The 144,179-nt window shown below is 46.5% G+C and overlaps 1 long non-coding RNA gene across 4 annotated transcripts; it reads left to right on the top strand.

Moving 5' to 3' along the window:
- Positions 1-23,224: 23,224 nt before the first annotated feature.
- LOC135057824 (uncharacterized) lies at positions 23,225-110,932 on the top strand. Of its 4 annotated transcripts, none has more exons than XR_010244387.1 (6): positions 23,225-23,288; positions 69,716-69,802; positions 82,292-82,374; positions 86,008-86,061; positions 90,838-91,010; positions 110,269-110,932. It is a non-coding gene; the product is annotated as an uncharacterized LOC135057824 (long non-coding RNA). The 4 variants fall into 4 exon arrangements; XR_010244390.1 differs by having other exon boundaries at positions 86,008-86,151; XR_010244388.1 differs by lacking the exon at positions 23,225-23,288 and adding an exon at positions 66,401-67,137.
- The last annotated feature ends 33,247 nt before the right edge of the window (positions 110,933-144,179 follow it).

Here is a 144,179-nt window from a genome sequence, read left to right as displayed (position 1 = left end):
GGACATTGGGTACAACTGCATTTTTTAGGACACTGGTGAGTCTTTTTCTGAGGTCTGTGTACATTTTTGGTATCGCCTGCCTAGAGAAATGGAACCTAGATGGTATTTGGTACCGGGGACACAGTACCTCAATCAAGTCTCTAGTTGGCTCTGAATTAACGATGGATACCGGAACCACGTTTCTCACAGCCCAGGCTGCCAAGGCTTCAGTTATCCGCTTTGCAGCAGGATGACTGCTGTGATATTTCATCTTCCTCGCAAAGGACTGTTGGACAGTCAATTGCTTACTGGAAGTAGTACAAGTGGTCTTCCGACTTCCCCTCTGGGATGATGATCGACTCCCAGCAGCAACAACAGCAGCGCCAGCAGCAGTAGGCGTTACACTCAAGGATGCATCGGAGGAATCCCAGGCAGGAGAGGACTCGTCAGACTTGACAGTGACATGGCCTGCAGGACTATTGGCTTTCCTGGGTAAGGAGGAAATTGACACTGAGGGAGTTGGTGGTGTGGTTTGCAGGAGCTTAGTTACAAGAGGAAGGGATTTAGTGGTCAGTGGACTGCTTCCGCTGTCACCCAAAGTTTTTGAACTTGTCACTGACTTATGATGAATGCGCTGCAGGTGACGTATAAGGGAGGATGTTCCGAGGTGGTTAACGTCCTTACCCCTACTTATTACAGCTTGACAAAGGCAACACACGGCTTGACACCTGTTGTCCGCATTTGTGTTGAAATAATTCCACACCGAAGAGCTGATTTTTTTTGTATTTTGACCAGGCATGTCAAGGGCCATATTCCTCCCATGGACAACAGGTGTCTCCCCGGGTGCCTGACTTAAACAAACCACCTCACCATCAGAATCCTCCTTGTCAATTTCCTCCCCAGCAACACCCATATCCTCATCCTGGTGTACTTCAACAGTGACATCTTCAATTTGACTATTAGGAACTGGACTGCGGGTGCTCCTTCCAGCACTTGCAGGGGGCGTGCAAATGGCGGAAGGCGCAAGCTCTTCCCGTCCAGTGTTGGGAAGGTCAGGCATCGCAACCGACACAATTGGACTCTCCTTGGGGATTTGTGATTTTGAAGAACGCACAGTTCTTTGCTGTGCTTTTGCCAGCTTAAGTCTTTTCTTTTTTCTAGCGAGAGGATGAGTGCTTCCATCCTCATTTGAAGCTGAACCACTAGCCATGAACATAGGCCAGGGCCTCAGCCGTTCCTTGCCACTCCGTGTCCTAAATGGCATATTGGCAAGTTTACGCTTCTCCTCAGACGCTTTTAATTTTGATTTTTGGGTCATTTTACTGAACTTTTGTGTTTTGGATTTTACATGCTCTCTACTATGACATTGGGCATCTGCCTTGGCAGACGACGTTGATGGCATTTCATCGTCTCGGCCATGACTAGTGGCAGCAGCTTCAGCACGAGGTGGAAGTGGATCTTGATCTTTCCCTTTAACCTCCACATTTTTGTTCTCCATTTTTTAATGTGTGGAATTATATGCCAGTATCAATAGTAATGGCCTACTACTATATTTACTGCGCAAAACTAAAATGCACCACAGGTATAGAATGTAGATGGATAGTATACTTAATGGATGACGAGTGACGACACAGAGGTAGGTACACAGCAGTGGCCTACCGTACTGCTATATATAGTATACTGGTGGACACTCTCAGCAAACTGCAAAACTGTCTAAAATGCACCACAGGTATACAATGTAGATGGATAGTATACTTAATGGATGACGAGTGATGACACAGAGGTAGGTACACAGCAGTGGCCTACCGTAGTGCTATATATAGTATACTGGTGGACACTGTCAGCAAACTGCAAAACTGTCTAAAATGCACCACAGGTATAGAATGTAGATGGATAGTATACTTAATGGATGACGAGTGACGACACAGAGGTAGGTACACAGCAGTGGCCTACCGTACTGCTATATATAGTATACTGGTGGACACTGTCAGCAAACTGCAAAACTGTCTAAAATGCACCACAGGTATAGAATGTAGATGGATAGTATACTTAATGGATGACGAGTGACGACACAGAGGTAGGTACACAGCAGTGGCCTACCGTACTGCTATATATAGTATACTGGTGGACACTGTCAGCAAACTGCAAAACTGTCTAAAATGCACCACAGGTATACAATGTAGATGGATAGTATACTTAATGGATGACGAGTGACGACATAGAGGTAGGTACACAGCAGTGGCCTACCGTACTGCTATATATAGTATACTGGTGGAAAGGGCCGGCCCGACGCATACGCGGGCTACGCAGCCGCGTTGAGCGCCGGGCCGTAGAGGGCGCTGCTGCAGAGAGTGAGTCACAGTGACTCACTCTCTACAGCAGCGGTGGCTAGCAAGCGGCTCGACCCGCTCCCGACCACCGCTGCCCGGTGCGCACTGACGTCTCCAGCAGCGGTGTGTATCTGAAATTCGGCGCTGGGCCGTGAGCCAATCAGAGCTCGCGGACCGGCAGCTGAGACTCCTGATTGGCTGCCGGACCGCGAGCTCTGATTGGCTCACGGGCCGGCGCAGAGTTTCAGATACATACCGCCGCTGGAGACGGAGGGGTAGGAGAGGCGCGCGCTGCCCTCTCCTCCCCTCACAGCAGCAGCAGCAGTAGTAGCAGGTGAGCAGCACTTTTTCTTTTTTTTTTCAGGGGAGGAGGCACTGTGGGGACATGTATCAACACTGGGGGCATATTTGGCGCTGTGGAGGCATATCTGGCACTGTGGGAGGCACGGTGGGGGCATGTGTATCAACAGTGGGGGCATATCTGGCGCTGTTGGGAGGCACTGTGGGGGCACGTATCAGCACTGGGGCATATCTGGTGCTGTGGCGGCATATCTGGCACTGTGGGGGCATGTATCAGCACTGGGGGCATATCTGGCGCTGTGGGGGCATATCTGGCACTGGGAGGCACTGTGAGGGCATGTGTATCTGCACTGGGGGCATATCTGGCGCTGTGGGAGGCACTGTGGGGATGTGTATCAGCACTGTGGGCATATCTGGCACTGTGGGGGCATGTGTAGCAGCACTGTGGGCATATCTGGCACTGTGGGGGCATATCTAGCACTGTGGGGGCATGTGTAGCAGCACTGGGGGCATATCTGGCGTTGTGGGAGCACTATGGGGACATGTATCAGCACTGGGGGCATATCTGGTGCTGTGGGAGGCACTGTTGGGACATGTATAAGCACTGGGGGCATATCTGGCGCTGTGGGAGGCACTGTGGGGACGTGTATCAGCACTGTGGGCATATCTGGCATTGTGGGGGCATGTGTAGCAGCACTGGGGGCATATCTGGCACTGTGGGGGCATATCTGGCACTGTGGGAGGCACTGTGGGGGCATGTGTATCTGCACTGGGGGCATATCTGGCACTGTGGGGGCATGTGTAGCAGCACTGGGGGCATATCTGGTGCTGTGGGAGGCACTGTGGGGACGTGTATCAGCACTGTGGGCATATCTGGCACTGTGGGGGCATGTGTAGCAGCACTGGGGGCATATCTGGCACTGTGGGGGCATGTGTAGCAGCACTGGGGGCATATCTGGCACTGTGGGAGGCACTGTGGGGACATGTATCAGCACTGGGGGCATATCTGGTGCTGTGGGAGGCACTGTGGGGACGTGTATCAGCATTGTGGGCATATCTGGCACTGTGGGGGCATGTGTAGCAGCACTGGGGGCATATCTGGCACTGTGGGGGCATGTGTAGCAGCACTGGGGGCATATCTGGCACTGTGGGAGGCACTGTGGGGGCATATGTATCTGCACTGGGGGCATATCTGGCACTGTGGGAGGCACTGTGGTGGCATATCTGGCACTGTGGGGGCATGTGTATCTGCACTGCACTGGGGGGGGCATATCTGGCACAGTGGGGGCATGTGTATCTGCACTGGGGGCATATCTGGCACTGTGGGGATATATGTATCTGCACTGGGGGCATAGCTGGCACTGTTGGGATATGTGAATCTGCACTGGGGGCATAGCTGGCACTGTGGGGATATGTGTATCTGCACTGGGAGCATAGCTAGCACTGTGGGGATATGTGTATCTGCACTGGGGGCATATCTGGCACTGTGGGGATATGTGTATCTGCACTGGGGGCATAGCTGGCACTGTGGGGATATGTGTATCTGCACTGGGGGTATATCTGGCACTGTGGGGGCATGTGTATCTGGCACTGGGACATCAGTCATCCACTATCTCAATGTTACCCTGCCTCAGTCACCCATTATCTCCCTGTCACCCCTGCCTCACCAGTAATCTATTATCTCCCTGTCACCCACTATCACCCTGTACCACGGGGAGTACAATTGTGTAGCCACACCCCTTTCTTGTAAGACCACACCCCTTTTACCCCATGAAGGGGCGCCAAAATAGATTTTTGCTTACAAAAAAAAATAAGCTTGGGCCGGCCCTGCTGGTGGACACTGTCAGCAAACTGCAAAACTGTCTAAAATGCACCACAGGTATAGAATGTAGATGGATAGTATACTTAATGGATGACGAGTGACGACACAGAGGTAGGTACACAGCAGTGGCCTACCGTACTGCTATATATAGTATACTGGTGGACACTGTCAGCAAACTGCAAAACTGTCTAAAATGCACCACAGGTATAGAATGTAGATGGATAGTATACTTAATGGATGACGAGTGACGACACAGAGGTAGGTACACAGCAGTGGCCTACCGTACTGCTATATATAGTATACTGGTGGACACTGTCAGCAAACTGCAAAACTGTCTAAAATGCACCACAGGTATACAATGTAGATGGATAGTATACTTAATGGATGACGAGTGACGACACAGAGGTAGGTACACAGCAGTGGCCTACCGTACTGCTATATATAGTATACTGGTGGACAGGGCCGGCCCGACGCATACGCGGGCTACGCAGCCGCGTTGAGCGCCGGGCCGTAGAGGGCGCTGCTGCAGAGAGTGAGTCACAGTGACTCAGTCTCTACAGCAGCGGTGGCTAGCAAGCGGCTCGACCCGCTCCCGGCCACCGCTGCCCGGCGCGCACTGACGTCTCCAGCAGCGGTGTGTATCTGAAATTCGGCGCTGGGCCGTGAGCCAATCAGAGCTCGCGGACCCGCAGCTGAGACTCCTGATTGGCTGCCGGACCGCGAGCTCTGATTGGCTCACGGGCCGGCGCAGAGTTTCAGATACATACCGCCGCTGGAGACGGAGGGGTAGGAGAGGCGCGCGCTGCCCTCTCCTCCCCTCACAGCAGCAGCAGCAGTAGTAGCAGGTGAGCAGCACTTTTTCTTTTTTTTTTCAGGGGAGGAGGCACTGTGGGGACATGTATCAACACTGGGGGCATATTTGGCGCTGTGGAGGCATATCTGGCACTGTGGGAGGCACGGTGGGGGCATGTGTATCAACAGTGGGGGCATATCTGGCGCTGTTGGGAGGCACTGTGGGGGCACGTATCAGCACTGGGGCATATCTGGCGCTGTGGCGGCATATCTGGCACTGTGGGGGCATGTATCAGCACTGGGGGCATATCTGGCGCTGTGGGGGCATATCTGGCACTGGGAGGCACTGTGAGGGCATGTGTATCTGCACTGGGGGCATATCTGGCGCTGTGGGAGGCACTGTGGGGATGTGTATCAGCACTGTGGGCATATCTGGCACTGTGGGGGCATGTGTAGCAGCACTGTGGGCATATCTGGCACTGTGGGAGGCACTGTGGGGGCATGTGTAGCAGCACTGGGGGCATATCTGGCGCTGTGGGAGGCACTATGGGGACATGTATCAGCACTGGGGGCATATCTGGCGCTGTGGGAGGCACTGTTGGGACATGTATCAGCACTGGGGGCATATCTGGCGCTGTGGGAGGCACTGTGGGGACGTGTATCAGCACTGTGGGCATATCTGGCATTGTGGGGGCATGTGTAGCAGCACTGGGGGCATATCTGGCACTGTGGGGGCATATCTGGCACTGTGGGAGGCACTGTGGGGGCATGTGTATCTGCACTGGGGGCATATCTGGCACTGTGGGGGCATGTGTAGCAGCACTGGGGGCATATCTGGTGCTGTGGGAGGCACTGTGGGGACGTGTATCAGCACTGTGGGCATATCTGGCACTGTGGGGGCATGTGTAGCAGCACTGGGGGCATATCTGGCACTGTGGGGGCATGTGTAGCAGCACTGGGGGCATATCTGGCACTGTGGGAGGCACTGTGGGGACATGTATCAGCACTGGGGGCATATCTGGTGCTGTGGGAGGCACTGTGGGGACGTGTATCAGCACTGTGGGCATATCTGGCACTGTGGGGGCATGTGTAGCAGCACTGGGGGCATATCTGGCACTGTGGGGGCATGTGTAGCAGCACTGGGGGCATATCTGGCACTGTGGGAGGCACTGTGGGGGCATATGTATCTGCACTGGGGGCATATCTGGCACTGTGGGAGGCACTGTGGTGGCATATGTGGCACTGTGGGGGCATGTGTATCTGCACTGCACTGGGGGGCATATCTGGCACAGTGGGGGCATGTGTATCTGCACTGGGGGCATATCTGGCACTGTGGTGATATATGTATCTGCACTGGGGGCATAGCTGGCACTGTTGGGATATGTGAATCTGCACTGGGGGCATAGCTGGCACTGTGGGGAAATGTGTATCTGCACTGGGGGCATAGCTGGCACTGTGGGGATATGTGTATCTGCACTGGGAGCATAGCTAGCACTGTGGGGATATGTGTATCTGCACTGGGGGCATAGCTGGCACTGTGGGGATATGTGTATCTGCACTGGGGGCATAGCTGGCACTGTGGGGATATGTGTATCTGCACTGGGGGCATAGCTGGCACTGTGGGGATATGTGTATCTGCACTGGGGGCATATCTGGCACTGTGGGGATATGTGTATCTGCACTGGGGGCATAGCTGGCACTGTGGGGATATGTGTATCTGCACTGGGGGTATATCTGGCACTGTGGGGGCATGTGTATCTGGCACTGGGACATCAGTCATCCACTATCTCAATGTTACCCTGCCTCAGTCACCCATTATCTCCCTGTCACCCCTGCCTCACCAGTAATCTATTATCTCCCTGTCACCCACTATCACCCTGTACCACGGGGAGTACAATTGTGTAGCCACACCCCTTTCTTGTAAGACCACACCCCTTTTACCCCATGAAGGGGCGCCAAAATAGATTTTTGCTTACTAAAAAAAATAAGCTTGGGCCGGCCCTGCTGGTGGACACTGTCAGCAAACTGCAAAACTGTCTAAAATGCACCACAGGTATACAATGTAGATGGATAGTATACTTAATGGATGACGAGTGACGACACAGAGGTAGGTACACAGCAGTGGCCTACCGTACTGCTATATATAGTATACTGGTGGACACTGTCAGCAAACTGCAAAACTGTCTAAAATGCACCACAGGTATAGAATGTAGATGGATAGTATACTTAATGGATGATGAGTGACGACACAAAGGTAGGTACAGCAGTGGCCTACCGTACTGCTATATATAGTATACTGGTGGACACTGTCAGCAAACTGCTAAACTAGTCTAAAATGCACCACAGGTATACAATGCAGATGGATAGTATACTTAATGGATGACGAGTGACGACAGAGAGGTAGGTACAGCAGTGCACTCTGCACTGTACTACTCCTATATAATATTAATTATACTGGTGGTCCCCAGTCCCCACAATAAAGCAGCACACTGTGAGCACAGATATGGAGTGTTTTTCAGGCAGACAACGTATACTGGTGGTCACTGTCAGCAAAACTCTGCACTGTACTCCTGCTATAGCTGCTCCCCAGTCCCCACAATTAAGCAGTGTGAGCACTCAGCACAGATATATCATGCAGCACACTGAGCACAGATATGGTATGGAGCGTTTTTTTCAGGCAGAGAACGGATAAAAACTGGTGGTCACTTATCAGCAAAACTCTGACTGTACACCTCCTAACAGCTGCTCCCCAATCCTCCCCACAAATAAGAAATAAAGTAAACCAATCAACTTCTACAATAAACGGAGAGGACGCCAGCCACGTCCTCTCCCTATCATCTCCAATGCACGAGTGAAAATGGCGGCGACGCGCGGCTGCTTATATAGAATCCGAATCTCGCGAGAATCCGACAGCGGGATGATGACGTTCGGGCGCGCTCGGGTCAGCCGAGCAAGGCGGGAAGGTTCGAACCTGCCTCGGACCCGTGTGAAAAAGGTGAAGTTCGGGGGGGTTCGGTTTCGGAGAAACCGAACCCGCTCATCACTACCCAATACTAAGCAGCAATAGAATTGGGTGCCTGTACAGTCGATTTACAACAAACTCAGATGGTACGGCACTCCTAGTGGCTAATAACACACATGAAGCTAAAGGCAACGTTTTAATGCCTTTATTGTGGAGCTGAAGAAAATGCCACAATAAAGGCATTGAAACGTTGCCTATAGGAGTGCCGTACCATCTGGGTTTGCTAGATAGATAGATAGATAGATATAATTTGAATTCCCAACGCGGCAAATAAAGTCCCTTCGTGGGCTCGCTGCGCTCGCCACGTTTCAGGCCCGGTGGCTCGCTTCGCTCGCCACACTATTATTTTCCCCCTCGGTTGGTGGCATGGGCACACCAATCAAGTGGGAATAGTGAGCGTTTGTTGGGATACATACATTCATATATGTGTGTGTACGGAACCCCCTCCCCCCCCCATGAAAATCCTGCATTTGCCCCCGGCAGGGGACTCAGGAGCGCAGCCTCCAGCTCCCGGGTCTCTCCCTTCAAACTCTGCCCTGGATGCCGGATCGCCATCCCCGCAACTCAGGAGCCTGTCCCGGCTTACTCAGTCTCCCTGTGCACCACCAAGCACTGCGAGGAGCTTTGAGAGGAGGAGAATGCACTCGGGCAGGCTGCAGTTTTCCATCCCCAGACTTGTGAGTAGCAGCAATGTATATTTAGCCACATATTATGTATATTTTATCACCAATTGTGAAAGGGGACTGTCTGCCGTAATGTGTAATAATGGGGACGCTGTCTGCCGTAATGTGTAAAAAAGAGGGACGCTGTCTGCCGTAATGTTGAAAAAGGGAGACGCTGTCTGCCGTAATGTTGAAAAAGGGGGACGCTGTCTGCCGTAATGTTGAAAAAGGGGGACGCTGTCTGCGGTAATGTTGAAAAAGGGGGACGCTGTCTGCGGTAATGTGTAAAAACGGGGACTCTGTCTGTCGTAATGTGTACAAAGGGGATGCTGTCTGTCGTAATGTGTAAAAAGGGGAATCTGTCTGCCGTAATGTGTAATAAGGGGGACGCTGTCTGCTGTAATGTGTAAAAGTGGCTCTACCTGGTACCTGGTGTAGTGGCGCTACTGTGCAGCGTAATTTGAATAATGGAGACTACTGTGCACCGTAGTATGAATTGGTATTATTTTGTTGCCACGCCCCTTCCCCATGAAGCCACACCCCTATATATTTTGCACGCGCCTACGGCGCGCACTGCCCCTATCTTGCATGGGGGGCGCCAATGCCGTTTCTTGCACACAGCGCTAAAATGCCTAGTTACGGCACTGATGGCAACCATATAGAGCATATTGTGTGAATAAAGTAACATTTTGTTAAAGTGTTAAGTTTTCCCTCTGCATGGAATTGTTGCCTATACTGTATCTTGTGCCTGGACCTTTTCAGAATGTTCTCTAAAGATGCTGAGGAGCGGTTAATGATTTCAGCGGAGATCTCCTGTTTCTTGTGCCATGTAGTTATGCCAAAAGTGATTTCACTCATATAAACTCTGCATAATGTCAGGAACTCCCATCTCTGGAATTATTAACTGTCATTATTTATGTGTGACAAACTGAGGAAAAAGTCAATGAATAATGGTTTCTAATATAGTCTAGCATTGAAAATGCACAAGCAAGGCAGGAAACATTGCTGTAGTTCCTGTATGACACTTCCTGTTAGTGTTGCTTCTGTCAGGAAAAACTTTTACCTGTTTCCCGTGATGTAGTAGGTCATTTAGAGTTGGACATGTGTAAACTGTGTGCTGCAGAGGGCTAATACATCTATGGTGTATGTCTACTTTATTTTTCACTGACCAAGCGCCCATTGCATGTATCTTCATACTAGTACTATGGCTCCCAAACTCGGTCCTAACAGTCCAGGTTTGAAAGATATTCATGCTTGTGCATATATGGTATATTCAAACTGACTGAGATACTAATCAAGTCACCTGTGCTTAAGCATGTACATCCTTAAAACATGTACTGTTAGGATGCCTTGAGGACTTATGGGTCTATTTACTAAGACTTGGATGGAGATAAAGTACCAGCCAATCTGCTCCTAACTGACATTTTTCAAACACAGCCAGTGACATGGCAGTTAGGAGCTGATTGGCTGGCACTTTGGGGGTGATTCAGACCTGATCGCACGCAGGTTCCACCTACAGGGGGAGGGGGTAAACAATGTGCAGGTGTGCGATGGCTTGTGCAGAGAGCTGCACAAACAAAAGTTTGTGCAATCTCTGCTCAGCTCAGGACTTACTCAGCCGCTGCGATGATCCGGCCAGGATCTGACATCAGGCCCCCCTCCTCCAAACGGCTGGGCACTCCCAAGAAACGGTCAGTTGACACCCACAAACGGCCTCTTCCTGTCAATCTTCTTGTGATCGCCGGTGCGATCGATTTCTTCATAGATTCCTTCGCTGTTCGGCGATCCCCGTCACCAGCGGCCGACGCGCCTGCGCATTGTGGTGCATGTGCAGTTCAGACCCAATCTCACTGCTGCAAAAAAAAGCTAGCGTGCAATCGGGTCTGAATGACCCCCTTTATCTCCATCCACTTTATCTCCATCCAAGATTAGTAAATAGACCCTCTAGTTCGAGAAGCCCTGTACTAGTTATCTGCTATGCTGCAATCTCTATTTCACCAACACTGTAGAAATTTACAGTAAATGACACTCTATACATTGGACTGCTTAGTATGCATTTTCTAGTTTATTTTTCTTTTTTTAAAGAAAAACCCCAGCAGAAACACATTAAATAGCAATCATCTCTAGCATGCCGCCTCAGGATGATAAGGTTAAGTGTATCTTAATATGTTTTAAACATATTTTGACACAAACGCATTCCAATACTGTTTTCAGTTGCATGTGTAACTCAAACTAACAATGGAAATTCATTTTTACAGCACACATTTTAAAAATGCTCCATGTTTATTGATCACATAAAAGCAAAAGGCTTTAGACTGAATGTTTTTATATAGGTCACAGAAATGCTCTATGTATCTTTCTAGCTATGAGGTCTATTAATGTAGCAGTGAATATCCCTTTATCAGTAATAACAGGGCTTTTCACTTTTTTCGCCAATTCAGAGAAGTGGTTAACATGGAAAAACCTAAGATTTCTCCAGCAGCGCATATGATTAGTGTAAATATCGCTTCCCATACAGTAGTGTGAGGAGAGTAATTCAGAGAAGTATGGAAAGGTCAGCTTCTAAAAAAATAATTTGCCATCTCAGGATGGTGTAGAGACTTTAGGGGGAGATGTACAAAGCAGTGATAAAAGTGGAGAAGTGAGCCTGTGGAGAAGTTGCCCATCAGCTGCATTGTATCCTTTTATAGAATGCAAATTATAATGTTATGTCTATGCTGATTGGTTGCCATGGGCAACTTCTCCACTGGCTCACTTCGCTGCTTAGTATATCTCCCCTTAATAAGAGCCTATTGAGGGGAGGTGAGCAGCGAAACTGCTGTCCTCCTGCCTCCTCCCCTACCTCTCCAACCCCTTCTCTGTCACCAGCCAATCAGAGGTGTCCAGGTAAAAAGTGGCAGAGAACAAAAAACTGCCACTGCTCCCCATGTGACCAGGACAGTGATGGAGGGAGGTTTCCTGAGTGTATATAGAAGTGATCTGGCATATGCCGGGTCACTTTAGATTTCAGACTGCACGCTGCCCCTCACCCTTGCATGGCCGTATCACTCTTTCCCCACCCCACTCTGTCGTGCAGCAGCACATATGTTAGTGAAGTGACCTGGCATGTACCGGGTCGCTGCTGACTGCCTTTTGCCCCCGCTGCCCCTACCCTTCCACGGCTGGTTCACTCTTCCCCCAATCCACTCTGTCCTGCAGCAGCACATTTATTAGTGAAGTGACCTGGCATATACTGGGTCACTGCTGACTGCCAGCTGCCCCCATTGCCTCTATTCTTCCACAGCCGCGTCGTCTGTTCCCATGTGCAAAAAACAGTTTGGAAAATGCATGTGGTAATGCATTCGCCGCAAGGCTCGCCAGGACCACAGAGGAGCAGTTTATAGGAAGATGGATATGTTTTCCTGAATGGATACCAAACATTACTATATATTAGGGATGGCGATGAATGGGTTAATTATCGATGGTCGCCATTGATGATACTATCAGTGGTTAACCTTGATGGTATAAAACCATTCACAGGTATTCCATCGATGATTTCAACCACTGTTGGTCATCCCTGTGCTATGCATTAGTAAGCCAGACGGCCAATCAGAGCATGGGGGTGGGGTTTTGCCGGTCTGTCGGGTGGTGGAGCTAGGTCCCTTACCCGGCATTAAGAGAGGGTAGTGGGGGAGGAGAACATTGTGGTATCTAGATCATCGACGGCGGTAAACCATTGGTTCCCTGCCATCAATGTCAAAACTATTTGACATCGGCCTTAGCCAACAATGATTTGTAATATCATTATATATAGTATCATTATATAGTATATATGATATAGTTTGCCCCTACTGTAATTTATACGCATATTATAGTTTTGTGTGATTTTATTCAGATCACAGATCTCCATATCTATTTTTATAGCAGCTATGTCTATTTATCAGTTTATTTGTATTCATGTTGAATATAGTTGTGCTTCTAACTTTGGCACTGAGGGTTAAAGATACAAGATCTTTTCTGACGAGTTACCTTGGTTACTAGGGATGCTGTGACGTACATTGTGGTACCCAGTCTGGTTGCCGAGAGTGACTGAAGAGCCAATATGTATTCAGCGGTCATTCATTAAATTACTGCAAGGAGCGTGACACTACAGTTTTATTCAGAGACAAAGACTGGAAGAAGCCAGGCATCCAACAATGGAGTTAATATTTTAATAAGTCAGAGCTAGGTGATGACAGACGTACATGTTTGCTATGTGTGAGCTGCTTTAATGAGAAAATGTATTATAGGTTTTGTTTTTCATTAAATTAGTCTAAAAACACATGTGGCACATAATCAGTATTGCAGAATACCACACATTATGTAGGGCTATATCCATTACTATTACATTTACTATATTTCGTGTAAATAACTACAGTATATTACATTTTGTTGTCGTTATCCCTCTTTGAAAAGTATTATAGTTTTTACCATCTGAACACGCTTTCCAGTATTTATTTTGTCACTAAGTATATTTTGGTACTGTTAAGCAAACAAGACTATAACATGTTTTTGTTATATTTTAAATATCCACCTTTTCTGAAGAATAAGATACTGAGAATTTCACTTAGCATAGAGGGCCACAGTGATAGCGCTGTATAGCAATGCTGCAGAAGGCGTCAATCAGGGGTGTATCTACCCATTGGCCAGGATGGCACTTGCCAGGGGCGCCAAGTGAGGAGGGGTGCCGCCCGGCGGTGCCACCCGCGTCCAGGAGGTAGTCTCACATTTTAGAGGCAGGACCAGTCCTCCTTTCCCCGTGCAGTTCCTCACCCGCAGTGACGCCCGGCAACAACTTTAGCAGCAGTAGCGGCAGCCAGTGTTATTTGCCCATGGACTGCACTGTACCGTTTATGACATTTACTGTTATGCCACCATCAAGGATTGATGTATGTCTTTTATTAATGATTTTTATTATGATTAAATCACTTTTTTGCAATAATGTGCTGGTACCCATGTTTACAGAGAAGGACATCAGGTGGCGGCCCGAACCCTCCCTGGTGGTGCATAAACCGAACCACTCTCTCCATAACCTAAATTCCCCGCAGGCTAACCATCCATGGTGGTGTCTAACCCTAACCTCCCCACAACCAGGGCCGAAACTAGGATTTTCATCACCCGGGGCAAGGCAGTAATTTGGCGCCCCCCCCACAAAACATAAAAACAGACAAACAAACCCTATCACACTAAAATAATCAGATTATCAAAAGTTATGAAAAAAGAGGATACTATTGGACAATATTCCCCTATGTGCCTCAAATGCCCTATGCGTCACATGCCCCGCCAGCGTGATCAACTACATGCTCCCCTGTGTGTCCCCATACATTGCACTATATCATAACACTTCATCACTGCACTACATTCCCCTATCCACTGCACTACATCACTATACTACATCCCCTACACGCTGAAATACATCACTGCACTACATTCCCCTATCCACTGCACTACATCACTGCACTATATTCCCCTATCCACTGCACTACATCACTGCACTACATTCCCCTATCAACTGCACTACATCGCTACACTACATCCCCTACACGCTGAAATACATCACTACACTACATGACCCTATGCACTGCACTACATACCCTATATGCTATAGTACGTCGCTACGCTACATCCCCTTATATGCTACACCACAGTGCACTACATGCCCCTTTATACTGCAATACATTACTACACTATATACCCTATATGATACACTACATCACTGCACTACATCACCCTATAAGCTTCACCAAAACCCCGATCTGGAAGGCAAAGCGGGGGTTGATATTGATAACTGGGAGCACAGTGTGCTTCTATAGCTTGTATGGTGCACCGCACGCTAGTCGCAGCACTGCATAGCAAAGAAGAGAGTTTAAGACAGAAGCCGATTTAGGAAAGATCCCAGGTACTGGAGCTCACCCACACAGCGTCGCAGCCAGCTGCGGGCAGACAGGTGGGTCAGATACATTGCCCTGGGAGCTGTCTGCTGTCTCACTGGAGCAGCACAGCGCTACCAGTAAAAACCAAACAAAAAAAACCTGTCTCTCTGTAACTCCTTGGCGCCCCCTCAAATCCTGCACCTGGGGCGCATGCCCCCTTAGCCCCCCCCTAGTTACGGCCCTGCCCACAACCTAACCCTAACAAACCCCCTCCACCCGGCAGCCTACTCTAGCCTCCCCAGTGGTGCCTAAACCTACCCCCTCCCAATAATCCCCCATGGTCTAACCCTAGGAGTCCTCAGCATACTTATGGCCGGCATGTCTGCAGTAGGGATTCCGGCCTCAGCATTACTGTGTGGTATATTGTGAGTAAGGGATACTACTGTGTGGTGTAATTTGAATTGGGGGTACTATTGTGTGGCCATGCCCTTTATTTGGCATACGCGCCTTCCCCATTTTAAATATAGTGGGGCGCCAGTCCCTTACTTTGCCAGGGGTGCTCGGACCCCTAGATACACACCTGGCGTCAATTACAAGCAGACGCCTCCTGCTGCATTAGTGATCCAACCTGCGTCCTCAGACCACTCACCATCACCCATGATGATGCGTAAGCCACCCGTCAAAGAAGCCATGAAATCTCCATGCAGCTACGGAGATCCCTGGCCTCTTCCCTCCCCCTAAACGGCGGCATCACCCCATCGCCGCCCCCTCCCCCAAATGGCATCAGAATGTCAATCACTGCCAGTCTGATACCGGACTGTATGCTACGTCGCAGGACCCATTCGCGCACACACAGAACGGGTCCCGTGCACGCACAAAGTACTGATGATCAGTACTTTGCACATCCTGATGCTTATGCATCTGGATCTGAATAACCCATAGAGAGAAGTGTAACTAAGCAGTGGTACACACATATAGGATGAGGCCATTTGGTATCAGTGAGAAAAGTCCACACCTCAGAGCCTACAGAGAAAATAAACATTTGCAATGTCATGCAGCCATTTTGTAACAAGATTTTGAATGACATCAACTTTATGTGTCAAAATGGCCGAGTCTGCTGGATTGCCAAAGTTTCCATATTCTACAGCTGTGCAGATTGAGGTATTGATAAATAAATGTGTGTCAGATGCCCTGCAGCATTTAATTTTACAATATACTTGAAAACAAAAAAGTATTTCTTCCCATCAAATCATTTTAGAAAAGTAATGCCCAGATTACAGTCAGCTGTTACTAAAATAGACCTTCCACTGCTCACTTAAGAGCGTGCATTTTACTTTGATACTCCCTGTAAGATAATAGTATTTCTTGGACTGCACAGCCCAGAGAAATTTCATGTAATTCCCTGTTGAGATCCACACTAGGTGCTGATTATTTATTTATTAACAGTTTCTTATATAGCGCAGTAAATTCCGTTGCGCTTTACAATTGGACACAATGATAAAACTAAACTGGGTAATAAACAATCATAGAGGTAGGAGGCCCTGCTCGCAAGCTTACAATCTATAGGGAAATAGGCATTGATACGCAAGGAAAGGCACTATCTATTGTATATTTGTCCACCGGATTGCAAAGGTTCTAGGTGGGTTGCATAATATCCCATCGGACTGTACAGTGGAGATATAATCGGATAGGAAAGGTTATGAAGGTTGAGTGAGCGGTTCTGGAATGTGATAAGCTAGCCTGAAGAGGTGAGCTTTCAGGGAACGCTTGAAGTTTGGAGACTAGGGGAGAGTCTTATTGTGCATGGTTGGACATTCCACAGAGTGGGTGCAGCCCAAAGAAAGTCCTGCAAACATGCGTGGGAGCAAGTAATGAGTGTGGATAAGAGACACAGGTCTTGTGAAGAGCGGAGAGGTCGGGTTGTGAGATATTTTGAGATGAGTGAAGAGATATACATAGGTGTAGTATGGTTAATGGCCTTATGTGTGAGTAAAAGTATTTTATATAGAATACGGTACAATACAGGTAACCAATGGAGGGACTGACAGAGTGGATCTGCAGACGATGAACATCTAGCAAGGAAGATTAGCCTCACAGCTGCATTCAGAATGGATTGTAGTGCTGAGAGTCTCTTTTTGGTAAGACCAGTAAGAAGACTATTGCAATAATCAATGCGGGAGATAATGAGAGCATGGATTAGAGTTTTTGCAGTGTCTTGTGTAAGGTATGGTCATATTTTGGATATGTTTCTTAGATGCATGTAACATGATTTTGAGACAGATCGAATGTGGGGAGCAAAGAACAGTTCTGAGTCAAGTATGACACCAAGGCAGTGGAGTATGTATTGATTGTTGAGTTCTCAACAGTGAAAGAGATATCAGGTTGGTAACTACTATTGGCCAGTGGAAATATAAGTAGCTCTGTTTTGGAAATATTAAGTTTGAGGTGGTGAGATGACATCCAAGATGAAACAGCAGAAAGGCATTCAGTGACCCTGACCAATACAGATGGTGACAAATCTGCTTACAGATGATGGTCAACAGTGTCAAAAGCAGCAGAGAGATCAAGAAGAATAAGAAGTGAGTAATGGCCTTTAAACTTTGCAGAGACTAGATCATTCACTATGGGATCAAATGAGGAGAGAGTGCCAGAGGGTTCAGGAAGAGAATTGAGCAGGTCACTGGCTGAGGAAAAAGCATACCATGTCATCTCGCATCTCATCAATCTTCTTCCTTGAAGTAGGAAGCAAGATCTTGCGCCTTGATAGTGCCTGGTGGGTTGGGTGAGGGAGGTTTCAGAAGTGATTTAAATGTATTAAAAAGTTGTTTGAGGTTAGAGGCTTGAGCAGAGATAAGAGTTTGGAAATATGTTTGTTTGTTTGGCAGAGTCCAGGGCATTACGATAAGAGTGGTAGACAGTCTTATATGTGAGAAAGTCGCTAGGAATACGATATTTACACCACTGACGTTCAGTTTTGAGTGAGAATTTTTGTAGATGTCTTATTAATTTAGAGTGCCATGGTTGACATCTTGACCTACGTGGAGTGTGATGGGTAGCTAGAGCCACTTGGTCAAGGGCTATTTCTACAGTCTGGTTCAGGTGTGATACAGCAGTCTCAGGAGAAGTAAATAGGTGAGAGCACTTGTTGCAGAAAGGTGGACAGTTCTTGAAAATTAATTGTGTTAATATTTCTGTGGGTTTGAGGAGGATTAGAGGACTTCAATGTCTCTGAGTTTGAAGTAATGGTGGAGAGCATGCAGGTGATAAGGTTGTGATCTGAGAGAAGGAAAGTGGTGTTAGTGAATTCAGAAACTGAGTATAGTCTGGTGAATACTAGATCAAGGCAGTGGCCCTCCTGATGAGTAGAGGAGTCAGTCCATTGGGAGAGGTCAAGAGAGGAGGTTAGAGAGAGTAGTTTGGAGGCATGAGCAGCAGATTTTGGACTATCAATAGCAATATTGAAATCACCCATAATGATGGTGGAGATGTCAGAGGATAGGAAGTGAGGGAGCCAGGCAGAAAAATCTTCCAGAAATTGTTTGGGTTGACCAGGTGGACGATAGATAGCTGAAACACACTGATTAGGAGGTAGACGTTAAGTAGTCACAGCTGTTACTGCTAATGTATCTTAATGCTGCAGCAGATCAGCAGCATTGTGCACAAAGTCGCACAATCAAGCAGACATTTGCAGCACCATCAGACTTCTGGGCAAACATATGATTGGTCAGAATGTACATTAGTATATTTATGCAGGTGTCCGTAAAATTGTGTCTTTTAGATAGTTCCTGACACCGGTACACCACCGACATGCCCGTAGACACACCTACCACAGACAGTCAACTCCCAACCACCCAGGAGCACATATCAGAATTGCATGGACTCCAGTTCCTATCTGAGTCTCCCATTGGTAACCATTGAGATACATGTGGAGTGTGTCTCGGACGTATGTGCAGAAATAAAACATGCACTTCTGAATCAGTCCCCTCGGATACTTGAACACAGAAACTCAGAATACAGTTATTGCAACTGAAGAACCACTGTAAGCTATCTCTCAGTTACAAACTACCAAAGCTTCTTTTCTAGATAAGTATTAGGGATATAAAAGAAGTGATTTAACTTATTATTTTTAGCTTATCAATTTTTTTTTAGGTTTTATATAGGTTGTATCTATTATTCAACAGAAACACTTCAAGCACGTTTTCCTGTGATGCACACATCAGGTAAGGAACATCAATGTTGTAGTAGCTACTTTCCATGTACAGCAGGGGTGGCCAGACTTTTGGAGTCAGCGATCTACTTTGAAAGCTGAAAAGCTTTTGTGATCTACCTAGGTGGGATAATAGCGTGGCATAACAAAAAGTGGGCGTGGTATAATAAAAAAAGGGACGTAACCTTGCTGCACAGAGTGTAATGACTGTCTCGCACAAAATAACACATTGGCCCCCACAGGTAAAAACCTCAAACACATATGCCCCCACAGTGCCAGATACACATATGCCCCCACAGTGCCATGTGCCCACAGTGCCAGATATGACCCCACAGTGCCAGATATGACCCCACAGTGCCAGATACAGATATGACCCCACTGTGCCAGATACAGATATGCCCCCACAGTGCCATGTGCCCACAGTGCCAGATATGACCCCAAAGTGCCATGTGCCCACAGTGCCAGATATGCCCCTACAGTGCCAGATACAAATATGACCCCACAGTGCCATGTGCCCACAGTGCCAGATATGCCCCCACAGTGCCAGATATGCCCCACAGTGCCAGATACAGATATGCCCCCACAGTGCCATGCCCCCACAGTGCCAGATATGCCCCCACCGTGCCACATATGCCCCCCACAGTGTCACATATGACCCCACAGTGCCACATATGACCCCACAGTGCCAGATATGCCCCCACAGTGCCAGATATAGATGTGACCCGCAGTGCCATGTACCCACGGTGCCAGATATGCCCCCACAGTGCCAGATACAGATATGCCCCCACAGTGCCAGATATGCCCCCACAGTGCCACAGTGCCACATATGCCCCCACAGTGCCACATATGACCCCACAGTGCCATGTGCCCACAGTGCCAGATATGCCCCTACAGTGCCAGATACAGATGTGACCCCACAGTGTCATGTGCCCACAGTGCCAGATATGTCCCCACAGTGCCAGATACAGATATGCTCCAACAGTGCCATGCCCCCACAGTGCTAGATTTGCCCCCAGAGTGCCAGATACAGATATGCCCCCACAGTGCCATGCCCCCAGTGCCACATATGCCCCCACAGTGCCACATATGCCCCCACAGTCCAGATACAGATATGACCCCAAAGTGCCATGTGCCCACAGTGCTAGATTTGCCCCCACAGTGCCAGATACAGATATGCTCCCACAGTGCACCCACAGTGCCAGATACAGATATGCCCCCACAGTGCCACATATGACCCCACAGTGCCACATATGACCCCACAGTGCCACATATGACCCCACAGTGCCACATATGCCCCCACAGTCCAGATACAGATATGACCCCACAGTGCCATGTGCCCACAGTGCCAGATATAGATATGCCCCCACAGTGCCATGCCCCCACAGTGCCAGATATGCCCCCACAGTGCCACACATGCCCCGACAGTGCTGCTCACCGCTGTGTAGAGAGCGCAGCGCGCGCTCCTCCTGCCTGCCGCCTTGCCTCTCAGTCTGGTCTCCGGCGGTGACGGCAGTGTGTATATCTCAAATCAGGCGCCGGTCCGCAAGCTCTCATTGGCTAACGAACCGGCGCCTGATTTGAGCTATACACTCCGCCGTCACTGCCGGAGACCACACTGAGGGGCAAGGCGGCAGGCAGGAGAAGCGCGCGCTGCGCTCTCCTCGCCTCGGGTGGATGGGCGGCGGATCGCGATCGACTGGTTGTATGTCCGCGATCGACCAGTCGATCGCAATCGACTGTTTGGCCACCCCTGATGTACAGTATCTAATGCAGTTTTATTGGGAAGTGTTCATCACACCTACCAGGGGCGTAACTCCCAGAGGCAATGGAGACATCTGCCTCTGGGTTCCAAGCCCTGAAGGCGCACCTGCATGTACAGCAGCACTTGTGTTTGGTTCACAGCGTGCACCAACTGCAACCTCTGCTCTTAAATTGAAGCTCTGTAGTACACCCACTACTGCAGATTTAATCAGCTCTGTCCCAGGGACCATGCTAACACCTGCAATAGGGGACAAAATGGCTCCCATCTAGTACCGTTCGGCCTGTCCTGCAGCAATCAATGGTGCACTTGCTGCTGCTGCTGGACTGTGAGATGGGACCCGCCAGTGAACGCTGATTCTGCATGCTGCAGATGGCTGAATCACAACATAGACTGGCTGAGAGCGCTATCTATATAATTATGTAAGTCATGTGTGTTTATATGCATACACAATAAAACACACACACACATACCATATTTGTTTAACCTTTTTTTTTTAAGGAGGGGGGACACCAAACTCCAACTTGCCTCTGGGCTACAGGGATTAATTTATGCCCCTGACACCTACACCATAGGATATAGGGCTTTCCCTAGCTGACCCCTGGTGAATCACCCTCTCTACTCGAGGAAGAACATAGGTTTGCGTCATCAAGCTACAAGAAAGCCACAAAGAAGCAAGCTGTGTCAGTTCTATGAACCTCCATTACATGTGAGCTGGTGTTAAACTGTTTAATCATTTAACTGGCACAATCGCATAGGATGCCACCAGTGACGGCTGCTGTCTATGGGCTGCAGTGCAGACCACACATAGCATTGAGGTATGAGTGTCGGCTAACACATATAAACATACCTTTAATGCATACTTGCCTACATGACCATTGACCCTCTCCATGAGGGAGAAAATGCTCTGTTCCTGGACTTTCCTGGTAATGAATGATTGCCATCACCTGTGGTGTGCTAGTTAATTGATAAAGAAAAAGGTGTTTCACCACAGGTGATGGCAATCATACATTACCAGGAAAGTCCAGGAACAGAGCATTTTCTCCCTCATGGAGAGGGTCAGGTAGGCAAGTTTTCTTTAATGTTTGTAATATCTGTGCCTGCTGCCTGACCCCGGGGATCCGCAGCGCTGTGTGTTTCATAGCCACTGCTGCAATTGGTTTGCAGCATTAAGCTTCAGTTCTCCATCCTGTATAAGGCCGCCCACAGACTGCTGTGAAACTAGCCAATAGGAGTCTGGGGACCAGCTTGTACAGGAAGGAGAAGCTGAATGGTGCGTCCTGAGTACAGCTGCAGCTGGGAAAGACACATCGCTGCTGATCTTCGGGGAGGTACAGGGGGTTTATATTTACATGGTACATGGGCGGTCGAGGGGATTTGTTGCCATTGAGTTGAGGGGAGGGTGGGAGTATTGATACAAGAGTTTTTGGCAATGGAAGTAAGGTGGAGTGGGAGCTTCAGTAATGATCTATAGACACTAGGTGGTTGGGGGAGGAGTATCGTGGCCAATATTTCAATGGGGACATATGGACGCTGGGGGTCTGCTAGATCCCCTTGTCATACCTGCCTACTCTCCCGGATTCTGCGGGAGACTCCTGGTTTCGCTCGCAGATTAGTGGATACTCCTCCTGCATTCTTCCCACTTCATAATGAAGTGGGAAGAATGGGGCGATAAATACAGAGAAACCATGGTTCCGGAAGTGGGGTCGGGCCTACAACACGATTATATACTAACTGCTTAATTTTAGCTCCACCCATGCAAATATGGACCAGTCAAATCATTTTCTTTGCAAGAGGGTGGGGCCTAATTACACAATTAGCCTGTTCCCGTTGCCACCCACCTGCTTCTCCTCTCCGGGCATCTCCCAAAGAGAGAGAGATTCGTAATGTAGGTAAGTATGCCTTAGGTGTATTTTGACATGAAATATTTACATATACTTTTAAAAAATGTTATTGACTTAATTCAATTAAAAAAAAACTATTTTATGTCATTTTCAAAAACATAATAATCAGTTAACTGGTTAAGGAAAACAGAAAGAAATCTACTGTATATCAGATTTTTTGCTTTAAGCCATACATGTTTGATGTGTCTTAATTTGTTGTTATTGTAAATTTACTAAAGCTTCTAAAAATGAAAAGTGGTGATGTTGCCCATAGCAACAAAGTGGTGATGTTGGCTATAGCAACCAATCAGATCTTGTCTATCATTTCTCGATTGCATCCTAGAAAGTTATAGAATCTGATTGGTTACTATGGGCAACATCACCACTTTTCAGTTTTAGAAGCTTTAGTAAATATACCCCTAAGACTCCACTTTTTGTGGAGTTAATGCCGCTCCTGCTTTGCCTGTTATCTATGTGAAGCAGAAGGCAGCTAGAGCACTGAAGTTTTTTTTTTTTTTTTGTAAAAGCCTTATTGACAACTGGCTAAACTAACAAGACCTCTCTTCCTGCTTCATCAGTGTGGAGAGGCAGATACTGGCCCCTAGATGTGAGGAAGCTTCCGCTGGAGAAGACAGCTGGCGGTAAGTGACATCACCTATAGCGCTATGGCAGTGCTAGATGACACAGGTGTAGCGCATTGACACATCTGCATTTTTGCCACCGCTCCCTGTTACCTTCTCCAAACTTGTTAATCACTCTGCATTTAAATTCTCTCTCAATGGGTGAGATTCAAATGATATATCACGCCCAATTTCCTTTCTAAAATGATCTCCGTTATTGCGCATATTGCGCCCATAGTAATCAGGTTTACTGTGTAAAGGGTTGGGTGCCTCGCTACTCCAGGGGTAGCGAGCTGAAATAATGAAACAATGTCCCTGAGGGCAGAAACAGAACAGGTGTGTAAAGGGGTGAAAAGAATTGAATCCCGCCCAATGGGTCTATTCATGAAGCAGTGAAAAGTGTGGACAAGTGAGCCAGTCGAGAAGTTGCCCATGGCAACCAATCAACATTGAAGTAACATTTATAATTTGCATACTATACAATTGTACGGAGCAGCTGATTGGTTGCCATGGGCAACTTCTCCACAAGCTCACTTCTCCACTCTTTTCACTGCTTCATGAATAGACCCCTAAGAGCTGTATCACAAAGGTATCTTGGCGCGTGCACAGTGCCATTGCGGCACATACACAGTCTTCCGATCATCACTCAGTTGCATGAACATCGGCATTGCAAACAAACACGAATTAGGCCCTATGTTTAATTTCCATTACAGTGAGCAATACATGCCCCTTAGCACAAATGAAAAGAGGTGAAAAACAAATGAGTTTATCTGTTTTTTTGTTTTGCAAGATTAGTAAAACAGGGAATCTGGATGTTTTTGTGAGGTGAAGTTCCCTGATCTAGGGATTTTCAACCGACTGCTTCTAAATTGCAAATATTTTTCTGCCCATTGGGAGGCTGTAGTCATAATGTCATCCAGAATTCTGGGAGGGGTCTCTAGTGCGTTGTTGTCGGACACCTGCAGTCGCTATATGAATACCGCAGTCCACTAAATTTTAGTCATTCCAAGCCTATTGTTTAGCCAAGTAAGGTCAACCACAGTTTACTGAGATCTGACTGCAGAGATCTGGAGCTTATACTGATGATGGTGACTGAAAAGGATGTAAAAAAAAACATTTTTACTTTCCTCACTTAAAAAAACCAAAGCTTATATCCTGAGGGTCTCTCATTGTGTTATTTCAGTGAACGTGAGATAAAGACTAACACATGTCCTGCACGGTACTGCAAGACCATTATTACCCTTCTTATTTCTGGATGCAGTCATGTATCCGCCTCTCGGGATCCCAACGGTCACCATGCCGACGCCAGAATCCTGAGCGCTCAAAATGCCGGCACTCAGAATGCCTACCCACAGACTCTATTCCCACTCATGGGAATAGAACCTGTGGTGAGTGCAGCGAGCCGCAGAGCCCGCTGCAAGGCAAGCACAGCGAGCCCGCAAGGGGTTCATTGCACTCGTCCCCCCACTGGCATTCTGCTGCTGGGATCCCGGGGTCTGTATACTGACCTCCAGGATCCCAAACACCAGTTTCCCAGCCCCAACCCCTTATTTCACCCACCTATCTGTTATAGCTCTCTATGCCTGACCACTCACAATGTAGCTTTGAGAAACTACATGTGATTCATTCATATACACATCAGCCGTGCATATATTTGCGGCTGATTGAATGTAATTGGGTGGCCTTTGGCAATTCACACGTAGGTTAGGTATTTTATGTGCATGTCATTCTTTATTTCGCATATTTGTACAGAAGTTTTCTGTGTCTATGTGTTTTTAAATATTTCAGCTGGTGAGCTGTATGACACCCCACTCCATTTACCAGTGTGTTTAACAGTGAGTATGGCTGTACCTGCTTTATCTTCAATAAAACCACTCCACTGGTTAAGTAACTGAGCTGTTTGTAAGGCATCCGCTGGTGTGTACAAAAACTCTATTACATCCTCAAGCCTTAACACACATTGGGGCAGATGTATTAACCTGGAGAAGGCATAAGGAAGTGATAAACCAGTGATATGTGCAAGGTGATACACGCACCAGCCAATCAGCTCCAATATGTAAATTAACAATTAGGAGCTGATTGGCTGGTGCATGTATCACCTTGCATTTATCACAGTGCCGTAACTAGACATTTTAGCGCTGTGTGCAAGAAACAGCATCGGCGCCCCCCCCCCCCCCCCCTCCTACATAAAATAAAAATATAGGGGTATAGCTTCATGGGAAAGGGGTGTGCCACAAAACAATACCAATTCATATTACGCTGCACTGTAGTCCCCATTATTCAAATGACACCACACAGTAGCGCCACTACACCAGGTAGAGCCCCCTTTTTACACATTACGGCAGCAGAGTTCCTTTTTACACATTACGGCAGGCAGAGTACCTTTTTTTTTACACATTATGGCAGGCACAGTCCCCTTTTACATGTTACAGCAGGCAGAGTCCCCTTTTTTACACATTATGGCAGGCAGAGTACTCTTTTTACACATTACGACAGACAGAGTCCTCCTTTTTACACATTACGTCAGGCAGAGTCTCCTTTTTAAACATTACGGCAGGCCAGGGGCGTTAGTACATATCAGATGCCCAGAGGCAAAAGAGACAAAGGTGCTGCCCTCCCCCACACACATAGCCACATATATGCACACTGCCACATATATACATATACACAGCCACATATATACACACACAACCACATATATGCACAGTGCACACAGTCACATATATATACACACACATACATATGTATATCTACACTCACACATACATATGTATATATATATATACACACACACACACACACACACACACACACACACACACACACACACACACACACACACACACACCCAGCCACATATAAACACAGCCACATGCACTCATATATACACAAAGATATATGTGTACATACTAATCAGCCACATACATGCTCTATTTCTGCCCCGGCACTCTCCCGTCAGTTACCTCTGTCCTCACCAGTGGCTCTTCATGCTGCTAGACCTGCGGGAGCCGGCGAGTCAGGAGGTGGGAGAGGGGCTGCAGGATCCGTTCAGCCAAAGCATCACAGAGCAAGAGCCGGGCAGCCTGCCTCTGCGTGCGGGAGCCGGCGCGTCAGGAGGTGGGAGAGGGGCTGCGGGATCCGTGCAGCCGAAGCATCACAAAGCGGGAGCCGGCGCGTCAGGAGGCGGAAGAAGGGCAGACAGAGAGGGGCTGCGGGATCCGGGGTTATAAAGCAAGAGCCAGGCAGCCGGCGTGTAAGGGCAGGAGCCAGGCAGTGCAGGGCCAGGAGGCGGAAGCAGACAGCCGGGGTCAGGAGGCAGGCACACTGCCAGAAAACAACATCTCCCCTGAATGCTCGCGCCATCCGGCGGCTTGTAATGAGTCAATCTGACTCATTACAATGCCGTAGACTCTGGGCCCCATGAATGGGGATGTGGCCAGTTGCGCCCTCAGGGTGACTGCGCTGTGTGCCAGGCACACCTGGCATGCACGTAGTTACGGCCCTGATTTATCACTGGTTTATCACTTCCTTATGCCTTTTCCAGGTTAATACATCTGCCCCATACTTTCAAAAGGGTATGGGCCCAGGCACACAAAGTTTAAGTGCACAAGCCCCAAGCTACTAGAACGCCCAAGGCAGCACACAGATGCCGTCTTAAGCACATGGGCAACACAGACTGAAATAGAACACAGAATGAAGTCATCACAGAGTGTTTCTAGAGCAGTGTAGCAGCAGATTAGAGAACAGAAGCGGCACAAATATGTCTATATGAAGCTTGCACAGCATACCTCCCAACTGTCCCGATTTTCGCGGGACAGTCCCGTTTTTTTGGGACTGTCCCGCTGTCCCACCCGCGGGCTGCAGTGTCCCGCGGTGGGGGGGGGGGGGCAGTTGGGAGACTCATGCACTCGCTGCCCTGCTTAGCAGAGCAGCCGTGAATAGACGCCGTGCACATGCGCACAGCGTCTGTTCACTGGAGTCAGAGGGAGAGGGGGCATGCCAGCGGCTAACAGAGTGCTCGATCGCGGGTCCTCCAATGAAGCCACGCCCTTTTCTTAGGCCACGCCCCTTTTCGGGAGCACGTGTGTCCCTCTTTAACAAAATCAAAAGTTGGGAGGTATGGCATAGGAACTACACCCAGAATTGTTTTTAAGGAGCAGACATTTATACAACTTGGATGTATGCTATGGAAATGCAACTGAAGCATGAAAGATTGTGAAATGTGACAGTGGGTCCCGGTGACAATCTAAACCCAGACTATGTAGAGAGAGCCATGGGTACTATTTCATAACAAATGTTAGCCCTCTTGGAGAAGTAGTTTGAGCTACAGAAAGACGCTAAGTGAAAGATACTGAAAGCCTGCCGAATCTATGAAGCAGTGGGCCAAGAAACTAAAAAGAGTCAGCAACTAGCCGCAAGCAGAGTTTTATATATATATATATATATATATATATATATATATACCATAGTTCCCAATGCTTACCCTGAAAGGGTTTAGACAAAAGGAGACCAGCACACCACCATATGAAAAAATATGAAAAGCATTTAATGAATCAGTAGCATTATCAGGCCTTTTGAAAAAAATTTTTAGTACTCATCATGAGGCTTTCAGCAGTATTCAAGCAGAACAGCCATCCCAACGGCCCGTTTCGGTTGTCACACCTTCATCATGGGGTCAGCTACAACATAGTGTTCAAACAGAGAACCTTATAAAGCTGTGCAATTTGCATAAATCAGATACACCTGTTTTGCCCAATCACCAGTGATTCAAAAACCTCCCAGGGGTATGTGAACAGACCAGTGTGGAACTACAAAAGCAAGACAAAGTTGCCCAGACCACTATCAACAGTTCCGTTGTACCGGAAGTGACAACACGCGACCGCGTTTGTCAACATCCGCCATGTAACGGAACTCAAGTGCCGGGGTACGTTTCCACGGCACTAGCATAAGTACCGCTGTGCCGGAAGTGATGTCGCGTCATCGCGACAATCAACTTCCGCCAATACAAAAACCGGCCTCAGATCACTGGCAATGTCACCGCCTATGTGTTCAAGGTACACAACTTGTCACATACATTAATCTGTACATAAAGATAAAAATAAAAAATACAGCATAAGAATATCAAATGAAAAAAGAAAATAACACATAATAAAAAGTATATTATAGGACATAATGAAAAATAACCTGTATGTCGATACTTATTCTACGGGCCAATAGGTCCTATATAAATATCATCTTAAACAGGCATACAAAGCCGCATTAGTAGGAGAATATCGACATAGAGGCTAATTGATCATAAAAAACAAATTATATAAAAAACACAAAAATAGAAATGGTAGTAAGTTGCATTAGTGGCATTGTCAACAGCGATCCCAGATAGAGACAATTTGTCATGAAGTATACTATCTTGGTCAGTTGACTGTAAAACAGTAGTACCAATGAAAATTCAAATGAAAGGAGTCAGAATAAGTTCTTCATTCAAACCACTGGGCGCAGTTGAATTTAACTTGTAGATCCATTCACATTCACGTTGCAGAAGTAACCGATGTCTATCGCCTCCCCTACGTAGTGGGGGGATGTGATCTATTGGCATACATCTAAAGTCAGCCATAGTGTGACCACTAGTAACAAAATGCCTGGCTACTGGTGGTGTGCTGGAATCTAAAGCTGTAAAGGCCTTCTTGATTGAACTCCTGTGCATGGATATGCGTTCCTTTAGCATACGGATAGTTTTACCCACGTAGAGTTTATTACATGGACAGAGAATGATGTATACCACATAGCGAGAATCGCACGTCAGTCGATGTCTTATAGTATAGCTACTTTTGGTAATTGGATGTGTAAAGGTTTTTCCCAACAAGAGAAATCTGCAATTTGCACAGCCCGCACACTTATAGGCTCCTTTTTGCAGTGAAAGCCAATGCAAATTAGTGTGTATACCTGGACTAATGTCAGAGAATGTGATGCGTTCTCTTAAGTTGCGACTTCTCTTATAGCTGAAGAGAGGTGGATTCGTGCAACTAGGTCCAAGGATCGGGTCAGCTTGTAGTATGTGCCAATGCTTAGTAATGATCTTCCTAATTAAACCAGAGGAAGTGCAGTAAGTCGTAGGAAAAACCAATCTGTCAGAAGTAGCATCGACACGTTGTGTAGATAGAAGATCATCCTGTTTCAGCAGCAAACATCGATCTATTGCTTCATCGACTTCATCTTTACTGTACCCCCGCTGGATGAAGTTATCACCCATTTTGTGTAGGGCTATAGGGAGCTTAGAAGGATCTGATGTTGTTCTAACAACTCTAACGAGTTGTGAGTAGGGGAGTCCTTTCTTCAAGGGCCGTGGATGAAAGCTGTCTGCCAAAAGTAGTGTATTTTTGTCCGTGGGTTTTTTGAATAATTCCGTATGGAAGGAGTTATTTTTAATAGATACCAAAACGTCCAGGAACTCAATACTGTCGGCACTACTCCTGCACGTGAAAGTGATATTCTCAACCTTATGGTTTAATTGCTCCACAAACAATTCTAGATCTACAATTGTCCCTGACCAAACAAAAAATAAATCATCAATATACCGAAAATAACAACTTATAAATTTGGAGAAAAGTGGATCTGATGTGATATATGTGGTCTCAAAATCATACATAAAAATATTGGCATAAGACGGTGCCATGTTTGAACCCATGGCGGTTCCTTGAAGCTGTAAAAAAATGCATTATTAAACAAAAAATAATTTTTATGCAAAATAATCTCCATAAGCAAAATCAAATAATCAACAGGTGGACCTTTATAATGGGGATTAAGCATCAATACACGGCGCACTGCCTCAATGCCTGCATTGTGTGTAATATTCGTATATAGACTGGTTACGTCCAAGGAAACCAAAAGACAGTTAACAGGTGGTATCCCAAACTGTTTTAATTTCAACAAAAAGTCAGTAGTATCTTTCAAATGATAGGGGTTTTGTAGTACCACGGGCTGCAAAAAATAGTCACAATATTGTGAGAGGGTTTGACATAAAGAGCCACGTGCCGAGATTATAGGTCTGCCAGGCGGCAGACTGAGAGACTTATGTATCTTCGGCAGAATATACAGAAGAGGGATTTTGGGAAAATCCTGTATCAAAAAGTTCTTGGTGTGTACATCAATCCATCCATTAGTGAAACCAAGTTCAATGATGGAATCAATTTCTCTTTTATATAAACCAGTAGGGTCAAAAGATAATTTTTTATAGCAACTCTGAATGGACAGTTGCCTGTCCACCTCCCTGATGTAGTCATCCCTGTTGAGGACAACAATACCACCGCCTTTATCGGCGGGGCGAATTATAATTTGTTGGTTATTTTTCAAGGACTGTATTGCTTTAATTTCATTAGAAGTTAAATTTTGAAAGTGTTTTTTCTTGTGTCTGATCTTAGGTATTGTGTCCCTCTTAACTAGGCGTATGAAGGTTTCTATAGCAGAGTTATTACTAGGTGGATCAAATGTACTTTTTGCTGAAAAAGGTAAATGTCTAGCAGTACTGGTTGTGTTGCCTTGTCTAGAAAAGAAGTCTTTTAGTCTGAGTTGTCTGTGAAATCTATATAATTCAGTCTCCCATTGGAAGTCAGTTTGTTTAAAGGTCTGTACAAAGGTTAATCCTTTAGTTAACACTGCATGTTCCGGCTCACTGAGAATATAATCGGAGAGATTAAAAACAACTATTTCTTCAGTGTTTTTGGTAATCTGTCTGGGCCCCTTATGTTTGACCCCCCCTCGTCTGCAGGGTCTCTTTCTGTGTGATTTTTGTTGCGTGTAAGTGTCTGCTCCCTTAAAAAAGATTTCTTGGAGGAGGAGGACTGATCTGAGTCACTTTGTGATGTGTGTGACTCTGTGTCTGTAAATGTCCGATTCTGTCTATATCTATTTGTTTGTGCACCTCTCCAAACCCTTCGGGTACTTTGATTCAAAAGCCAATAATAGACTCGTGAGTCTTTGTAGTCATCCTTGACTTTTCTATATTTGATTTTTTTAAAGGCTATTAGTTCATTTTTGAACTTTAGTATATTTTCATTCAGTTTGGTGAACCACTCAGTATTACTGTCTTTTTTTAAAACATCAGTTCCACTTTCCTCACAAGCTCTAATGTCCAACTTGAGACTCTCCATTTCCGTATTCACTTGCTGTATAACTAATATCATCAAATCAAAGCTGCACTGGTTTAAGATCAGGCACCACTGACGGCAAAATTCCTTGTTATTGCGACCGATCGTAGGCTGGTTTTTGATGCGGAAGCCACGTGGAATCAATTTGTCTTTGTGATATTGTGAAAGTGTCAAACCGTGGAGTTCTAATTCCACGAGACGCTTATTTAGTTTAAGCAGATCAGAATAAACATCATTGGGGCTATCCGCATCAAAAGCCAGCTGCTCTGTATCTTTAAACAGAATTTTGGATATGTCTTTTTCTAAAAAACGCTTGGTGCCAGTGAGGTCGCCAAAATCTGAATCCATAGCAGCTTATCAATGGACAAAAGTGGTATATCAACCACTGCAAAAAACAAAAAAAATTTAACAATAAAAAAGTAAATACATTTCTAACTAAACAATAAATGTTTGTGGTGCAATTCACAAAACCAAAACATATGGTACTAGATAAAGTCCAGAGGTGAAGCGCACACACTTAAAGGATGTTAGAAGGGTGCCGTGTCAATTGTTATTGATACCATAGTTCCCAATGCTTACCCTGAAAGGGTTTAGACAAAAGGAGACCAGCACACCACCATATGAAAAAATATGAAAAGCATTTAATGAATCAGTAGCATTATCAGGCCTTTTGAAAAAAAATTTTAGTACTCATCATGAGGCTTTCAGCAGTATTCAAGCAGAACAGCCATCCCAACGGCCCGTTTCGGTTGTCACACCTTCATCATGGGGTCAGCTACAACATAGTGTTCAAACAGAGAATCTTATAAAGCTGTGCAATTTGCATAAATCAGATACACCTGTTTTGCCCAATCACCAGTGATTCAAAAACCTCCCAGGGGTATGTGAACAGACCAGTGTGGAACTACAAAAGCAAGACAAAGTTGCCCAGACCACTATCAACAGTTCCGTTGTACCGGAAGTGACAACACGCGACCGCGTTTGTCAACATCCGCCATGTAACGGAACTCAAGTGCCGGGGTACGTTTCCACGGCACTAGCATAAGTACCGCTGTGCCGGAAGTGATGTCGCGTCATCGCGACAATCAACTTCCGCCAATACAAAAACCGGCCTCAGATCACTGGCAATGTCACCGCCTATGTGTTCAAGGTACACAACTTGTCACATACATTAATCTGTACATAAAGATAAAAATAAAAAATACAGCATAAGAATATCAAATGAAAAAAGAAAATAACACATAATAAAAAGTATATTATAGGACATAATGAAAAATAACCTGTATGTCGATACTTATTCTTGCTTTTGTAGTTCCACACTGGTCTGTTCACATACCCCTGGGAGGTTTTTGAATCACTGGTGATTGGGCAAAACAGGTGTATCTGATTTATGCAAATTGCACAGCTTTATAAGGTTCTCTGTTTGAACACTATGTTGTAGCTGACCCCATGATGAAGGTGTGACAACCGAAACGGGCCGTTGGGATGGCTGTTCTGCTTGAATACTGCTGAAAGCCTCATGATGAGTACTAAATTTTTTTTTCAAAAGGCCTGATAATGCTACTGATTCATTAAATGCTTTTCATATTTTTTCATATGGTGGTGTGCTGGTCTCCTTTTGTCTAAACCCTTTCAGGGTAAGCATTGGGAACTATGGTATCAATAACAATTGACACGGCACCCTTCTAACATCCTTTAAGTGTGTGCGCTTCACCTCTGGACTTTATCTAGTACCATATGTTTTGGTTTTGTGAATTGCACCACAAACATTTATTGTTTAGTTAGAAATTTATTTACTTTTCTCTGACGTCCTAGTGGATGCTGGGACTCCGTAAGGACCATGGGGATATAGCGGCTCCGCAGGAGACAGGGCACAATAATAAAAGCTTTAGGATCAGGTGGTGTGCACTGGCTCCTCCCCCTATGACCCTCCTCCAAGCCTCAGTTAGATTTTTGTGCCCGACGAGATCTGAAATATTTGAACACTTACATACAAGCGTTCAAATCAAGATGGAGTCACTCAGAGCAGTGATAGCGAACCAGGAAGAAGGGGACGATATGGTGTCACTGGATATCAGGGACGCTTACCTACATGTCCAAATTTGCCCTTCTCACCAAGGGTACCTCAGGTTCGTGGTACAGAACTGTCACTATCAGTTCAGACGCTGCCGTTTGGATTGTCCACGGCACCCCGGGTCTTTACCAAGGTAATGGCCGAAATGATGATTCTTCTTAAAAGAAATATGGACGCTTTCCTGATAAGGGCAAGGTCCAGAGAACAGTTGGAGGTCGGAGTAGCACTATCTTAAGTAGTTCTACAACAGCACGAGTGGATTCTAAATATTCCAAAATCGCAGTTTTTTCCGACGACACGTCTACTGTTCCTAGGGATGATTCTGGACACAGTCCAGAAAAGGATGTTTTCTCCCGGAGAAGAAAGTCAGGGAGTTATCCGAGCTAGTCAGGAACCTCCTAAAACCAGGAAAAGTATCAGTGCATCATTGCACAAGGATCCTGTGAAAAGTGGTGGTTTCTTACAAAGCGATCCCATTCGGTAGATTTCACGCAAGAACCTTTCAGTGGAATCTGCTGGGAAAATGGTCCGGATCGCATCTTCAGATGCATCAGCGGATAACCCTGTCTCCAAGGACAAGGGTGTTTTCTTCTGCGGTGGCTGCAGAGTGCTCATCTATGAAAGGGCCGCAGATTCGACATTCAGGACTGGGTCCTGGTGACCACGGATGCCAGCCTGAGTGGCTGGGGAGCAGTCACACAAAGAAAAAAAATTTCCAGAGAGTGTGATCAAGTCTGGAGACTTCTCTCCACATAAATATACTGGAGCTAAGGGCAATTTACAATGCTCTAAGCTTAGCAAGACCTCTGCTTCAAGGTCAGCCGGTATTGATCCAGTGGGACAACATCACGGCAGTCGCCCACGTAAACAGATAGGGCGGCACAAGAAGCAGGAGGGAAATGGCAGAAATTGCAAGGATTCTTCGCTGGGCGAAAAATCATGTGATAACACTCTCAGCAGTGTTCATTCCGGGAGTGGAAAACTGGGAAGCAGACTTCCTCAGCAGGCATGACCTCCACCCGGGAGAGTGGGGACTTCATCGGGAAGTCTTCCACATGATTGTAAACCGTTGGGAAAAACCAAAGGTGGACATGATGGCGTCCCGCCTGAACAAAAAACTAGACAGATATTGCGCCAGGTCAAGGGACCCTCAGGCAATAGCGGTGGACGCTCTGGTAACACTGTGGGTGTACCAGTCAGAGTATGTGTTCCCTCCTATGCCTCTCATACCAAAAGTACTGAGAATCATAAGAGGGAGATGAGTAAGAACGATACTCGTGGTTCCGGATTGGCCAAGAAGGACTTGGTACCCGAAACTTCAAGAGATGTTCACGGAAGACCCGTGGCCTCTACCTTTAAGAAAGGACCTGCTCCAGCAGGGGCCTTGTCTGTTCCAAGACTTACCGCGGCCGCGTTTGACGGCATGGCGGTTGAACGCCGGATCCTGAAAGGGCATTCCAGATGAAGTCATCCCTACCCTGGTCGAAGACAGGAAGGATGTAACCGCAAAACATTTTCACCGCATTTGGCGAAGATATGTTGCGTGGTGTGAGGCCAAGAAGGCCCCTACAGAGGAATTCCAACTGGGTCGTTTCCTACATTTCCTGAAAACAGGACTGTCTATGGGCCTAAAATTAGGGTCCATTAAGGTTAAAATTTCGGCCCTGTCGAATTTCTTCCAGAAAGAACTGGCTTTAGTGCCTGACGTTCAGATGTTTGTAAAAGGGGTACTGCATATACAGCCTCCTTTTGTGCCCCAGTGGCACCTTGGGATCTCAATGTTGTTTTGAGTTTCCTAAAGTCACATTGGTTTGAACCACTCACCACTGTGGACTTAAAATATCTCACATGGAAGGTGACGATGCTATTAGCCCTGGCTTCAGCCAGGCGTGTGTCAGAATTGGCGGCTTTATCATATATAAAGCCCTTACTTAATTTTTCATTCTGACAGGGCAGAATTGAGGACTCGTCCTCAATTTCTCCTTAAGGTGTTTTCTGTTTTCACATGAACCAACCTATTGTGGTACCTGCGGGTACTAGGGACTTGGAGGACTCCAAGTTACTTGACGTTGTAAGGGCCCTGAAAAATATGTTTCCAGGACGGCTGGAGTCAGAAAATCTGACTCGCTGTTTAGCCTGTATGCACCCAACAAGATGGGTGCTCCTGCTTCTAAGCAGACGATTGCTCGCTGGATTTGTAATACAATTCAGTTTACACATTCTGTGGCAGGCCTGCCACAGCCAAAATCTGTAAAAGCCCATTCCAAAAGGAAGGGGGCTCATCTTGGGCGACTGCCCGAGGGGTCTCGGCTTTACAACTTTGCCGAGCAGTTACTTGGTCAGGGGCAAACACGTTTGCTAAATTCTACAAATTTGATACCCTGGCTGAGGAGGACATGGAGTTCTCTCATTCGGTGCTGCAGGGTCATCCGCACTCTCCCGCCCGTTTGGGAGCTTTGGTATAATCCCCATGGTCCTTACGGAGTCCCAGCATCCACTAGGACGTCAGAGAAAATAAGATTTTACTTACCGATAAATCTATTTCTCGTAGTCCGTAGTGGATGCTGGGCGCCCATCCCAAGTGCGGATTGTCTGCAATACTTGTACATAGTTATTGTTACAAAAATCGGGTTATTCTTGTTGTGAGCCGTCTTTTCAGAGGCTCCTTCGTTGTTATCATACTGTTAACTGGGTTCAGATCACAGGTTGTACGGTGTGATTGGTGTGGCTGGTATGAGTCTTACCCGGGTTTCAATATCCTTCCTTATTATGCACGCTCGTCCGGGCACAGTATCCTAACTGAGGCTTGGAGGAGGGTCATAGGGGGAGGAGCCAGTGCACACCACCTGATCCTAAAGCTTTTATTATTGTGCCCTGTCTCCTGCGGAGCCGCTATATCCCCATGGTCCTTACGGAGTCCCAGCATCCACTACGGACTACGAGAAATAGATTTATCGGTAAGTAAAATCTTATTTTTTATTGTTAAATTTTTTTTGTTTTTTGCAGTGGTTGATATACCACTTTTGTCCATTGATAAGCTGCTATGGATTCAGATTTTGGCGACCTCACTGGCACCAAGCGTTTTTTAGAAAAAGACATATCCAAAATTCTGTTTAAAGATACAGAGCAGCTGGCTTTTGATGCGGATAGCCCCAATGATGTTTATTCTGATCTGCTTAAACTAAATAAGCGTCTCGTGGAATTAGAACTCCACGGTTTGACACTTTCACAATATCACAAAGACAAATTGATTCCACGTGGCTTCCGCATCAAAAACCAGCCTACGATCGGTCGCAATAACAAGGAATTTTGCCGTCAGTGGTGCCTGATCTTAAACCAGTGCAGCTTTGATTTGATGATATTAGTTATACAGCAAGTGAATACGGAAATGGAGAGTCTCAAGTTGGACATTAGTGCTTGTGAGGAAAGTGGAACTGATGTTTTAAAAAAAGACAGTAATACTGAGTGGTTCACCAAACTGAATAAAAATATACTAAAGTTCAAAAATGAACTAATAGCCTTTAAAAAAATCAAATATAGAAAAGTCAAGGATGACTACAAAGACTCACGAGTCTATTATTGGCTTCTGAATCAAAGTACCCGAAGGGTTTGGAGAGGTGCACAAACGAATAGATATAGACAGAATCGGACATTTACAGACATAGAGTCACACACATCACAAAGTGACTCAGATCAGTCCTCCTCCTCCAAGAAATCTTTTTTAAGGGAGCAGACACTTACACGCAACAAAAATCACACAGAAAGAGACCCCGCAGACGAGGGGGGGTCAAACATAAGAAGGGGCCCAGACAGATTACCAAAAACACTGAAGAAATAGTTGTTTTTAATCTCTCCGATTATATTCTCAGTGAGCCGGAACATGCAGTGTTAACTAAAGGATTAACCTTTGTACAGACCTTTCAACAAACTGACTTCCAATGGGAGACTGAATTATATAGATTTCACAGACAACTCAGACTAAAAGACTTCTTTTCTAGACAAGGCAACACAACCAGTACTGCTAGACATTTACCTTTTTCAGCAAAAAGTACATTTGATCCACCTAGTAATAACTCTGCTATAGAAACCTTCATACGCCTAGTTAAGAGGGACACAATACCTAAGATCAGACACAAGAAAAAACACTTTCAAAATTTAACTTCTAATGAAATTAAAGCAATACAGTCCTTGAAAAATAACCAACAAATTATAATTCGCCCCGCCGATAAAGGCGGTGGTATTGTTGTCCTCAACAGGGATGACTACATCAGGGAGGTGGACAGGCAACTGTCCATTCAGAGTTGCCATAAAAAATTATCTTTTGACCCTACTGGTTTATATAAAAGAGATATTGATTCCATCATTGAACTTGGTTTCACTAATGGATGGATTGATGTACACACCAAGAACTTTTTGATACAGGATTTTCCCAAAATCCCTCTTCTGTATATTCTGCCGAAGATACATAAGTCTCTCAGTCTGCCGCCTGGCAGACCTATAATCTCGGCACGTGGCTCTTTATGTCAAACCCTCTCACAATATTGTGACTATTTTTTGCAGCCCGTGGTACTACAAAACCCCTATCATTTGAAAGATACTACTGACTTTTTGTTGAAATTAAAACAGTTTGGGATACCACCTGTTAACTGTCTTTTGGTTTCCTTGGACGTAACCAGTCTATATACGAATATTACACACAATGCAGGCATTGAGGCAGTGCGCCGTGTATTGATGCTTAATCCCCATTATAAAGGTTCACCTGTTGATTATTTGATTTTGCTTATGGAGATTATTTTGCATAAAAATTATTTTTTGTTTAATAATGCATTTTTTTTACAGCTTCAAGGAACCGCCATGGGTTCAAACATGGCACCGTCTTATGCCAATATTTTTATGTATGATTTTGAGACCACATATATCACATCAGATCCACTTTTCTCCAAATTTATAAGTTGTTATTTTCGGTATATTGATGATTTATTTTTTGTTTGGTCAGGGACAATTGTAGATCTAGAATTGTTTGTGGAGCAACTAAACCATAAGGTTGAGAATATCACTTTCACGTGCAGGAGTAGTGCCGACAGTATTGAGTTCCTGGACGTTTTGGTATCTATTAAAAATAACTCCTTCCATACGGAATTATTCAAAAAACCCACGGACAAAAATACACTACTTTTGGCAGACAGCTTTCATCCACGGCCCTTGAAGAAAGGACTCCCCTACTCACAACTCGTTAGAGTTGTTAGAACAACATCAGATCCTTCTAAGCTCCCTATAGCCCTACACAAAATGGGTGATAACTTCATCCAGCGGGGGTACAGTAAAGATGAAGTCGATGAAGCAATAGATCGATGTTTGCTGCTGAAACAGGATGATCTTCTATCTACACAACGTGTCGATGCTACTTCTGACAGATTGGTTTTTCCTACGACTTACTGCACTTCCTCTGGTTTAATTAGGAAGATCATTACTAAGCATTGGCACATACTACAAGCTGACCCGATCCTTGGACCTAGTTGCACGAATCCACCTCTCTTCAGCTATAAGAGAAGTCGCAACTTAAGAGAACGCATCACATTCTCTGACATTAGTCCAGGTATACACACTAATTTGCATTGGCTTTCACTGCAAAAAGGAGCCTATAAGTGTGCGGGCTGTGCAAATTGCAGATTTCTCTTGTTGGGAAAAACCTTTACACATCCAATTACCAAAAGTAGCTATACTATAAGACATCGACTGACGTGCGATTCTCGCTATGTGGTATACATCATTCTCTGTCCATGTAATAAACTCTACGTGGGTAAAACTATCCGTATGCTAAAGGAACGCATATCCATGCACAGGAGTTCAATCAAGAAGGCCTTTACAGCTTTAGATTCCAGCACACCACCAGTAGCCAGGCATTTTGTTACTAGTGGTCACACTATGGCTGACTTTAGATGTATGCCAATAGATCACATCCCCCCACTACGTAGGGGAGGCGATAGACATCGGTTACTTCTGCAACGTGAATGTGAATGGATCTACAAGTTAAATTCAACTGCGCCCAGTGGTTTGAATGAAGAACTTATTCTGACTCCTTTCATTTGAATTTTCATTGGTACTACTGTTTTACAGTCAACTGACCAAGATAGTATACTTCATGACAAATTGTCTCTATCTGGGATCGCTGTTGACAATGCCACTAATGCAACTTACTACCATTTCTATTTTTGTGTTTTTTATATAATTTGTTTTTTATGATCAATTAGCCTCTATGTCGATATTCTCCTACTAATGCGGCTTTGTATGCCTGTTTAAGATGATATTTATATAGGACCTATTGGCCCGTAGAATAAGTATCGACATACAGGTTATTTTTCATTATGTCCTATAATATACTTTTTATTATGTGTTATTTTCTTTTTTCATTTGATATTCTTATGCTGTATTTTTTATTTTTATCTTTATGTACAGATTAATGTATGTGACAAGTTGTGTACCTTGAACACATAGGCGGTGACATTGCCAGTGATCTGAGGCCGGTTTTTGTATTGGCGGAAGTTGATTGTCGCGATGACGCGACATCACTTCCGGCACAGCGGTACTTATGCTAGTGCCGTGGAAACGTACCCCGGCACTTGAGTTCCGTTACATGGCGGATGTTGACAAACGCGGTCGCGTGTTGTCACTTCCGGTACAACGGAACTGTTGATAGTGGTCTGGGCAACTTTGTCTTGCTTTTGTAGTTCCACACTGGTCTGTTCACATACCCCTGGGAGGTTTTTGAATCACTGGTGATTGGGCAAAACAGGTGTATCTGATTTATGCAAATTGCACAGCTTTATAAGGTTCTCTGTTTGAACACTATGTTGTAGCTGACCCCATGATGAAGGTGTGACAACCGAAACGGGCCGTTGGGATGGCTGTTCTGCTTGAATACTGCTGAAAGCCTCATGATGAGTACTAAAATTTTTTTTCAAAAGGCCTGATAATGCTACTGATTCATTAAATGCTTTTCATATTTTTTCATATGGTGGTGTGCTGGTCTCCTTTTGTCTAAACCCTTTCAGGGTAAGCATTGGGAACTATGGTATCAATAACAACTGACACGGCACCCTTCTAACATCCTTTAAGTGTGTGCGCTTCACCTCTGGACTTTATATATATATATATATATATATATATATATATATTAGAGATGTGCACCAGAAATTTTTTGTTTTTTGTGTTTTGGTTTTGGATTCGGTTCCATGGCCGTGTTTTGGATTCGGGCGCGTTTTGGCAAAACCTCCCTGAAAATTTTCTGTCGGATTCGGGTGTGTTTTGGATTTGAGTGTTTTTTTTTTCAAAAACCCCTCAAAAACAGCTTAAATCATAGAATTTGGGGGTAATTTTGATCCTATAGTATTATTTACCTCAATAACCATAATTTCCACTCATCTCCAGTCTATTCTGAACACCTCACACCTCACAATATTATTTTTAGTCCTAAAATTTGCACCGAGGTTGCTGGATGACTAAGCTAAGCGACCCAAGAGGGCGGCACAAACTCCTGGCCCATCTAGGAGTGGCACTGCAGTGTCAGACAGGATGGCACTTATAAAAATTGGCCCCAAACATCACATGATGCAAAGATAAATAAAAAAAAAGAGGTGCAAGATAGAATTGTCCTTGGGCCCTCCCACCTACCCTTATGTTGTATAAACAGGGCATGCACACTTTAACAAACCCATCATTTCAGCCACAGGGTCTGCCACACGATTGTGGCTGAAATGACTGGTTGGTTTAGGCCCCCACCAAAAAAAGAAGCAATCAATCTCTCCTTGCTCAAACTGGCTCTATAGAGGCAAGATGTCGACCTCATCATCATCCTCCGATTCCTCACCCCTTTCACTGTGTACATCCCCCTCCTCACAGAGTATTAATTCGTCCCCACTGGAATCCACCATCACAGGTCCCTGTGTACTTTCTGTAGGCAATTGCTGGTGAATGTCTCCACGGAGGAATTGATTATAATTCATTTTGATGAACATCATCTTCTCCACATTTTGTGGAAGTAACCTTGTACGCCGATCGCTGACAAGGTGACCGGCTGCACTAAACACTCTTTCGGAGTACACACTGAAGGGGGGGCAACTTAGGTAAAATAAAGCCAGTTTGTGCAACGGCCTCCAAATTGCCTTTTTCTCTGACGTCCTAGTGGATGCTGGGACTCCGTCAGGACCATGGGGATTAGCGGCTCCGCAGGAGAGAGGGCACAAAAATAAAGCTTTAGGATCAGGTGGTGTGCACTGGCTCCTCCCCTATGACCCTCCTCCAAGCCTCAGTTAGGTTTTTGTGCCCGTCCGAGCAGGGTGCAATCTAGGTGGCTCTCCTAAAGAGCTGCTTAGAAAAAGTTTTTAGGTTTTTTATTTTCAGTGAGTCCTGCTGGCAACAGGCTCACTGCATCGAGGGACTTAGGGGAGAGAAGTCAACTCACCTGCGTGCAGGATGGATTGGCTTCTTAGGCTACTGGACACCATTAGCTCCAGAGGGATCGAACACAGGCCCAGCCATGGAGTCCGGTCCCGGAGCCGCGCCGCCGACCCCCCTTGCAGATGCCGAAGATTGAAGAGGTCCAGAAACAGGCGGCAGAAGACTTTTCAGTCTTCATGAGGTAGCGCACAGCACTGCAGCTGTGCGCCATTGTTGTCAGCACACTTCACACAGCGGTCACTGAGGGTGCAGGGCGCTGAGGGGGGCGCCCTGGGCAGCAATGTATAATACCTTTCTTATGGCTAAAAATACATCACATATAGCCCTTGAGGCTATATGGATGTATTTAACCCCTGCCAGATCTCACAAACTCCGGGAGAAGAGCCCGCCGAAATAGGGGGCGGGGCTTATTCTCCTCAGCACACAGCGCCATTTTCCTGCTCAGCTCCGCTGTGAGGAAGGCTCCCAGGACTCTCCCCTGCACTGCACTACAGAAACAGGGTAAAACAGAGAGGGGGGGCACTTTTTTTGGCGATATTATTATATTTAAGCTGCTATAAGGATACAACACTTATATAGGGTTGTTCCCATATATATTATAGCGCTTGGGTGTGTGCTGGCAAACTCTCCCTCTGTCTCCCCAAAGGGCTAGTGGGGTCCTGTCTTCAATAGAGCATTCCCTGTGTGTCTGCTGTGTGTCGGTACGTGTGTGTCGACATGTATGAGGACGATGTTGGTGTGGAGGCAGAGCAATTGCCGGTAATGGTGATGTCGCCCCCCAGGGAGTCGACACCGGAATGGATGGCTTTGTTTATGGAATTACGTGATAATGTCAGCACATTACAAAAATCAGTTGACGACATGAGACGGCCGGCAAACCAGTTAGTACCTGCCCAGGCGTCTCAGACACCGTCAGGGGCTGTAAAACGCTCTTTACCTCAGTCGGTCGACACAGACCCAGACACGGACATTGAATCTAGTGTCGACGGTGAAGAAACAAACGTATTTTCCAGTAGGGCCACACGTTATATGATCACGGCAATGAAGGAGGCTTTACATATCTCTGATACTGCAAGTACCACAAAAAGGGGTATTATGTGGGGTGTGAAAAAACTACCTGTAGTTTTTCCTGAATCAGAGGAATTGAATGATGTATGTGATGAAGCGTGGGTTAACCCAGATAGAAAAGTGCTAATTTCAAAAAAGTTATTGGCATTATACCCTTTCCCGCCAGAGGTTAGGGCGCGCTGGGAAACACCCCCTAGGGTGGATAAGGCGCTCACACGCTTATCAAAACAAGTGGCGTTACCGTCTCCTGATACGGCCGCCCTCAAGGATCCAGCTGATAGGAGGCTGGAAACTACCCTAAAAAGTATATACACACATACTGGTGTTATACTGCGACCAGCCATCGCCTCAGCCTGGATGTGCAGTGCTGGGGTGGTCTGGTCGGATTCCCTGACTGAAAATATTGATACCCTGGATAGGGACAGTATTTTATTGACTTTAGAGCAATTAAAGGATGCTTTTCTTTATATGCGAGATGCTCAGAGGGATATTTGCACTCTGGCATCGAGAGTAAGTGCGATGTCCATATCTGCCAGAAGAAGTTTATGGACGCGACAGTGGTCAGGTGATGCGGATTCCAAACGGCATATGGAAGTATTGCCGTATAAAGGGGAGGAATTATTTGGCGTGGGTTTATCGGATCTGGTGGCCACGGCAACTGCCGGGAAATCCACCTTTTTACCTCAGACCCCCTCCCAACAGAAAAAGACACCGTCTTTTCAGCCGCAGTCCTTTCGGTCCTATAAGAACAAGCGGGCAAAAGGACAGTCATATCTGCCCCGAGGCAGAGGAAAGGGTAAGAGAGGGCAGCAAGCAGCTCCTTCCCAAGAACAGAAGCCCTCCCCGGGTTCTGCAAAGCCCTCAGCATGACGCTGGGGCTTTACAAGCGGACTCAGGAGCGGTGGGGGGTCGACTCAAGAATTTCAGCGCGCAGTGGGCTTGCTCACAGGTGGACCCCTGGATCCTGCAAGTAGTATCTCAGGGTTACAGGTTGGAATTCGAGAAGTCTCCCCCTCGCCGGTTCCTAAAGTCTGCTTTGCCAACGTCTCCCTCAGACAGGGCGACGGTATTGGAAGCCATTCACAAGCTGTTTTCTCAGCAGGTGATAGTCAAGGTACCCCTCCTACAACAGGGAAAGGGGTATTACTCCACGCTATTTGTGGTACCGAAGCCGGACGGCTCGGTAAGACCTATTCTAAATCTGAAATCTTTGAACCTGTACATACAAAAATTCAAGTTCAAGATGGAGTCACTCAGAGCAGTGATAGCGAATCTGGAAGAAGGGGACTTTATGGTGTCCCTGGACATCAAGGATGCTTACCTACATGTCCCAATTTGCCCTTCACACCAAGGGTACCTCAGGTTCGTGGTGCAAAACTGTCATTATCAGTTTCAGACGCTGCCGTTTGGATTGTCCACGGCACCTCGGGTCTTTACCAAGGTAATGGCCGAGATGATGTTTCTTCTGCGAAGAAAAGGCGTATTAATTATCCCTTACTTGGACGATCTCCTGATAAGGGCAAGGTCCAGAGAACAGCTGGAAGACGTAGTAGCACTAACCCAAGTAGTGCTGCAACAGCACGGGTGGATTCTGAATTTTCCAAAATCTCAATTGAACCCGACGACACGTCTGCTGTTCCTGGGAATGATTCTGGACACGGTTCAGAAAAAGGTGTTTCTTCCGGAGGAGAAAGCCAGGGAGTTATCCGAACTTGTCAGGAACCTCCTAAAACCAGGAAAAGTGTCTGTGCATCAATGCACAAGAGTCCTGGGAAAGATGGTGGCTTCTTACGAAGCGATTCCATTCGGCAGATTCCACGCACGAACTTTTCAGTGGGATCTGCTGGACAAATGGTCCGGATCGCATCTGCAGATGCATCAGCGGATAACCTTATCGCCACGGACAAGGGTGTCTCTTCTGTGGTGGTTGCAGAGTGCTCATCTGTTAGAGGGCCGCAGATTCGGCATACAGGACTGGGTCCTGGTGACCACGGATGCCAGTCTGAGAGGCTGGGGAGCGGTCACACAAGGAAGAAACTTCCAGGGAGTATGGTCAAGCCTGGAGATGTCTCTCCACATAAATATACTGGAGCTAAGAGCGATTTACAATGCTCTAAGCCTGGCAAAACCCCTGCTTCAGGGTCAGCCGGTGTTGATCCAGTCGGACAACATCACGGCAGTCGCCCACGTAAACAGACAGGGCGGCACAAGAAGCAGGAGAGCAATGGCAGAAGCTGCAAGGATTCTTCGCTGGGCGGAAGATCATGTGATAGCACTGTCAGCAGTGTTCATTCCGGGAGTGGACAACTGGGAAGCAGACTTCCTCAGCAGACACGATCTACACCCGGGAGAGTGGGGACTTCATCCAGAAGTCTTCCACATGATTGTGAACCGTTGGGAAAAACCAAAGGTGGATATGATGGCGTCTCGCCTCAACAAAAAAACTGGACAGGTATTGCGCCAGGTCAAGAGACCCTCAGGCAATAGCTGTGGACGCTCTGGTAACACCGTGGGTGTTCCAGTCAGTGTATGTGTTTCCTCCTCTGCCTCTCATACCAAAAGTACTGAGAATTATACGGCAAAGGGGAATAAGAACGATACTCGTGGCTCCGGATTGGCCAAGAAGAACTTGGTACCCGGAACTTCAGGAGATGCTCACGGAAGATCCGTGGCCTCTACCTCTAAGACGGGACCTGCTTCAGCAGGGACCGTGTCTATTCCAAGACTTACCGCGGCTGCGTTTGACGGCATGGCGGTTGAACGCCGAATTCTAAGGGAAAAAGGCATTCCGGAAGAGGTCATTCCTACACTGGTAAAAGCCAGGAAGGAGGTGACTGCACAACATTATCACCGCATTTGGAGAAAATATGTTGCGTGGTGTGAGGCCAGAAAGGCCCCCACGGAGGAATTTCAACTGGGTCGATTCCTACATTTCCTGCAAACAGGATTGTCTATGGGCCTCAAATTGGGGTCCATTAAGGTTCAAATTTCGGCCCTGTCGATTTTCTTCCAGAAAGAATTGGCTTCAGTTCCTGAAGTCCAGACTTTTGTAAAAGGAGTACTACATATACAGCCCCCGGTTGTGCCCCCAGTGGCTCCGTGGGACCTTAATGTAGTTTTGGATTTTCTCAAATCCCATTGGTTTGAGCCACTCAAATCGGTGGATTTGAAATATCTTACGTGGAAAGTAACCATGCTACTGGCCCTGGCTTCAGCCAGGAGAGTATCAGAATTGGCGGATTTATCGTATAAAAGCCCATATCTGATTTTCCATTCGGACAGGGCAGAACTGCGGACGCGTCCTCAGTTTCTGCCTAAGGTGGTGTCAGCGTTTCACCTGAACCAGCCTATTGTGGTGCCTGCGGCTACTAGCGATTTGGAGGATTCCAAGTTGCTGGACGTTGTCCGGGCATTGAAAATATATATTTCAAGGACGGCTGGAGTCAGAAAATCTGACTCGCTGTTTATACTGTATGCACCCAACAAGCTGGGTGCTCCTGCTTCTAAGCAGACGATTGCTCGTTGGATTTGTAGCACAATTCAACTTGCACATTCTGTGGCAGGCCTGCCACAGCCTAAATCTGTCAAGGCCCATTCCACAAGGAAGGTGGGCTCATCCTGGGCGGCTGCCCGAGGGGTCTCGGCATTACAACTCTGCCGAGCAGCTACGTGGTCGGGGGAGAACACGTTTGTAAAATTCTACAAATTTGATACCCTGGCTAAAGAGGACCTGGAGTTCTCTCATTCGGTGCTGCAGAGTCATCCGCACTCTCCCGCCCGTTTGGGAGCTTTGGTATAATCCCCATGGTCCTGACGGAGTCCCAGCATCCACTAGGACGTCAGAGAAAATAAGATTTTACTTACCGATAAATCTATTTCTCGTAGTCCGTAGTGGATGCTGGGCGCCCATCCCAAGTGCGGATTGTCTGCAATACTTGTACATAGTTATTGTTACAAAAAAATCGGGTTGTTATTGTTGTGAGCCGTCTGTTCAGAGGCTCCTACGTTTGTCATACTGTTAACTGGGTTCAGATCACAAGTTGTACGGTGTGATTGGTGTGGCTGGTATGAGTCTTACCCGGGATTCAAAATCCTTCCTTATTGTGTACGCTCGTCCGGGCACAGTATCCTAACTGAGGCTTGGAGGAGGGTCATAGGGGGAGGAGCCAGTGCACACCACCTGATCCTAAAGCTTTATTTTTGTGCCCTGTCTCCTGCGGAGCCGCTAATCCCCATGGTCCTGACGGAGTCCCAGCATCCACTACGGACTACGAGAAATAGATTTATCGGTAAGTAAAATCTTATTTTTTCCTGCCAGTATACGTACGGACTGTCTGACGTGCCTACTTGGATGCGGTCACTCATATAATCCTCCACCATTCTTTCAATGGTGACAAAATCATATGCAGTGACAGTAGACGACATGTCAGTAATCGTTGGCAGGTCCTTCAGGCCGGACCAGATGTCAGCATTCACTCCTGACTGCCCTGCATTACTGCCAGCGGGTGGGCTCGGAATTCTTATCCTTTTCCTCGCAGCCCCAGTTGCTGGAGAATGTGAAGGAGGAGCTGTTGACGGGTCACGTTTCCGCTTGACTTGACAATTTTCTCACCAGCAGGTCTTTGAACCTATGCAGACTTATGTTTGCCGGAAAGAGAGATACAACGTAGGCTTTAAACCTAGGATCGAGCACGGTGGCCAAAATGTAGTGCTCTGATTTCAACAGATTGACCACCCGTGAATCCTGGTTAAGCGAATTAAGGGCTCCATCCGCAAGTCCCACATGCCTAGCGGAATTGCTCCGTCTTAGCTTCTCCTTCAATCTCTCCAGCTGCTTCTGCAAAAGCCTGATGAGGGGAATGACCTGACTCAGGCTGGCAGTGTCTGAACTGACTTCACGTGTGGCAAGTTCAAAGGGTTGCAGAACCTTGCGCAACGTTGAAATCATTCTCCACTGCGCTTGAGTCAGGTGCATTCCCCCTCCTTTGCCTATATCGTAGGCAGAAGTATAGGCTTGAATGGCCTTTTGCTGCTCCTCCATCCTCTGAAGCGTATAGAGGGTTGAATTCCACCTCGTTACCACCTCTTGCTTCAGCTGATGGAGGGACAGGTTCAGGAGTGTTTGCTGGTACTCCAGTCTTCGGCACGCGGTGGCTGAATGCAGAAAGTGGCCCGCAATTCTTCGGGCCACCAACAGCATCTCTTGCACGCCCCTGTCATTTTAAAAAAAATTCTGCACCACCAAATTAATTGTATGTGCAAAACATGGGACGTGCTGGAATTTGCCCACATGTAACGCACGCACAATATTGGTGGCGATGTCCGATGTCACAAATCCCCAGGAGAGTCCAATTGGGGTAAGCCAATCTGCGATGATGTTCCTCAGTTTCCGTAAGAGGTTGTCAGCTGTGTGCCTCTTATGGAAAGCGGTGATACAAAGCGTAGCCTGCCTAGGAACGAGTTGCCTAGGAGCTGCTGTTGTTGCTGCGGGAGGCATTACATCTACCCAGTGGGCTGTCAGTCATATAGTCCTGAGTCTGCCCTGCTCCACTTGTCCACATGTCCGTGGATAAGTGGACATTGGGTACAACTGCATTTTTTAGGACACTGGTGACTCTTTTTCTGATGTCTGTGTACATTCTTGGTATCGCCTGCCTAGAGAAGTGGAACCTAGATAGGATTTGGTACCGGGGACACACTACCTCAAGAAATTCTCTAAGTCCCTGTGAATTAACGGTGAATACCAGACACACGTCTAACACCAACACAGCTGCCAAGGCCTGAGTTATCCGCTTTGCAACAGGATAACTGCTGTGATATTTCATCTTCCTCGCAAAGGACTGTTGGACAGTCAATTGCTTACTGGAAGTAGTACAAGTGGTCTTCCGACTTCCCCTCTGGGATAACGATCGACTCCCAGCAGCAACAACAGCAGCGCCAGCAGCAGTAGGCGTTACACTCAAGGATCCATCGGAGGAATCCAAGTTAGGAGAGGACTCGTCAGACTTGCCAGTGACATGGCCTGCAGGACTATTGGCGTTCCTATCTAAGGAAGAAATTGACACTGAGGGAGTTGGTGGTGTGGTTTGCAGGAGCTTGGGTACAATAGGAAGGTATTTAGTTGTCAGTGGACTGCTTCCGCTGTCACCCAAAGCTTTTGAACTTGTCAATGACTTCTGATGAATGTGCTCCAGGTGACGTATAAGGGAGGATGTTCCTAGGTGGTTAACGTCCTTACCCCTACTTATTACAGCTTGACAAAGGCAACACACGGCTTGACACCTGTTGTCCGCATTTCTGTTAAAATAATTCCACCCCGAAGAGGTGATTTTTTTTTTTGTAATTTGACCAGGCATGTCAATGGCCATATTCATCCCACGGACAACAGGTGTCTCCCCGGGTGCCTGACTTAAACAAACCACCTCACCATCAGAATCCTCCTTGTCAATTTCCTCCTCAGCGCCAGCAACACATATCCTCATCCTGGTGTACTTCAACAGTGACATCTTCAATTTGACTATCAAGAACTGGACTGTGGGTGCTCCTTCCAGCACTTGCAGGGGGCGTGCAAATGGTGGAAGGAGCCACCTCTTCCCGTCCAGTGTTGGGAAGGTCAGGCATCGCAACCGCCGACACAATTAGACTCTCCTTGGGGATTTGTGATTTAGAAGAATGCACAGTTCTTTGCTGTGCTTTTGCCATCTTAACTCTTTTCAGTTTTCTAGCGGGAGGATGAGTGCTTCCATCCTCATGTGAAGCTGAACCACTAGCCATGAACATAGGCCAGGGCCTCAGCCTTTCCTTGCCACTCTGTGTCGTTAATGGCATATTGGCAAGTTTACGCTTCTCCTCGGATGCTTTTAATTTAGATTTTTGGGTCATTTTACTGAACTTTAGTTTTTTGGATTTTACATGCTCTCTACTATGACATTGGGCATCGGCCTTGGCAGACGACGTTGATGGCATTGAATCGTCTCTGCCATGACTAGTGGCAGCAGCTTCAGCACTAGGTGCAAGTGGATCTTGATCTTTCCCTATTTCACCCTCCACATTTTTGTTCTCCATTTTTTAATGTGTGGAATTATATGCCAGTAATATTATTATACAAATAGCAATGGGCTACTGTACTGTACAACTATATACTGTTGGTCACCAAAATGCTGCACTGTACTACTATATATACTGCTCACAAAAATGTAGCACAGATATGGAATGGATACTTGCAGTGACACGGAGCTGCAAGATACAGCAATGGCCTACTGTACTGTACAACTATATACTGTTGGTCACCAAAATGCTGCACTGTACTACTATATATACTGCTCACAAAAATGCAGCACAGATATGGAATGGATACTTGCAGTGACACAGAGCTGCAAGATACAGCAATGGCCTACTGTACTGTACAACTATATACTGTTGGTCACCAAAATGCTGCACTGTACTACTATATATACTGCTCACAAAAATGCAGCACAGATATGGAATGGATACTTGCAGTGACACGGAGCTGCAAGATACAGCAATGGCCTACTGTACTGTACAACTATATACTGTTGGTCACCAAAATGCTGCACTGTACTACTATATATACTGCTCACAAAAATGCAGCACAGATATGGAATGGATACTTGCAGTGACACGGGGCTGCAAGATACAGCAATGGCCTACTGTACTGTACAACTATATACTGTTGGTCACCAAAATGCAGCACACTGAGCACAGATATTTGCAGCACACTGAGCACAGATATGGAGCTTTTCAGGCAGAGAACGTAGATATTTGCAGCACACTGAGCACATATATTTGCAGCACACTGAGCACAGATATTTGCAGCACACTGAGCACAGATATGGAGCTTTTCAGGCAGAGAACGTAGCCACGTCCTTTCCGTTCAATCTCCAATGCATGAGTGAAAATGGCGGCGACGCGCGGCTCTTTATATAGAATACGAATCTCGCGAGAATCCGACAGCGGGATGATGACGTTCGGCCGCGCTCGGGTTAACCGAGCAAGGCGGGAAGATCCGAGGCTGCCTCGGACCCGTGTAAAATAGGTGAAGTTCAGGGGGGGTCGGATCTCGACGAACCGAACCCGCTCATCTCTAATAAATAAATATATATATATATATATATATATATAAACCAAAGCAAGGACTGGCACTCCTATATTCCATCAAGTATGTAGTGCCCAGGTGCCAGTAAACAATAAGACAGTCCAAAAGAAAGATACGGCACTCCAGGACTAATATAACATGCCTTCAGGCAGCAAAGAACAAAGCTGACGGCGCAGCATAGTTGTGTCAACTATGCTGCGCCGTCAGCTTTGTTCTTTGCTGCCTGAAGGCATGTTATATTAGTCCTGGAGTGCCGTATCTTTCTTTTGGACTATATATATATATATATATATATATATATATAGAGAGAGAGAGAGAGAGAGAGGGAGAGAGAGGCCTGCAGTACCACAAATGGGTTCCAACTAATTTTCTCTAGTTCCATTCAAAGTATCCCGTGGTGAGTAAATATTATCTAGAAGAGGGGAAAAACTGCATATCTGCAAGGACGTTACTGCTAGTAAGTGATATTTATCAGCACAGCAATGCATGTTTTATGGGCCCCAACTGTGCACACCAAGTGGCACATTAATGTAAATAACTATGTGGGTTACCCACAAAATTTAAGCATTCCTGCCAAGGCCGCCACCAAGGGGGGACTAACGGTACAGGAGTTCCATGCCCTGGCTTCTAGCTGCATCAACATACCTTCCCTGCTTGTACTGTATCTTTAGGGCACAGCTTGCTGGACAGTCACCCCCTCCCTTGCCCACAGGAGCTTCATCTCCTCAGAACACTCCCCCCCCTACCATTAACATGGAGTTGTCACAGGAGTCACCCAATCAACAGATCGCTGGAGCCCAGCCTGGTCCCGCCCTGCATGCGCATCTGCTAATATGCGGGACTAATAGCCAGCCCCTGTGCCCGACTCTATCCTGTACACATAAAATTTTCCGGAATTCTCTCTGGCTGGCTGTGTGTGACATACAGCTCAGCAGCAGCCACCTCAGAGACCGCTGCCTGTCAGAGCTGCACCGCAGCTCTGGAGCCATCCCACTCACCTGGCATGGAAGGTGCAGGCAGTGAGTGCCATGGCAGAGGGGCTGCGAGCTGTGCCCGGAGCATGGTCTTGGGCAGGGAACACAGCAGCAGGGTGACTGAGGTCATCCTGCTGGAGACAGTCAAGTCTGCACCTCATACTAGGAGCAGCATCACCAACAAGTTTAATAGCAGCTGGACACTGGAAGATCAGCACTGGGCATATTGCGTGGTACAGCACTGGACATATTGCATGGTACAGCACTGTGCATATTAGTAGCACAGCGCTTAGCATAGCACTGCTCATCACTGGTACTACACTGACAGCACTAGGCATAGCAGTGGCACAGCACTGGGCATACCATCACATACCAGTGCTGAACAACCGGGTTAAGGCGGGTTTATGGAGGAGGGAGATTTTGTGAGTCCTGGGCTCCACAATTTCTGATGGCAGCCCTAATCCCCGGGATATATGATGGGAGTTTCGCAATAGATATCAGAAATATCTGCAGTGATTCCTCTATTTCTGATTTCAAAAGCAGCCACAACAGGTTTTAATAGGTGCCACTAAATTGTGAAATCTACTAAGCTCTTTAATGCAAGCTCTATTTTTCCTTCAGCATAAACTCTAGCTTCAACGTAGCTTCCACATGGAACCTATTTTTGTTGTTTTATTCACTTTGTACTCTAAGGAGACCCCACAGAAAGTAATTTTATGCAGTGGCTTTAGATACTGTTATGGTAGCTTGCTTTAGTAATAATGCAAAAGGGGCCTAATTCAGACCTGATCGCAGCAGCAAACTTTTTCTCTAATGGAGTGAAAGTAGAGATGACCATCGACCACTGATGATTTCAAAATCATCGATGGTCTATGATTGATGTTGAATACTTTTACCATCGATGGGGGAGAACCAGATGCTTTCTCACCATCGATGGTTCAGTGCCACCAAATTTTATTTTACTTTTTTAAGTAAATCCATGAATGGTTTGCTTACAGATGGTTTTACACCATCAAGGTTATCATCAATGCTACCATCAATGCCACGCCTGCGTTGGCCGGACCGCGCCGTTTTGTGGGGTTACGATCAACTCGGAATGACCCCCATTGTTTGCATCCTTTCTGTTCATGTAAAAACTAGTGATGAGCAAAACCATCTTAGGGTGGAGAGAGTCTGTTTAATAATGTCATATATTGCCACCTGGTGGACATAACAAAAATCATGAAATCGACCAGAGGTGTCAACTGAGCCAGGAAATTGCATTATTAATTAGCCCCTTCACTGCCGAGGGATTCTCTCTCCTTTGATGAGTCTATGGTGACATTTTTTATGCTGGTTACATTCTTACTTCAATATCAGTAATTTGATGCAATACTCAGAAAAAGGACACCTTGTTTTTTCACAAAATAACCTTCATTTGCTTACAACTAGAGATGAGTGGTTCGGATTCTGTGGAATCCGAGCCACTCCCAACACCAGGGATTTAGTCCACCCGAGCCAAGACCACCAGACTTGGATCCGGCTTCGAGGCTGACTGCGCTGACTCTGGCTGTATTGGCTGTTCGATAGAGTACTGTATTTTGTACTCCCTAATATTAATATGTAAAATGTGAGATGATCTGTGCAGCTTCAGGTTAGGTGGGGAAACTACTAGTCGTGTTTCCCCCAGTAGTTTAATATATAAAGATGGAGAGATAACCTGGGGCGCAGCAAGATACTTGTTATGCATTGGCTGTTAACTGCGTCCAAACACACAAGTAGCTCTGCCTAAAGTGACTGCATATAGAGGGCACGCTCCATGCTTCTGTATGCTGCGCTATACTTTACAGCATTGTGCTGTGTACAAACCCACGAGTGGCTGTGCTGTTTAAGTGACTGTGTGTAGGGGACACGCTCCATGCTGCTGTATGCTGCGCTATACTCTACTGCATTGTGCTGTGTCCAAACCCACGAGTGGCTGTGCTGTTTAAGTGACACGCTGCTGTATTGTGCTGTGACCAGACCAGAGCTGTAACTAGACATTTTTGCTCCCTGTGCCAGAAAGAGAATTGGTGCCCCTCCCCTCATAATAAAAATAGGGCCAGTGCACGCCGAAGGTGCGTGCAAAAAATATAGGGGATTGGCTTCATGGGGAAGGGGCATGGCCAGAGAATAGTACCAATTCACATTACACCACACAGTAGTATCCGTCATTCACATTACACCACACAGAAGTACCCCTTACACACATTATGCCAGGTAGAGCCCCTTACACACATTATATACACCAGGTAGAGCCCCTTATACACATTATGCCAGGCAGATGAGAGAGAGAGAGCTGAGTGAGTGAAAGTGTATGTGCGTTTGTGTCACTTACGGCATCTTCCGCCACAGTCGCACCACACATGTCAGCAGGGGGGGGGCAGGACCACACAAACGGCTGCAGCACACAGGCCTCACTTGCAGCCAGAGAGAAGCGAACCACACATGCCAGCAGGACGGAGAGTGGGTTAGGCAATGTTGCAGCCACCAACTTGGGGTAAAAGCAGACAGTGTACCCATAGTAAACCTGTGCTATGTGCAAGGTACCATCTGCACTACTGTGTATAAGGGGCATGCTGTTGTATTGTGCTGTGTCTAAACTCACAAGTGGCTGTGCTCTTTAAGTGACTGTGTATGGGGGGAATGCTGGTGTATTGTGCTGTGTCCAGACTCACAAGTGGCTCTGCTTAAAGTGACTGTGTATAGGGGGCACGCTGCTGTATGCTGCGCTGCACTCTGCTGTGTCCAGACTCACAAGTGGCTGTGCTCTTTAAGTGACTGTGTATGGGGGAATGCTGCTGTATTGTGCTGTGTCCAGACTCACAAGTGGCTCTTCTTAAAGTGACTTTGTATAGGGGGCACACTGCATGCTCCTGTATGCTGCACTGTACTCTGCTGTATTGTGCTGTGTCCAAACTCACAAGCGGCTGTGCTCTTTAAGTAACTGTGTATGAGGGGAATGCTGCTGTATTGTGCTGTGTTCAGACTCACAAGTGGCTTTGCTTAAAGTGAATGTGTATAGGGGGCACGCTGCACGCTTCTGTATGCTGTGTTGTACTCTGCTGTATTGTGCTGTGTCCAGACTCACAAGAGGCTGTGCTCTTTAAGTCACTTTGTATAGGGGGCACACTGCTGAAAGCTGTGCTATACTCTGCTGTTGTGACTGTACTGAGACACTGGACTCACAAATGGCTGTGCTGTATAAAGTGACTGTGTATAGGGGCATACTGCATGCTGCTGTATGCTGCACTGTACTCTGCTGCAGGGGCGGATTGGCCATAGTGCTCACCAGGAAGATTCCTGTTAGGCTGACGTGTCTGTGGGGCCTGTTTGTATGTTGTCATGCTGCCCCATCCCCCACATGACAGACAGCCCACCACACTCAGTACATTGCATTGTCCCCATTCATTCTGTTATTCCATCTCTGCAGTACAGCAACTCTGCCATCCTGTGATGCTGTCATGGCTACAGTGTATGTTATACCTCTTGTGCTGCCGGGCCACTTCTATAAGATTTTACAGGACCACTTTTAGATCACAACCCACCCCTGTTCTGCAGCTACAGTTGCATACAATCAGACCCTATGAGGAGGGATCCTGTCCCCCTCAACAGACCCCACACCATCATTAGGCCGAACCCCGATTAGGGCTGCTTCCATAAATTTCCCTGGCTGGTTTTCCATCCCAATCCGCTCCTGCTCTGCTGTACTAGTGCACTTTTTTCACATGCATCTATAAGTCCTGTGATCCACGCAGTTTGAACAGTGGAGCCTCTGGTGTAACTATGGCGGAAGAGCGGAGGTGGTGGGGTTGGTTGTTTTGGCTGGGGAAGGAGGGGGGGGGGGGCACCAATATAAACTTAGTGTACTCCCAGCCTCTGCACCACCAATGGTCTCATGAGATGTTGCTTCACCAGGCTCCGGATGGGAGGTGGAGACTGGGCGTAAAGACAGACATGCAGGTTGGGTGAGATAATCTTGTGGTGCTGGAATCTGATGCATCGTGGACACACTATACAGTACTGGCTGGTAAGCCTCCCTATGAAACATCATAACATCATGCCTAAAGGATTGAGACAAATATGCAATTCCCAAGAACACTAACCCTGTAGCAGCAGCCCTGATACAGAATATGCTGTGTTCTGGACATGTGTATATAATATATATATATATATATATATATATATATATATATTATATTTGCCCAGATCCATGACTCATTTCCTAATGCTGGGTGGCTAGGAGCTCTCATTGGGTTAGCACCAGGTCTATCACACCCAGCCCACGGCTGACTGACCGAGAATTGCCCTCCCACACAGGTTACATCCAATGGGAGGCTCTGCCCTTTGCCTCCTGTGTGTTCCCTGGACTCCACTTGGCTGCCAAGGGACTTGCCGTCGGGGGGAAGCAGCGGTGCTTGGCCCGAGCACAGGAGCCTTCAATGCCTGCTGCAGGGAGCGCCAACAAAGGTCAGCAGCTTAGCTGTTTCCAGGAGAAGCAGGAGAAGCATTATCCGCACCTCCCCCACTCCGAGCACTATCGGCCCCCTCCACCATCCGCGGCAGCACCGCAGCCGGCCCTGCCCCAACCGCGGTGGCTCCGTACTCCTCCCCCACCCGCGGCACCATCACACCTGCCCCTCCCCCACCTGTGGCACCCCTGCAACTGCCCCTCCCCCACCCGCAGTGGCTCTGGACCCCCTCCCCCACCCGTGGAACCCCTGCACCTGCCCCTCCCCACCCGCGGCACCCTCGCACCCATCCCTCTTCCATGCTCGGCACCCCTGCAAATGCCCCTACCCCACCTGTGGCACCCCTGCACCCACCCCTCCCCCACCCGCTGTGGCTCCGGACTCCCTCCACAACCCGCAGCACACCCACACCACCACCGCGCCTGCCCCTCCCCACCCACGGCACCCCCGCAACTGCCCCTCCCCCACCCGTGGCAACCACGGACCCCCTCCCCCATCCGCACCTCCCCCGCACCAGCCGCCACCCCAACCACAGCACCTACTAGCTAACTCATCGTGCCCTGCGTGTGCTGTTCACATCGTCGCAAGGGGCTACGGCCCCTTAACCATTGCACACCCTTTGCCCGTGCACTATTTAACAACTTACAAAATTAAGATTGGAGATTATACTCCATATAATAAAAATATTGCATGCTCCAAGGGCATGCAAGTGTTACGGGGGCGTAGCCCCTTGTGACGGTGTGAAGAGCGCCCATAGGGCTCGAGTCACCTATTTATATATATGTAGTGTAGTAGATACGTCTAATATATATGTATATACGTGTCCAGGAGAACTGTACCCCCTACACACCCTGCCCTCCTCTTCTGGCATGCATTACCCTGCTTGTCTCCCACCTCCATCTGCTGACATGTATCCCCCCTGCCACTCATCCTCCTCTGCCAACATGGGGTCTCCCCAGGCTATCACTTCTCTCAGATGATGGCGGCTCTCCCAAGCGCCATGCCCTCCCTCCCTCTGATAATATAAAGTCACCCCAATACACTATACCCCTCTGCAGATATGGAAACCCTCAGTCCCCCGGAACCCTCTGCTGACATGTTATCCACCCCCCCCTCCCATGCTGTCATGTTTAACCTAGAGATGAGCGCCTGAAATTTTTCGGGTTTTGTGTTTTGGTTTTGGGTTCGGTTCCGCGGCCGTGTTTTGGGTTCGACCGCGTTTTGGCAAAACCTCACCGAATTTTTTTTGTCGGATTCGGGTGTGTTTTGGATTCGGGTGTTTTTTTAAAAAAACACTAAAAAACAGCTTAAATCATAGAATTTGGGGGTCATTTTGATCCCATATTATTATTAACCTCAAAAACCATAATTTCCACTCATTTTCAGTCTATTCTGAATACCTCACACCTCACAATATTATTTTTAGTCCTAAAATTTGCACCAAGGTCGCTGGATGACTAAGCTAAGCGACACTAGTGGCCGACACAAACACCTGGCCCATCTAGGAGTGGCACTGCAGTGTCACGCAGGATGTCCCTTCCAAAAAACCCTCCCCAATCAGCACATGACGCAAAGAAAAAAAGAGGCGCAATGAGGTAGCTGACTGTGTGAGTAAGATAAGCGACCCTAGTGGCCGACACAAACACCGGGCCCATTTAGGAGTGGCACTGCAGTGTCACGCAGGATGTCCCTTCCAAAAAACCCTCCCCAATCAGCACATGACGCAAAGAAAAAAAGAGGCGCAATGAGGTAGCTGACTGTGTGAGTAAGATTAGCGACCCTAGTGGCCGACACAAACACCGGGCCCATTTAGGAGTGGCACTGCAGTGTCACGCAGGATGTCCCTTCCAAAAAACCCTCCCCAATCAGCACATGACGCAAAGAAAAAAAGAGGCGCAATGAGGTAGCTGACTGTGTGAGTAAGATTAGCGACCCTAGTGGCCGACACAAACACCGGGCCCATTTAGGAGTGGCACTGCAGTGTCACGCAGGATGTCCCTTCCAAAAAACCCTCCCCAATCAGCACATGACGCAAAGAAAAAAAGAGGCGCAATGAGGTAGCTGACTGTGTGAGTAAGATTAGCGACCCTAGTGGCCGACACAAACACCGGGCCCATTTAGGAGTGGCACTGCAGTGTCACGCAGGATGTCCCTTCCAAAAAACCCTCCCCAAACAGCACATGACGCAAAGAAAAAGAAAAGAAAAAAGAGGTGCAAGATGGAATTGTCCTTGGGCCCTCCCACCCACCCTTATGTTGTATAAACAAAACAGGACATGCACACTTTAACCAACCCATCATTTCAGTGACAGGGTCTGCCACACGACTGTGACTGATATGACGGGTTGGTTTGGACCCCCCCCAAAAAAGAAGCAATTAATCTCTCCTTGCACAAACTGGCTCTACAGAGGCAAGATGTCCACCTCATCATCACCCTCCGATATATCACCGTGTACATCCCCCTCCTCACAGATTATCAATTCGTCCCCACTGGAATCCACCATCTCAGCTCCCTGTGTACTTTGTGGAGGCAATTGCTGCTGGTCAATGTCTCCGCGGAGGAATTGATTATAATTCATTTTAATGAACATCACCTTCTCCACATTTTCTGGATGTAACCTCGTACGCCGATTGCTGACAAGGTGAGCGGCGGCACTAAACACTCTTTCGGAGTACACACTTGTGGGAGGGCAACTTAGGTAGAATAAAGCCAGTTTGTGCAATGGCCTCCAAATTGCCTCTTTTTCCTGCCAGTATAAGTATGGACTGTGTGACGTGCCTACTTGGATGCGGTCACTCATATAATCCTCCACCATTCTTTCAATGGTGAGAGAATCATATGCAGTGACAGTAGACGACATGTCCGTAATCGTTGTCAGGTCCTTCAGTCCGGACCAGATGTCAGCATCAGCAGTCGCTCCAGACTGCCCTGCATCACCGCCAGCGGGTGGGCTCGGAATTCTGAGCCTTTTCCTCGCACCCCCAGTTGCGGGAGAATGTGAAGGAGGAGATGTTGACAGGTCGCGTTCCGCTTGACTTGACAATTTTCTCACCAGCAGGTCTTTCAACCCCAGCAGACTTGTGTCTGCCGGAAAGAGAGATCCAAGGTAGGCTTTAAATCTAGGATCGAGCACGGTGGCCAAAATGTAGTGCTCTGATTTCAACAGATTGACCACCCGTGAATCCTTGTTAAGCGAATTAAGGGCTCCATCCACAAGTCCCACATGCCTAGCGGAATCGCTCCGTGTTAGCTCCTCCTTCAATGTCTCCAGCTTCTTCTGCAAAAGCCTGATGAGGGGAATGACCTGACTCAGGCTGGCAGTGTCTGAACTGACTTCACGTGTGGCAAGTTCAAAGGGCATCAGAACCTTGCACAACGTTGAAATCATTCTCCACTGCGCTTGAGACAGGTGCATTCCACCTCCTATATCGTGCTCAATTGTATAGGCTTGAATGGCCTTTTGCTGCTCCTCCAACCTCTGAAGCATATAGAGGGTTGAATTCCACCTCGTTACCACTTCTTGCTTCAGATGATGGCAGGGCAGGTTCAGTAGTTTTTGGTGGTGCTCCAGTCTTCTGTACGTGGTGCCTGTACGCCGAAAGTGTCCCGCAATTTTTCTGGCCACCGACAGCATCTCTTGCACGCCCCTGTCGTTTTTTAAATAATTCTGCACCACCAAATTCAAGGTATGTGCAAAACATGGGACGTGCTGGAATTTGCCCATATTTAATGCACACACAATATTGCTGGCGTTGTCCGATGCCACAAATCCACAGGAGAGTCCAATTGGGGTAAGCCATTCCGCGATGATCTTCCTCAGTTGCCGTAAGAGGTTTTCAGCTGTGTGCGTATTCTGGAAACCGGTGATACAAAGCGTAGCCTGCCTAGGAAAGAGTTGGCGTTTGCGAGATGCTGCTACTGGTGCCGCCGCTGCTGTTCTTGCGGCGGGAGTCCATACATCTACCCAGTGGGCTGTCACAGTCATATAGTCCTGACCCTGCCCTGCTCCACTTGTCCACATGTCCGTGGTTAAGTGGACATTGGGTACAACTGCATTTTTTAGGACACTGGTGAGTCTTTTTCTGACGTCCGTGTACATTCTCGGTATCGCCTGCCTAGAGAAGTGGAACCTAGATGGTATTTGGTAACGGGGGCACACTGCCTCAATAAATTGTCTAGTTCCCTGTGAACTAACGGCGGATACCGGACGCACGTCTAACACCAACATAGTTGTCAAGGCCTCAGTTATCCGCTTTGCAGCAGGATGACTGCTGTGATATTTCATCTTCCTCGCAAAGGACTGTTGAACAGTCAATTGCTTACTGGAAGTAGTACAAGTGGGCTTACGACTTCCCCTCTGGGATGACCATCGACTCCCAGCAGCAACAACAGCAGCGCCAGCAGCAGTAGGCGTTACACGCAAGGATGCATCGGAGGAATCCCAGGCAGGAGAGGACTCGTCAGAATTGCCAGTGACATTGCCTGCAGGACTATTGGCATTCCTGGGGAAGGAGGAAATTGACACTGAGGGAGTTGGTGGGGTGGTTTGCGTGAGCTTGGTTACAAGAGGAAGGGATTTACTGGTCAGTGGACTGCTTCCGCTGTCACCCAAAGTTTTTGAACTTGTCACTGACTTATTATGAATGCGCTGCAGGTGACGTATAAGGGACGATGTTCCGAGGTGGTTAACGTCCTTACCCCTACTTATTACAGCTTGACAAAGGGAACACACGGCTTGACACCTGTTGTCCGCATTTCTGTTGAAATAGTTCCACACCGAAGAGCTGATTTTTTTGGTATTTTCACCAGGCATGTCAACGGCCATATTCCTCCCACGGACAACAGGTGTCTCCCCGGGTGCCTGACTTAAACAAACCACCTCACCATCAGAATCCTCCTGGTCAATTTCCTCCCCAGCGCCAGCAACACCCATATCCTCCTCATCCTGGTGTACTTCAACACTGACATCTTCAATCTGACTATCAGGAACTGGACTGCGGGTGCTCCTTCCAGTACTTGCAGGGGGCGTGCAAATGGTGGAAGGCGCATGCTCTTCACGTCCAGTGTTGGGAAGGTCAGGCATCGCAACCGACACAATTGGACTCTCCTTGTGGATTTGGGATTTCGAAGAACGCACAGTTCTTTGCGGTGCTACTGCTTTTGCCAGCTTGAGTCTTTTCATTTTTCTAGCGAGAGGCTGAGTGCCTCCATCCTCATGTGAAGCTGAACCACTAGCCATGAACATAGGCCAGGGCCTCAGCCGTTCCTTGCCACTCCGTGTGGTAAATGGCATATTGGCAAGTTTACGCTTCTCCTCCGACAATTTTATTTTAGGTTTTGGAGTCCTTTTTTTACTGATATTTGGTGTTTTGGATTTGACATGCTCTGTACTATGACATTGGGCATCGGCCTTGGCAGACGACGTTGCTGGCATTTCATCGTCTCGGCCATGACTAGTGGCAGCAGCTTCAGCACGAGGTGGAAGTGGATCTTGATCTTTCCCTAATTTTGGAACCTCAACATTTTTGTTCTCCATATTTTAATAGGCACAACTAAAAGGCACCTCAGGTAAACAATGGAGATGGATGGATACTAGTATACAATTATGGACGGACTGCCGAGTGCCGACAGAGGTAGCTACAGCCGTGAACTACCGTACTGTGTCTGCTGCTAATATAGACTGGTTGATAAAGAGATGTAGTAGTATGTATGTATAAAGAAGAAAGAAAAAAAAAACACGGGTAGGTGGTATACAATTATGGACGGACTGCCGAGTGCCGACACAGAGGTAGCCACAGCCGTGAACTACCGTACTGTACTGTGTCTGCTGCTAATATAGACTGGTTGATAAAGAGATGTCGTAGTATGTATGTATGAAGAAGAAAGAAAGAAAAAACCACGGTTAGGTGGTATACAATTATGGACGGACTGCCGAGTGCCGACACAGAGGTAGCCACAGCCGTGAACTACCGTACTGTACTGTGTCTGCTGCTAATATAGACTGGTTGATAAAGAGATGTCGTAGTATGTATGTATGTATAAAGAAGAAAGAAAAAAAAACCACGGTTAGGTGGTATACAATTATGGACGGACTGCCGAGTGCCGACACAGAGGTAGCCACAGCCGTGAACTACCGTACTGTACTGTGTCTGCTGCTAATATAGACTGGTTGATAAAGAGATGTAGTAGTATGTATGTATAAAGAAGAAAGAAAAAAAAACCACGGGTAGGTGGTATACAATTATGGACGGACTGCCGAGTGCCGACACAGAGGTAGCCACAGCCGTGAACTACCGTACTGTACTGTGTCTGCTGCTAATATAGACTGGTTGATAAAGAGATGTCGTAGTATGTATGTATGAAGAAGAAAGAAAAAAAAACCACGGTTAGGTGGTATACAATTATGGACGGACTGCCGAGTGCCGACACAGAGGTAGCCACAGCCGTGAACTACCGTACTGTACTGTGTCTGCTGCTAATATAGACTGGTTGATAAAGAGATGTCGTAGTATGTATGTATAAAGAAGAAAGAAAAAAAACCACGGTTAGGTGGTATACAATTATGGACGGACTGCCGAGTGCCGACACAGAGGTAGCCACAGCCGTGAACTACCGTACTGTACTGTGTCTGCTGCTAATATAGACTGGTTGATAAAGAGATGTCGTAGTATGTATGTATGAAGAAGAAAGAAAAAAAAACCACGGTTAGGTGGTATACAATTATGGACGGACTGCCGAGTGCCGACACAGAGGTAGCCACAGCCGTGAACTACCGTACTGTACTGTGTCTGCTGCTAATATAGACTGGTTGATAAAGAGATGTCGTAGTATGTATGTATAAAGAAGAAAGAAAAAAAAACCACGGTTAGGTGGTATACAATTATGGACGGACTGCCGAGTGCCGACACAGAGGTAGCCACAGCCGTGAACTACCGTACTGTACTGCGTCTGCTGCTAATATAGACTGGTTGATAAAGAGATGTAGTAGTATGTATGTATAAAGAAGAAAGAAAAAAAAACCACGGGTAGGTGGTATACAATTATGGATGGACTGCCGAGTGCCGACACAGAGGTAGCTACAGCCGTGAACTACCGTACTGTGTCTGCTGCGACTGGATGATAAATAATGATATAAAAAATATATATATATCACTACTGCAGCCGGACAGGTATATATATTATATAATGACGGACCTGCTGGACACTGTCTGTCAGCAGAGTGAGTTTTTTATAGAATAAAAAAAAAAACACCACACAAGTGAAGTCACACGACGAGTGTTTAACTTTTTCAGGCAATCACAATATAGTATACTACTAACTATACTGGTGGTCAGTGTGGTCAGGTCACTGGTCAGTCACACTGGCAGTGGCACTCCTGCAGCAAAAGTGTGCACTGTTTAATTTTAATATAATATGTACTCCTGGCTCCTGCTATAACCTATAACTGGCACTGCAGTGCTCCCCAGTCTCCCCCACAATTATAAGCTGTGTGAGCTGAGCACAGTCAGATATATAATATATACATAGATGATGCAGCACACTGGGCTGAGCAGTGCACACAGATATGGTATGTGACTGTCTTGTACTCCTGGCTCCAGCTATAACCTATAACTGGCACTGCAGTGCTCCCCAGTCTCCCCCACAATTATAAGCTGTGTGAGCTGAGCACAGTCAGATATATAATATATACATAGATGATGCAGGCATGCAGCACACTGGGCTGAGCAGTGCACACAGATATGGTATGTGACTGAGTCACTGTGTGTACCGTTTTTTTCAGGCAGAGAACGGATATATTAAATAAAACAACTGCACTGCTGGTGGTCACTGTGGTCAGTCACTAAACTCTGCACTCTCTTCTACAGTATCAGCCTCAGGTCAATCTCTCTCTCTCTCTCCTAATCTAAATGGAGAGGACGCCAGCCACGTCCTCTCCCTATCAATCTCAATGCACGTGTGAAAATGGCGGCGACGCGCGGCTCCTTATATAGAATCCGAGTCTCGCGAGAATCCGACAGCGTCATGATGACGTTCGGGCGCGCTCGGGTTAACCGAGCAAGGCGGGAAGATCCGAGTCGCTCGGACCCGTGAAAAAAAACATGAAGTTCGTGCGGGTTCGGATTCAGAGAAACCGAACCCGCTCATCTCTAGTTTAACCCCTACCCACTTTACTGATATGTCATAACCCCCACACCCTGGGAAAACCAGCACAATAGACATCCCATGACATAAGCGGACAACAGCTGAGTGCTGCTGCTGGAGGAGCAGGGGAGTGAGTTTACTGTATGTATACACATATGTGACTAGGAACACACCCACAACAGTGTATAAACAGGACATGAAACATGCATGTCACATGCAGCAATCTGTTAGTGTCAGTTCCTCAGAAATTCTATCAGTGTGCTGCTGCCTGCTGTCACTGTGTCTCCATAGAGTATGGGATGTCTGTACCCCAGTTGCTGCTACTATAGAATGCTTTATTGGTGGTGGGATTATCTGCTAGCGGGCACTAGCCAAAATCTCGCCTAGGGCACCAAATTCGTTAGGGCTGATTCTGCCTACCTTTCACATTGGCCTCCACAAATATATTGGCCTCCACATGGGAAAAAAACACAATTGCCCCCAGAGGAAAAAATAAAACTCTTTGGCCACCACAAGAAAAAAAATAACAACACATTTTGGCCCCCACAGGAAAAATATTAAACATACACAATTGCCCCATAATTGGCGCAGCAGCCGGTACTGGCAGACATATTAATTAGTCTGAGCCTGCAATCAGTGTCAGCCTGTCTGGCAGAGGGAGCCATGGGACCAATCCAGCGAGAACTTTCCCACTGTACCGGTGGCTCAATCGGCCCCTGGTGCATGTCTTCTTGCAGGTTTTATTAATTGCCTTGTTACGTATATATTTGTAGTTTATATTTGGGCATTTTAGCCATAGATTTAGATTATTAGGCAGATATTTTTGCCCTCATGGTGTTGCTCACTGGATACAGGTGTGTCCATTCCAGAGTACAGTGTAGAGAGAGAGAGGTGAGGACAAGGCAGGGAGAGAGATGAGGACAAGAGAGAGAGAGAGAGGTGAGGATGAGAGAGTGAGAGAGAGAGAGAGAGGTAAGGATAAGAGAGAGGGGGTGAGGACAAGGGAGTGAGATAGGGATGAGGATGAGAGAGAGAGAGGTGAGTACAAGAGAGAAAGGTGGGACGAGAGAGAGGTGAGGACAAGGGAGAGAGGTGAGGACGAGCGAGAGGTGAGGACAAGAGAAAAAGAGAGGTGAGGACAAGAGAGAGGGGGTTAGGATGAGAGAATGAGAGAGGGCTGAGGATGAGAGAGTGACAGAGAGGAGTGAAGACAAAGAGAGATAGAGGTGAGGACAAGAGAGAGAGGTGAGGACAGGAGAGAGGGGATGAGGATGAGAGAATTAGAGAGGGGTGAGGATGAGAGAGTCACAGAGAGGAGTGAAGAAAAAGAGAGATAGAGGTGATGACAAGAGAGAGAGGATCACGTGAGAGAGAGGTTAGGACAATAGAGAGAAAGAGGGGTGAGAACAAGAGAAAGAGAGAGAGGGGGGGGGAGGATGATAGAGAGAGAGGTGAGAACAAGATAGAGAGGAGAGGAGAAGAGAGAGAGAGGAGAGGTGAGGAATAGAGAGAGTCAGCTAGTGCAGGTATACACCTGCACTCACCCTGACGGCAGGGGCGTATCTACTGTTTGGCGAGGATGGCACTCGCCAGGGGCGCCGGCCGAGAGGGGGCGCTGCCTGGCTGTGCCACCCACGGCGCTCCCAGAGCTGTGTTAAGAGGGGGGGGACAACACACAGCCGGCTCACCTTAACAGCAGCGCAGCAGTGGATTACAGAGCACGGGGACAAGGAGACACTGGCGGGTAGGGAATGGATCCGCATGTGAATCATGCTGACAGGTCAATGAAGTGAGTAGCGGCAACAGATGGCGCCGTATGCAGCCAGGTACCCCACCATGCGAGTCACAGGTGAGCCGGCCCTACCCCACTTCTGCTGGGCCGATGCACATAGTGCAATCTGCGCAGAGCCGGGGACTGCCGCTACCGCGATCGGAGCACTCAGATTTGGGGAATGGCTGCTGGTCACTAGAGGCGGCTTCTGCTCAGAAAACGGCCGCGGAAGCTGCTGCCAGCTTATATTAAATCAGCGGGGTGGGACTTTAAAACCATCGGAGCAGTTATCATCAGATGACATTTAACTCACGGTAATTGGAGGTGTAACGTGGGCGGAGCGAGAGCTCTGGTCTCCCTGATGTCCGCTCCTGCCGTGCCGATGTGAGATGCGCACCGTTAGTAAATCTGTGTGCCATGCTGCATGCTGCCTTTTTAAATAGTAAGGCAGCGTACAGTCTTTAACAGCAGTCAGCATTTGTAGTGCGCTGCACTATGTATGTGTGGCTGTTGCCCCACCCCTGCCTCTACACTTGCTATGATCACTGAAGCTGCAGCACGGGCACGGACTCTGCAGATCTCTGATGTGGAGCCTTGTGGAGTGCACTGGGAACGGCCAGTGGCAGTAGAAGAGGGGGTAGGTGATCAGAGACAAGCCTGTCTGCCCTATTTCTCCAGCCCACCCCTTACTTCTGCCTCTCTGCCTCTCTGACTCCTCCTTTTCCTCACTATGTCTCTATCACCCTGTCTCTCTGACACCGCCCCCCCCTGTCTATCTCTATTACCCCTCTGTCTCTCTGACACCAACCCCCCCCCCCGTGTCTATCTCTATCACCCTCTGTCTCTCTGACACCGCCCCCTTCCCCCCGTGTCTATCTCTATTACCCCTCTGTCTCTCTGACACCAACCCCCCCCCCCCGTGTCTATCTCTATTACCCCTCTGTCTCTCTGACACCCCTCCACCTGTGTCTATCTCTATTACCCCTCTGTCTCTCTGACATAGACCCCCCCGCCACGTGTCTGTCTCTATTACCCCTCTGTCTCTCTGACACCCCCCCGTGTCTGTATCCATTACCCCTCTGTCTCTCTGACACCAACACCCCCCATGTCTGTATCCATTACCCCTCTGTCTCTCTGCCCCCCACCCGTCTCTGTCTCTATCACCCCATGTCTCTCTGACACCTTCTTTCCCTCACCATATCCCCCATTTATCAACATTAATTTTTAATTATGTTAATTAACATTACCGCCCGCCACGTTTTTTTACGTGAATTCAGTATTGAAGCTGCTGCCTAAAACACCCAGCAGCACTGTTTATCACATTCAGACAGTGCTGACGAATGAAGACAAAGCTGTTTTTTTCTTCTTCATAGATTGGCGTATGCGCAGTGCATCTTCCTATCTGCCACTGCATGCAGAACTTAAAGTTGTCTGTACCCCATTTCCAGCACTGCCCGAGTGATGTGACCAGGCATGGTTCTATCTCTTCCCTCTGTCTGTATGTTCTGTCTGACTGTCCCTCCCTTCCGTCTGTATCTTTACTGTCCATCTGTCTCTCCTCCCTCTGTCACTCTGCTCTCTGTATCTTTCTTCTTCCTGTCAGTCTCTTTGATCTGTGTCTCTCTTCCCACTGTCCTCTCACATCATCTGTCTGTCTCTCTTCCCTATTTGTCTCTTTCTCCCATCTGCCTGTCTCTGCTAGTATTGGGTTTCTCTTGGCTATATGTGGGTATTGGAGGTTTCAGGGTACTCTGTGGGGGTACATGCATTTATTTACGGTATTGCCTCTACTAGGGCTGCTTCCAGAAATATCCCGGGCTGGTTTTCCATCCCTATCCGCCCCTGTATGCAGCCACGTATAGCGCCACCTCCTGCTGCTGCCTGTTTCACTGGTCTGTCAGGCTGTTTCATCTATGCCTGCCTGCCCACCAGTACCTCCCGCTCCTTTAGCTGCTGTGCAAGAGCCCTGTACAGAAGGAGAGAGAGAGAGTCGTGTTAAGGTCTTTTCAGCTGCCGCTGGTCTCCCGGTTGGGGCAATGCGGGGACTTTGTCTCCGAGACAGGGAAGCAGCCCGTGTGTTGCGTGAGAACTGGTCTTGGTCGGGGAGCTTGACTCAAGTGAGTGCTGCACTGGATGTTACTATGTGGGGAGGAAAGGGAGGGGAAGTGTGTATTGCAGGCTCCCCCTCAGTGTCCCTGCCCTCACCCACCCTATAACTCCCACTCTGTTTCCATGTCCTCACCCAACCCTATAACTCCCCCTCAGTGTCCCTGCTCTCAGCCTCCTTGCAACTCCCCCTCAGTGTCCCTCCCCTCCCCTGTAACTTCCCCTCTGTGTCCCTGGGGGGGGGGCAGTCCCTTATTTTGCCATGGGCGCTCGGGCACCTAGATACACCCCTGCCTGACGGACACAGATCTCCTTGATAGTAGTCTCTTCCAGACTGCTCCGTCTCCCTTCAGTGCAAATACTGCAGCTGGCCCTGTGTTGTGCTTATGCTGGGGCCGGGATCCGTAGGTGAAGTGTCTCCTCCTCAGTGTCAGGGGCTCAGGAAGGCAGGCTACAGACTGGGTGCTTGTAGGCGGGAGGCCACATGTTGTGCCACTCGTCGTCACCCAACGCCTTGCTGCTGCTCCTCCATCTTCTCTCCCTCGCAGCGAATGTCCCTGAACTTTTTGCAGTGGGTGCAGCAGGCTTGACGGAGACACAGGGGCATAGCTATATCTTTGGGGACCCCATAGCACAATTTCCACGGGGCCCCTAGTGCCCCCCTTCCACCATGCCATACTAATCTCAGTTCTAAATCGAAACTGCTCTAAACCCCCCCTTCCCCTAAATAGAAACTACTTCAATCTCAACCCCTCCCTCCACACACACACTTAGTCAACTCCCTAGCTCAACCCTCTATGCCCGATGAACAGAGAGCGGGTGGAGCTGACGGGGGGACACTCACCTTCAGTCCCCGTTGGCTGCTTTATGTGCACTGCAGGCACATTTCTGCTCTCCCAGGCTTGCTCCGTCTCTCTCCTCACTGACACAGGGAGGAGATATGGCCGTGGTCCGGGGATGTCCCTGCAGGCTCAGCCACACCTCCTCCCAGCATCAGTAACAATGAGGAGAGACGGAGCCGGCCAGGAACAGCAGATGTGCCTTAAAATTGGTTCCGTGTGAGAGAGGATGGCTCAAGCCCGCTCACCCTCCTCTTTCATCATGTGCAGGGGCAGCAAGGATGTGTAATACAGCGCCTGTGATCCGTCCACAGATACGAACAGAGGTCCCCGGGAGAGAGACACATGAATCTGCAGGTACCTCGCCGGCCAGTGTTGTGCTGCTGCAGCTGGGTCAGCACTGGGCGCTGCCTTCTCACAGTATGCGGGGCGCTGGGTCACTGGGGATTATGGATCACTGAATGGAGGAGGGTCACAGCAGGGCGGGTGGTGGGAGTATTTAGGCAGCCAGGAGGCGTGACTACAGGCTAGTGAGGGCGGGACGTGGATGGGCGGAGGCGGAGCTGCAGTGTACAGTGATACTCTCTTTCTGGGAAAAGTGCTGCTGGAAGGCAGGCAGAGGAACATTACACATTAATGCATACACAGTGCACCAACAGCCATAGCACTATCAATTTGTACCAGCCCGCCACTGCTGGCAGCACAGATAGGTGCAGGGGGAGGGCCGGGCCCCAGAGGCGGCCTAGGCCCCATAGCAGCTGCATTCCCTGTACCTATTGTAGCTACGCCCTTGCGGAGACATTGGCCATAGCAAGGTGCAGGGAGCAGAGCCGAGAACACAGACACTCCGGGAGCAGCTTGCAGCAGACTCAGAGCCGCCATTACAAGAGGATTAATCAATGGTAGGGTTGTGACCAAGAGGCGCTGGCAGACAGCAGAAGCCATGGGTGAGACTGAGAAGTCAGTGAAGTCCTTCTCTGTATAGTGGCAGTGGGAGACAGCGCCCTAAAGAGCTTGGCGCCATATGCGGCTGCGTAACTTGCGTTATTATCCAGCTGGCCCTGTGCACACTAACCTCGGATTCCACTAGGAAGTGGGTGGGAGGTGGGAGGGGTACCCACTCTTCCAGGGGTGCAGGGAACTACCAGAAAAATTGTGTGTCTCCCGCAGGATATGGGAGGATAATGAAGTATGAAATGCTATTAATTAGGTATTAATTCATTTTTTAATTATGCAGGCACCTACAAAAAGACATAATATAGACTACTCAGACATTACTATGGGGAAGATGTATAAAATCCTGAACAGAGATAAAGTGGAGGGAGATAAAGTACCAACCAATCAACTTCTGTCATTTTACAGACGGTGTTTAAAAAAATTACAGAACCTGATTTGTTGGTGTTTTATCTCCCCCAAGCTTTGACAAATACCCCCCTCCCCCTTAATATCATATGACCATTTTATCAGAAAGGTTAAACTATTAGACAGAATTGTAATATGTTAGCTGGCCAAGAGAGATGAGGGGAGGGCAGCTGCTGAAGTCCTTCTATTTAGTTTTTCAATAAAGTACTCTAAACAAATGCTGAAACATTGCCATCTTGTGGCTTAAGTGGCAAATGACAAAAAATTATTTAACACAAATATGCGTCTGTGAACACATATCATGCACAAGGATTGCCAGGGCCATCACTGCCATAACATATTTAAATAATTTAGAATAATTCTGAGGAATACTCTGCTGTGCTAAGTGATACTTGTAAATCATTCATGTTACTTAATGTTGGTGGTTATCCTCTAAATATATCCTCAGTTTAGAGGATAACCACCAATATAGGTGTTCTGTCCTCTGTTTATTGATGAGTCACATGACTATCCTGACCCCTGACCCTGCTTGTTGTTTAAATGATTTCTATTTCTTTATAGTAAATAAAGCTGTTTCTTTAGAATTTTATGTGGGTTTGCCTCCCAAACTGCCTAATACTCATATTTATTATAATAAGTAGTACATTTTATTAAATTCTGTGGATGATTGAAATAATTAGTTGTATCACACCTGATGGGCATTAGGTGTTTAAAGGGGTTTAAATAGATCCCATATTCAGACTGAGTTATTGTTAGGCGCCGTGGTCCGGCGCCTCCTCCCTGTCCGGCGCCTAGCAACTAGGGACGCCGTGCGCGCTAGCTGCCGGGTCCCTAGCAACGCTAGGACGCCGTGCGCGCTAGCCGCCGGGTCCCTAGCAACGCTAGGACGCCGGGCGTGCCGAGCCGCCGGGACCCTAGCAACGGGGACGCCACAGGCGCACCGCGTTCCCCGTTGCAGGGATTATTAATTAAATACATACACTTGTTCTCTGGTCGTGCAGCACGGCAGCTGCACGACATTTAGTGTTAATTAGGCTCTGCATTCTGATTGGAGGGCTCCCTGTTAAATCCCTCCTCAGTGCCTCACACAGACGCCGGTAATAGCTTCCTGCATGTTGCCTGTTGTTTGGTGAAAGTCTGTTCCTGGTTTGCTGTGTCCGGTCCCTTCAGTCCTCAGAGTTGCAGAATCTTGGAGTTGGTTTCCTGATCCTAAGGAGTGCTTCTGGTCCTAAGTCATCTGTGGCAGTCGTTTGAAGCTCTCTTTTGGTTCCGTGAGTTGCGGCCCTGCCGCATGTTGTGGCCTTAGCCACTTTAGTATTATTTCTTTGTTCTGGTGCTTTTGCGGAGGTTTCCACTACCACAGTCCTCTCCGGTACTCGGCGGTGCCGTGTAGGAGAGTGGGCAAGTGGAATTTTGGTTGTTCTTTTCCTTGGCGGTTATCCGCGCATACTTTTAGTTTCAGGTTTACCAGTAGCCCCTGGCCTTGTTGTTCAGTTAGAGGGCCCCTTGTCATCACCCTGTCTCAGTTCACTCTTTGTCTCTCATTAAGACCTGTGGGGGCATCGGAGTTGGGCAGACGTAATCCGCCCTTCAAACGCGGCTGCCATGGGCTCAAGAAACCATAGTCTCGCAAGAGTGTACTGACAGCAAGGTGAGACAACGGAGGTAGGGTGCCAGGGGCTATTCCCATTCCATTTCCCTTTCCCAGCATTACGTCCAGAAACTCAGGTTCCATCGTATAAGATCTCCCCTGACCTGAGTATCTGGATCATAACATTATTACCGACCCAAAACATAAAAAAAAAAAAAAAGGGGTCTAATTTTTTCCATTCTTTGTTTTGGTTAGTCTAAAATTCGGCTTCATGAATCCGGCAGGGTTAGGGCCGAATCCCGGTCAGCTTTTGGTCAACCAAATTCAAGAACTAACTCAGATGGTTCAGGACCTATCTCTTCGGGTGAAATCGCAAGAAGATCTTTTGCGAGCCTCCCCGAATGTGGTCCCAGAACCAAAAATGCACCTACCCGACCGTTTCTCGGGTGACCCGAAAAGAGTTTTTTAATTTTAAGGAAGCTTGTAAGCTTTATTTTCGGTTAAGGCCTCGTTCCTCTGGTACTGAGTCTCAGCGGGTTGGGATTGTAATGTCATTGCTCCAGGGTGATCCTCAGACCTGGGCGTTTGGGTTAAGAGCAGATGATCCTGCCTTGTTGTCGGTAGACGCATTTTTTAAATCTCTAGGCCTATTATATGATGACCCAGATAGAGAGGCTTCAGCTGAGAGTCACCTGCGTGCCCTTAAACAAGGCAAAAATCCAGCAGAGGTATATTGTACCGAATTTCGCCGTTGGTCGAACGACTGTGGCTGGAATGACCCTGCCCTGCGCAGTCAGTTTCGCCTCGGTTTGTCAGAACTTATTAAAGACAGTCTCCTTCAGTACCCCGCTCCTGAGACTCTCGACAAACTCATGGAGCTAGCTATTAAAATAGATCGTCGTCTCCGAGAGCAGAGGGCTGAAAGAGGAACAACTGTTAGACCAAGTCCTTGTGTTTATACCTTTCCTGAGGACCTCGAGGAGCCCATACAGATGGGTCTCTCCCGGCTGTCCCCAGAGGAAAGATCCAGAAGATTAACGTCTGGTTTCTGTTTGTATTGTGGTGGTAAAGGACATATTGCTCGTAACTGCCCGAATAAGTCGGGAAACGCTCTGACCAAGTGAATTGTGAGGGGGTTCACTTGGGTCTGCAGCTTATCTCCTCAAATGATTCTCTTTTAGTTCCTGTTAAAATTTCCTTTGGCAGCCTCAGTTCGTTGGTGTCGGCCTTCGTCGACAGTGGAGCTGCAGGAAATTTTATGGATTTAGCTTGGGCTAAGGCTTTAGGCATTCCACAGATACCATTGGAAAAACGTATTACCATGCACGGACTGGATGGGGGTCCGCTTTCCAATGGGATAATTACTCACCGCACACCTCCAGTATTTTTGACAGTAGGGGCCTTACATTCAGAAGACATAGAATTTTACCTTACTCATTGTCCGGCAGTTCCTGTAGTTTTGGGTCACCCTTGGCTTGCCTTTCATAATCCCACCATTGATTGGCGGTCTGGGGAGATATCTCAATGGGGTCCTTTTTGTGTTAAGGAATGTATTTCCCATCCCGTCCGGGTTGCAGCAGTCGCCACAGAATTTATTCCTGTGGAGTATCAGGATTTTGCCGATGTGTTCTCAAAAGGCAATGCTGACATTCTGCCTCCCCATCGGTCTTATGACTGTGCAATTGAATTAATACCTGGTGCCACTTTACCCAAGGGGAGATTATATGCCTTGTCCGGGCCAGAAACAACGGCCATGAATGATTACATTCAGGAAAGTCTGAAAAAAGGCTTTATTGGGCCTTCGAAATCTCCGTTGAGTGCAGGTTTTTTCTTTGTTGAGAAAAAAGATGGGTCACTCAGACCATGTATTGATTTTCGGGCTCTGAATAAAATTTCGGTTAAGAACACCTATCCTTTACCATTGATTTCTGTGCTTTTTGATCAATTACGCTCCGCCGTGATCTTTTCAAAAATTTATCTTAGAGGAGCTTACAACCTCATCCGAATAAGATCTGGGGATGAGTGGAAGACGGCTTTTAGCATTCAGTCGGGTCACTATGAATACCTGGTGATGCCGTTTGGCCTGTCAAATGCTCCGGCGGTTTTTCAAACCTCATCAACGATGTTCTCCGTGATTTCCTTGGGAAGTTCGTGGTCGTTTATTTAGATGACATTTTGATATATTCTGAGTCTGTGGAACAACATGTTACCCAGGTGCGTCTGGTTCTTCAAAAACTACGGGAGAATCATTTATTTGCTAAGCTTGAGAAGTGTGATTTTCACATCACAGAAGTGTCTTTCTTGGGGTACGTTATTTCTCCCCAGGGATTTTGCATGGAACCGAAAAAACTCCAGGCCATTCTTGATTGGGCGCAACCCACTAATTTAAAAGCAATTCAGCGCTTTTTAGGGTTTGCAAACTATTATAGGCGGTTCATTCACACTTTTTCTGACCTGGTCGCTCCCATAGTTGCTTTGACTAAAAAAGGAGCGGATCCTTCCAATTGGTCGCCTGAAGCTGAGTCTGCCTTTCGGGCCTTGAAGCAGGCCTTTGTCTCGGCTCCTGTCCTCAGACATCCTAATCCAGAGCTTCCCTTTATTGTGGAGGTTGATGCCTCAGAGGTTGGAGTGGGGGCTATCCTTTCTCAGGAAGATCCGGAGTCTCAGGAACTACATCCCTGTGCCTTCATGTCCAGGAAATTCTCCTCCGCAGAATCCAACTATGACGTTGGTAATCGGGAATTACTGGCAGTAAAATGGGCTTTTGAGGAGTGGAGACATTGGCTGGAGGGAGCTAGGCATACTATTACTGTATTTACTGACCATAAGAACCTGCAATATATTGAGTCAGCTAAACGGCTTAATGCTCGGCAGGCACGTTGGGCATTGTTTTTTACTCGTTTCAGGTTTATTATCACCTTCAGGCCTGGTTCCAAGAATACGAAAGCTGATGCCCTGTCACGTTGCTTTATTCCGGTTCACAATAGCCATCCTGTTAATACCCCCATAGTTCCATCTTCAGTCATCCGAGCAGGCCTCACACAGGATTTGTTTACTCAGTTAAACCAGCTTCAACACCAAGCTCCTAGACTTATTCCTGCTGGTCGTCTTTTTGTCCCTGAATTTTTGAGAGGCACTGTTTTAGCTGAGTTTCACGACAACAAGGTCTCGGGTCATCCGGGTATCACTAAAACCTTGGAGCTGGTCTCTCGCTCGGTATGGTGGCCTAGTCTTTCTAAAGACGTAAAAGAATTTGTCCACTCCTGTCAGGTTTGTGCACAGCATAAGGTCCCTCGTTCGTTGCCGATCGGGCAACTCATGCCTTTAGCCGTTCCTCTCAGGCCATGGTCACATATATCCATGGATTTCGTGGTGGACCTTCCGCTTTCAGCCGGATGTCGAGTCATTTGGGTGGTAGTGGACCGTTTTAGTAAAATGGCTCATTTCATTGCTCTTCCCCGATTACCCTCTGCTCAAGGGTTGGCAGTTTTGTTCCTTCGTCATGTGTTCAGGCTCCATGGTTTGCCCACTGATATTGTCTCTGATCGGGGTCCGCAATTTATCGCACGATTCTGGAAACGTTTTTGTGCCTCACTGAATATGAAACTGTCTTTAACATCTGGTTACCATCCACAGTCTAACGGGCAAACCGAACGAGTCAACCAGTCATTAAAACAATATTTACGTTTGTATTCGGCCAAACTCCAGAATGATTGGTCTGAATTTCTTCCTTTAGCCGAGTTTGCTTATAATAACTCCTGTCATTCCTCCACCAAGGAGTCCCCATTCTTTTCAGTCTTTGGTTTTCATCCTAGAGCCAACTCTTTTTTCCATCATTCTCCAGTCTCCTCCTTGACCTTAACCTCCCATCTCAGAACTATTTGGAGAAGAGTGCACCTTGCCCTGAAAAAAGCTGCCTTCCGTGAAAAGAGATTTTCTGATAGGCTCCGACGTCCTTGCACTTTTAAGGTGGGAGATAAGGTGTGGTTATCAACCTGCAACATCAAGCCTCCTCCCTGTCCGGCGCCTAGCAACTAGGGACGCCGTGCGCGCTAGCTGCCGGGTTCCTAGCAACGCTAGGACGCCGTGCGCGCTAGCCGCCGGGCGCGCCGAGCCGCCGGGACCCTAGCAACGGGGACGCCACAGGCGCACCGCGTTCCCCGTTGCAGGGATTATTAATTAAATACATACACTTGTTCTCTGGTTGTGCAGCACGGCAGCTGCACGACATTTAGTGTTAATTAGGTTCTGCATTCTGATTGGAGGGCTCCCTGTTAAATCTCTCCTCAGTGCCTCACACAGACGCCGGTCATAGCTTCCTGCATGCTGCCTGTTGTTTGGTGAAAGTCTGTTCCTGGTTTGCTGTGTCCGGTCCCTTCAGTCCTCAGAGTTGCAGAATCTTGGAGTTGGTTTCCTGATCCTAAGGAGTGCTTCTGGTCCTAAGTCATCTGTGGCATTCGTTTGAAGCTCTCTTTTGGTTCCGTGAGTTGCGGCCCTGCCGCATGTTGTGGCCTTAGCCACTTTAGTATTATTCCTTTGTTCTAGTGCTTTTGCGGAGGTTTCCGCTACCACAGTCCTCTCCGGTACTCGGCGGTGCCGTGTAGGAGAGTGGGCAAGTGGAATTTTGGTTGTTCTTTTCCTTGGCGGTTATCCGCGCATACTTTTAGTTTCAGGTTTACCAGTAGCCCCTGGCCTTGTTGTTCAGTTAGAGGGCCCCTTGTCATCACCCTGTCTCAGTTCACTCTTTGTCTCTCATTAAGACCTGAGGGGGCATCGGAGTTGGGCAGACGTAATCCGCCCTTCAAATGCAGCTGCCTTGGGCTCAAGAAACCATAGTCTCGCAAGAGTGTACTGACAGCACGGGTGAGACAACGGAGGTAGGGTGCCAGGGGCTATTCCCATTCCATTTCCCTTTCCCAGCATTACGTCCAGAAACTCAGGTTCCATCGTATAAGATCTCCCCTGACCTGAGTATCTGGATCATAACAGTTATACTTCTGATGAAGCTAGGTGACCGTGCCTAGGGAAACGCGTTAAGTGACAAGCTGCCATCATCACATGCATTCCACCCTGTGAGGATCCAGATATGGACTTTTAACACGAATATTCCTTGCCTTGGAAATTTCTCTGTTGGACTGTAGCACTACAGCACCGATTGGAGATAACCAGCCTCTGCACAAAACACCACAGCTTGCCTGCTGTTATTTTCCAAGCATTTGGAGGACTCCATCGCCATGGGTAACACCAGCTATATTTAAACAATATTCTTCCCCAGGGAACTTCATCTTTCAGTCCGGGATCACATGTGGATGCATATTAGCAGCTATTTTCATTCTGATTCTCAGCTTCAATCTATGCCCAATCTTATTTGTTTTTAAGTGATATGTTATTATTTTTTACTGTTTAGTGAATAAATTATTTACATGTTTTAATTCATCCACGTTTCTGTTATTAACATTGGAGAAACTTCTACTAGCGCCAGTATACTTTTTTCAATATTTCTTTTCTATGTCAACCTAATGACTGGGTCGACCTATTTCAGCTGTTGACCTAATGACTTTCGACCTAGTTACTGTCGACCCAAGGAACCACACCCTTAAAAAACATATACTTTAATTAAGTAAAAGAATTAATAAATTATATACATGCACATAATTAACATTAATGCATAGCTATACAAATATACATACTAACAATGCTTATTTTAAAACATAGCATGCAAAAAGAAAAACTCAAATAAATGAGTGGACCTTATAGTCACTGCATACATTACTGCCGTTTTTAAAATGTAAAAGTGTGGTTCCACATGTCTACAAACATCGTTTTGACAGTCTGCTGAGCAAGCGGACTCTGTCCAGAAGCTGCACGGGCCCTGGTGGGCTCAGGAACAAGCAAGCCATACTGGCTATTGCATTGGTTCCCTGATATGTTATCCCCTGAACTGTAATAAAGATCTGACATGGAAAACTGATTTGTATCGCATTCCAAACAGAGACGGAACCTGAACAAATGACACCAACTGAAAAGCTCACTACAAAAATTGGAAAATCCACTTTGATCCCATCTCCAGTAACCCCTCCAACAAAACTTTCACACGTCTAAAGGATGATTCAGTGACAAAATTTGTACAAACCTCTATGGACCAACATCATAACCTAATGGCTCAAGAAAGAAAAACACTTAGAGATATCAGAAACTATAGTGATATCATTGTTCGACCAGCCGATAAGGGAGGGGCCATATTTATACAAAATCTCTCAGATTACAAATATGAAATTGAGCGACAGCTGCGAGATACTGAAGCTTATTCCAAACTACCATCTAATCCAACTGTACAGTACTGTATATGCGTGAATTATAGAAAATGTTGTCTGAAGCCCAAAACTCCGGCCACATTACAGATAAATTGAGAAAGTCGCATAGCCAGGATTCTCCTATCGCTCCAATTATCTACACTGTACCTAAGATCCAAAAGGACATATTGCATTCACCAGGACATCCAATTATATTTGCAAGAAACTCGTTATACCAACGATATCAACATTTTTGGATTACATTCTCCAACCACATATCATGAAACAGCCCAGATATATAAAAAAGACACCGCAAGCTTTTTGCTACAGTTACAAATAGTGAGTGAAGTCCCTAAGGGAACCATTTTGGTAGCCCTGGATATATCTAGTTTATACACCTCTAAGTGGCGGGATGGGCCATGGGAAGTAACATGGCCCCCAGCTATGCTAATATTTTAAATGTTCAAAGAGGAGTTGTATCTAATCTTTGAAGATGAAAATGAGTCACATCTTACTCTTATCAAAATTTATAGAGGACTTTTTACTCTTATGGATGGTGGAGGACAATCACTTAAGGATATGATAGAAAAGATAAACAGTAGAAATTCACAAATTAAGTTCACCTATCAATATAGTTCAGAAACTATCCACTACCTTGATGTACAAGTCACCATTCGAGACAACGAGATTCCCACAGAAATATTTACTAAACGAACGGATAAAATTAATACATTATTACCTTTCAGTCATCATCCTTAATAATTGAAAAGAGGAATCCCCAAATTGCTAACTATGAGGGTAGCTCGTTTCTCTAGTAATCGAGAAAACACTGTTAAAGGAGTGTATAAGATGAAAGGCAATTTGTCATCAGAGGATATGATCTGAATCTTTCGAAACAACAAAAACAAGAAGTTCTGAGCATCCAACGCGAAGAATTATTAAACCCCAGACCGAAACATCAGAAGGATAACATACCTTGGAAAAATGGAATTTAACACCGCCAGCCCGATGATACAAAGAGCTACAAGAGCATTATAGCCAATAGTAGCCACTGATAGCAATCTTGGGAGCCTCACGAGTCAGAGACCAAGGCATGCTTTACGAGAGGAAACAATATACGGGACATCGTAGTACACACGGACATAACAGGGTTTTCAGCATCTTCAAGTACCCAAAGTCACTTCCTAAAAAAAAAAATCAGGATGCTATAAATGTGTATACTGTACCGCATGTGAAAATCATATGATTGTGGGAAAATCCTTTAAACATCCCACACTTATATAGGGGAGGGGTCCTGGGGTGCACACTGGTAATGAGAGTTGTGACCCTGCGGAGACCTTTCAGTAGTACTGCATACAAAGACAAGGTTGCAGGTCCACAATTCAAACATTACCAATTTATTAATAATAATCATTGCAATAACATTTTGCATTTTGAGCGAGGGTCTTCGCATAGTTATGGCCATAAATAAATGGCTTGTCCAATGCGTCCAGGTGACCTCATTAATCGGGCAAGTCCCTAACATATTGGGTGGGGAGGGAGTACAAATCTAGGGCGCAGGACACCCCAAACCCGAGCAGCTGAGTGATCCTAGGGCAACACCGGAGTGAAAAAATATGTAGTGAAAAGGTATAGATAGGTTAGAGAGGCTGCTGAAAACAGCAGGGGTAAATTAGTGAGAGGTATCGAGGTGAGAAATAAAGTAGTGAGAAGTGAAGGTGGGAAATGAGCTACACTGAAACAACACACAATAGGGATGAAAGGAAATATGAAAATAAGTGTTAACCTGTGTTGCTCCTGAGGCCAAACAGCCACAGTAGTCCAGGGGGACCCACATCCCAGAAATCCACCCCCCATCTGCTAATCTGATATACATTTGTGCAGGACTCACCTTGCTCTGCATGCAGTCTAAAAAATGTCAGGAAACAAATTAAAACCAATATATAGGACAGGTGGGCGTGGGTGCTACCACCAGGCAGAAGGGGTCTCTGGCCTTCTATTGTGTATGAAATTGCACAGCATTAGGTATATAGGAGAGGGGTCCTGGGGTGCACACTGGTAATGAGAGGTGCAACCCTGCGGAGACCTTTCAGTACTGCATACAAAGACAAGGCTGCAGGTGCACAATTCAAACACTACCAATTTATTAATAATAATCATTGCAATAAAATTTAGCATTTTGAGCGAGGTTCTTTGCATAGTTATGGCCATTAATAACGGCTTTCCCACCACGTCCAGGTGACCTCATTAATCGAACAAGTCCCTATCATATTGGGGAGTACAAGTCTAGGGAGCGGGACACCCTAAACTTAAGCAAGCAGCTGAGTGACTCCAGGGCAACACCGGAGTACAAAAATATATAGTGAAAAAAAGGGAAGACATGTTAGTGAGAGATTTTTATTATAAGTATATTTCATTTCTTCGGAAGACGGTAACCAATATATTGTTCATATTTTGATCGTATTTCTTCTAACATCAGAGACACACACATAATTTCGCCCACAGAGCCAGTAAGATTGATTTGTATCACCCGATTCAATCAAGTATGTTAAAATCGGATAGATTAACCTTTCGATAATTGATATTACCCTTATCATTTCTTGTCCTTTTTGCCTTATAGCCCCTTTTTTTTAGAGGAATACTAATAAAAGTTACATTTTAAATATTATAAGACCATATATTTCACAATAAAAGTGTGCCCCAGACAGAGCCGGCCCTAACCAATTTGATGCCCTAGGCAAGGTTTTGGCTGGTGCCCCCTAGCGCCGCCGCTAGTTCTGCAGGGGATGCCTGGCATGAGTCAGCTGGCAGCTCTGCTAACACCAGGCGCCTCTTGTTTATGAAAATGCATCTTATTTGCATAACTATGTGGCTAGGACGCACAAGCAGCTTCTGCTGATTAAAATGATATGCAGCATGCCTATATTCTGTGTGCGACTGCGGCTGTATCTGCATATGAAATGCTACATTACAGTGATTTCCATTTCATATGCAGATACAGCCGCAGTCGCACACAGAATATAGGCATGCCGCATATCATTTTAATCAGCAGAAGCTGCTGGTGCCCCTAAGCATACCAAATGCCCTAGGCATTTGCCTAGTTTGCCTATGCCTAAGGCCGGCTCTGGCCCCAGAAGAGACTTGTAGTCTTACTTCTCTCTTTTTTGGCTCCTGTACTATACAAGAACCATACATTTTCCTCATGTTAGTGAGAGAGGCTGCTGAAAAATAGCAGTGGTAAATTAATGAGAGGTAATGAGGTGAGAAATAAAGTAGTGAGAGGTAAAGTAGTGAGAAGTGAAGGTGGGAAATGAGTTACATTGAAACAAGACACACATGGGATGAAAGGAAATATGAAAGTAAGTGTTAACCTGTGTTGCTCCTGAGGCCAAACAGCCACAGCAGTCCAGGGGAACCCACACCCCAGAAATCCACCCCCCATCTGACAATCTAATATACATTTGTGCAGGACTCACCTCGCTCAGATGGGGGTGGATTTCTGGGGCATGAGGCCCCCTGGACTTCTGTGGCTGTTTTAAGTCTTTAAGGCTTCATTCTTCAGCGTTCTTCAGCCACGTTTGCCAAGCAATCATTCTTCAGTGTCTTTCAGCCACAATGGATAAGCATACAATCTTCTGTCTTCAGTCTTCCTCCTTCTGAAGTTCTTCGGACACTTCCATCAGGTAGCAATTCTTTATTCTTCAATCGACCATTCTTTAAGCTCCAAGGTATATGAGATGGAACTACATCTGACCTCCTTGATTTCTTCCTGCTGTGGCATCCACTTCTCCAGATGACGCTTATTTGTCGGAGCCCCACCATCAGCCCGTTGTGACACCATGCAATTTATCACTCTCCAAGGCTTGATAAATCTGGGTCACTATATGAAAGAAAAGAACACAAAACACAAAATTTTTCTTGACATATATATATATATATATATATATATATATGGTATATTACATTGTATTATGGTGACATTACTCCAATACATAGTTGTAATCAGTGTCGGTTTTTACCTAACCCTTGGTAAAATTTGCCACCCATCTCAGGGGTATATTTACTAAGGTCCCGATTTTGACCGAGATGCCGTTTTTTCATCAAAGTGTTATCTCGGTAATTTACTAAGCAAAAATCACGGCAGTGATGAGGGCATTCGTAATATTTTGGAAGTCCTAGGAAAAAATCACGAATCAATACACCATCGGTCAAATATGCCTGCAATTTGCTAGAAATCGGGAATTTACTAAAAAGTGCAAAACATAAACACTGCCGACAATTGCCAAACACTGCCGTGATAAAATACAAATCGTGAAAAAGTGCTAAAAAAAACAGACCTGCTTTTTTATCCCGTGTTTGTATAGGCATGCACGGATCCATGAGATCCGTGCATGTTTTTCAGTGGGAAGGGGGGGGGGGAATGTTATAAATTTTCAAAAAAAATAAATTGCGTGGGGTCCCCCCTCCTAAGGCAAACCAGCCTCGGGCTCTTTGAGCCGATCCTGGTTACAAAAATATGGGAAAAAAATGGACAGGGGTTCCCCCATATTTAAGCAACCAGCATCGGGCTCTGCGCCTGGTCCTGGTTCCAAAAATACGGGGGACAAAAAGAGTAGGGGTCCCCCGTATTTTTGAAACCAGCACCGGGCTCCACTAGCTGGACAGATAATGCCACAGCCGGGGGTCACTATTATACAGTGCCTTGCGGCCGTGGCATCAAATATCCAACTAGTCACCCCTGGTCGGGGTACCCTGGGGGAGTGGGGACCCCGTCAATCAAGGGGTCCCCCCCCAGCCACCCAAGGGCCAGGGGTGAAGCCCGAGGCTGTCCCCCCCATCCAATGGGCTGCGGATGGGGGGCTGATAGCCTTTGAGAAAAGTGATTGATATTGTTTTTAGTAGCAGTACTACAAGGACCAGCAAGCCTCCCCCGCAAGCTGGTACTTGGAGAACCACAAGTACCAGCATGCGGCGGAAAAATGGGCCCGCTGGTACCTGTAGTAGTACTACTACTAAAAAAATACCCCAATAAAGACATTACACACACACCTTGAAAGTATAACTTTAATACATCCATCCACACCTCCATATACACATACTTACCTTATGTTCCCACGCAGGTCGGTCCTCTTCTCCAGTAGAATCCATGGTGTACCTGTAGAAAAAATTATACTCGCATAATCCATGGTTGAAGGCTCCTCGGTAAATCCTTTTGTAATCCACGTACTTGAAAAAATAAAAAAACGGATACCCGACCACGAACTGAAAGGGGACCCGTGTTTTCACATGGGCCCCCTTTCCCCGAATGCCAGAAACCCACTCTGACTGATGTCTAAGTGGGTTTCTTCAGCCAATCAGGGAGTGCCACGTTGTGGCACCCTCCTGATTGGCTGTGTGCTCCTGTACTGTCTGACAGGCGGCACACGGCAGTGTTACAATGTAGCGCCTATGCGCTCCATTGTAACCAATGGTGGGAACTTTCAGGTCAGCGGTTGACCAAAAGTGACCTCACCGCTGACCTGAAAGTTCCCACCATTGGTTACAATGGAGCGCATAGGCGCTACATTGTAACACTGCCGTGTGCCGCCTGTCAGACAGTACAGGAGCACACAGCTGATCAGGAGGGTGCCACAACGTGGCACTCCCTGATTGGCTGAAGAAACCCACTTAGACATCAGTCAGAGTGGGTTTCTGGCATTCGGGGAAAGGGGGCCCATGTGAAAACATGGGTCCCCTTTCAGTTCGTAGTCGGGTATCCGTTTTTTTTATTTTTTCAAGTACGTGGATTACAAAAGGATTTACCGAGGAGCCTTCAACCATGGATTATGTGAGTATAATTTTTTCTACAGGTACACCATGGATTCTACTGGAGAAGAGGACCGACCTGCGTGGGAACATAAGGTAAGTATGTGTATATGGAGGTGTGGATGGATGTATTAAAGTTATACTTTCAAGGTGTGTGTGTAATGTCTTTATTGGGGTATTTTTTTAGTAGTAGTACTACAGGTACCAGCGGGCCCATTTTTCCGCCGCATGCTGGTACTTGTGGTTCTCCAAGTACCAGCTTGCGGGGGAGGCTTGCTGGGCCTTGTAGTACTGCTACTAAAAACAATATCAATCACTTTTCTCAAAGGCTATCAGCCCCCCATCCGCAGCCCATTGGATGGGGGGGACAGCCTCGGGCTTCACCCCTGGCCCTTGGGTGGATGGGGGAGGGGACCCCTTGATTGAAGGGGTCCCCACTCCCCCAGGGTACCCCGGCCAGGGGTGACTAGTTGGATATTTGATGCCACGGCCGCAAGGCACTGTATAAAAGTGACCCCCGGCTGTGGCATTATCTGTCCAGCTAGTGGAGCCCGGTGCTGGTTTCAAAAATACGGGGGACCCCTACTCTTTTTGTCCCCCGTATTTTTGGAACCAGGACCAGGCGCAGAGCCCGATGCTGGTTGCTTAAATATGGGGGAACCCCTGTCCATTTTTTCCCCATATTTCTGCAACCAGGATCGGCTCAAAGAGCCCGAGGCTGGTTTGCCTTAGGAGGGGGGACCCCACGCAATTTTTTTTTTACATTTAAACTTTATTTTTTTTTTAAACAAAGTGCACAATGAAGCCCAGCACGGAGCTCTCAGATCCGGCCGAGATTCATTGTATTAAAGTCGGCAGTGTTTTACAAGTCACTCACGTAAAACACTGCCTAAAAAAACGAATGACATCGACATCGGAAAACCCGAAAATGCAGAATACGGCAGCTTAGTAAATTAGTCGTAATCAATTCAAAAAGTTGCATATTTACACTTTCGATGTCATTCGTGATTGAACTTTGACCTCAAACGGGAAAATACGAATCTTAGTAAATTTACCCCTCAGTGTCAGTGAAGCCAGATGCAGTCCATGAGACTGTGCAAGCGAGTGGTACCTCTGACGTTTACCCTTACATATAAATTTTCCTTTGCAATATTAAAAAAACAGCATATTAAAAATACAAATTGAGTGGATTTATGTAAATATAGAAAAAATGTATTCAATGATAAGGTCACACAATAATGAATCAGTTAAAATATATGTTGGTAATTTGGGAGTCAACCGGTACATAAAACAAAAAAACAAAACATACAGTCACAAAGAAGACAAACAACAAGTGTGCATTCCCTAATTTGTTTTGGTTGTGTGGGAGTGATGCGCCTCTAGAGCAATCTTACTCAATCCCACCAGATAAAATAAATAATAGTCCATTTTAAAATAATAAAACTTGGCCAAAAGTAGACAAAACACAGTTGCAGGTTTTTATGTTTTTTTTTTCCATTTCAAAAATCCAGATGAAGCCTGCTTGACAGGGGAAACGCATCGATGAATCAGATAAGAGGGAAGCGGTGAGTGTTACATCACGGACAGCACCTTCCGGCAAACTACTTCTGCTATATAAAGACTGGAATCACTGGACAATAGTTTGCCAGCCAAAGGTTTGGGAAAAAAATTATTGCATTGGGGTGATCTATAGACCACCAGGCCAGGGGCAGGATTTGCACAGGAACCTATTGTTGGACATCACTAAAATGGCTTTAAAGGGAGAAGTCATAATCATGGGAGACTTTAATTTACCTGATGTAAATTGGGAGGGGTCTTTTGCTAGTTCAGCTACAAGTGGCAAATTTCTAAATTCCTTACAGTGAGCATTTTTCAAGCAATTGGTGAGGGAGCCCACTCGCAAAGACTCAATATTAGATTTAATTCTTACAAATGGTGACAGGATATCAGACATATATGTGGGTGAGCACATGGGATCCAGTGATCATCAAGCAGTATGGTTTAGTATAAAGACAGGATCCAACCCCTGTCACACACAAAAAAAAAAAGGTGTTGGATTTTAGAAATGCTGACTTTGCAAAAATGGGGAGATGTTTAAGTGATTCACTGGCGGACTGGAGGAAATTGGAAGGAGTGCAGGAGAGGTAGGAAAAACTGAAAAGTGCAATACTTAGGACAACAGACCTTTGTATCAATTCAAAAGGGTTAGGAAAAGCACCAGGAAAAGGAAGCCAATGTGGTTCACAAAAAAAGTATCAACTAGTGTGAAAGTAAAAAAGATGGCTTTTAGGAAATACAAACAGACTCAAAATAATAACGACAAAGAGGTGTATCTTGACAGACGGAAGGATGCTAAGAAAGTGATCAGACGTGCAACGGCAGAAGCTGAGGAGAAAGTGGCCCAGTCTGTAGATAAAGGGGGCAAAACATTTTTTAAGTATATAAGTGAAATGAGAAAATCAAATGGAGGAATAATAAGACTTACAGTAAGACAGAGAGTGAGCATTTGGTGGAGGGAGAAAAGGCAATAGCAGATCACCTAAATAATTATTTTTGCTCAGTATTTATTACAGAAGGAGAAGGGAAGGGGCCACAGTCAAGTTGCAAGGACATTCATAAAAATAAGGTAGATGAAAGTACATTTACAGAGACGAAGGTCCTAACAGAAATTTCAAAACCAAAAGTGTATAAATCCATGGAGCCAGACAGGATATACCCAAGGAAACTAAAAGAGCTAAAAGATGTGCTGGTGACACCTTTAACAGGATTATTTAACCAGTCACTAAATACAGGTGCCATTCCAGAGGACTGGAAAAGAGCAAATGTAAAAAGCAAGTAACTACAGACCAGTAAGCCTTACATCAGTAGTAGGGAAAGTAATGGAAAAACTATTAAAAGAAAGAGTTGTGGAATATCTCAAATCAAACAACTTACAGGATCCAAAACAGCATGGATTTACTGGTGGGAGATCATGCCAAACAAATCGTATTGACTTTTTGGACTCTGTGATGAAAATAATAGATCAAGGGGGAGCTCTAGATGTAGCATATGTAGACTTCAGTATGGCATTTGACACTGTCCCACATCACAGACTGCTAAATAAACTTGAAAGCATAGGGGTGGATTATAAAATAGATAAATGGATAAGAACCTGGTTGCAGGATAGGAAATAGACAGTTGTAGTAAATGGAGTGCAATCTATGGAGGGAAATGTTACCAGTGGTGTACCCAAGGGATCTGTACTTGGACCTCTTTAATATCTTTGTTAGTGACATTGCAAATGGTATTGAAGGATAAGTATGCCTTTTTGCAGATGATACAAAGATATGCAACAGGGTAGACACAGGGAGGGGTAAAACAAATGAAAGATAACATAGGTAGGCTTGAGAAATGGTCAAGAATGTGGCAACTGCAGTTTAATGCTAAAAAATGCAAAATCATGCACTTGGGTCTCAAAAACCCAAAGGCTAAATATATTATCAAGGGTACTATAATGGAAGCTACTGAGGAGGAAAGGGATTTAAGAGTCACTATTTCAAGTGACTTAAAGGCAGGAAAGCAATGCAACAAAGCAATGAGAAAGGCAAGTCAGATGCATGGTTGCATAGGGAGGGGAATCAGTAGCAGGAAAAAATAAGTAATAATGCCACTGTATAGGACAATGGTACGGCCCATCTGGAATACTGTGTCCAGTTCTGGAGACCATATCTCCAGAAGGCTATAAATACATTAGAGAGTGTACAAAGAAGGGCAACTAAAATGGTGTATGGTCTACATCACAAAACTTAACCCGGAAAGGCTAAAAGATCTTAACATGTATAGTTTGGTGGAGAGAAGGGAAAGGGGGGACATGATAGAAACTTTCTATCTGTAATCAGCGGCGGGTCGCGCCGGCTCCCGGCCGTTGCAAGGCAGCGGGGCTGGTGCGTCACTTCCGCCGCTGACTCCCATTCTCCCGGCCGGTTGCCTAGCAACCTGAGACGCCGGACGGCCGCCCTGCACTGCATTCCCGGCTGTCACTAGCAGCCGGGATGCCGCGCCCTGCGCGCTCCTTCAGCTGAGGTAATCAGGATCTGGGGGCTGGGCAGCCTTGCTGATTGGGCTGCAGGGGCTTTTTAATGGATCCAGACTAGGACAGCCCCGCCGGTGATAGCTTCTTGTGGGGATGCTTCCTGCCCCTGGAGTGTTCCTGTTCTGTGATCCTGGTTCCTGAGTCCTGGTGTCCGGAGCCTGATCATTGGAACCTGTCCAGCCTTCCAGTCCTGTGACCCAGTATCTGCAGCCTTGGGGTTCCTGTTCCATCTGTGTGCACACCTTTACCGGTGTCGTGAGTAGCGGCTCTGCCGCACCTTACGGCCTTGGCCGTATTATTCCCACTTTCTTGCTTTGGTGTTTTCTGCTGAGGTTTCAGCCTTTGCTGTCCTCGCCGAAATACGACGGTGTCGTGTTTGGCGTTTGGGCAGCGTTGCTTTTGTTACAGTTTTTCTTGGCGGTCGCACCGCACATACATTACTTGTAGTGTTCAGTAGTTTCCCCGTTCTTTGTGTTTCTGTCTTAGGGGTTCCCCTTGTTCTCTCTCTGTCTCGGTTTACGCCTTGTCACCTAATAAGACCGTGGGGCATCGGAGTCGGGCAGACCTAATCCGCCCATCAAACGCGGCTGCCATGGGCCCAAGAAACCATAGTCTCACAGCCGTAGACCGACCACTTGGGGGAGACAACGGAGTCAGGGTTTCCATAGGGGTTGCTGCTGAACTCAGCGCAAACTGCAGCATCACATTCCTGTACTAGGAGCTTATCCACCCTGTCTCTTGGGTACCAAGTACAGTGAATGTAACACTATCTTAACAAAGTTAAGGAGGGAAACATTCTTCACAGGAGAAGTATTAGAACTCAAGGACATATACTGAAACTGGAGGGAGGCAGGTTTAGGGAAAATTTAAGGAAAAATTACTCCACAGAAAGGGTAGTGGATAAGTGGAATAACCTCCCATCAGAGGTGGTAGAGGCTAAGACTGTAGAGCAATTTAAACATGCATGGGATAGGCATATGAATATCCTTACAAAGAATTAAGGTTCAAAAAGGGTTGAGATTACCTAAAGGGTAAAAAAAAATGGGCAGACTAGATGGGCCAAGTGGTTCTTATCTGCTGTCAAATTCTATGTTACTATCTTTGTGTTCAACACCAGTCCATGTGATTTTATTAATTGTCCACCTGGTGACAGTGCAACATTAGTCTCTGTATAGTTTAGCACTGAACATTCCTCAGAGTAATAAACATGGTAATAAATAGCTTTGTCCTAGGACTGGAAATGGAGTCAGACCATGTTCATAGGATAGGATAAACAAGGCAATAAGCTCTGTATTTCAATGGCACAGTTGCAACGCTGATATATGCACCACAGACAATGTCTAGCACAGGCTGGTGAATGCCTAGTAGAAATGGATGTCTCTCACCAAATCAGCGAATGCATCAGGCTTCTCCTACCTCTTCAGGGCAATCTGGGATGACCAGGAGCTTTCATTTCCACTGGAATGCCCAGTCTGGCCACAAGTCTCAGCCAATCTGGGATGACCAGGAGCTTTCATTTCCACTGGAATGCCCAGTCTGGCCACAAGTCTCAGCCACCTCTTCAATGCAGTTTGTCCCTCTGGACACTGTCCTTCCCATCTTGCATCTTGCCTTTCTCTCTAGTCTCCTACATCACACAACTTTCTCTGGATGTCTGCCTCCCATCCTCCCATCATGGACTCCTCCTTTTGTGTTCCAGCTACCACTTTTTGTAGTACACCTTTCCCTTCACTTTCCTTGTTTTCCTCCACCCAGCCCCCAGCTTGTCATTTAGTTGCTGGTGATGAACGAGATGAGGGGGCTTGTTAACCCCTGCAGCTTGATATCCAGCTGCTCAGCAAGGTCTCTCCTGGGATGCCACACCTGCCTTGTCAGCCTTACCTGGTTTCTAATGACTTCAGCCGATACAGTCCATAGTAGCCGCAGTTTTACACATGCACAGTACCGTTGCTGTGACTGCGCATGGGTGTCGAGTGGGAATAGTCCTCAATCCCCTGCCGGCATTTTGGTGTCTGGGATCCTGGCGTCAGTATGCTGACCACCGGGATGGTGACTACATTTCAATGCAACCTATGTTTCCGGTCTAGTGGTCCTTTAAATTGACCATACACAGTTTCCCATTTAACTGCAAGGAGACAAAGGTAGAAGTAACTACTGTGGTTAAATTCATCTACAGAGATAGAGAAATGTTTAAATTATTGCATGAAGCCAAAAGCTACAATTAAATGTAACAAACTGCATTCATAGTAACTGTTTCTGTCTCCTGCAGTCTTCAGCCTGTGTGCCGAGGAGACTGAACTCCGGAGAGCGTACCCATTACCATAGTGATGGAGGAGGAGCCGGATAACCTATTTGGCAGCGGCCGCTGGGGCTCCCATCCAGAGCGGCCTCCATGGCCCATCCGGCCCATCGGCTGAAGGACGGGTGTATTAACTATTTAAAGTAAGCTCCAACATTATTATGCCGGCTAGGCACTGAAACGTCGGTAGTATACATGCTGTTTGCTACAATACAATTTAAAAGACAGCCTCCTGATATTGGGCCTAATTCTGAGTTGATCGCAACAGCAAATTTGTTAAAAGTTGGCCAAAACCATGTGTACTGCAGGTGGGACAGATATAACATGTACAGAGAGAGTTAGATTTGGGTGTGGTGTATTCAAACTGAAATCTAAATTGCAGTGTAAAAATAAAGCAGCCAGTATTTACCCTGCACAGAAACAATATAACCCACCCAGAGCCGGATTAAGGGGGGGGTCCCGGTGATACGTACCCCGAGCCCCCCTTTCTAAAAGGGGCCCCCTTCCACAGAACGGATCGCTTTTACCGATCTGCTCTGTGGTGCTGCTGCGCTCCCGGCTCCCCGCAGCGGCGCTGCATAGCAGAGAGTAGAGGACAGCTGAGCGACGGCTCAGCTGTCCAATAGCGGTTTAAGCAGCAGCCTGCGGCTCAGTCATTGGCTGGGCGCGCAGGCTGCAGAGGGGAGGAAGGAAGAAGAACCCGAACCCTGGCAACATGTGGAGCCAGCCCAGCACAGGAAGCCTGGAGCCCTTAACGGAGACTAGAGGCAGAGAGGATCGAGCTCTCGAACTCCTCTGTCTCAGCAGACACTGACAGCAGCCTGAGCAAGTAAGGCTGACTATCTTTCATTGTTTTTTCCCTGCTGCTGAAAATGAAAAAAATGTAGGCTCTGGGTTCTATCTGTCTATCTATCTATCTATCTATCTATCTATCTATCTATCTATCTATCTATCTATCTATAGATATATATATGTATATATATATATGTATGTATATATATATATATATATATATATATATATTTAATCTACTTCCTCTTTAGTAAGGGCCCCACACTCTGAAGTGCCCCGGGCCCCCCATAGCCTTAATCCGGCTCTGAACCCACCCAAATCTAACTCTCTCTGCAAATGCATACCTTCCAACTGTCCCGCTTTCAGCGGGACAGTCCCGCTATTTGGACCCTGTCCCGCTGTCCCACCCGCGGGCAGCAGTGTCCCGCGGGTGGGGGGGCAGTTGGGGGGAGGTTTTGATCACCCGCTGCTCTGCTCTGCAAAGCAGCCGGTGATCACTGAATACATGTATTCAGAGCTAGGAGGGGAGCGGGGGCTGCCCAGCTGCTCGGGGAGCGCTGGGCACGCCCCCAAAAGGCAGAAAAATGGGCCGTTTGGTGAGGCCACGCCCACTTGTGTGAGGTCACGCCCATCACGAGCGAGGCCACACACCCTTTTCGGGTCGGCATGCGGCTTTGCCACGCGAGAGTCCCGCTTTCATCCATCCAGAAGTTGGGAGGTATGCAAATGTTATATCTGCCCCCCCCTGCAGTGCACATGGTTTTGCCCAATTGCTAACAAACTTGCTGCTGCGATCAACTCAGAATTACCCCCATTATACATACATTTACATAAAGCTCTACATAGCCCGCCCTTGCTGAACATTGCCTACATGAGACTATCCCATGCTATTCCATGCATCGTCAGTGAAGTTCCTGTGCAGGCATGCAGGCATATATTCAGCTTCACATCAGGCCTTAGCTTTGATTGTGGAAAGAGATATGTCCTACATACAGCAGCGTTTCTCTTATACCCCTTTTCCACTAGCTCAAAAAACACGGGTAAATGCACGGGGGCGCGCATTTACCCGTGTTTTTTGCAAGTGGAAAAGGGTAAACCCGGATCAAGTGACCCGTGAATCCTACCCGGCTATTTACCTGGGTAGGACACGGGACTGATCCGGGTAGGGTTGTAGTGTAAACGGGAGCCGTGTCGATGCGACACGGCTCCCATTTACACTGTATGGAAGGGCGGCGCTGGGAGATCATGTGATCTCCCTGCGCCGCCCCTGCCGCGTCACTAGAAGCGTCACCAACCCGGCATATGCCGGGTTGTGACTGCTGATGGGAAAGGGGCCGAGCACGGGTCGCAGCAGGGGGCAGCTCCCGTGTCAGGCTCCCGGCTGCGACCCGTGCTCGTAAGTGGAAAAGGGGTATTAGTAATCTCATTGATAAACACTTCAGCCAGCCTCTCCCAAGCCTGGTAACAGGGAAAATTGTTTCTCTCAGCCGCAGAGCAAATGTAAACAACTGGTCTTTTGATTTAGTAATTAATCTAGGTTTAGATATAATGTTGTAATTCATCATAGCATAGAATTAAAGCTGCCCTGTATTTGTGTGCTACATGCAAGAGCAGGCAGCGTTTACCCCACATGCCCTAAAAAAATGCATTTGCACCCCTATTAAATTGTGACATGTTTATGTAGGTGCAAATTAGTTTTAACTATATTTTGTTGCTAACTCTACATTAGGAACTTTTACATATACAGGTTGAGTATCCCTTAGCCAAAATGCTTGGGACCAGGGGTATTTTGGATATGGGATTTTTCCGTATTTTGGAATAATTGCATACCATAATGAGATATCATGACAATGGGACCCAAATCTAAGCACAGAATGCATTTATGTTTCATATACACCTTATACACACAGCATGAAGGTAATTTTAGCCAATATTTTTTATAACTTTGTGCATTAAACAAAGTGTGTGTACATTCACACAATTCATTTATGTTTCATATACACCTTATACACACAGCCTGAAGGTCATTTAATACAATATTTTTAATAACTTTGTGTTTTAAACAAAGTTTGAGTACATTGAGCCACAGAAAACAAAGATTTCAATATGTCACTCTCACTCAAAAAAGTCCGTATTTCGGAATATTCCGTATTTCGGAATATTTGGATATGGGATACTCAACCTGTAGTAGCTTCTTATGTGATGCAATGCGTTGGGTATGGGTGGCCGGCGGCCGGGATCCTGGTGGTCATCATACTGGGATACTGAGATACCGGCCGCCAGAATGCCAACGGGAGGCTAGCGCAGTGAAGCTTGCAGACTCACTTCGGTCGCCACGCTGCAGGCTCGTTGGTTCGCTGCACTCGCCACAGGTTCTATTCCAACTCTATGGGTGTCGTTGACACCCACGAGTGGGAATAGTCCTCGACCCCCTGCTGGCATTCTGGCGTCCGGGATCCCAGTGTCGCTATGCTGACCGTTGGGATCCCGACTGCTGGGATGGTGCCTACATCCCGATGCAACCTATGTTTCCGGTCTAGTCATCGTTTAAATTGACCATACAGAGTTTCAGAGTTTACATCGCCATTTACATTACTGTTTTCTTATTAATTGATGCCTGGATAGAATTTAGGAGGGAGTTTCAGTTACGCAGAAACCCCCGTGCTGCAGTCGTGGGATTCTATGGATTCTAAGAACCTCACAGTTGCTATATGCATTGCATGAAGTAATGAATTACTGCATTCTGAGGCTGATTTAATGTCTACTTTGTGGATGGTTATAAGCAAGTGCACACGTCAAAAGTATGCACCACTGGTGTATCTATAATGGGTGCCGTGTGTGCAGTGCACACGGGCCTCTGAGTATACAAATACCCAGGGGAGGCCCACACTGCACACGCTGCACCCATTATACTCACCCCTCCAGAGTCCCGCGCCAACATCAGAGCGCTGTTAAATCACCGTGCGCCGTAGAGAAGTCACTAGGAAAATGGGCGCTGCACCATTTTCTTGGAGATCTGCGCATACACAGTAGAGTCTGAGCCCTTTAGAGCTGAAACTCTCAGGGCAGCCGGCAGAGAGGAGGTCGCCCCGAACAGATGAGGCTGCACCAGGGCCGCCTCCTCTCTTAAAGCACCTCTGGCATACACACACTACTTTAAGAAACGACAGACATTGGGAGTCTGAGCTGCATCTCAGCTACATTTCTCTTTGCAGAATAGTAGGTGGAACTGAGCAGAAACTAGGTGTTTGCATATAGGATAAGTGTAATTGTGGGTAGATGTTATTACATAGTCAAATAATTAAATAAGACCCCTAAAGCCATGCAAGAGAGGTCTTCAGTTACTCAGACATATGAAGGGATGCCCAGCATAGGGCTAGTCCAGTCCGCCCCGCGTGTCAGGTCCTGCCCCCTCCCCCTGCACGGATGCAAAAGCATTGCACGGTGGCAGTGCTTTTGCACCCACCGAGTAGCTCCCTGCCTGCGCAACCTAGCTGTGCTGGCAGGTGGCTACCCGTTGTGTCCCGGGTTGCAGTGTCTGCATGTGATATCATGCAGCTGCCACGGCCTGCCCCTGCAATGGTCCGGACTGCGGTGTCTGGATTGCGCCTCACCAATGGCGCTCTAATGTCATTGGCACGCGCCATCCCGCCCCACGACCGCCTCTACCTGTCCTCCCAAAGGGCTTCAGACTGCGATCGCTGCCACTGCAGCAATCCAGTCTGAATTAGGACAACAGTCGTAACACACAGATAAGATAACCTAGAGTAGAAACTGGAGAAAAAATGATGAACCAGCCCCTTTATTTACAGCCTATTTAACACACTTTGAGTAAGTATTCTTTCTTATCGATGCATATTGCAATAAAATTGTGATTTTATATAGTAATTTCCAATAGAAAACTGTGATCTGACGGGTAATCCCGAAACTTTTTTTGCTTTTGGGGAATATTCTGCAAATATTGAATGATAAATATAGAACTAAGGGGTCTATTTACTAAGCCTTGTATGGAGATAAAGTCGCTGGAGATAAAGTACCAGCCAACCGGCTCCTGTCATTTTTCAAACACATCCTGTGACATGGCAGTTAGGAGCTGATTGGCTGGTACTTTATCTCCAGCGACTTTATCTCCATCCAAGGCTTAGTAAATAACCCCTTAGGGTCTAATTCAGCATGAATTGTAGTTATGCGAAAAAATTGCAAAACTACAACTCCTTTCTCTATCATGTGGGGGGCCACCCAGCACAGGACAAGGCCACCCTGCATGCCGGGTCCCTCTCCTCTCCCCACTGAAATGTGAGCACATTGCTAGACAGTGATGCGCTCACATCTTAAGGGTAGCACTCAGCCTAGCTGCAAAGACAGTCTCTGGGCCGCCATGTTTTGGGTCACAGCTCCGTTGTCTGGGCCTCATCCCACCAACACCATGTTGACACCCACAAAAAGCTGCAGCGGCGCCACTGCTCGCCCCAGGAATGCCTCTGCCTGTCAGTCAGAGGCGTTCGCATAAGTGATATGCCATAGCATCTCACTGTGTGTACACGTGCAGTGTAGCTCCTGTGCATGCGCACACTGCACAGGGGTTTCAGTATGCGAACGCATCACTGATGCATCTCATAAGGAATTAGGGGGTTATTCAGAGATGAATGCAGATGGCTGCATACACATCCAGATATGCGTTCATCTTTGCACATGCTTGGGGCCGCCCAGCACAGGGCAAGGCCACCTTGCACGTGTAGGGCCGCCTCCCAATGTGTTCGCAATCTAATTGTGAATGCATCAGATCTAAGGTTGACACCTAGCAGCGCAGCCCCGCCACTGGCAAACTGCGTTGCACGCCGCAACAGTGGCTTGGTCTGAATGACCCATTAGGCCATTAGCTTTTAAAAGCAAACTAACCTGACAGCAATAGCCTCAAGTGTGTCAAATTATTCTAAAAATGATTTGATTTGATAGCATGGAGCTTGTGTTTAGTCTCAGTCAGGAAGTACTTCTGCGGCTCTTACCATCTTCTCTCAGGACGTAGCTGGAAATGTTCTAAACAAACTGACCATGAAATGATTTATAAAATGAAGCTTTCAAAAGTAATATCACATCAATTGTAAGATCAACATTCCTTGATTGAACCTCACAGTGCAGTGCTGATTTATCCAGTAGAATGTGGAAAGCAGCATAACAAAATTCACAAGATGGAAAGAATGATGGGAATGCAAGCTAAGTGAAAATGTAATGGCTCTCGTCTAAACCAATATTGCTATTTCTCTTACGTCCTAGAGGATGCTGGTGTCCATGGGGTATAGACGTTCATCTTTGCACTGCATTCATCTGCGGTCCCTTGGGAGCCATGGGCACTTTAAGAGTTTAATAGTGTGGGCTGGCTCCTCCCTCTATGCCCCTCCTACCAGACTCAGTTTAGAAAATGTGCCCTGTGGAGCCGGTCACAGCTAGGGGATCTCAGGTCTGGAGGAGGGGGAATTCCTGGTACCCCTGGATATCAAGGATGCGTACCTTCACATCCCGATCTGGCCACCTAACCAGGCTTATCTCAGATTTGCGCTGTTGGACTGTCACTATCAGTTCCAGGCACTGCCGTTTGGCCTCTCCACGGCACTAAGTGTGTTCACCAAGGTCATGGCGGAGATGATGCTACTCCTCTGAAAGCAGGGTGTGAACATAATTCCTTATCTGGATAATCTGCTAATAAAAGCATCTTCCAGGGAATAGCTGTTACAAAGTATTACTCTCTCAGCTCAACTGCTCCAGGATCATGGATGGATCCTGAACCTTCCAAAGTCGCATTTGGAGCTGATAAGGAGGCTGTCCTGCCTTAGGATGATCCTCGACACGGAAGTTCAGAGGGTGTTTCTGCCGGAAGTGAAGGCGTTGGTGATACAAGCAATGGTCCTGGATGTTTTGAAGCCAACCCGGGTATCGGTTCATCAGTGCATTCGCCTTCTGGGGAAGATGGTTGCCTCCTACGAGGCTCTACAGTACGGAAGATTTCATGCACAGTCTTTTCAACTGGATCTCCTGGACAAATGGTCGGGATCTCATCTTCACATGCACCAGAGGATACGTCTGTCACCGAAAGCCAGAATCTCGCTCCTCTGGTAGCTGCAAACCTCTCACCTACTAGAGGGCCGCAGGTTCGGGATTCAGAACTGGATCCTCCTAACCACGGATGCAAGTCTCAGGGGTTGAGGAGCAGTCACCCAAGGGGAAAACTTCCAAGGAAGGTGGTCAAGTCTGGAATCCATCCTTCCAATAAACATTCTGGAACTAAGGGCCAGGTACAACAGTCTTCTACAAGCGGCACATCTTCTGAAAGATCAGGCCATTCAGGTTCAGTCGGACAATGTAATGACAGTGGCCTACATAAACTGACAGGGCAGAACGAAGAGCAGAGCTGCAATGTCAGAGGTAACAAGGATCATCCTCTGGGTGGAAAAGCATGCGGTGGTGCTGTCAGCAATCTTCATTCCAGAAGTGGACGACTGGGAAGAGGACTTCCTCAGCAGACACGATCTCCATCCAGGAGAGTGGGGCCACCACCCAGAGGTGTTCGCAGCGGTGGCAAGTCTTTGGGGCATACCTCATATAGACATGATGGCCTCACGCCTCAACAAAAAGCTTCGGAGGTACTGTTCCAGATCGAGGGATCCACAGGCAGTGGCGGTGGATGCCCTGGTAACTCTGTGGGTGTTCAAGTCAGTGTATGTGTTCCCTCCACTTCCACTCATCCCAAGGTTTTTCAAACTAATAAAAAGAACAAGAGTTCAGGCGATCCTCATTGCTCCGGACTGGCCAAGAAGGGCTTGATACGCGGATCTTCTGGAGTTACTACTGGAAGACCCGAGGCCTTTTCCTCTTTGAGAGGACCTTCTGTAACAGGGGCCGTTCGCTTATCAAGACTTACCACGGCTACGTTTGATGGCCTGGAGGTTGAACGCCAGATCTTAGCTCGGAAGGGCATTCCGAATAAGGTTATTCCTACCCTGATACAGGCTAGGAAAGGATTAATGTCAAAACATTACCATTAGATTTGGAAAAAGTACGTGTCTGGGTGTGAATCCAAGAAGTTTCCTATGGTGGAGTTTAAACTTGGATGGTTTCTCCTCTTCCTGCAAGCAGGAGTGGATGTGGGCCTGCGCCTGGACTCCATAAAAGTCCAGATTTAGGCCTTGTTCATTTTCTTCCAGAATCAATTGGCTGTCCTCCCTGAGGTCAAGACTTTCTTGAAAGGGATTCTGCACATCCAGCCTCTCTTTGTGCCTCCTACGGTACCTTGGGATTTTGATGCGGTGCTGCAGTTCCTGCAGTCGGATTGGTTCAAACCTTTACAGGAGGTTGATGTCAAGTTCCTTTCGTGGAAGGTGGTCACACTGTTGGCATTAGCATCTGCTAGACGTGTTTAGGAATTGGGGGCATTGTTCTGCAAGAGCCCCTGCTTGATTTTCCATGAAGATAGAGCTGAGCTCCGGACGCGTCAATTTCTTCCAAAGGTTGTGTCGGCTTTTCATATCAACCAACCTATTGTGGCTACTGACTCCTCAATTATTTCAAAATCCTTGGATGTTGTAAGGGCTTTGAAGATTTATGTGAAGAGAACTTCTTGTCACAGAAAGTCGGACACTCTGTTTGTCCTTTATGATCCCAACAAGGTTGGGTGGCCTGCTTCTAAGCAGACGATTTCTCACTGGATCAGGTGTACTATCCAGCATGCTTATTCTACGGCAGGCTTGCCGTGTCCAAAACCTGTTAAGGCCCACTCTACTCGTAAAGTGGGTTCTTCCTGGGCGGCTGCCCGGGGTGTCTCGGCATTACAACTTTGCCAACAGCAACTTGGTCAAGGTCGAACACGTTTGCTAAGTTCTACAAGTTCGATGCTTTGGCCTCTGAGGACCTAAAGTTTGGTCAATCGGTTCTGCAGGAGCCTCCGCGCTCTCCCTCCCATACTGGGAGCTTTGGTACATCCCCATGGTACTAATGTGGACCCCAGCATCCTCTAGGACGTAAGAGAAAATAGGATTTTAATTACCTACCGGTAAATTCTTTTCTCGTAGTCCGTAGAGGATGCTGGGCGCACGCCCAGCGCTTCGTTTTCCTGCAGTTGTTACTTGGGTCAGTACTGCCTTGTTACTTGGTTAAGTGCTGCATTGTTACTTGGTTAAGTACTGTTCAGCCATTGCTGACTTGTTTCAAGCTGGTTGGCTTGGTTTTCTGTTGTTATGTGTGAGCTGGTGTGAATCTCACCACTATCTGTGTATTTCCTTCTCTCGAAGTATATCCGTCTCTTCAGGCACAGTTTCTAGACTGAGTCTGGTAGGAAGGGCATAGATGGAGGAGCCAGCCCACACTATTAAACTATTAAAGTGCCCATGGCTCCCAAGGAAGCCGTCTATACTCTATGGTACTAATGTGGACCCCAGCATCCTCTACGGACTACGAGAAAAGGATTCACCGGCAGGTAATTAAAATCCTATTTCTCTAACGTCCTAGTGGATGCTGGGGACTCCGTCAGGACCATGGGGATTAGCGGCTCCGCAGGAGACAGGGCACAAAAATAAAGCTTTAGGATCAGGTGGTGTGCACTGGCTCCTCCCCCTATGACCCTCCTCCAAGCCCCAGTTAGGTTTTTGTGCCCGTCCGAGCAGGGTGCAATCTAGGTGGCTCTCCTAAAGAGCTGCTTAGAAAAAGTTTTTAGGTTTTTTATTTTCAGTGAGTCCTGCTGGCAACAGGCTCACTGCATCGAGGGACTTAGGGGAGAGAAGTCAACTCACCTGCGTGCAGGATGGATTGGCTTCTTAGGCTACTGGACACCATTAGCTCCAGAGGGATCGAACACAGGCCCAGCCATGGAGTCCGGTCCCGGAGCCGCGCCGCCGACCCCCTTGCAGATGCCGAAGATGGAAGAGGTCCAGAAGCAGGCGGCAGAAGACTTTTCAGTCTTCCTGAGGTAGCGCACAGCACTGCAGCTGTGCGCCATTGTTGTCAGCACACTTCACACAGCGGTCACGGAGGGTGCAGGGCGCTGGGGGGGCGCCCTGGGCAGCAATGTATAATACCTTTTTATGGCTAAAAAATACATCACATATAGCCCTTGAGGCTATATGGATGTATTTAACCCCTGCCAGATCTCACAAACTCCGGAGAAGAGCCCGCCGAAATAGGGGGCGGGGCTTATTCTCCTCAGCACACAGCGCCATTTTCCTGCTCAGCTCCGCTGTGAGGAAGGCTCCCAGGACTCTCCCCTGCACTGCACTACAGAAACAGGGTAAAACAGAGAGGGGGGGCACTTTTTTTGGCGATATTACTATATTAAGCTGCTATAAGGATACAACACTTATATAGGGTTGTTCCCATATATATTATAGCGCTTGGGTGTGTGCTGGCAAACTCTCCCTCTGTCTCCCCAAAGGGCTAGTGGGGTCCTGTCTTCAATAGAGCATTCCCTGTGTGTCTGCTGTGTGTCGGTACGTGTGTGTCGACATGTATGAGGACGATGTTGGTGTGGAGGCAGAGCAATTGCCGGTAATGGTGATGTCACCCCCCAGGGAGTCGACACCGGAATGGATGGCTTTGTTTATGGAATTACGTGATAATGTCAGCACATTACAAAAATCAGTTGACGACATGAGACGGCCGGGAAACCAGTTAGTACCTGCCCAGGCGTCTCAGACACCGTCAGGGGCTGTAAAACGCCCTTTACCTCAGTCGGTCGACACAGACCCAGACACGGACACTGAATCTAGTGTCGACGGTGAAGAAACAAACGTATTTTCCAGTAGGGCCACACGTTATATGATCACGGCAATGAAGGAGGCTTTGCATATCTCTGATACTACAAGTACCACAAAAAGGGGTATTATGTGGGGGGTGAAAAAACTACCTGTAGTTTTTCCTGAATCAGAGGAATTGAATGATGTATGTGATGAAGCGTGGGTTAACCCAGATAGAAAAGTGCTAATTTCAAAAAAGTTATTGGCATTATACCCTTTCCCGCCAGAGGTTAGGGCGCGCTGGGAAACACCCCCTAAGGTGGATAAGGCGCTCACACGCTTATCAAAACAAGTGGCGTTACCGTCTCCTGATACGGCCGCCCTCAAGGATCCAGCTGATAGGAGGCTGGAAACTACCCTAAAAAGTATATACACACATACTGGTGTTATACTGCGACCAGCCATCGCCTCAGCCTGGATGTGCAGTGCTGGGGTGGTCTGGTCGGATTCCCTGACTGAAAATATTGATACCCTGGATAGGGACAGTATTTTACAGACTTTAGAGCAATTAAAGGATGCTTTTCTTTATATGCGAGATGCTCAGAGGGATATTTGCACTCTGGCATCGAGAGTAAGTGCGATGTCCATATCTGCCAGAAGAAGTTTATGGACACGACAGTGGTCAGGTGATGCGGATTCCAAACGGCATATGGAAGTATTGCCGTATAAAGGGGAGGAAATATTTGGCGTAGGTCTATCGGATTTGGTGGCCACGGCAACTGCCGGGAAATCCACCTTTTTACCTCAGACCCCCTCCCAACAGAAAAAGACACCGTCTTTTCAGCCGCAGTCCTTTCGGTCCTATAAGAAGCGGGCAAAAGGACAGTCATATCTGCCCCGAGGCAGAGGAAAGGGTAAGAGAGGGCAGCAAGCAGCTCCTTCCCAGGAACAGAAGCCCTCCGCGGGTTCTGCAAAGCCCCCAACATGACGCTGGGGCTTTACAAGCGGACTCAGGAACGGTGGGGGGTTGACTCAAGAATTTCAGCGCGCAGTGGGCTTGCTCACAGGTGGACCCCTGGATCCTGCAGGTAGTATCTCAGGGTTACAGGTTGGAATTCGAGAAGTCTCCCCCTCGCCGGTTCCTAAAGTCTGCTTTGCCAACGTCTCCCTCAGACAGGGCGACGGTATTGGAAGCCATTCACAAGCTGTTTTCTCAGCAGGTGATAGTCAAGGTACCCCTCCTACAACAGGAAAAGGGGTATTACTCCACGCTATTTGTGGTACCGAAGCCGGACGGCTCGGTAAGACCTATTCTAAATCTGAAATCTTTGAACCTGTACATACAAAAATTCAAGTTCAAGATGGAATCACTCAGAGCAGTGATAGCGAATCTGGAAGAAGGGGACTTTATGGTGTCCCTGGACATAAAAGATGCTTACCTGCATGTCCCAATTTGCCCTTCACATCAAGGGTACCTCAGGTTCGTGGTGCAAAACTGTCATTATCAGTTTCAGACGCTGCCGTTTGGATTGTCCACGGCACCTCGGGTCTTTACCAAGGTAATGGCCGAAATGATGATTCTTCTGCGAAGAAGAGGCGTATTAATTATCCCTTACTTGGACGATCTCCTGATAAGGGCAAGGTCCAGAGAACAGCTGGGGGACGGAGTAGCACTAACCCCAAGTAGTGCTGCAACAACACGGGTGGATTCTGAATTTTCCAAAATCTCAGTTGACCCCGACAACACGTCTGCTGTTCCTGGGAATGATTCTGGACACGGTTCAGAAAAAGGTGTTTCTTCCGGAGGAGAAAGCCAAGGAGTTATCCGAACTTGTCAGGAACCTCCTAAAACCAGGAAAAGTGTCTGTGCATCAATGCACAAGAGTCCTGAGAAAGATGGTGGCTTCTTACGAAGCAATCCCATTCGGCAGATTCCACGCACGAACTTTTCAGTGGGATCTGCTGGACAAATGGTATGGATCGCATCTGCAGATGCATCAGCGGATAACCTTATCGCCACGGACAAGGGTGTCTCTTCTGTGGTGGTTGCAGAGTGCTCATCTGTTAGAAGGCCGCAGATTCGGCATACAGGACTGGGTCCTGGTGACCACGGATGCCAGTCTGAGAGGCTGGGGAGCGGTCACACAGGGAAGAAACTTCCAGGGAGTATGGTCAAGCCTGGAGATGTCTCTTCACATAAATATACTGGAGCTAAGAGCGATTTACAATGCTCTAAGCCTGGCAAACCCCTGCTTCAGGGTCAGCCGGTGTTGATCCAGTCGGACAACATCACGGCAGTCGCCCACGTAAACAGACAGGGCGGCACAAGAAGCAGGAGAGCAATGGCAGAAGCTGCAAGGATTCTTCGCTGGGCGGAAGATCATGTGATAGCACTGTCAGCAGTGTTCATTCCGGGAGTGGACAACTGGGAAGCAGACTTCCTCAGCAGACACGATCTACACCCGGGAGAGTGGGGACTTCATCCAGAAGTCTTCCACATGATTGTGAACCGTTGGGAAAAACCAAAGGTGGATATGAGGGCGTCTCGCCTCAACAAAAAACTGGACAGGTATTGCGCAAGGTCAAGAGACCCTCAGGCAATAGCTGTGGACGCTCTGGTAACACCGTGGGTGTTCCAGTCAGTGTATGTGTTTCCTCCTCTGCCTCTCATACCCAAAGTACTGAGAATTATACGGCAAAGGGGAGTAAGAACGATACTCGTGGCTCCGGATTGGCCAAGAAGAACTTGGTACCCGGAACTTCAGGAGATGCTCACGGAAAATCCGTGGCCTCTACCTCTAAGACGGGACCTGATTCAGCAGGGACCGTGTCTATTCCAAGACTTACCGCGGCTGCGTTTGACGGCGTGGCGGTTGAACGCCGAATTCTAAGGGAAAAAGGCATTCCAGAAGAGGTCATTCCTACACTGGTTAAAGCCAGGAAGGAGGTGACTGCACAACATTATCACCGCATTTGGAGAAAATATGTTGCGTGGTGTGAGGCCAGGAAGGCCCCCACGGAGGAATTTCAATTGGGTCGATTCCTACATTTCCTGCAAACAGGATTGTCTATGGGCCTCAAGTTGGGGTCCATTAAGGTTCAAATTTCGGCCCTGTCGATTTTCTTCCAGAAAGAATTGGCTTCAGTTCCTGCAGTCCAGACTTTTGTAAAAGGAGTACTACATATACAGCCCCCGGTTGTGCCCCCAGTGGCTCCGTGGGACCTTAATGTAGTTTTGGATTTTCTCAAATCCCATTGGTTTGAGCCACTCAAATCGGCGGATTTGAAATATCTTACATGGAAAGTAACCATGCTACTGGCCCTGGCTTCAGCCAGGAGAGTGTCAGAATTGGCGGCTTTATCGTATAAAAGCCCATATCTGATTTTCCATTCGGACAGGGCAGAACTGGGGACGCGTCCTCATTTTCTGCCTAAGGTGGTGTCAGCGTTTCACCTGAACCAGCCTATTGTGGTGCCTGCGGCTACTAGCGATTTGGAGGATTCCAAGTTGCTGGACGTTGTCAGGGCATTGAAAATATATATTTCAAGGACGGCTGGAGTCAGAAAATCTGACTCGCTGTTTATACTGTATGCACCCAACAAGCTGGGTGCTCCTGCTTATAAGCAGACGATTGCTCGTTGGATTTGTAGCACAATTCAACTTGCACATTCTGTGGCAGGCCTGCCACAGCCTAAATCTGTCAAGGCCCATTCCACAAGGAAGGTGGGCTCATCCTGGGCGGCTGCCCGAGGGGTCTCGGCATTACAACTCTGCCGAGCAGCTACGTGGTCGGGGGAGAACACGTTTGTAAAATTCTACAAATTTGATACCCTGGCTAAAGAGGACCTGGAGTTCTCTCATTCGGTGCTGCAGAGTCATCCGCACTCTCCCGCCCGTTTGGGAGCTTTGGTATAATCCCCATGGTCCTGACGGAGTCCCCAGCATCCACTAGGACGTTAGAGAAAATAAGATTTTACTTACCGATAAATCTATTTCTCGTAGTCCGTAGTGGATGCTGGGCGCCCATCACAAGTGCGGATTGTCTGCAATACTTGTACATAGTTATTGTTACAAAAAAATCGGGTTGTTCTTGTTGTGAGCCGTCTGTTCAGAGGCTCCTACGTTGTCATACTGTTAACTGGGTTCAGATCACAAGTTGTACGGTGTGATTGGTGTGGCTGGTATGAGTCTTACCCGGGATTCAAAATCCTTCCTTATTGTGTACGCTCGTCCGGGCACAGTATCATAACTGAGGCTTGGAGGAGGGTCATAGGGGGAGGAGCCAGTGCACACCACCTGATCCTAAAGCTTTATTTTTGTGCCCTGTCTCCTGCGGAGCCGCTAATCCCCATGGTCCTGACGGAGTCCCCAGCATCCACTACGGACTACGAGAAATAGATTTATCGGTAAGTAAAATCTTATTTTTTGCTACTTTAGTGGAGTTACTGCGAAATATTTCCGCTGCTCATTTTCTCATACCACAGAGGGTGTTTTTACTGTCCTTGTTATTGGGCGTGGTATGCGTGACCGGTGATCAGGAGACCGCCGGTCAGCATACTGACGCCGGGATCCCGGCATCGGAATCCCGGCTGGGGGTGACGAGTGCAGCAAGCCTCTTGCAGGCTAGGTGGCAAACTAGGGTCGCAACGGGTTCTATTCTTACTCTGTGGGTGTCGTGGACACCCATGAGTGGGAATAGTCCCTGTTGGTCGGTATGCCGATCGTCGGGATTGTGAGGGGGCGGGATGTTGGGGGAGGTTATGTAACCGTCGGTCTCCTGACCGCCGGCCACATAACTACATCTCCTAGTTATTGGCTTCCTAACAGAGAAGAACCCCCAGTCCAACAGTGTTACCTCCCATTTGTGCTCCAGGACAGTAACTAAGACCATGTGTAAGGAGTAACCACATAGGGATGCAAAGCTGAAGTGAGACACAGGGAAATAATTTAGGTTGTTTAGGTTAAGTTAATAATAATACCATTCAGAGCTAGGTGTCAGTTCCAGTGCGAATGGGGGGAGGGGTGTGGGGGTACTAATTACCTGGATTTGCAGGATGGGCCGGGGGCCCCCCTCCCAAGGATACTTACCATGATCTGGGATGCAGGTCCCTACACCTCCGCAGCGCCATCTTCCCAGTGGCAACTTTGGCAAGCAGGTGCTGCACAGTGAAAACAAAGACTTTAGCACTCTAGTGCACATGCGCTGTCTTCCCAAATATAATTGGGAAGATGGCAGGGGCAAACGCAGTATTTTCTGTGGGGTGTTTCCATACTGTACACATATATATACAATAGCACATCACACACACACACACACACACACACACACACACATTCATATTCACATTGCATACACATACATAGCATAACACGCACACACACACACTGTATACATAGCACACCATACATACATACATACATACATACATACATACTGTAGCTCACAACACACATTGCATACACATACATTGCACACATATATACATAACATAGCACACCACACAAATACACACATTGCACAGACACACACTATACATAGCACACCACAAACACATATACACAGTACAAAACATATACATATATACATAGTATCCCACACAAATACACATATAGAGCACCACACACATTGCACACATACATAGTACAAAATGATCATACACAGCATACCACACACACACACACACACACACACACACACATACCCCTTGATGAAGTCAGACCAGACGAAACGCGTTGGGTGAATCCTGATACTACTGAATCCTCAGTTAAGCTACTTCTATCCATCTCCATTATTTTAATTGCATTCAAAACCTTTTTTTATCCCTCATCAATTCCGTGTTTTTAATTTTTAATTTTTAACATTTGAATTGTATTTTTTAGTAACCCCATGCTTTTCAATTTGTTTTCAAACTTTTTATGTGCTCCGTGTAAATTTTAAATTGTTCTCTTGCCAGTTTAATTCTGATGCTTTTTCATTGTTATGTGCCTAGGGTCCCATCGTGCTAGTATTTAGCACCTTGGATGTTGTAACCCCATTTTGGCCAGTTGTGTGGTTTTATAAGTTTTTTTTATATATAAAACATCTTTCTGTTCGTAAATAAACCCCCTTCTTTTAATTAAAATAGCAGTCCTTTTTAATCTTCTGCCACCTTTGGTCGCTCAGATCTTATCCATTACTTTCAATTATATATATATATATATATATATATATATATATAGCTCACCACACACATACATAGTACAGTACACAAATATACATATCATACCACACACAGTAGCACTGCAATCACATATACATTGCAAAATCATAGATATCATACCACACACACACACACACACACATACTGTACATATATACACACAAACCTAGTGCTGAGAGGAGGAGACTGGCGGCAGCCGGCCCATGCATTTCAGAATGTGACAAGTCGGATGAAGGAGCAGCTGTGGGATGAGCATGCGCAGCAACTCCTCAGCTCTACCGTCCGTGACATTCTGTTGAGCTCTGCCGGAAAAAGGTCTCTGCTGCGGTCGCGGTTTATTCTGAGATGGAGACATAGCTGAAAAAAGAATTTGGTCCATCAGGGGGGGTTTCTAGGCACTCAGAAATCCCCCCTCCGTGCGCCACTGGATGGTGTTGGCTGAGAAGGAGGGACCTGCTTTCCAGATCAAGCACTGTAAGATGTCGGCTTCTGTGATCTGCTGATGTGTCCGAAGATGCAGCATTGGATCATTTGCATGAACCTCGGTTATCTGAGTAACCTTCAGGTTACTTAGCTAAAGGGAGGGGGGTATTCTGTACAGACCTGTTAACTTTTATTCTAGTGAATATCAAATAGCAACATTTTGACCAATATAATACTGATAGGATTAGTTGACTAACTCGGTGCACCCAAGAGTCATGTGTACTAACATGCACAAGAGAAAAGGAAAGAGGACTCTTTTTGTTGAGGCACTCTTAAATCATTATTTTATTAACACATGTTTAAATAAAATTATGATTTGAAAGAGTGCCCCAACAAAGAGTCTTCTTTGCTTTCCTCTTGCACATGTTATAACCCTCGGGTTACTCAGTATGGTCGGGAATTTCAAGTTTCTGGGGCCAGTGAAGTTGCATTGGAAGATGCAGATACTGGCTTCGGCACGCCTTGAGAACGATGCCCGTTACTGCCCCCAAAGGGTTTCATGGCACTGCGATCGCCGTCGCACCCACAGATCTTCATGTGGACAGTGTGATCCTGCACACCTAGATAAAAAATCATCAGAGATGTTCATGAACAACGTTTCTACATACTGTACATCTCTGAATCAGGCCCATATCCTTATTGTTGCCACCATAACTCATGGGAAAGATCTAAAAATGTACCTCTCTGCTGCTGTCCCTTTGTCAGAAAGATACCGATCTGCAGACCACTCAGATCTCCCGATTGTAGGGTTGAGTATTAACTTGATCACTTTATAAATATGATATCAATTTCCTATAATATCAATACTCAAATCCTAGTGTTATACACTAATCCGGTAGTCCTGCCACCACTCAATGTTTCTGGCCATTAAGAACCTTTACCCTTAGTTATAGAATAGTAAACTGCAGTTGCGGATTTTAAACCCCCCTCCCCGCCAACTAGCTCTGTGTGAGTGAAACCAGATATAGTCCGTGACTGCACTGGCTTCACTGTGACTGGCAGTGACTTCCTATTGAAAGTCCTACCTGCCAGTCACAGATACACAAGGCAGTCCCATTGTGAGGTGTTTTCTGCCAGACTGGGTTGTGATAAGCAGAGATCTGGCTTCCTGTAGGACGCCACTCCCTGCCTTTCGCGCAGCCCAATCCAGCTTCTATGAGTTGCAGCCGGTGCAGTCCATAGAAGCCAGGGGTTTGTGCATGTGCAGTAGCACCGAGGCCTCTGAGCATGTGCCGGTCCCGGCACCTGCCAGATCCATTGCACAGGCGCCGGTACCTGGGGCTGGCTGTCTCCTCTCCGAGCATGGAGGTAGCGGCAGCCCCCCTACCAAATGTATGTACGAGCCACCTCTGGTAAACCCTGTGGCAGTCTAACTACACAAGTAATAATTATCAAGTAGCGTTAAAGCTTTATTTATCCTTAGAGGCAGGAGCTCTATAAAATACATTTTATCAAGCAAAACTACGCACAATGCTTCATAGGAAGAACTTACAAAGAGTGTTACAAAAGAATTACATGACGTAGTGTACATGAGCAATGCAGAATAAAATTTGGTAGACAAAAATAATCTCCTTTTGCTTGAAGGAATAACTTTTTGCTGCTTGAGATTAGCGTAGATTAGCGTAGGAAGATGAACAGCCCCCAGTTTGACTGCACCTTGAAAGGCACAATTTCTATGTCTGACATCATTAGGACCACAGTCAGGTCCTCTTGTTCTAACTTTTTTTTTTATAATGAAACATGGTGGCCTGATTTCTAGTTACCCCTTGCTGCTCTGTTACTGGCCCTGGGATCTGTATATACACATCAGAAGATGTTAGCTCATTCCACTCTACATAAATTACACTGGGGAACAAGAAAAACATTTTGATGTGATGCTTGGAATTTTAGACCTAATTCTGGGTAGTTGTGAGCACTGATTCCGAAAATACCATACATTTTGTTCTAGGAGCTCTAGTATTTGAGATATTGCTGACTCCATTACCTATTATGATTACTTTATATATACCTATGATTTTGCTGATGTTCTGTTGATGTTTACGTGTGTACGTTACATGTTCAGTATTTTCTTGGGAACTACATATAAGGCCGCTAACTGCACTGAACTTGTGGAAAATATGCTCACTTCTTTCTGTACACTTGGTTGTAACATGAGCATCAAAGTGCATTACCTCCAGTCATTTAGATCGATTCCCACATTATCTAGGGGATGTAAGCGACGAACAGGGTGAGCAATTTCAACAGTATGTAAGGACCATGGAAGAACAGTACCATAGATGATGTGATACGCATATGTTGGAGCAACCACCGCGAATGTCCAGGAACATCTCATGAAATCACATAAACTCAGTTTCAGCGACATCTCAATGAAGAAACTTTTGTTTTGTTGTACGTATTCTAGGCTTCTTGGGATTGCTCTTCATAGCTTCATTTGATTGGTATTCATTACATGTATAACACAATATGTATAAATGCACAAATTTGTATGGATATATGTCATATCTTGGTAAGCAGACCAAAACAAATGTCATTTTCAGAATCTACGACCCCAAAATACCCCAAAAAGCGTCTAACATCTCCTTCACCAGTTGTATTCCCCGGTGATATACTTTCAGTTGCATATTTTTCCATATACAACTTTACAAAGCACTTATTACTTTTTTATTCCTGTATTGCTCTATGATTTCTGGTATTTGTGTCCTGTCTTTTTACCACCTGCCGAGTGTCTTCTCTGATCTGGATTCTCATGTCATCATTATTGTGGAATTACCTTTTGTTATTCATAGCAAGTTGTTTTGCACATTCCCTGGCATGGTGTTATGATTTGTGCTCCCTTTGCTATATATAGTTTCATATTTTCTTGTTTTGCTCTGGCACATAAAATAAACATCTTTTATTCTTTTTTTTTTTTGTTTGTTTTTGTTTTTACTGTGTCAGACCTTACAGGATGGCTCCTGTACTAGTAATTCTTTGAACCCTCTACAGTGATTACATGAGAACAAAGGTAATGGGCACCACTGAAACATTAAAGGAGCATTTTAAGAACATGTGAACATTAGTAGGATGGGAATTAACATTTATTGGGGAAATTTATTAAACGATTTACTTTTTAGTGGTTTTCAAAACACTACATATCACCATATTGTACATCACCAATGAGTTTGCCCACCAAGCCGCCAGATATATTATCAACCTCTAAATTACATGGGGTTTATCTTAAAATCATGCTGAAGGAGCGTCTGAATCCCCTGGGTAAAATACACTGGGGCGATAGGGGATTCAGACGCTCCTTCAGCATTGCCCTGTAGCCTGAAAAACCTATGCCGTCGCTCGCTCCATAGCTGAAGGCTGCCACAAGGTGGGGGGACTCGGGCAGCAACCATTTTGTCAGTTTGCTATGCGTTCAAGTCCAGTGTATCGTACGGTGCATAGAGCTCGCTTATCTCTATCGCCCCTGTGTATTTTAGCTAGGGGATTCAGATACTCCTTCAGCATTGCCCTGTAGCCTGCCAAACCTATGCTGTCGCTGGCTCCATAGCTGAGGGCTTCCACGAGGCAAGGGGTCACGGGTGGCAGCCATGGAAACTATTGTTTTCCTGTGTGCATAATCATATTGAAACTCCCCGATGGTTTTGATTATGCCATAATGGCTATGGGATTTGGACGCTGATACTCTACAATACAGTACAGGGTATCCGTAACGTCTGCGGACCATACAGTATTTTGTAACATGTTCTATAGCTGTCGCTCTAACATGATTTAAATAATACAGCACTCCGTGTCTGCGAAATGAGCAGGCTCCCACGGGAGGGTGAAGGGTGGAGGAGGTGGTTCAAAGACACTGCCGACACTGTATTGTCTTTAAACACAGTATTTAGCAACCACCTCCCACCTTCCCCTTACCCTGGGAGCCTGCTAATTTCACAGACAGGGAGGGAGGTCAGGTTACAATAAACTCACAACAACAGTACTGTAAAGACACAATCTCTTGTGTAAATGGTAGCAGTGATCCCTTCTCATATAGTACAACACAGAATCTCTAACGTCGATGAACTATAGTACAGTGCTGTGTTGCTCAAACAGTCACATCAGGATACACTATTTATATTTAGAGATATGTCTACGGGACCTATTGCCGCTGTGTATTTTAGCTAGGGTATTGAGACGCTCCTTCAGCAATGCTCTGACTCTTGCAAAACTGATGCAGTCGCTAGCTCCATAACTGAGGGCTTCCAAGAGGTGTAGGGTCACGGGCGGCAACCACTTTGTCAATTTACTATGCGATTGAGTCTGGTTTATCGTAATGTGCATAGAGCTCACTTATTCCTCTTGTTCCTGTGTAATATAGGGTATTGAGATGCTACTTCAGCATTGCCCTGACTCTTGCAAAACTGATGCCGTTGCTGGCTCCATAGCTGAGGGCTTACTGTACATAACAGAAAATTAATAAAGTGTCAGGAAAAAAAAAACATGCACTTGCACTGTGGGAATCGAACCCGGGACTCTTAGCATGGGAAATGGCACATTTCACCACTCGGGCATGACGCCTCATGATAAATATACAAGCTCATGTTTAAATGTACTGTAAGCAGTGATCCCTCCCCATTGGTGTTTGTATATGCCGTTACAGGACTTGGACGCTCATATTGCAAAACATGTTTTGTCTACAGGACTTTGATGCTCACATACAGTAACACGGCAATGGATAAGTGTTTTAACATGTTCATTTGCGTCTGTATAAGCATTTTTTTTTTACTGACTCTCCGTCTGGCCATTGGTCTGTGTGTACAGTATACAGTACATTAACATTACAGTCATCACTGACCATTTGCCAGAGCTTGTAGATCAATCCGGCCGATATTCGCTCTAAAGTACTGGATTAGTGGAGCATTAGCCACCCAGTAGTGGAGATGTGTATTTATTGCATGCTGAGTATGTAGTTGTGCCTCAATACGCCTGTCCATGCTTAAACTCAGCAACCTAACCTATCTCCTAGGTGCGACTAAACCCCGTTTAGGCAGAGAAACAGCAAAGATAATGGAGGCTCCATCTGTAGCTTTTGTGGATTGCGCTTTAAACAGAAAGTTGATGCTGTTCAGATGTTTTCTATTATGAATCTTTTTCCAATGTGCTCATAGAACAAGTAAAGTAACTGGTGCATTATCCTTATTTGCAAATTATTTAATATCACCATAACATATAAAAAGACATATAAAATGTTGTGCGCAGAATAATAGAGTAGTATAATCGTACCAGAACAAAGTTCTGTAAAGGTTGGAGGGATCCGGATTCTCCTTCCTCGTGTCCTGGTTGGTGATCTTTCTGCTCATAAAGTCCTGTCTTGTACAATCCTCCAAATACCTTAAAGCTGTTTAAATGTATTATTATAGGTTTTAGCGCCTGTGATTATTGCCTAAGTTGTATTTATATGTTTTATCCTTTTGGTTCTTTTTGGGTAGAACTCAGACAATCATCGGGCTGATTATATCTTTCAAGCTCCTTGAGTCCTTTTGGAGAAAGAGCGCTATATAAGCAAAATGATTACTATTATTTCTACCTAAGCGTCAGTGCTTGTCCTGTTCTTTAGAATACAGTACATAGGTGGTCATTCCGAGTTGATCGCTCGCTGCCGATTTTCGCAGTGCAGCGATCAAGTGAAAAATTGGCAAAAATGCGCATGGTACGCAGCGCGCATGCGCTAAGTACTTTCACACAAAACTTTGTAGATTTACACAAGCTCGAGCGACGTTTTTTAATCGCTCGAGTGATCGTAGTGTGATTGACAGGAAGTGGGTATTTCTGGGTGGAAACTGGCCGTTTTCAGGGAGTGTGCTAAAAAACGCAGGCGTGCCAGGTAAAAATGCAGGAGTGGCTGGAGAAACGGGGGAGTGGCTGGCCGAACGCAGGGCGTGTTTGTGACGTCAAACCAGGAACTAAATGGACTGACGTGATCGCAGTCTAGGAGTAGGTCTGGAGCTACTCAGAAACTGCAGGGAATTATTTAGTAGCAGTTCTGCTAATCTTTTGTTCGCTATTCTGCTAAGCTAAGATACACTCCCAGAGGGCGGCGGCCTAGCGTTTGCAATGCTGCTAAAAGCAGCTAGCGAGCGAACAACTCGGAATGAGGGCCATACTGAGGTATCTGCATTGCTATCAGTCAATTATCCCAACAGTTAAGTGACTGCCTTTTCAGAACAACCTGAAATCAATTATAACACTACTGGGTTGCTGGTCAGGAGATGAATCTAGGTCTAGGTGGTCCCCATCAGCCTGTGTGACTGGTCTTCAGCCTGTGAATACCGATCAGCCTGGTTTGGTCCTCATTAGCCACTTAGTAGTTTGGCTGATTTGACTCTGTTTTGCAAAAGGATCAGGATTAGGGCAGGTCTATAGGGAATATAAAAGCTCTGTAAAAGGAATGTGTTTACTACTGTCTTTTGGTCTTGAAGTAAAATCAGTTTTAATGGCAATGCTGTTAAACATCTTTCAAGCTTGACCCAGGATCTCCAAAACAGAACATTATATTTTAGTCAATCTGTCTTTATCTGAAATCTGTCGTTCATAAGAAAAGTGTTAAAAACTACTAAAACAGCTGGCGCCCAATTATATAACATCTTGTCACGCTCTAATATCTTGTGACTACAATGGGGTCATTCTTCATATAAAGCACATATAAGATTTCCCTTAGGCTGAAAGGAAAGTTTCACTAACACCATTGGAAGTAAACAAGCAGATTTGTCATGCAGATGAACTCGGGGCAGATGTAATGGCCTCATGTAACTACTGTAGTAGTTAAACAGATTGAGATTTTAGCTGGAAACACGGACATATTTCAGAGACAGGCTTCCTGTGCAGAGAATAACATGATTTACAATATTATGACTACACTGACATGATCTAGCAGTATATTTATGGTAATTTTTCTTGTCTTCTTAGTTTATTATTATAACAAAAAAGAAAGACTGAAACACATCCTGCCTGACAAATATTTTCTGTATTTTATTGTAAACAGCGATACAAACCTGCTACTTGATATTCATGACAAGAGTTGTATTCTATCTAGATCTGTATGCAAACTGAGCTAGGTGAACTGAATTTACAGCATATGCATGACTGTAACCATGCTGATGTTTCAGAATCTGTACTTGTAATCTTGCAATTATTTAGATTATATATCAGGTATCCTTCCACTGGCCTGTTTAAAGGGACATTATGAAAATTGTATAGACCAATTTGAATCAAGGCGCCCTAGAGGGGTATGGGACTCAGGGTCGACAGTGTCTAGGTCGACACTCATTAGGTCGACACCTGTAGGTCGACAGTGACTAGGTTGACACAGGAAATGGGTTGACACTGCCATTAGGTCGACATGGAAAAAGGTCGACATGAGTTTTTTATGTTTTTTTGGGTGTAATTTTCTTTGTAAAGTGACGGGGAACCCCAATTAGTGCATCGCGTCCCCTTGCATGGCGAGCGGCTTCAGGCAAGGTGCCTCACTCCGCTGCCGCTGCGCCCGGCACAGGTTACCATTCCCAATTGTAGTTCACGTGGATCGTAAAGTATGGAAAAGTTCAAAAAAATAAATACATTTTATTTCATTTTGACCGTTTTCCATGTCGACCTTGTTCATGTTGACTTAATGGCAGTGTCGACCTATTTCTTGTGTTGACATTCTAAATGTCGATCAATAGGTGTCGACCTAATGTGTGTCGACATAGACAGTGTCAACCTAGAGTCTGGATACCGCCCTAGAGTATCAGAATTTTTTACACGGCACTCCTGGGCCAATAGTTTCTTATTAAGAAATTTAGAAAGAAGTATTATATTAAGTAAATTGTGTTTATATATAATACTTAGGGTCAGTTATGTGGTGAGGCACAGGATTTGTTTCTGTTTGTCCGCATAGTTGATGATTGGCAGCCACAACCACTGGTTTTGCCTATTACATTGATCACATATAATTTGAATTGGTCCTGAACCAACAATCCAAGGTACCCCTGCAAGGGCACTGTGGCACCCCAGGGTGACACGGCACACAGTTTGAGAACCACTGGTATAGACGGGTTGGGTTCGACCATCGGTCACCATACCAATGCTGGGATTTCGGCATTTAGATGGCTGGCAGGGGAGCGAGCGCAACGTAGCCCCTTGCGTGCTCAATGGCTCGCTGCACTCGCCACAAGTTCTATGCCCACTCTATGGGTGTCGTGGATACCCACGAGTGGGAATATTCCCTGTTGGTCAGCATGCCATCCGGCGGGCTATTCAGCATTCGGGATCCCCACCCAAATCTAACTCTCTTTGTACATGTTATATCTGCCCCCCCACCCCCTGCAGTGCACATGGTTTTGCCCATTAGAGAAAAATTGCTGCTATCGCACTGTAGTAGTAGGTCCTGGACTACGCACAGACTGCACAAACTGGAAAAAACATTTGATGATGAGTGAGCTTCAAACGGAATTGCAGCTGACTGGCGTATGCAGAGATTTTCACAAGGCGTATGCAGACTTGCACTGGGCGGGTATTCACTCTGTTTTGGCAGCGACTATCTGATCGCAGACCTCTGCAAATTTGCATAGGAGCGATCAGGTCTGAATTGGGCCTTATATTATATGTGATATAGTGCAGTGCGCGCTCCCGCGGGTCGTATCCGATGTCGTATGAACATGCAGCTCAATTTCAGCCAGATATTACACTATCTAGTGCATATGGGGGGTAATTCCAAGTTGATCGCAGCAGGAATTTTATTAGCAGCTGGGCAAAACCATGTGCACTGCAGGGGAGGCAGATATAACATGTGCAGAGAGAGTTAGATTTGGGTGTGGTGTGTTCAATCTGCAATCTAAATTGCAGTGTAAAAATAAAGCAGCCAGTATTTACCCTGCATAGAAACAAAATAACCCACCCAAATCTAACTCTTTCTGCACGTTATATCTGCCCCCCTGCAGTGCACATGGTTTTGCCCAACTGCTAACAAAATTCCTGCTGCGATCAACTCAGAATTACCCCCATTGTACTGTGTGTATGTTAACGTATGATATTGTATCTAATTTGTGTCATCACAATAAAGTGATAAGCCATATCTTACGCTACATCTTATGCTAAATCTATTGTGCTAAATCTTATGCTATACCTTACCGTGTGTAGGTACTATTTTGTTTGTTCAGGAGGTCAGGGAATTTCAAGGGAAATAGTGTAGGATATCTATCTGGGTACACACATTTTACCGTGTGTACTCAGCTTAACAGACTAATTAGGCATCTTAAGTGGCTGCTGCAGGAAAAGAATATTGCACTGATTGGGGTATATTTACTAAGGTCCCGATTTTGACCGAGATGCCGTTTTTTCATCAAAGTGTCATCTCGGTAATTTACTAAGCAAAAATCACGGCAGTGATGAGGGCATTCGTAATATTTTGGAAGTCCTAGGAAAAAATCACGAATCAATACACCATCGGTCAAATACGCCTGCAATTTGCTAGAAATCGGGAATTTACTAAAAAGTGCAAAACACAAACACTGCCGACAATAGCCAAACACTGCCGTGATAAAATACAAATCGTGAAAAAGTGCTAAAAAAAACAGACCTGCTTTTTTATCCCGTGTTTGTATAGGCATGCACGGATCCATGAGATCCGTGCATGTTTTTCAGTGTGAAGGGGGGGGGGGGAATGTTATAAATTTTCAAAAAAAATAAATTGCGTGGGGTCCCCCCTCCTAAGGCAAACCAGCCTCGGGCTCTTTGAGCCGATCCTGGTTGCAGAAATATGGGGAAAAAATGGACAGGGGTTCCCCCATATTTAAGCAACCAGCATTGGGCTCTGCGCCTGGTCCTGGTTCCAAAAATACGGGGGACAAAAAGAGTAGGGGTCCCCCGTATTTTTGAAACCAGCACCGGGCTCCACTAGCTGGACAGATAATGCGGGGGTACCCTGGTGGAGTGGGGACCCCTTCAATCAAGGGGTCCCCCCCCAGCCACCCAAGGGCCAGGGGTGAAGCCCGAGGCTGTCCCCCCCATCCAATGGGCTGCGGATGGGGGGCTGATAGCCTTTGTGATAAGTGATTGATATTGTTTTTAGTAGCAGTACTACAAGGCCCAGCAAGCCTCCCCCGCAAGCTGGTACTTGGAGAACCACAAGTACCAGCATGCGGCGGAAAAATGGGCCCGCTGGTACCTGTAGTACTACTACTAAAAAAATACCCCAATAAAGACATTACACACACACCTTGAAAGTATAACTTTAATACATCCATCCACACCTCCATATACACATACTTACCTTATGTTCCCACGCAGGTCGGTCCTCTTCTCCAGTAGAATCCATGGTGTACCTGTAGAAAAAATTATACTCACATAATCCAGTGTCTTAGGCTCCTCTGGAAATCCTTTTGTAATCCACGTACTTGAAAAAATAAAAAAACGGATACCCGACCACGAACTGAAAGGGGCCCCATGTTTTCACATGGGCCCCCTTTCCCCGAATGCCAGAAACCCACTCTGACTGATGTCTAAGTGGGTTTCTTCAGCCAATCAGGGAGTGCCACGTTGTGGCACCCTCCTGATCGGCTGTGTGCTCCTGTACTGTATGACAGGCGGCACCCGGCAGTGTTACAATGTAGCGCCTATGCGCTCCATTGTAACCAATGGTGGGAACTTTCAGGTCAGCGGTGAGGTCACTTTCGGTCAACCGCTGACCTGAAAGTTCCCACCATTGGTTACAATGAAGCGCATAGGCGCTACATTGTAACACTGCCGTGTGCCGCCTGTCATACAGTACAGGAGCACACAGCCGATCAGGAGGGTGCCACAACGTGGCGCTCCCTGATTGGCTGAAGAAACCCACTTAGACATCAGTCAGAGTGGGTTTACTGGCATTCGGGGAAAGGGGGCCCATGTGAAAACATGGGTCCCCTTTCAGTTCGTGGTCGGGTATCCGTTTTTTTATTTTTTCAAGTACGTGGATTACAAAAGGATTTACCGATGAGCCTAAAACACTGGATTATGTGAGTATATTTTTTTATACAGGTACACCATGGATTCTACTGGAGAAGAGGACCGACCTGCGTGGGAACATAAGGTAAGTATGTGTATATGGAGGTGTGAATGGATGTATTAAAGTTATACTTTCAAGGTGTGTGTGTAATGTCTTTATTGGGGTATTTTTTTAGTAGTACTACTACAGGTACCAGCGGGCCCATTTTTCCGCTGCATGCTGGAACTTGTGGTTCTCCAAGTACCAGCTTGCGGGGAAGGCTTGCTGGGCCTTGTAGTACTGCTACTAAAAACAATATCAATCACTTATCACAAAGGCTATCAGCCCCCCATCCGCAGCCCATTGGATGGGGGGGACAGCCTCGGGCTTCACCCCTGGCCCTTGGGTGGCTGGGGGGGGACCCCTTGATTGAAGGGGTCCCCACTCCCCCAGGGTACCCCGGCCAGGGGTGACTAGTTGGATATTTGATGCCACGGCCGCAAGGCACTGTATAAAAGTGACCCCCCGGCTGTGGCATTATCTGTCCAGCTAGTGGAGCCCGGTGCTGGTTTCAAAAATACGGGGGACCCCTACTGTTTTTGTCCCCCGTATTTTTGGAACCAGGACCAGGCGCAGAGCCCAATGCTGGTTGCTTAAATATGGGGGAACCCCTGTCCATTTTTTCCCCATATTTCTGCAACCAGGATCGGCTCAAAGAGTCCGAGGCTGGTTTGCCTTAGGAGGGGGGACCCCACGCAATTTTTTTTTTACATTTAAACTTTATTTTTTTTTAAACAAAGTGCACAATGAAGCCCTGCACGGATCTCTCAGATCCGGCCGAGATTCATTGTATTAAAGTCGGCAGTGTTTTACAAGTCACTCACGTAAAACACTGCCAAAAAAAACGAATGACATCGACATCGGAAAACCCGAAAATGCAGAATACGGCAGCTTAGTAAATTAGTCGTAATCAATTCAAAAAGTTGCATATTTACACTTTCGATGTCATTCGTGATTGAACTTTGACCTCAAACGGGAAAACACGAATCTTAGTAAATTTACCCCACTGTATAAATAAATATCATTGCTTTTTCATCAGTTGTCCTACAAAGGAATAGGCTCTCTGAGGAGATAACATAGAGGTACATTTACTCAAGCTTCTAAAAGCAACCAATCAGATTCTGTCTATTATTTTCTAGGATGCAATAAAGAAATGATAGACAGAATATGATTGGTTGCTACGGGCAGCATCACCTCTTTTCATTTTTAGAAGCTTTAGTAAATTTACCCCATAGAGTTTACGTTACAGAAGCCCTTTACTTGTTATAACAGTTCTAAGAGAACCAAGGTATTAAACTATACCTGTAAAAGGAATTAATAATTTCTGTCAGCAGTGCAGTGAACATTATAAATAAATTACTAGACAGCTCTGTTTATCCACTTTTGGTGGCACCAATAGTCAAGGCTGGCTCCATGCCTGCTAGCACCCCACAGTGCCAGATATACATAATATGCCCCGACAGTGCCAGATACATATTATATGCCCCCACAGTGCCAGATACACAGTATATGCTCCTACAGTGCCATATACACATAATATGCCCCCACAGTGCCAGATACACATGTGCGCCCACAGTGTCAGATACACATAATATGCCCTCACAGTGCCAGATACACATAATATACCCCCCACAGTGCCAGATACACATGTGCCCCCACAGTGCCAGATACACATAATATGCCCCCACAGTGCCACATACACATAATATGTCCCCACAGTGCCAGATACACATAATATTCCCCCACAGTGCCAGATACATATATGCCCCTACAGTGCCAGATACACATATGCCCCCAGTAGTGCCAGATACACATATGCCCTCACAGTGCAAGATACATAGATGCCCCCCACAGTGCCAGATACAGCAATGCCCCCACAGTGCCAGATACACCGATTCCCCCACAGTGCCAGATACACAGATGCACCCATGGTGCCAGATACACAGATGTCCCTAGAGTGCCAGCCAGATACACAGATGCCCCCACAGTGCCAGATACACATTCTCCCCGCACACTGCCAGCCAGATACACATATGCCCCCACAGTGCCAGATACACATATGGCCCCCAGTGCCAGATACACACATGCCCCCAGTAGTGTTGCTCACCACTGCCACTGGCTTTTGCTGCTGGTCCATGCTCCCATTGTCGGGGTTCCACTGCTGTGTGTGTTGGAGGGGAGGAAAACACAGAGTGCGCCACTCCTGCCCCTCAGTCCAGTCTCCGGTGGTGGCAGTATGTGAAATTAGGCGCTAGTTCGTGAGCTAATCAAAGCTCGCACTCCGGCAGCCAATCACGAGCCACTTGTGCCGGACCGCTAGCTCTGATGGGTTGACGAACCGGCGGCTGATTTGAAAATGTGCCCAATAGTATAACTGGAAATCAACATCATCTATGCAAGTGCACCACCTGTAAAGACATTGTTTCATTTAATGTGCTGTTTATTCCAATTTACCATATGGAAAAGAGATATAGAAACATATAGTAATGTAAACTGAGTTGTGGTTTTTAAAACATAATTTGAAGTATGCTGGTTACAGAAATGTAGCTAGGTGCCATGGTGCCCGAGGCAAGGGTATGTTTTGCCGCCCTCCATCCCCTGTACTGAATTGGGGGCCTAGCCAACATGTGGTAGTATGTTACATTTGAAAAGAAGCAACATTTAAAAATCCTAAATTGGTGTCAGGGCCAGTTCTAGACCTTGTGGAGCTCAGCGCGAAAGTTTCCTTTACTTTGGCTGGCTCCTCTCAAATTTTGGAGGAGGAAGCTTCCCCCTTGCCTCCTCCTGTTTCAGTGCCTATGGAGTTCACCATAACAATCAAAGAAGCATAAGCATTTCTGAATCCTAGAGCTATTAGTACCAGTTTGCCTACTGGAATAAGAACAAAGTAAGCATTTAGTCAGTGGTGTACTTATAACGGGTTCTCTGAAAAAATATAGTATAATTTGTGTGGTTACTGTATACAAATTTAGTGATACTGATATTGGAATGTGGAGTGCCTACGTTGAAAATCGTCTCAGCACAAAGGTGAGAAAACCCTCAGCAGCTAAGGAGTTAATAAGATTATTGGCAGGAAGTCTGTGAGACGTAGGTTTTCGGGGTGCATACCAGCTGCCGTGCAGGTGTAGTTGGGCACCTACCTCATACACCACATGCTCTCACCTTCAGGTCGTCAGTGACATTTCCGATTGACAGTCCTGGAACTCGGGATGGACGCAGGGGAAAAGTGAAACCCACCCGCTGAGCCTGGGTGACCTCCACTGGGATCTATGGATGGTCATCATTGGCACTTTTGGCTTCAGACAAGTTACCCAATTAGTGCGAGACACTGGGGTGCAACCCAAACGGAAACTCTCAAAGGGGAAAGGGACAACATACACACAGGGCCGGTGCAAGGTTTCTTGGCACCCTAGGCAAAACTTCTGCCTACTGCCCCTTCCCCATACCCACCCTTCAGGTGAAAGGCATGCTGCTGCTCTTCCCCACCCCCATTCTGATGCATGGCTGCTCTCTTCTCCCCATCTCCCCAGTCTGGGTGCCTGCTGCTCTCACCCCCCCATTATATGTCTACTGTTCTATCCCTCACCGTCTGTGTGCATGCAGCTGCTTATCCCGCTAAGTCTGTGTGCATGCCTGCTGCTGTTCTCCCAACAAAACAGAGACAGAAGCGTGGGGTGTGTAGGGGCAGCAGGGAGGGTGTGTGTAGATAGTAGGGAACAAGGATTGGGGGGAAAGTGTGTAGGAAACAGGCACTTCAGGGTGGGGGGTGTGCAGTGGCGGATTGGGATGCTAGACCAGATTCCGTTTGGCTGGTCTGGCTGTCCCCTCAGTGGCCGCCATCATTCCCAATGCTGGCCGGCTGCTCTGATCATGGCAGCATTATCTTCAAAGATAAATAAAAGATGTCCACCAGCGGAGCTGCTGCACATGCCTTTGTAGGGCTGGGCTGTCAGTCACCACTGATGGGACCGCATCCAGCCTTGTCTTCCTCCTGCCCCAGCTCTACCTGGTGCAAAGTGTATAACGTGCTCTACCTGGTGCAATGTGTATAACGTGCTCTACCTGGTGCAATGTGTATAATGTGCTCTACTTGGTACAATGTGTATAACGTTCTCTACCTGGTGCAATATGTATAATGTGCTCTGCCTGGCGCAAAGTGTATAATGTGCTTTACCTGGTGCAATGTGTATAATGTGCTCTGCCTGGCGCAAAGTGTATAATGTGCTTTACCTGGAGCAATATGTATAAGGTACTTTACCTGGTGCAAAGTGTATAATGTGCTTTACCTGGTGCAATGTGTATAATGGCCTTCATTCCGAGTTGACCGATCGCTAGCTACTTTTAGCAGCCATGCAAACGCATAGTCGCCGCCCACGGGGGAGTGTGTTTTCGCTTTGCAAGTGTGCGAACACCTGTGCAGTCGAGCGGCACAAACACATTTTGTGCAAAACAAGACTAGCCCTGTAGTTACTTATCCTGTTCGATTATTCTAGCGATGCACGTTCCGGAATTGACATCAGACACCTGCCCTGAAAACGCCTGGACACGCCTGCATTTTCCCTACCACTCCCAGAAAACGGTCAGTTGCAACCCATAAACGCCCTCTTGCTGTCAATCTCCTTGCGATCGGTTGTGCGAATCGATTCTTTGCAAGATCCATTGCACAGCAATGATGCTCTTTGTACCTGTACCATGCGCGTGCACATTGCACTGCATACGCATGCACAGTTTTTCCATTTGTTTACCTGATTGCTGCGCTACGAAAATCGGCAGCGAGCGATCAACTCGGAATGACCCCCAATGTGCACTACCTGGCATCAAGTGTATACCATGCTCTACCTGGTGCAAAGTGTAGAACATGCGCTATCTGGTGCAATATGCATAATGTGCTCTACTTGGCGCAGTGTGTATAGGAGGTTCTACCTGGCGCAGTGTGTAAAGGAGGTTCTACCTGGCGCAGTGTGTATAGGAGGTTCTACCTGGTGCAATGTGTGTAAGTGGCACTACTGTGTGGTGTAATGTGAATTGGTACTTTTATGTGGCCACACCCCTTCACCATGAAGCCACACCCCTGACATTTTGCTGCACGCTGCATGGGAGGGGGAGCACCAATTCACTCTCTGCCAAACGCCGCCAAAATGTCTAGTTACAGCTCTGGTGCAGAGTGTCCTATACGCTACACAGCCCAGTAGCATTATCACCCCCTCCTCCCTCTTTCAACACTTTTGTAATGTCCAAATCAAGTCTGTGTTTTTATATTTGAAACATTAATAAGATTAATAAGAACCTTCAATCTAATGGGACCCAGAAAAGGACAAGTAGGACCACAATTTTTAAAAGTGAGTGGTCTATGGAACCCACTTGTTTTTACGGCTCTGCGCGATCACTGATATTTAATACATATATAATATACATATATTATTTATGTGTACTTGTTATGCACTCTCTATATAAAACTGCGTACAACTCTGAATCAGGCCTTCTGAGCAGTAATACCGCCCACTTGACAGACTCCACCCCCTCAACGAACCCGACCCCTATTAGGGCTGTTTCCATAAATTTCCCGGGCTGGTTTTCGATCCCAATCCGCCCCTGTACACAAGACACAGAATATGATCACCAGATGTGATCTTTTCCCCTTGATGGATGGATGAATTCGATCTCGGTACATACATTTAACATCATGAAGATGGGGGGGGGGGAGATGTACTAAGCCTGAAAAGTGATAAATATCACTGTGATAAAGCACCAGCCAATCGGCTCCTAACTGCCATGTCACAGGCTGTGTTTGAATAATGAGGAGCCGATTGGCTGGTGCTTTATAACAGTGATATTTATCACTTTTCAAGCTTAGTACATCTGGCCCGGGATATTGTTCTTGATCCGTCCATCAAGGGGACAAGGCCACATCCAATGAGCATATTCTGTGTTTTGTGTGAATTGTGACGGGGTAACACACAAGTCCACAATGCAAAACTTCCTCCAGAGACAGGGTCTCATCAGGGTCCTTGCATTGTATATGAATCTAAGGATTAAAGTTAGTGGGGACACCTGATTCAATTCAATTCAGAGGAAGATTTTGATCTCATTGGGCCCTAAGCAATATACGGATTTGGGGCCCCATCCCTCAAACAATCCATAACACTATATTTTAATTCCTGATTTATGCCCCTTACATTATTTGTTGTTTTTCCTCCTTATATTATATTACAGTATATTACTTTCCCCTAGGGAGGCCAATCTCGGGCCATTTTTTCAATCCCGGGTATTGGGATTGAAAAATGGTCAGTGCCGGGATTCCCGGGATACCTGGGATTGGCTTTCAACTGTGTCCGGCCGTCCCCCACGCCCCACCCCGCTTCTCCCCACCCGCCCCACAGACATAAATACACTTACAAACCTGTGGCAGGTGAGTGCAGAGGGAGCCGGCTGCTCTCGGGAGGAGGCGGCGGGTGACTGCAGAGAGAGCCGGGAGCAGGTGGTGGGCGAGTGCAGGGGGAGCCAGGAGAAGCCAGTGGTTAAACACTGCTGTACCTTCCGGCTTTGTGGCTGCTGACAGCGCAGCGTGACTTTACAGTCACAGGTCATGCTGCGCGGGGGAGCAGGAAGTAGGAAGCCAGGCAGCGTGTGAGCATCCTGAGGACGCTCAACGCTGATCCCTCAATCCCTGGGATTGGAGCTTCCAATCCCGGGATTAAATCCCGGACATTTTTGGGCCTAAATCCCGGGATCCCGCCGATCCCGATCCCGGGATTGGCCTCCCTACTTTCCCCCTTCACTGATTGCACCATGTCCTTCACCTCTCATTTCCATTTTAGATCAGTGCTCCCCTCACTGAATGTAGCAGGTCCCATACCCTATTATTACACCCTCACTCACTGACTGCATTGTATATGAGTGACCCAGGCTACTGATTGTAGCAAGCCCCATTGCCTAAAATACTCATTATTATCCTCCCTCACTTACTGCATTTTATAACAGCAATTTACAATATAAGCAATACAGTCACTTACTGAAGGTAAGGGATGGGGACCTGCTAATAGGGAATGGGGGACATGCTACAATCAGTGGGAGGGGGGAAGGCACTGATATATAATGCAGGCACCCTTACCTTATAATATTTATTATTATACCCAATCACATTATTGTTGAGTGCATTATACTGCATATGAGTACCTCTCCTCCCCATCATTGATTTTCACAACCTAGCAGGTCCCCTTCTCTTATAATACCCATTATTACACCCCTGAGTCAGTGTGATGAATTGATTATATATCAGTGTCCCATTGATTGTAGCTGCATCTCCTATACACAGTAGTATAATAGCATATTGATATATCAGTCAGTGTATACCTCCCCCCTGCCATATATCCATATAGGACACATTAAAATATACATATACATATATGTTTCCATAACATCTCTATTTAGACACACGCATATATATATATGGATATTGGATTGCTGGATAAATGTATATCCCTGTGGAATTTACACAGTGTATAGTATACAGGGATTTTAACCACCATCTATATTATGCTTGTGTGAAACAAAGTAATCAGAAAATCAGGTGGATCCAATTAATTAATTAATTAATATTGGAGCTTTAAAAAGGTGATGGACCTGTTGGTCAGAAGTCTTGAGAAAGTCCCGGTGCATTGTGGGGCGAAACGCGTTGACAGCCATCTAATTCACCTGCAAAATCTGCATCGGATGTATCGTGGGCTATCTAAAGAAACGCTGTCTGTGTGACTGACACAGTGATTGTGGAAAACTACCCGCAGCGGTAACTATACACATTCATCATCTCCTTCCCCCAGTGTGCTCTCCCAACCCGTAGCGGTGACGTCCTCAGCACCGGAGCAAGAAGGGAAATCCATGGAGCGTCCAGTGATCACCGCCACTGCTAGCGGGAGCGACACTAGCAGTAACTGGAGGGAGATGGAGGTCGTACCTTAACAGGGACCGTGTTCATTTGTCAAACGGAGACTATCTATACCGCTCAGTGAGGGTAAGATCGAACACGCTCACCTAGCACTCAGTTTACAGCCGGGACGCCGGCTCCGTTTTTATTACAACACAGCATAGACTCTTTTCAGTAATAAGACCATGGATACATAAATGTTTCTTTACTCTTTTTGATTGTTGCAAACTTCCAGCATTAGCAACAACTTTAGAGCATACTTGCCTACCTGACCCTCTCCATGAGGGAGAAAATGCTCTGTTCCTGGACTTTCCTGGTAATGTATGATTGCCATCACCTGTGGTGAAATACCTTTCTTATCAATTAACTAGCTCACCACAGGTGATGGCAATCATACATTACCAGGAAAGTCCAGGAACAGAGCATTTTCTCCCTCATGGAGAGGGTCAGGTAGGCAAGTATGCTTTAGAGTGGTTTATATATTGTTTCCACTCAGGCCTTATCTATAAGCTATTTCAGCAGCTGAAATTTATGTTGTATGTGTCATTTTTTTAGATAGAGATATGTTATATGTATGTATATTTTAATAAAGTCCATTGGATTTTTACAAAGCAGAGGTCTCCTAGCATTATATGTGTGCAGCCTATAAATTATTTTTTTTAAATATTTTATATTTTAAAATATACCTATACCTTAAGCGCAGTGCTTTTCTTTGGATTTTCTATTATAACTGCTTGAGACCTTAAACCTGTCTCTAAGCACTTGCAGCTGGGAAAAGTGGTGTGTAATTAATTGTATAATTGTTATAAAGGAGCGCCGGGAGTTGGTGTAAGCTATCACCAACATTGTTGCATACCTCCCAACATGACCCTCTCCAGGAGGGACACAATGCTCTGCTTCTGGCCTTCCCTCTTACTGAATGATTGCCATCACCTGTAGTGAAACACCTTCTTATCCATTACCTGTTCAACACAGGTGCCGGCAATCATAAATTAAGAGAAAAATCCAGAAGCAGAGCATTGTGTCCCTCCTGGAGAGGGTCATGTTGGGAGGTATGGTCATTAGGTCGACATGTACTAGGTCGACATGGAAAAAGGCAGACATGAGTTTTTTTACTGTTTTCGTGTTGTTTTCATTGTAAAGTGACGGGGAACCCCAATTAGTGCACTGTCTCCCCTCGCATGGCTCACATCGCTCACTCCGCTACCGCTGCACTTGGCACGGGTTACCATTCCAATTGTAGTCCATGTGGATCGTAAAGTATGAAAGTTCAAAAAATTAATTTTTTTTTAAAAACTCCTGTCAACCTTTTTCCATGTTGACCTATTGACCATGCCGACCTATTGACCATGTCGACCTAATGCATGTTGACCAATAGTGGTTGACCTAATGACTGTCGACCTAAGTGCTGTCGACCTAATGACTGTGTCCCGGCCACTTACTGTATATGGAACATCTTGTAAAACACAATACACGAACTGAAAAGTATCAGTGTCTTTTCTTCAACAAGTAGATCTTACTAACTTTGGGGCTCATTTACATTTGGATGTAAGTCATTTTTATGACACCTCTCAGATGTAGCAGTACACATCATCGCTGATAGGTGTTACTTTCACATTCTCCCTGAAATGCTTTTTCAAAAGTAGGCAAGTATGACATTCAGTCTCTAATTTTGTGTATAGCATCTTTCCTTCCTGCTGTGATTACATAGTTGCTGGACTAACCAATACATCACAAAGCAAGTGTTACTGAGTTTTAATTATACCCCTTTCAGGCATAAGCAAAAACCTGGTAATTTGCCGTTGCATGGCGAGTTGACCCGGGAAATTGACCTGCAATTGGCCAGAGTTATTCCCAGAACTTGCAACTTGGGTCAGTTCCCCTTTCTTATGTGTGAAATACCTTGCTTGTGGGAAGCGGTCCCTCCTCCTTGGATGGTGCCAGATATATGGGAAAATGGTGCATGTACCCTAGTGCCAAAGTTTTTGTTTTCAATGTGCTGGTGCCATCTTCCCAAAGATTTCACTGGGAAGATGTTGCCGGCCATAAGTATAGGTATACTCAGGGGGGGGGCAGCGGACCTCCCAGGCCCGGGTTATTAGAACCCACTCGCCCCCATCTCTGTGTATCTGGATATTACTAACATAAATTGTAAATATTTATACTGCAGATGTAGGACTGATGCAGTTAAGGCCAGGCTTAGACAGAGGATGGCATACATTGATGGACTCGCAGGAGGAAAGGTCATTTCGTTTAGAGATAAGACTAGAAAATAGTCAACAACGAACTGTAATGTATGCAGCAACAGAATCATTATATTTTTTCCAGGAAACATACTATACATTCAATCAATCAATCAATCAATCAATCAATCACAATTTCATGAGTTGGATAAGTAATATTAACAGTCCTTTGAATGCAGGGCCAAGGAAGCTCTGTTTAGTATTCTTGTGGCTATGTGCCATCACAGTACATTTAAAACAAGCAAATACAATGAAATTCAAATGAGTCATAAATACTATAATGAAAGGATAATGATCACCACTAACACTGTTTATTACAAGGTGCATACATAGATAAGCTGGAATACATTGGATGAAAACTCACCCATCTTCTTAAAAGTCAAAGTACTGTAGTGTGCACTACTCATTGCATTATTAGGCAGAATTATGACAGTTGTTATTTTTGTAGCATTATAAAAGATATAGCATTGGTAAAAAAGCCTTTTTTTAAGAATATTGTTAGCTCCCCTAAAATTAATGAAACAATGTAATCTTACTTATTAATATTCAGGAAGGAGTCATTCTACACAGTGAGAGTCAAGTAACTGTAAATGTACTTTTATTAACATATGTAGGAGATGAATGCTGCTTCCTCATCCAAAGTAAAATGAAAGGTCTTACTCTGGCAGCAGCAGTGAAACTGTGCCCCTAGTGGAAGCTAGGTGACTTCAATTGATTAGTTAATACATGGCCTCCTGCAACTTTTATAATATTTTTGTATTTGTGTTTTGTTCTGTGCTACTTAGCCATGCTGTCATATCAGATAATATACAGTTATTTTAGTGTAACACTGGATTAGGCAAATAGGGAAGGATGGACAGTGCTAACAGTATATTCCAAACTACACTATGTTGACAAAAGTGATTGGACACTGACAGAAAATAGATCAACAAGATTTTAATGATGTCAGTACTTTATAGGTCCACCACGTGCAGTGATTACTGCAGACACCCTTCTTGGCAAACTGTCCTCAAGTTTCTGGACAACAGCAGCCAGTATGTTTTCCCATTCCGACTTAAGTACAGTGACCAACTGTGACACTGAGGAAGGCCAAGTCAGCCTAGAATGCACCAATTCATCCCAGGGGTTCTCAGTGGGGTTAAGATCTGGACTCTGAGATGGCCAGTCCACCCAGGTTACTGAATTATCTGTATAAAAGTCCAGCTTCGCCCCATGGAAATTGTTGTTCTGATAAAAACATTTGTCGTTTCCATAGAACTAAAACAATGTAGGGAGAACAGAGTTATCGAGAACATCTTTATACTTTTCAGAGTTAATGTGACCATGCATCACAACTAGTCTGTCACGCACGGCTTGAGTTGAGGATCTGACGACTGACAATTGACTGAGGAGCAGCTTTCGGCGAAGGAAGGAAACGAGGTCGCTGAATATAGGTGGTCATTCCGAGTTGTTCGCTCGCTAGCCCTTTTTTGCAGCCATGCAGAAGTGCGAACGAAAGGATCGCAGAGCGGCGGCCAAGTTTTTTTGTGCCGTTTTAGAGTAGCCCAAAACCTACTCAGCGCTTACGTTCACTTCAGACTGTTCAGTTCCGGATTTGAGGTCACAAACACGCCCTGCGTTCGCCCAGCCACGCCTGCGTTTTTCCTGGCACGCCTGCGTTTTTTCAAACACTCCCTGAAAACGGTCAGTTGACACCCAGAAACGCCCACTTCATGTCAATCACTCTGCGGCCAGCAGTGCGACTGAAAAGCATCGCTAGACCTTGTGTGAAAGTACATTGTTCGTTGTAATAGTATGTTGCGCGTGCGCATTGCACCGCATACGCAGAAGTGCCTTTTTTTGCTTCATCGCTGCACAGCGAACAAATGCAGCTAGCGATCAACTCGAAATGACCACCATAGTTCTTACTCATGGATTGAAGAGTTGGCCCGAAGGTGAAGAGGGGTAAGCAATGAGGGCAATGACTGAGAACGATACACTGAAGAAAGATTGATTCAGTTTTAATGAGACTTCAATAATACACCACAACTAGGAGATAAGTCTGAGTGAGTTCTGAAGAAAAAAATGTTCATGACTTGTAGACAGTGCTGAAGAATACTGAATGGAGAAGTGACTTGTAAACAATGCTGAAATTCACTGAATGAAGAGAGAACTTTTGATTTGTGAACAATGCTGAAATACACTGAATGAAAAGATGACTTGTGATTTGTGAACAATGCTGAAGAATACCGAATGAGGAGATGAGTTGTGATTTGTAAACGATGCTGAAGAACACTGAATGAGGAGATGACTTGTGATTTGTAAATGATGCTGAAGAACACCAAATGAGGAGATGACGTGATTTGTAAATGATGCTGAAATACACTGGATGAAGAGGTGACTTGTGATTTGTAAACAATGCTGAAGAACACTGAATGATGAGATGACTTGAAGTACGATGTTGAAGAGAGGATCACTGTGAGCACTGACAGCAAACAGAGACCCTCTACCAGATAGAGAACCCAGCAATTAAACCACAAGGGCAGGTGGACTGGAAGCAACAACTGGCTTTCTATGAAACAACCAAATAAACACAAGTACAAGTGACAGGAGCAGGGAGCTTGTAACAAGCCAGATTTACTAGCCATTCCTGAGAAAAATGGAGGTTACAGCTCCATTGGTCCATACGGAGCCTGCAGTGGACCAATGGGCAGCTTATGGGGAGAGGTGACCTGACAAAAAAGGTCACATAATGCAGAAACTGAAAGGAAATGATGACAGTAACAGGAGGGTGAAGATGATCAGAGTCGGAGAAGAGACATCGATGCGGTGTGAGTGCAGTTAGCGCAGCGTAACACCTTAGTACATTCTACCCTAAGAGAGAGAGGGGAGTGAGAGAGAGAGAGGGAGTGTGTGTGTCAGGGAGGGAGGGAAAGAGAGAGAGGGGAATGAGAGAGTCAGTGAGAGACAAAGAGGGAGAGATAAAGGGTGTCAAGGATAGAGAGAATGAGAGAGAGAGAAGGGGGTCTCAGGCAGAGAGAGTGTCAGGGAGAGAAGGAAAGTGTCAGGGAACAGAAACAGTGTCAGCGAGTGAGACTGAGTTAAAGTGTCAGAGAGAGAGAGAGAGAGAGAGAGAGTGTCGGGGAGAGAGTGAGATACAGTGTCAGAGAGAGAGAGAATTAGAGAGAGAGAGAGAAACACACACAGTGTCAGGCATACAGAGTGAGATACAGTATCAGAGAGAGAGATTAAATTATAGTTTCAGGGAGAGAGAGAGAGACAGCGAGGGGTAGAGAGAGAAATACAGTTTTAGAAGGAGAGAGAGAATGGGGAGCGAGCGGGAGAGTGTTATGGAGGGAGATAAAGAGAGAGAAATAAGAGAGAGAGAGTGTGTCAGGGAGAGACAGAAAGAGAGAGGGGGTGTCAGGCAGAGAGAGAGTGTGTGTGTCAAGAGAGAGAGAGAGAGAGAGAGAGAGAGAGTGTCATAGAGAGGCAGCATCAGGGAGATAGTGACAGAGAGAGGCAATATCAGAGAGAGATAAGGATAGAGAGACAGTGTCAGGGAGAGAGAGAGTGTAAGGGAGAGAGAGGGAGTGAGCAGGTGAGGGAGGGGGAGTGAGCAGGAGAGAGAGAGAGAGGGGAGAGAGAGAGAGAGGGGAGGGGGAGTGAACAGGAGAGTGGGAGTGAGCAGGAGGGGGGGGAGTTAGAAGGAGAGAGATGGGGAGAGAGAGAGAGTGAGTAAGGAGAGAGAGAGGGGGAGAGAAAAAGAGTGGGAGTGAGCAGGAGAGAGGGGAAATTGAGCAAGTGAGAGAGAAAGAGGGAGTGGGAGTAAGAGGGGGGAGTGAGCAGGAGAGAGAGAGGAGAGAGGGAGGGGGAGTTAGCAGAAGAGAGAGAGAGGAGCCTGGAGTGAGCAGGAGACACATTACCCAATTGTTGCACATGTCACAGTCCTCTGATAGGGGCAGACACTTCACCAATTTAGGCCCTACTCCCTAAAAAATGCAGCTGACAGCCAGGTATGGGACGGGACAGCAGGGTGTTGGACAAAGTTTGCTGATATGTGGGCCACCCATCACACCCCGCTACATCCCTCACGGACGTTCTGCCCTGCAGCCAGGGATAAAGAGAAAGTACCCAGTGGCAGGGTGCAGGGGGAGCTGCAGGCCCTGGAAGTAGCCAGGGCCCCTTAGCAGCTGCACCCCCTGCACCCTCGGTAGTTACACCACTGTGCACGGGCCTCTCTATGAAGTGTTCTTGTTGAAACTGGCACATTAGTGGTCATTTGGTACTCATGTACAATGGTATGCATGGGGCGACCCCTGTTCATTCGCAGTTCCCTGATTAGCAGATTCCCTGGGTTGGGGGTCTTCCAGGGGCGAGGTGCATTCCTTCAATGACCGCTCTTCTTCCATGCATTAATGACAAAAAACACATTGGATTTAGGAACATTCCTAACATCTTCCACTTTGCAAACTCTGGTGGTCATTCCGAGTTGTTCGCTCGCAAGCTGCTTTTAGCAGCTTTGCACACGCTAAGCCGCCGCCTACTGGGAGTGAATCTTAGCTTATCAAAATTGCGAACGAAAGATTAGCAGAATTGCGAATAGACACTTCTTAGCAGTTTCTGAGTAGCTCCAGACTTACTCAGCATCTGCGATCAGTTCAGTCAGTTTCGTTCCTGGTTTGACGTCACAAACACACCCAGCGTTCGGCCAGACACTCCTCCGTTTCTCCAGCCACTCCCGCGTTTTTCCCAGAAACGGTAGCGTTTTTTCGCACACACCCATAAAACGGCCAGTTTCCGCCCAGAAACACCCACTTCCTGTCAATCACACTCCGATCACCAGAACGAAGAAATGCCGTGAGTAAAATACCTAACTGCATAGCAAATTAACTTGGCACAGTCGCACTGCGGACATTGCGCATTAGCGACTAATCGCTCCGTTGTGAGAAAAAAATAACGAGCGAACAACTCGGAATGACCCCCTCTGTTAGCTCCTTCTGACAAGCCATTTCCGCTAGCAAATGATCTAATCAGTGCCTCTCTACCAGTTTTATACCTTCACGACCATGTGTGTCTGCAGCAGGAGTACAACATTTCACTTGTGCGGCGGTATCCAATCACTTTTGTCTACATAGTGTATATAGGCATAACATTTGAGTCAGATATATATATAGATAGATAGATAGATAGATAGATAGATATACAGTATATATATATAAAACAATAAAATCATGTAATTAAAAATATTCATATAAACAGACATGTAATATAGGATACACCAACAATCAGTGGTGTGCTGGGCTTAGGGGCAGGGTGGCATGTGACCCCCAGGCTTTTGGGCCAACATCCTACTCTGACACTCAGATCAAAGCGGAGGTGGAGCAAAGTAGTGCTGATATACTCTGCACAGCACCAGCTTGCTCGAAAGTAGTGGGTCATTCCGAGTTGATCGCTAGCTGCCATTGTTCGCTGTGTAGCAATCAGTGAAAAAAACGGCTAATCTGCGCATACGTATGCACCGCAATGCGCACGCGCTTCGTATGGGTACGAAGTCCATTTTGTTTTTGCACTGGTTCTAGCGACGATTCCAAACGTACAGCCGATCGCAAGGAGATTGACAGGAAGAGGGCGTTTATGAGTGGCAACTGACCGTTTTCTGGGAGTGTTTGGAAAAACGCAGGTGTGGCCGGGCGTTTGCTGAGCGGGTATCTGACGTCATTACCGTGTCGCTCGTCGCAGCAATAATCGCACAGGATAAGTAACTACAGGGCTGGTCTTGTTTTGCACAAAATGTGTTTGCAGGTGCACTGCTGCACAGGCGTTCGCACTCCTGCAAAGCAAAAATACACTCCCCCGACTATGCGTTTGCACGGCTGCTAAAAACTGCTAGCGAGCGATCAACTCGGAATGAGGGCCCTAGTGTACTCGCGTGTGCGGGTCAGCAGACTTTGCCTGTTCCTCCCCCTGCTCTTTCACTTGTGGCCTGCAGGGCCTGCCCCATGTATATGTATGCCAGGATGTGCGGGAACGCATCTGCGACATAGAGCGCCAAGTAGAAGAAGACGTTGTTCTACGCAGCCGACACCCAGATGCTGGAGGGAGGACTGCGGGACCTTTGAGGAGCTACTCCAAGCATTTTACAATGGTTTCGGGGAAAGAGTGTGCATACCTTATTAAATAATTATGATTTTTTTTTAAATAAACGTTTGTGGCTGGGGAGAGCATGCTGGTCCTGGGGGTGAGAATGAGGTGACAGCAGATGGCTGCAGTAGCGGCTCTTGCCACGGACAAGCACGACTTTTGCCCGGGGCGCCGCTGTCATGAGGGGCGCTGCCGCTGTGGCAAGAGCAGCTACTAACTTGGATAGCGGCAGCGGCAGTTTTGAAAAGGTCCTCTCCGCGAAGGGAATGTAGACGCGCAGTGAGATAGCGTTTAGCTTCCCTTTACGGAGAGCACCTTTCTGTGCAGCGCTATGGGAGAGACGTCATGACGTCTCTCCCATAGATCAGAGGAGCGGCGCCGGAGACAGAGTGCAGTGGTCTGGAACAGGAACGGGGCTGGTAAGTATTTTTTATTTTTTTTACTAGGTGCACAGCTACTTGTGGGCACAACTAATGGGGGCACAGCTGTAGGGGGCACACTAAGGGGGGGCATAACTACTGGGGCCACAACTAATGGGGGCACAGCTGCAGGAGGCACAACAGCTACTGGGGGCACAGCTGCAGGGGGCATAACAGCTACTGGAGGCACAGCTGCAGGGGGCACAACAGCTACTGGGGGCACCGCTGCAATAGCTACTGTGGGCACAGCTCTATAGGGTGCACAACGCTACAGGGGGGAAAACTACAGGGAGCAAAACTGACCACGCCCCTTTCCTATGAAGCCACGCCCCTTTTTCCTTCGAGCGATATGGCTCTGGGGAGGGGGGGGGGTTATGTGGCTGGGGAGGACATGATATGGTCATGATAAAGCATACGTACTGTAAAGTGTTGTGTCACAATTATGTGCTCTGTATTCCGTGGCTGACACAAGGATGCTCCTTATATTGTGCGGTGTCCCTGATCGCTGTGTGACATGCTCACTATACTGAGTATAGCTCTGTGCAGAGCTGTTATTAAACTTTTTGGTGTATATATACTACACACACATTCATAGAACACCGCAGTAAATGGATATGGACACAAATCCTCTATACCACATTCATGAACTTAACTTGAGAGCTCATTGTTATTCAGTTACAATACCATTTATTAAATAACACATTTCAATATACTGCCATACCTAGGACTCAAACCTATAACGTGATGAATTCCAGTCAAACACCCTACTCATTGAGATATTTGATCCTGCATAAAAAATGAGATTTCTATCTATATGAAGTTACCTGTACTTTGTAAAAAAAATAATCAGTATTGTAATTGAGCAGATCTATGTAGTGTGCAGCCACACACCCAAACCCTTACAGCCACACACTACAAAGATTTGCCCGGCTGCAATGCTGATCATTGTTTGTGACAAAGTACAAGGTAAGCTTCAAATAGTTATAATTCTATAGCTTTCTATGTAAGGACAATGGGTTCAAATGCTGGGTATGTCAGCATCTTGAAATGTAATAAAGAACAGTGAGACTGAATATCAAAGAGCTATCAAGTTAAGTTCATGAATGTTGTATAGGTAGTAGCGATGGAAGGGGTGGGGGAAGGATATAGGTGCGATCAGGTGTTGCTGGGCTTCAAAAAGGGGGAAAGCTGCAAGTGAAAGTAATTAAAACAGATAATTGTCAAGTGCTGCCAACAGTGCCCCCCTATGTGCGGTGACACACTCCGCACACACCTAGTTACAGTCCTGGGGGGTAATTCAGATCTGACTGCTGGGCTCCATTTTTTGCTACCCTGCGATCAGATAGTCGCCGCCTACAGGGGGAGTGGGTTTTCGCTGTGCAGGTGTGCGATCGCATGTGTAGCAGCTGCACAAACTGATTTTGTGCAGTCTCTGCGCAGCCCACTTACTCAGCTGCTGCGATCACATCAGGCTGATCGGGGCCGGAATTGATGTCAGACAGCCTCCCTTCAAACACCTAGCCCAAAACCTACTCAGCGCTTACGTTCACTTCAGACTATTCAGTTCCGGAATTGACGTCACAAACACGCCCTGCGTTCGCCCAGCCACGCCTGCGTTTTTCCTGGCACGCCTGCGTTTTTCCAGACACTCCCTGAAAACGGTCAGTTGCCACCCACAAACGCCCTCTTCCTGTCAATCTCCTTGCAAACGTTCGTGCAAATGGATTCTTTGCACAAACCCGTCACTGACCGGCGATCCACCGTGAAGCTGTCCATCGTGCCTGCGCATTGCGGTGCATTCGCATGCGCAGTTCAGATCTGATCGCACGCTGTGCAAAAACGCACAGCAGCGAACAGGTCTGAATTAACACCATGGCTCTGTGGTATATTTTTCATATATTGGAGATATATATTGTTGCACCTATTGTTCTACTAATATAAGGCCAACTAACACAGGCCCTCATTCCGAGTTGATCACTCACTAGCTACTTTTTCCAGCCATGTAAATGCATAGTCGCTGCCCACAGGGGAGTGTATTTTTGCTTTGCAAGTGTGCGATCGCATGTGCAGCCGAGCGGTACAAAAACATTTAGTGCAAAACAAGACCAGCCCTGAAGTTACTTTTCCTGTGCGATGATCCTAGCGACGGAGGTCCCGGAATTGACGTCAGATACCCGCCCCGCAAACGCCTGCATTTTTCCTACCACTTCCAGAAAATGGTCAGTTGACACCCATAAATGCCCTCTTCCTGTCAATCTCCTTGCAATTGGCTGTGCGAATGGAATCGTCGCTAGAAGCATTGCACAGCAACAATGCTGTTTGTACCCGTACGACGCGCGTGTGTATTGCAGTGCATACGCATGCGCAGTTTTGCCATCTACTTACCTGATTGCTGCACTGCGAAAATCGGCAGCGAGTGATCAACTCGGAATGACCTCCACAGTGCGGTAAGGAGTCAACCCAATTTCTACCCCCCAGCAATGCAACACTTTTTTGTTATGCACGAAGAGTCATAATTGTTATATTTTCTAGGTTATAGAAATGAAATACATTTAAAGGTATGGCTGTTCTGCAGAGAAGCTAGAAAGCAAATTTTATTTATTTAAAGTTTCAGAAGGGCATGCTCTAATTCAGTGGTTCTCAAACTCGGTCCTCAGGACCCCACACAGTGCATGTTTTGCAGGTAACCCAGCGGGTGCACAGGTGTATTAATTACTCACTGACACATTTTAAAAGGTCCACAGGTGGAGCAAATTATTTCACTTGTGATTCTGTGAGGAGACCTGCAAAACATGCACTGTGTGGGGTCCTGAGGACCGAGTTTGAGAACCTGTGCTCTAATTCAGTGTTTCCCAACTGCGGTCCTCAAGGCACACTAACAGTCCTGGTTTTAGTGATATCCCTGCTTGAACACAGGTGACTTTATTAGTACCTCAGTTATTTTGATTTTACCATCTGTGCTGAAGACTGGATATCATTAAAACCTGCACTGTTGGTGTGCCTTGAGGACCGCGGTTGGGAATGCCTGCTCTAATTCCTAGCGACTTCCTTCACCCTTCTCTTCATTTTCCTTCTCCTTCTTCCTAATTCTTCTTTCATAAAGGATAAATTTACATAGTGCTGTACAATTTAGAAGAAATGTACATTTTAAAACAAATTGATGCAAAAGTATAATAAAGGTACTGCTCTTAAGAGCTTGCAATCTAAATTCTAAAATACTACTCTGTTTAAATCTTGCTGCCAGTATAATACAGATTTTCATTGCAGTCCCAGGTGATAACCATCAGTTTATTCTACCTGCGGGAAGCTCTCTGATTAGAAAACTTAATTATATGTGTGTCATGCAACAATTTATATTGCAGCTTTTATCTTAATTACTATTTTTTATAAATGGGCAATCTCAGCAATAGATCATTAATATAATAGAACAATCTATGGCCTCAGCAAATACATCACATTGAAAGAGATAAGCATGTAGCCAGCCACCTTCAGGAAAGTCAGAAGTTCTAATGCTGATTAGTCAATATAAAATATCTATTTCTAAGTTTCCGATTAAATCTGATTATTCAGTATTGCTAATGTGGTTTAATATTTGGTGTTTAGGTTCTCCTCCAATATGCAAATATGTCTGTATATGTAGAGGAATATGCAGTTTAAATCATCCACATCTTCCTGCTTTTATCTCTGCTGTCAGCAGAGGGCAGTACATGTCTACAAAATATATATTTTTGTGTAATCTGCAGACAGCAGGATGGCAACAATCTGCCAGTGTTCCTTGGTGTTTTCAATAACCATTTTTCCTGGCGCTAGTTGTGTCATATAGGAGAAAATAACTAGATGGTGAATGCTACAATGGAAATTATTCACAAATCTATATGACTGCTGGCTAGCAAACCTAAAATACAAATGTATGAAATATGCAAAGACACACTTTTACATTTATAAATATACAAGCAAACAAGTCGTGAGAGCTTGATATTGGTAAAATTGTAAGTGTCCTGTAAGACTGGCTACACATTATGTGAAATGTTCTTCAATCAGCCGACGAACTACATATTGCATAGTGCATTGGCGGGTGTGTACAGAAGATATGTCTGAAGACATATCTGGCTAGCCCTGCTGTGCAGATGAAGATAATGTATCTTGCAGATATATCGGTACATTTGCATGTATATACGACCAACCTGCTGTCTGACTCATATGCTGGCTGCCGGAACCACCAACAATGACATCACAACTGGGCAGGTAAATTTAAATGCTTGCCCAGTTGTGATGTATGGTCAGATATATTAACCAGCTGATTGGTAAGTTATTATTATTATTACATTTTATTTATAAGGCGCCACAAGTGTTTTGCAGTGTCATACATACGGCACACATTAGAACAATACAGGGTACATAGAACCTAACATTACAGTAGCTGAACAACTAAAACAGAGCACAGGTAATACTTGCCACCACAAATCTCAGTATACACTACAGCCGAGATGAAAGGAAGCAAAGGAGTAATCAGTGTACTACTAGGGGCAGGCAGCCGTTGGAAAAGATAAATGGTAACGAGGGAGAGGAGATGTGTGGATACAGACAGTCGCTGAATAGGAGAGAGCTGTAATTACAGGGTTGGAAAAGAGAGCTGTGAGAACAGGATGGCAGAGGGCTCTGCTCCAAGGAGCTTACAATCTAGGGGGAGAGGGGGGAGACAGATAGGTGACATGAGGTACAAGCAAACAGAAGGTGGCATGATGGCAGGAAGTAAGCGAGGCATAGATGGTCAAGGCAGGATGCAGGGGGTTGGGGTAGTGCCCTCGAGACTAGGTTATGCGGAAGGGTACACTTTGATGAACAGGTAGCTTTTCAGTGCCTGTTTGAAGCGTTGTAAGGTTGGGGAGAGTCCAGTGAAGGGAAAATCTTGGATTAAAGTATGAGATGTAGTCACCAGGGTAGAGGAGAGGCGACAGTCTTTGGCAAACCAGAGAGGGTGGGAGGGGGTATGTAGGAAGATTAGGTTGGAGATGTAGGGAGCAGTGGAGTTAGAGAGGGCCTTGTAGTATGTGAGGAGTTTGAAGAGGATTCTGTTGGGGAATGGGAGCCAATACAGGTTTTGTCATAGGAAAGTGGCAGATGTGGAGCGGCGGGAGAGAAAGATATGTTTAGCTACGGAGTAAAGAACAGATCGGAGTGGAGCGAGACTGGAGCGTGGGAGGCTAGTGAGGAGAATGTTGCAGTAGTCGAGCCAAGAGATGACCAGTGAGTGGATAATAAGTTTAGTTGCACTCTGGAAAAGGAACGACCTGATGCGAGTGATGTTGTGTAGCTGGAACCAACAGGGCTGAACCAGATATTGTACGTGGGGAAGTGGGGGGGATGGGGGTGGCAATGACCAAGCAGCGGAGTTGGGGGGATATGATTTTGTTGTCAACAGTGTTAGAGATATTGGGGTATGTGGAGACTCTGGATGGGTGAAAGATGATGAATTCAGTTGTGTCCATGTTGAGCTTCAGGGAGCGCTCAGACATCCAGGAGGATATGGTGATGGCGGAGAGGCAGCTAGATACCCAAGAGAGGACAGAGAGGGAGAGGTTGGGAGAAAAAAAGTATAGTTGCGTATCGTCAGCATAGTGAGTGCATATGCTTACCAGAATCGGCTGCTCAGATACGTTTCTTTTTCTGCCATTTTGGGTTTTCAAAGTTTCCCTGTAGTGTAGTGTCCTTTTAAAGAAAAATAATGTACCCGTGTTACCACCAGTTGGCAGTGCCCTTGACTGGTTCCATTGGTCTATCGCCAGTTTACTCTAGGAACCCCTTCTCTAGCTCTGAATGTGCTGCACACGTTTGCTACTTTTCATGAGCTGTTCTTTTATTATTTCATGTGTTTATTTTTCCCCCCACAATAATATTTATTGTGTTTTAAATTTCAACAAGAAAAAATAAACACACAGTACGGTAATCAGCAAAAAAATTACAATAGGAAAATACAGAATACTAGGGAGGGGGGGGGGGGGGGGGGGGGTTATAGCCAGGCATGTCTTACAGCAAGTGGGCCTAAGTAATTAAAAGAAAGGGTATAATGTCACACTTTTCAACCAAGCTCAGAGGGAACAACGTTTGGGTCAGAGCTAGGTGAATATGTGTTTATTGTTTAATTATTATCATTGTGAGTCAAGTATCCAATCCTCGTTTCTGCATTAATGCTGCTCATTTGTGCGCAACTGCTGAGGACTTTGCGATGGCTCCGGTGGGCGTCTCTATTTACTTTTGGATGGCTGCCCCTTGAGTTGTTTAGCAAGTCCGTAGGCTGATAAACAGAGCCGGCCTTAGCTATAGGCAGGCTAGGCATTTGCCTAGGGCATCCAAGCATGTCTAGGGGCATCCAAGCATGTCCCTGCAGCATCTCATGCTGGGAGGGACAGTCTGCAAACTAACTGTTACTTTCCAAATGTATTCAATCAGTACTTGTATACACTGCTGTTTACATTTATAAAAAAAAATGCACACTCTCCCTTAAAGTTCTTAAAACTCCCTCTGACATGCTTGAATGCCCCTGACTTGTGAGACCTCAGACAGACAGCAGAAGCCCAGTAACTGCAATTCCTGGACCTGTGACATTTTCACTGACTATATAAGGTTATTACTGGATGACTCCTTATGATACCACATGTGTATTTGGAAGACTGCTTCACATAAATCTGACATCACCTATACTGCTTGTGCACACGGAGGAGTGGGACCCTGCCATCCTGTGTCCCTTATCCCTGTGCAAACCCCAGGTGTCTGCAGGGACATAACATGGACAGTGTTCTCCTCACACTTTATTTCAGTCAGTCAGTCCATGCCGTAAAATTCCCCTGCCAGGATGGCATACCCTGTGAGGTCACATCAGTATGGGTGCCCCTTTAACGGGTGTGAGCGCAAGCACGCACCCACTCTGCTACCCCCATCTCACAAAACGCAGTCATGGATCCAGGGAGCTGCATGGGCGCACACACTGACTGCAAGCACGCCAGCAAGCAAAAGTAAGTTATATAAAAAAAAGCTACTAGCATCACTAATGTGGGGCATATGTGTAAGGTGCATTACTGTGTGGAATTATGTGTATTATGGGCATCACTGTGTGCCATTATGTAGGGTTGATCTGGCCCACCACGTACCCCCCCCCCCCTGGTGGGCCCCACTGCCTAAGTGTGGCTGGGTCAGATGCAGAACCAGCGGCGGTGCTAGGGGGCACCAGACAAAATTTTGCCTAGGGCATCAAATTGGCTAGGGCCGGCTCTGCTGATAAATTGCAACAGTATTTGGTTACAAATCAGAATCAGGCCCTGTGTCTCAGCTCGAGCATTCCAGCACCACTCCAGTTCAGTCCAGTGGAGTATAGGTCACAATAACCATATACCCCCCTCCCCCCAGCCCCCCCTACCCCCCCCCCCAAATAAAAATGAACATTTACCAACCTCCCTGGGGAATGCTCCAACATCTTAAACTAGAACACAGCAGAATACTGACTTACCTGGCATATGCTCTCCCAACAGTGCCCCGGACCACCCGACTGCAAAACAAAGCAAAGGGGTGAAATACCTGCAGAAATACTGGCTGTTTTTTCTGGTTAATGGGAGAGGACTACAGGTGTCCATATCAGGAAATTGTTCATCCAAGGACTCCTTAGTTGGCAGATCCCCTTGACTGCTGCTCACTGCTCTGCTGCACAGCACCTGCAAGATACACAAAACTGCTCTCTCAAAATAATGTCTAACTATTAATAATTTCCACCCACACTAGCAAACAACAAGCACGTGACCTAACAATAGGTCATTAAAACTGCAGCAATGGGGGATATTTAATAAAACATTATTATCTCATAAAAGCTGGAAAAAGTGATATGTATGTTCTCTGGAGATGGAGATAAATATCTCCTCTCCAGTGACAGTTGCAGCACAGTCCACAATTCAAATAGGGCAGCCACACCAACTGCCACCCCAAACACTGCCAGAGATTGCTGTTCAGGACTCACTGGAAGTTGGTGTGGCTCCACCTATGGCTAGGTGTAATGTTGAACTATATAACCACACCATGCAAACAATCACAATTTAGGGAACAACAGCGGATACAATGCTGAGATAGTATACAGCAATACAATAACAAACTGAAGAAAGAACACTTTCTGGTCACATCATCTTCATTTGGGAAAACATAGGGCAAAGTGTTTATTAACTCTTTTGCACAAGCCCCCTGCTGCTTCAGGCCTTGTCTGTAGTCTGGCATAGCTCCACCAGAATCTTTTTTTGCTATTAATTGCTTTGGACCTTGACCGCATTGTACAGTATTCTTCCAGCTTCGCTTCTTCAGTTGCTTGCACTGTCACTTCTGTCATTGTCCTAGCGC

The sequence above is a fragment of the Pseudophryne corroboree genome, chromosome 3, assembly GCF_028390025.1.
Source record: "Pseudophryne corroboree isolate aPseCor3 chromosome 3, aPseCor3.hap2, whole genome shotgun sequence".
Classification (NCBI taxonomy): Eukaryota; Metazoa; Chordata; class Amphibia; order Anura; family Myobatrachidae; genus Pseudophryne; species Pseudophryne corroboree.
The sequence above is the reverse complement of the archived record's forward strand: the minus strand, read 5'-3'. Positions and strand labels throughout refer to the sequence as shown.